Source organism: Stegodyphus dumicola, chromosome 2 (assembly GCF_044657685.1).
Source record: "Stegodyphus dumicola isolate Sdum_Otavi_A_Nest chromosome 2, ASM4465768v1".
NCBI classification, from domain to species: domain Eukaryota; kingdom Metazoa; phylum Arthropoda; class Arachnida; order Araneae; family Eresidae; genus Stegodyphus; species Stegodyphus dumicola.
This window is the reverse complement of record NC_140769.1, coordinates 192,421,211-192,552,430: the sequence shown is the minus strand read 5'-3', so window position 1 is coordinate 192,552,430 and position 131,220 is coordinate 192,421,211. Positions and strand designations below refer to the sequence as shown.

The following is a 131,220-nucleotide window of genomic DNA, read 5'->3' as shown; positions in this document are numbered from 1 at the left end:
AATCATCTGAATCCAGGCGTGATTCAGAACTGCTTGAAATTCTTCATCGGATATTAGTCCTAGGACGATGTATAATATTGTTGTCACTAGAAACATATTGATAATCTTGTCCTCGCAATTCTTCATCATCACATTATATTTCACTATTGTCCATCGTTAGGAATTTACTGGACAAAAAAAAAAAAGAGTCAAATTAGGCTGGGAACACACAAGCGCTAAATCAATGCTCCAGAGCAACTCATTGCTTACATATCCACGTTTTTTCATTAAAATTTTCTGCCACATTCTCTAATTGTTTCCAGCATTTTCTGTACGCTCATTAGTGACGCTTTAACCATTTTACTTTTTTTCCGTTGGTGTGCTAGAAAAGGTAGTTCTCTGTGCACTCGTTAGCGACTCTTTAACCAATTAACTTTTTTCGTTTGTGTGCTAGAAAATTAATGATTTGTGTTATACCATCACTTGAAATAATATCTTTATACTTTTACACCAACAAAATGACTTTCTACCCATATATAAAGACCTCACGGAATTTGAGCATCATTCTAACGGAGGCAATCTAAGTATCTGCCATACCTCAGCGTACGGCTGGACACCAGACAGTATCTGATACTATATGGAACTGGCACAGTTAAACAAGAAAAAATTTTACAATTCTTAATATTATAGATGTTGCCAATATATATATATGTATTGCATTGGCACAGTAATACATATTATATATATAAGCATAAATTCTGCAGACATATCTATGAAAATACATTTAAATTGTGTACATAACAGCAGAATGAGAGTGCACACACACATTCATAGTTAGTACATAGAGGTGAATTTAAGTCAATAGACGAGAACACATTCCACAGCCTCAGACTAGACATAATTATGTATACTTATGTATATGTGCACACTTATAAAAAATATATACATACATATTAATGCATAAATATTAGACCCACATATTTTAGATTGCATTAGAGTATAGAAAAATTATTCATAGGAGAAATTGTAACTACATGAAGTTCTGTAAAATATATGATTGTTAGAAAATAGTGAAGCAAAACCATTCACATGATAGCAGTGCTTGGTAAAAGAATGCTGTAATGACGATCACCTGTAAGGTGTTCAAGGCTGTTGCCAACAACAGGCATAAACTTGCACCATGAGGAATTTCGTAGGCTTGAGTTGACTATAGGTCAGACAAGTGAGGAACAAGCTGTAATGACTTTCAAACTTGCAAGATGAAAGTGGAAGAAATGCTGATGGCATGCGCTATTTTCTTTAGTTGTGTTCTTGGCCCATGCTAAAAGCTAAATTTCTATCTCTTTCTTGAAATGCACAGAACTTGGGTAAAAACAGCTAAATATTAGGTGATCGGGGCTGTCGATGTCTCCACAATGGCACTAGTGAAAGCGTAACAAATAAGTATCGAATGTGCTATAGCCCATAAAATAAAAGCACTGTTTTGAAAGGCACATTTAAAGCAGTAAAAAAAAGCCCTATTTCTTCAGCACTCACGTGCTTTCCCTCAACCAATTAACCAAACTCAATTATCTGTTAACTAATAAATATTTAAAATAAGACAGAAAATCATTAACATACATTTATCATAACATTTTATGTAATTTTCAGCGTATTATTATTATTTCATTACTTCCTTGTATGAAGTAAAAATGAAGTATTGTAATCGCGAAAAGTTTCAGGCAGCATACTTCAACAAAAATATCCATTTTGACTGCTATCGAATGCAATTTAACGATGTGTTTGCATGACATCTATACGTAAGGATAGAATAAAAGACTTTTGCTCCAAAAAAATTATAAAACTGCTTTAAAATGAATTCTGAGGAGAATTTTTCGTGGTGTCTGTACGTACGTATGTATCTCGCATAACTGAAAAACGAATAGCCTCAGAACATTGAAATTTTGTAAATAGGACTGCTATAACATGCAGATATGTACCTCGTATTTTGGTGGCAATCGGCCGCACCAAACGTATATAAATATATTTATATACAGTACAAAGTCCGTAATCCGGACTCGGGACTTCGCCGATTCCGGATTATACCCCATCAATTTAAATCTGGTAAGATGGCATGCAGAAATTATGCTATTAAAAATATGAAACCGTAATTCATGAAATAAAAAGCAATTAGGATCTAAAGGGTATCACATTTTACAAAAAGAAAGCTTAATATTTATTTGTTTACTTCATCAAACATTTCTTTCAATGCGCGCATGCGTAAAGCATACGCGCGTAATGTATGCGCATGCGTAAAGTTTGTGGCTTTGAGGTCCGGATTATACATCATTCCGGATAATGGACGTCCGGATTACGGACTGTGTACTGTATATATCCACTCTGTTACCCGGCTGAGTGATCTCAGTTTCTTTACTCGTATATGTTTGTAAATTGTGCATTTTTTGCTTTAAAAATGATTGTATTATGTTGTTCTTATCTCCCGGTTAAGGTTTTTATGCCTTTAGTAAATCTGCATGCAATATTTGTGGATTTATCAACAATTTAAAAGTTGTTTAAGTGCAGCTAAGCCTAATCAATTTTGCAATGGCGGACATGTTTGTTTACATTTTAAACTTGGCAAAATAGCGGAGTTGTTACCAATCTAAAGAAACTAAGCTTCGCTACAACAAAGATAATGCCTTCATTTATTATTGCAAATTAAATCATGCTTAATACTTTCTGGAATTTTTCGAGAAAATAAGTGTTCAAGATTTACTTCCAAATTTTTAATATAGATATTTTGAGTTTTTATGTATTTTTGCCGTGTCGCAAAGTGAGAACTGAATGAATTGAATGAGAAATACTGAATCGTCTGTGAAAAACTGTTTCTTTTTTTGTTTTGTTTGCTTAATTTCTTTTATACATCGTTCTAAATTTGTTATAGTATTTGAAGAGAACATGTGGCAACGATTAGATAATTCTTCAACCTAACGCCAGAGTGTCGCTATGGCATACCAATATAGTGAATTTAAAGAATGCATTTATTCTATTGTGGTTTATGCGTTATGGACGAAGTAGATTTAATTCAATCCAATAATTTTAAATGAAATGCAAGAAAAAGTGCGTATAATTTAATATTCCTTACATGTGGTGTACACATCAGATTTTTTTATATGTATACAAACTTCAAATTCCTATAAGGTAGCAAATGAAGTCATTGTAAATGCGTTAAAATTAACAACATGTTTCACCAAATCAAAACAAAAATTTTACATATGTCTATCCTGGAATATAATGGCCCACAATCGGCCGAGTGGTAAAGTCGCTGAACACTGGTAGTTCGGTCCGAGGTTCGAATCTCACGAACGGGCTAGCTGCATGGGCGTTTTCGTGGTTTTCCCCATGTTTAACGTGTATACGAGCCAATTTCCCTTAAAAAGTCCTCCACGAAGGCATCTTTCCCCTTAGACTGATAGCCCTTAGACTTTGCTGTACTCACATAAATCAAACTAAATGAAAGCAAAGATAAATAATGCCTTTCAATAACAAATGTTAAAGATACAAAAACTTCGCCCTTAACAAACAAATTAATGTAATCTCAAATCCCTGTGGATGGGTTGGCTGCATGGATGTTTTCGAGGTTCCACCTCCCTTCATATACAGTCAGAAGTCGTTAATTCGGACACCCATAATTCGGAATGATCTATAATCCGGACATCAAAACTAAAAACTCTCTGCGCAGGCGCCACGTTGACACATGCGCAGAGGCGTTCACGCTTGCGCGTAAGACCTTTTACGACTGCGCATATGAGTGTGCGTGTGGTGATGGCGATAAGGAGCGCGCCTTGCGCCCTCCGATAAGTGTGGCAACCCTAGAGGAAAAATTTCTTACGAGTAGCGAGCAGAGCGAAACAGGCAGACTGTCGGGCAGTGTGCGCGAAGTTCCTAAATAAAGCTTAATTTTTATTGTGCACTATGTCTTGTTAATATTATACTCGTATTAATGCAGTAAGAACATAATCTGTGATATGGAATTCGAGGATTGGTGGTAAAAACATAACCGGAAATTTCCATAATGGTGACCTGGACTGTGTTAAATCGTATGAACAGTTCTCAAGCACTTTCGGTTTTGACTACAAGCCATCACTCAAGATCTCCAAACCAGAAGTAATGGATTACATCGGTTTTCATCCTCCGGATCACAGATGGGTAGTAATTATAGATCATTTTATAATTCTGTTTTGTACTTATCATTTAATTTCATTTTCTTTAGTTAAATTTTTGCTTTTATTTTGGCTTAAAAACCTTGCACAATGTCTGATGTTCATGCCGTCCAAATTCCGGTTTATAACCGATCAGACCCATCTTTATGGTTTATTATGTGTGAAAGTATCTTTGCTCTTGCCACCCCCAAACCTATCACAGAATCCATTTCTAAATATAATTATGTAGTTGCTCATCTTCCTCCAGATATTGCTTCAATAGTACGGGATTTACTTATGAAACCAGACCCTATTGATCCATATACAAAGCTCAAAACTGAGTTAATAAATCGTTCAGGAGAATCTTCTCAGCAAGAAATTCGCCAGTTATTATCTGGAGAAGAATTAGGCTCTCGAAAACCTTCCGATTTGCTTAGAAATATGAAGCGTCGAGCAGAATCTTTAAATGTTCCTGATAACTTAATGTTAGAATTATTCCTTCAACGTTTGCCTTCGACTGTTCAGTCTATTTTGGCAGCGGTTTCCAATTTAACTGTAGATAAAGCTGCAGAAATTGCCGACAGAATTTTAGAAGTAAATCCAACCCCAGGGACTTGTGCCGTTTCTCGCACAGTCGATCAGTCTCTTGAGGATAAATTATTTAAACAAATAGAAAAATTAAACAAACGTATTGATCGCATTTCTCTTTCTCGTGGTCGCTCGCCAAATCGCGGAGATCGCAATAAGGAAAGAAGCAATTCCAAAAGGAGAGATTATTCTGTTTGCTGCTATCATAGACGTTTTGGGAAAAAGTGTAGAGATGACAAATGTACAAAACCTTGTTCATGGCAGGGAAACGAAACCAGCAAAGAATAGAGGCGACTTATTCTTTGCCTCAAGTTTCACGTCGCCTGTTCGTTCGTGACCGTAGAACAAACCTTTCATTCTTGGTCGATACCGGCTCTGACGTGTCCTTACTTCCAGCAAATAATTCTCAAAAACGGAATTCGTCCCAACAAACACTTTTCGCTGCTAATTCTTCTACTATTCATGTTTATGGTCAAAAAACACTTTCTTTGGATTTCAAATTAAGACGACAGTTTACATGGACTTTTCTTATAGCAAATGTTAGTACACCCATTCTTGGAGCAGATTTTCTCCATTTCTTTGAATTGGTGCCTGATCTCAGAAACAAATGTCTCAAAGATTTAAAAACGCATTTTAAAACCGTCGGTTGCGTGAAAAATGCAAGCATTTATTCAGTAAAAACTGTATTTAGTGATACACCATATCACAAAATTTTAAAAGAATTTCCTTCAGTTACTAGATTACCAGATCCTAACCAACCTGTTAAACATAACACCGTTCATTATATCATAACTAAAGGTCCACCTGTGGTTGCAAAACCTCGTCGGTTAGCTCCAGATCGCTTAAAAATAGCAAAACAAGAATTTCAAACTATGATGCAATTGGGGCATTTGAGACCTTCGAGCAGCAATTATGCATCCCCACTTCACATGGTTCCAAAAAAGGGAAGTCTGGAATGGAGACCTGTAGGAGATTATCGAGCATTGAACGCTCAAACAATAAAAGACAAATACCCTATTCCATGTTTAGCCGATTTTACTGCTGCATTGCACGGTACTAAAATTTTTAGTCATGTCGACCTGATTAAGGCATACCATCAAATACCAATTAACCCAGCCGACATCCACAAAACCGCCATATGCACACCATTCGGTTTATTCGAAAGTATCCGTATGCAATTCGGCTTATGCAATGCATCTGCGACTTTTCAACGTTTTATAGATGAAGTCACGCGGGATTTAGAAGGCGTTTACGCTTTTGTCGATGACTTGCTCATAGCCTCTAAAGATTCTGAGGAACATTGCAGGCATTTGAAAGCTTTATTTTCCAAACTTCAGGAATATGGACCTTGCATAAATGTTTCAAAATGCACCTTTGGTCAAACATCTATTGATTTCTTAGGTTTTCACCTTAGTGAAAACGGAATTGAACCTCTTCCTGACAAAGTCAAATGTATTTTAGAATTTCCTCAACCTACCACTCTCACTCAGCTTCGCCGATTTTTAGGCATGTTTAACTTTTATAGATGTTTCATACCTAAAGCAGCACATATTCTTTCTCCTTTAATAAAATTGTTAGAAGGCTATATTAATAAAAAGAAATCTCGTTCTCGTGTTCAGGATTCATCCCCACAATTAAATTGGAACGAGAATGCTGAACAAGCCTTTATTGCTGCCAAAAATGCCATTGCTCAGGCTACCCTTTTGAGACACCCTATTCCCGGAGCCCAGCTAAGCATCTGGGTAGATGCCTCAGACGTCGCAATAGGCGGCACACTTATGCAGTTGTCTCAACAAACATGGGAACCTATAGCATTTTTCTCTATGAAACTCAGTAAAAGTCAACAGAAATGGTCCGCGTACGATAGGGAATTATTTTCTATTTATTCTGCAATTAAGAAATTCCGACACATGTTAGAGGGCAGAAATTTTATAATTTATACGGATCAAAAACCGTTAATATACGCTTTTAAACAGAACCCTCATAAATGTTCACCTCGACAATTGCGCCATTTAGATTTTATTTCTCAGTACTCTACTGATATTAGGCATGTGCAAGGTTCAAAAAACGTCGTTGCTGACGCTCTTTCAAGAATCGAAATTGATTCCATAACAAAATCTCCATTTTTGGATTTTAAAAAATTTTCGGAAGCTCAACGGCATGATCCGGAGGTACAAGACCTTCTCAAAAACAACACATCATCTTTGAAACTGGAATTTAAACCGTGCCAGTATTCTGATGGTAATATTCTTTGTGACATATCAACAGACATTCCTCGTCCATTTGTTCCAAATTCCTTTCGCAGACTCATCTTTAATCATCTGCATAATCTGTCACATCCAGGAATTGCAGCTACTACGAAGCTTATTTGTTCTCGTTATGTATGGCCCGATATGAAACGTCATATCAAAAATTGGGTGAAATCCTGTGAATCTTGCCAAAAATCGAAAATTACTAGGCATACTAAAGCACCACTGGGCACATTCTCTCTTCCTGATGCACGTTTTTCAGAAATCCATATGGATATCGTCGGACCGTTACTTCCATCAGAAGGCAATGTGTACCTTTTGACTCTAATAGATAGATTCTCCAGATGGCCTGAAGCCATTCCCATCCCGGATATGAAAACGGAAACCATTTGCAGAGCCATCTTCAACTGTTGGATATCTCGTTTTGGCTGCCCATCGATCATAACAACAGACCAAGGTTCTCAAATGAGATCCGCACTTTTTGCAGAATTCACGCGCATTTTGGGTACGAACAGAATCACAACAACAGCCTATCATCCAATGTCCAACGGCATTGTTGAACGATTTCATCGACATTTAAAATCTTCTCTCAAGGCTCACGAGACCAATAACTGGTCTGAAACACTACCAGTTGTTATGCTTGGTATTCGGACAGCCGTAAAGGAAGATCTACAGTCATCTTGTGCTGAACTGGTGTACGGCACAACTCTCAAGCTGCCTAGTGATATGATAACGTCATCTAAGATATCTCCGTATGACACACAATTTATCACGAATCTTAGGCATAGAATGCAACAATTGAATCCAATAGCAACATCTGCACATTGCCAAGAAAAATGTTACGTAAGTGCTACCTTAAAGTCGTGTACGCATGTATACTTACGTGTCGATCGAGTAAAGCCACCTCTGTGCCAACCATATACAGGTCCGCATAAAGTCCTTTCTAGAACGGACAAAACTTTCACAATAGATGTTAACGGTCTGAAATCTACTGTGTCTATAGACCGTGTGAAACCAGCCTATTTGCTTTCGGACTCTAATTTGCCTGAACTGAAAACAAATAAAGACTTAAAGACAGTTCAGCAGAATAAATCTGCAAACGAACTCTCTAAGACACAAACTGTCACCAGATCGGGAAGACATGTTCACTTCCCTAAGAAACTTGCTTCTTACATAACAATTTAAAACATTTCTTTTAAAATTCATATCTTAACATATTTCTTGTTATTTCATGTTTATTATATGTGTCAATACCTTGTTATATATTGAATTGCATTTTGATCTTTTCTAATTTTATATTCTAATTTTGTAATCATGTAAAAAATACCCGACAGTACGGATCCTCTAAGATAATTTCATAACCTATGTCGTTCCTTTGAATAGTCATTAAAGGAACTGGGGGGAAACTCTGTGGTGATGGCGATAAGGAGCGCGCCTTGCGCCCTCCGATAAGTGTGGCAACCCTAGAGGAAAAATTTCTTACGAGTAGCGAGCAGAGCGAAACAGGCAGGCTGTCGGGCAATGTGCGCGAAGTTCCTAAATAAAGCTTAATTTTTATTGTGCACTATGTCTTGTTAATATTATATTAATGCAGTAAGAACATAATCTGTGATATGGAATTCGAGGATTGGTGGTAAAAACATAACCGGAAATTTCCATATGCGCAAGTGTAGAATACGTTTTCGCGTGCGCATTTTATGTATAATGGACGTATAAGCTAAAATTATCTAATTATCTATTTCAGTTAATGTTGATGATTGCGTTGTTCCTTAATTTTCGAATTGCATCCGGCTTATTATTTTTTGCAGACTGTAAGAGCAATTTTATAAAAGTAAGCTTAAACTTTCGATTATATCAAATAGAATTTCCGATATATATTTGTTAATATGTAAAGGATCTAAAGCGAAAGTATGTTTTGAAATCCGAAATCTGTTTATCAATTTCACGCTGCTCGGTGGCGGATAATGAATTGGAAGTTGATTTGTCAGCACTATCCTTATCTTCAGCGCAGATGTTTTTATTTTATTTGGCTTATAATTCCTTACCAAATGTAGTATTTCATCTCGATATGCTCCGTCTTTGATATGATTTAAAACAAGTTCCTCGTCATTATAATTCGCTTCCGATAGCGAAGAAAAGTGACAGAGGTTATTGAAAACAAAAAAATTTCGATTGAGAAATTAGTCGGTGTTCTTGACACAGCAATTATAGGACTTGAACGGCGGAACTTTGTAACTGAACAAGAAATTATGTCTGTTTAATAGAATTAAAGAGAAAGTATTATCACATGAAACGAAGCAAAACTTAAACAACTTACATTGAAAGAAATGTTTAATAAAGTAAACAAATAAATATTAAGCTTTTTCTTTTTGCAAATTTTGATACCCTTTAGATCATAATTGTTCTTTATTTCATAAATTACGGTTTCATATTTTTTATTTTAGAATTTCTGCATGCCATCCTACGAGATTTAAACTGATGATCTATAATCCGGAAAAATCGATAATCCGGAATCGCCGAAGTCCCGACGAGTCCAGATTAACGACTTTTGACTGTATAACATAGATACAAGCCAGTTTCCCCTAGAAAGCCCTCTATAAAGGTATCCCTCTCCTTAGACAAATATTAAAAAGTACGTGATAGAAGGCATATCTCTTAATTTACAGAAAATTAGGGAAAATACTCTTTGGAGAAATATGAAAATTTAACTTTAAAGGTGAATATATCAGCAGAATATGATAAAAAATCAGGGGGGATTTAATAAATCAGATAATAAAGAATCAATTGAAGAAAGAGATAATGTTTTCAGAAAAATATTTTTCCACAGTTAGAAGTGAGAGATATTTTAATCTCACTACTAAAATGGAGGTATATAAAATTAAACGAGATAGTTTTCGGTTTCCAGTTTCTAACCGATGAAATTAATGTTACTGGATGTAACTATTTAAAATGTACAAGCTTTTAATTTAAATATAAAAATGATGAAAGTGCTTCGGATATTCTGTTAGAAATATACAGTTTTAAAAATCACGCTATTTCCGTAATTCGGGTCAAAGCAAAATCAGATCTTTTAAGAACGATTCAGTTATGTAGTTTCGTTCAGTCATATCGAAATAGGGAAATAGCATTAAGAATACTTTTTAACGTTGCCACTAGCTAATGTCAGCATGAAAGAAGATTAAAAACTTTTCTAAAAAAGTACTGTTTCATAAAACTGAACCTTTTTCTGTTTCTCTTTAGATTTGTATTAAAATCTCCCATAATGATCATTGGTATATATCCTTGTCGACATCTGCAACAAAGATTTTTTTTTCTTTCATTTTTACTGCCCTGTGTTACGCTTTTCATAAAGCATACGTCTGTCACAAACTTGTAAACGTGTCCAAATCTTTGAAGTTTTTGAAAAAATATTTGGGAGGGGGGGCAGTTACGTATTAGCGCAACAACTTTGGCGCAATTTGACTTTTTTTTTACAGGAGCAAAAGCTGAACTTTCGGATTGCAACTTATAATGAACATGGTTATGCGCATGCATAAAAATATTCTGTATTTTTGAATAATTTTGAAACCCACCCTACTGTGGCTCAGCAACAATTCTAAATTTAAAATAAAAAATTATGTATTTGTGTTTGTAATGTATTTTGTAATGGTTTCCTTTAACTATCAAATAAGCCATAAACGAAAACTATACCTTTTGGAGTTATTGGGTATAAAAAGAAATATAAAAATAGGCTAAAATTTAGATTAAAAAAAATTTAAACCCGTCCTGCGCTACAGCTGCAAGATTGAAGTAGAATAAACTTAAAGCATCTAAATTTATTATTAAATTGGGATAAAAAGCAAGGCAATTCCTTTATAATATAATAATTGCAACCGTGTATAAGAGGTTTAACACAATATCAAAACAAATCCAATTAAAGGAAGAATTCATAGTACACTGACTACCAATAAGTATTTGGACATCTATGCAAATGACGATATCTGCGGTCCTAAGGTACGCCACGGAACTCCGCCGGTATATATCGTGTAGGAAACCGCATCGGCTTTAGTCGCATGCAAGATGCCTCGCAGTTCGGAGCTCTAATTTCGAGAAAGGTATAATTATCGGGTATCACAAATGTGGCCGATTCTTAAGGGACATATCTAGCGATCTGAAGTACCCAAAATCGACAGTGGTCTATGTGATTAAGAAGTGGAAGGTGAGCGGTGATTGTCGGAATGTGCCCCGAGTCGGCAGACCAACGAAACTGGGAGATAGAGACCGACGAGTGCTGTCCAGAGAAATTCGGAAGAACCGCACCCAACCGATGGCCCTCATCCGCGAGGAATTTCAACAGGCATCCGGGAGTATCGTTTCAATGAATACCATCCGTAAGGAAGCACATCTGGTTGGATTTCATGGTCGTGCTGCTGCCCATAAGCCTTTGATCACAAAGTCCAACCGAGCTGCTCGGTTAATGTGGTGCAAAGCACATCGAAATTCAACCGTAGATCAGCGGAAACGGGTTCTTTGGAGTGACGAATCAAGGTTCACCTTTACCGTTCGGATGGCAGGGTCTGGGTTTGGCGTCTACCTGGAAAACGTCTCCTGCTAGAATGCATTGTGGCCAACAGTCAAGTTCGGCGGAGATGGAATTATGGTCTGGGGGTGTTTCTCCTGGTATGGGCTGAGACCCTTGGTCCCCATTCATGGTAAACTCAACTCCGATGCCTACTGCACTATTTTGGATGACAATGTGCTTCCTACGTTGTGGCAGTTTTACGGGTTGGACCCCTGTTACTTTCAGGACGACAATGCCAGTTGTCATGTTTCGACGTTAACCAAGGCTTGGTATGGTGCCAATGGAGTTCATCGAATGGACTGACCTGCCTAGAGTCCAGACCTGAACCCTATCGAGAACCTCTGGGACGAGTTGCATCGCCGAATTCAGGGGTGCACTACCCGTGCAAAATCGGTGAAGGAACTTCTATGTCTTCTCCAAGCCGATGGAAGAAAATACCACTAGCTGTCATACAAAGACTTGTGGAAAGTATGCCCCGGAGGGTCCACGCTGTAATTACCTCTCGTGGAGGGTCTACCAACTATTGATTTTGAATAAAGTTAGTTTTTCTTTTCTATCACAGGTGTTCAAATATTTGTTGGTAGTCAGTGTAGAACAAACTCGAAAAAAAAAAAATTGCGAAAGGGCAAATGTGCAAAATTATACAAATAAAAACTAATCTCCTTTTATTGAAACTCCAATTTATAACTCATCAGGGGAAAATGAATAAAAGCTTTGAATGAAATCAGAATAATGAATTAAAGTCAATTCGTATGTTTCGTTCTCCTGGTCTATTTGAGATCAAAAAACGTAAAAAGATTTTATCAAAGACTTTAAAATTCATATAAAACCGAAAACTCGAATCTCAAATGTACGAGAATTTTCCCTACATATTTTCGAAACATTTGGAAAAAAGAATAAAACATAACATTGTGCAAAAATGACAATTAAAAAACCATAAAACTTTACATTATGTACATTGAAATTTAAAAAAATGATTTAAAACCAATATATATTAATCAAAAATTCAAAATCAAGTTGCAAGGATTATGTTAATTTTATTAACAGTTAAATTTTAAGTTCCTTTCCTGTCAAATTCTTAACTTCAACTTACTACTTCCGGCCAGAACGTAGTTTTGAAATCTTGCTGAATATTTAATGAGGAGGAACGGTATTTAAACCACGAAGTTACTTACAGAGGGAGAGAGAATCAGAGTTTCTGATTTACGCGTTTACCTTTTTGGCCACTCTCTCTCTCAAAGCTGTTATTACGCTCGGCCGTACTCAGGCCCTTGCTAAGCTTCGTAGTCAAATACGTTAAGGGGTCAACTCGATTTGAATCTTAATAGCTTCGGCTATATTTCTTTAGTTAATCTTAGTTTTAGTTTAATTCTTAGTCCCTTAAGTTCAAGCCCAAGTGAGGGCTTTGTTTGTACACTCCCAGGCGGAGTTGTTAAATCTTATTGAAATAATAAAGGGTTAGTTACCCTTCTCTCTTGTTCTTTCTTGTCACCCGAACTTTAGCGATTATTCGCTCATCAGTTCTTAAGATTCTTCATTTCCAACATTAACTTAGAATTACAAAGTGAGGAACTCTACAAATAAAGAGCAAAACTAATAGTCATTTAAACAAAACTAAAAAATTGAGAGGTCCCCGATTATGGTAAACTAAAGTTTTAATACCAAGAAAACGAAAAATTGTACATAAAGATTTCTATAAATAAATAAAAAAAAAAAAAAAAAAAGTCAAATCTGAGCCTTAAACAGTTAAAAATGAAAACCTATTTGAAACAATAATTGAAAAAAATGAAAAACGCAAACTTGCTGAAATCTTAACACGACCTTCTATGCGTAATCTAACTGAATTCTAAAGATGACCAAATTGTGTTCTTGCTAAAGAAAGTAGAATTCAAACTGCTGTGGAGAAGCCGAAATTTTATAGTGCTTAGAAACAGTATACAATAAGGTTCAAAGTGTCCAATAGCAGAACTAAGTATTTTAACGTGTTCAGGTATAAGAGTTCTAATTATACATGTTTTGTGTCTTAAAATTTTTACATGTGCATATGTGTATGTGGCATTTTGTGTATATACATTGGCATATATGTATATGAGAGTACTAATCCTAAGAGAAAATTTTAAGGGAACCAGATTTATTTTCTCTGTGGACCTATTGCGTTTACCGACGAAAAGAAAACTTAAAACTTAGAATGGTTTTCTTCAGGCAGTCTTTTCCGTCAGAGATTCGATTCCGCCTTAGATGGGAAGCTGAAAATTTTGTGAAACTAGAATGTCCAACTGATACAAGAAAATATGCAGTCAGAATTAATTTGTTACATGAAATCCTCAAAAAAGAAACAAATGACCAAATTTTAAAGTCTATGTCTTTGGAAACCATTAATGCTTTATATTCTGAGAGTGAAAGGCTACATGTGTTTACAGATGGCTCTGTGTTGGCTAACAGTATTAATGCAGGCGCTGGCGCCTTTATCAAGCTTCTTTCGTTTCATAATCCTGTTAGAAGGAATAGGACTGCTTTTGATGCTGAGTGTTTCGTAATGCGTTACGTTTCAAACAATGGCTACTCATCTGAGTCATAAGTCATCTAGCCGATGAATTAACAGCCTTCTTATCATAAATGGAGCACTTCAAATCTTTTGAACTTAAAGAAAAAGGTTTATTTACACTTATGTTTGCACGAAATTCTGATTCTTTTCCTGAGATGATTCTTGTCTACTGTGTCTATGTCAGTTACATCTAAATTGGATCTATCGGTCAAAAACATAGCAGGTGTAAGTGGAACTAAGTCTTCTGTATTCTTCGGACAAATATGTTAAAAGGGGTCGTGAATTTACTACCCTTTCACATTCGCACATAAATGTTTCCAGTTCTTCATAGGTAAGAGCAGCTCTGCCCAATGTTCTCCTAAGGAGTTCTTTGACTACTCGAACAAGTCTTTCTCATCAGGCAGCGGTGGAGGGAATGAATTTCCATTCGATCTTCTGTATTTCTGTCTGTCGAGCTACTCTACTCCAATCAATTTCTAACAAATTATTATAAATTCCTCTAAAGTTTATACCAATTACTTCGAAAGCTGCTGCATTACACATAGCCATGCTTTGAAGATCTCTTACGTATATCTCTACAAGTAAGTCTTCTCTTCCAAACCTCTCTCGAAGCTGGGCGATTGCTTTCGAATAATTCGATGCCGTTGCCAGAAAGCTCTCCACTACCCGTGCGGCTCTGGACTGAGGAACAACTACTTGCAGAAGGTACTGGAATTTATCTTCATCTGGAATTGTCGGATCTTCGAAAACTGGCTCCAGAACGTCCAAAAATTCCTTTGCTTCGCCGTTGAATTTCTTTCGTTCGATACTGGGCAGTTTAAATTTGCGCTCCTTTGGTAATTCAGCAGGTAAAGGATTCTTCAACAGCTTTTCGATTTGAGAACACAGTTCAAAATATTTGACTCTATAAGGTTCAGACAAAATAAAATCTTCCTCATATAGCTTTTCAGCATCTTTAGATTGAAGAATTATCGACATTACTTCCTTTTGGGAAATTTCAAGTCGATTAAACTTGTCTTTAAGCTGCAGTTCCAGAACCGAAAGTAACTTTAAACCGTAAATATCTGATTTCAGTTCTGCATCAATTTTGTTTGCATATGTGGTAAAGAAAACCCTTAGACAGTTCCGTTCAGTTTTCAGTTGTGTTAGCTCCATTTTCAATTAATTTTAAGTGTTATCGCGCCCCGCGTTGGGCTCCACACGTAATGCGTTACGTTTCACACAATGGCTAGCTCATAAAGGATTCATAAGTTATGAATGACCCGATGAATTAACAGCCATCTTACCATAAATGGAGCACTTCAAATCTTTTAAACTTAAGGGAAAAGGTTTATTTACACTTATGTACAAGTTAAATCAATAAGAAATATCTATCTAACTATATCGTGCAAACATCGTCCTTAGCTTTCTGAATCGAAACTCCTCGTTTTTCTCTGGCGTCCCATGACGTCAGCCTCTATCTTGCATCTATCTGACCTTTGATTCGTTGGCATAGTGATGCCATTCCCAACACTGAGATCACAGCCATACGCATAGCCTTATCCCAACTCCAATATCAACGTGAAACATGTTTCAAATGTTCTCACACTCTCTGATTCTAAATTTGCTCTTCTAGCCATTTCTTCTTTTGAGCCACCAATGTTTTTTGATGTTTTAAAATGTCAGCAGTTTCTAAACAACTTAGCTGAGAAGGGCAAAGAAGTTGCCATGCAATGGATACCATCAACACTGTGGCCTTCATGGAAATGATAAGGCAGATATTTTGGCAACGAAAGGGCGCAATATTCTCAAAATAACTGACAACCACATCCCTTTTTGCACTTAATAAAAATTACCACAGAGAAGCTTTTGAGAAAGACGTTACCGAAAGGAACTGTCATAAAGTATGAATTAACAGAGTTTTTGACACTCTTTTATGGCCCAGAAAGAAATTTGTTGCTGTCTTTCGTCTTGTTACTGGCAATGATTGCCTTTTAAAACATCTGCATCCAATTTTCCCAAGCCTAGTTCGTAAAGTGTACAACCTTCATGAGGAACTGGTGACTCACAGCTGAGTTGACGAAATAGATTATATTCTGGACTCTTTTATTTATTTATTTTTAATAGAGTTTTGCTGGGTTTTATTTATTTATTTATTTATTTACAACTGTCTTTGTAATCTGCCATTAGGAAAAAAATTATAAAATATTATAACTCCAAAACATCTTCAGTGGAGTAGCAAAGCATAACTGGTGCCCCGGGAAAAATACCTTTTTGGCGCCCTCTTCCCCGAGAAAAAAACACAGTGATATGATGAAAATCTTGTTTGGAGACAATTTGCCCCCCCCCTCGCTACGCCACTGAACAGCTTACATCTAAAATTTTTATTATCACTGGTTTCATCACTATAATCTGTTCCTTTTCCTAATACAGTATGCTTTAGTAGATTCTATTCTTGTATTCTATTCTTGATCCTGCATGTATCATTTCCAAATTTTGATCCCGAATGAAGTTTTGAAATAACATTATTTGTTCCTGCATTTTGTATTCCTACCTTTAGTTTGTAAATCACATTCCCAACACAGTGTTTCCCATGATTCATCTAAAGAAACATTTTGAAGCTAAGTATATACTGATTGTTTGCATTTTCTTTCGTTTGGATTATAAGTCTGACTACATGATAATGCACTTCCCGCATAGTTCCCAGCTCTGTACGTGCATATTTAGTTGTTATTTATTGCAAGCTACAATAAGTTTTAGTTTTATTCATTTCCATTTGTTTTTAGGAATTCCACAGTCAATTTCCAACCTGAATCGATAAGGAATGTGGAAAGAGATAAAAATAAAAAAAGAGAAAGTGTTTAAGCTTCACCAAAACTTTGTAAAATACACTGGTTATCATAAATTAAGGGAAAATCACAAAAGTAGCGATAACTCCCTCAAAAATAAGTCAAACCATGTAAAATTTGAATATGTTGCCAAGTAAGAGTAGCTGAGTAAAACTGCGATATGCAAATTAGTGGCGTTGCTTTCGGAATACGTCAACTGCGAGGAGCATAAAAGTCCATGTTTGAGAGCAAGCCCACATATTTCACTGTGACAGTGACATCAGAAATCTGAGATAGCCAATTCGTAACAATGATCTCCAGGCATCATTTGCCTACAGAACTACGATAGAAAGCTATTGGGAGACTAGAGGCAGGACAAAGTGAAACAGAAGTAGCTAGATGGCTAAATGTGAGTCCTTCTGTGGTTCATAGACTTTGGAGGCAATTTCGAATAACAGATTCCGCACCTAGGAGGTTCAGCCAAGGACGGCCAATTGCTACGACGAGCGCCGATGACCGATATTTGACATTATGTTCACTCAGGAATAGAACTGGTACTCCGACTCTTCTTAGATCCTCCCTTGCTGCAGCCACCGGAAGGTTGGTGTCAACGTCAACTGTGCGTAGAAGGCTTCACGAAGGTGGTCTGTATGCGAGGCGAACAACCATTTACATGCCGCTTAAATCACGTCATAGGAGGGACCGTTTGCAGTGGGCACGACATGTCTACTGGACGCCTGAGCAATGGAGGGCTGTTCTCTTTATGGATGAGTCCAGGTTTAGTCTAGAACGCGATAGTAGGCGTTATTTGATATGGAGAGGAAATCACCCCATATGCGGTCAGGTCGTAAATTTACAATCCTTTTTTTTTTTCAGGGGGAGAGCTGACGAAGAGGGGACAATCTTGCTCGGGATCTTGAGAAAATGTGGGGGTTGTTTAATCATCTAACTTCTCTACATTCAGTTTTATACAGAGGAAAATACAAATTGAATTCTTCGAATGAATGCAATTTTGTACAATGAAAATGTATTATTTAACGATAAACTGTAAGATAAGTAACATCTTTTTTTTTAAGCCATAAGTGTAGAAAGACAGATATTTGTTACACGAATGAATTTGTATTAAATATTGAGTTTTTCATTTCGAATGCTATGTTCCATGTAAGCGAAGTAGCTGAGTATGTGAGATAATAGTCATAACCGAAAGGCCTTTCGACCTTTTCACGTCTAAAAAGAACTGTTTTTCAATTACATTGTGGTCGTTGCTTTTTGGTTAATTTTCTAATGACATATAACCAATAATTTTTTTATTTGAGACTTATGAATAAAATAACGCAAACTAGACTGCAGAAAATTCTTCAGAATGAAGTTAAATAATACTGAAAAATACATTATTGATGCACTTTTGGGTTTTATATGTAATAGTATTAACTACTACTATAATCCTTAAATGGAATCCTTAAATTATATATATCTATGTATAGGTATATATAAATGGAACCAAATATAGAACAAAATATAAAATATCAAAGAAAAATATCTTTATTATACAGTGTTCATTACCATATGTATATTAACGTAATATCAGTATAAATAGTTAGTTAGGTTTCGTTAATTTCCGATCAATGACAATGATTGCATGCATTTAATTTAATTCTTGCCTTTAATTTATTACTTTTACAATTGAAATTTTGTTATTCATGATTTAATTCCAGTCCCCATTAAAACATTTCTAACAATTAACTTTCAAGTTACTTCAAAACATCTTTCAAAATCTAACTTAACTAGTATGGATTCACTCTTTTAAGATAATCCTACTATAATTAAACTTAGGAGATAATATAATCAATTAATCAATATTTTTTAGTAAATAAATTATTATTAACTTACTTTGCAGCAATTGCGCAAGTTGTAGTAACTTGTTTTCGCACTAAATGAATTCAAGATCATACAATACTACTTGATAAGTATACTTAAAATAAAGCAGTTTTTTAAGCTACTTATTTATATATCTACTGTTTGGTCTGGTTTGTTTGATTATAGCAAAGCATTCGACGGTTATTCGCCTAAGGGTAAGGGTGCCTCGTGGAGAACTTTCTAAGCAAAACTGACTCTTATGCACGTTACACGTGGGGAAAAACCTCGTAAACGGCAATACAGCCATCCCCGTTAAAATTATTATTTAGAAATGCACTTATAATGGTTTTTATATTTACGAAGGATACTTCCCATTTACTCAGGCTCATTGTATTCAAGTCGATAGGACCAATTGAATGGAAAGATCGATTTGTTAATACATTTCCAAGTTTCAAATCGGATGAATGGACTCGCAAAAAAAAATAAATGGCACATTAAAATACGGTCACTAAACTACAGTGAGCTATGAAAGTTTAAAAAAAAAAGTTTCGTACTTTATCTTATGAAAACAAAATATCAGAATCTAATTAAATGTTTCACTTATTAGAAAAATAGAAAATATAAATATTTGTAAATAAAAAGAAATTATCTTTTAAAAAATAAAATTTAAATGAAAAAAATAAAAGAATTACAAAATATTGTAGAAATTACATAAAATAGCGAATAAACTTATTCGGCACAAGCTCGCTAAATGTAAAACAGATTGTACAGTCAGAAAGCTCGTCTTGTCACAGAAATATACTGTTCATCAGGTTTAAAGGTTATTCAGACTAACATGCGAAGTTCAGCGAGTAACATGTATTTTCCTTTGAATGTATAAACTAGCCAAAAAAAAAGGGGGGGAGCACTTGACAATTAGAGACAATTAGATGCAAATTTAACAGATGGATTGAAGGAACCCTACTACAACCTACCACTTTGTGTATGCATTTTCGTGGATTTCCTTAAGGTATGTAAATGTGAGCCCATTTTCCCTAGAAAATTCTTCATGAAATCATGCCTAGCCAACCCTCATATGTTTTGCCATATTCAACACAAAATCATTCTTAAGATTAATTAATTTTATGTTAGATGATATGAAGCTTTTCAAAAACTAGGATACTTTCCGTAAACAATTAGTATTAATAAGCGCTGTTCATCCTTATACACTTTACTGACAGTGAAGAACAGAGAACTCTAGCTCCATTGAAGATTTTATTTCTGATATACTGATACTGAATGAGACCTAAAAACACTTTTCTTTTAAAATATATCTCCCCTTAAGATCCCTGACACACCGTTTACTTTCCCCTTCCGTAATTAACGTCAGTCTCCTGCTCTTGACCGCATTTGCAAGCACACCATGGAGAGAACCTGGAACCCATTATCATCCGTGAAAGGGATGCATACGGAAGAGACAGTGTCTGTGTTTGGGGTGGCATCTCTTTGGCTGGACGCACAGACCTCCATGTTTTTCCAAGGGGAACCGTGAATACTCATGTTTATAGACATGACATCCTTGATGCTTATGTGCACTCATATGCCGGGGCAATAGGTGATGCTTTCCTGTTACAGGATGACAATGCAAGACCACACAGGGCTCGTATCGTATATGCTTATCTTCAACAGGAAACAATTATGCGCATGGTGTGGCCAGCTCGATCCCCGGACTTGAATCCTATCGAGCACGTTTGGGATGCTTTAGGGAGACGTCTAGCTGCTCTCAATCCGCCCCCTTAGACCCTTGCAACTGCTTTGCAAGAGCAATGGCTCTCGCTTCCTATGGAACTGATAGACCACATAATTGAAAGCATCACACATCGCTGAATGTGCTGTATTGTTTCTAGAGGCAATTATATTCCATATTGAAGGTACTTTTACTATAGCAAACTGACATCTTTGATTTGTTCATTTAATACATGTGCTAATTTCTATACTACAATAATTGTCTGGTAATTTCTTTTTATGTTATTTGATACCTTACTATGTGTTGTATTTTGTGGGTAAGTTTCATAAAATTCTACATGTAACTTTTTCAGTAATCGTGATTTTTCCTTAACTTATGATAACAGTGTACTAATGCATTTTTATATGTAATATTGTATATGCATTTTTTAAATGTAAGTTATCAACGTTACTTCCTTTTGGGAAATTTCAAGTCCATTAAAGTCTTTAAGCTGCAGTTCCAGAACCGAAAGTAACTTTAAATCGTGAATATCTGATTTCAGTTCTGCATCAATTTTGTTTGCATATGTGGTAAAGAAAGCTCTTAGACAGTTCCATTCAGTTTTCAGTTATGTTAGCTCCATTTTCAATTTATTTTAACTGTTATCGCGTCCCATTTTGGGCTCCACAAATACTATGTTACGTTTCACTACATATACAATCAATGCATATACAATTTTTTTAATTAATTTTGAAAAACAGTATACGATATTGTACTTATTTACAACAGTTTCCCATATACATAATTTTTTCCCTCCATCCCCTTAGAAAATTATTAGTTGAAGTCGCATTGTATACAGTTAGGTCCGAGTAGCTTTTGAAATCATTTAGAAACAGATGCCTATGCATATCAATAACAATGAATTGTGAGCAGGGATATATAATGTAGTAAATACTACCATAATAATCTTTTTGAATACATAAATTAACTCCTTAACGTAATATTCATAAACATAAATTGACTTTCCTCCAATGGTCTCAAAATTTCGTATTTGTTGCAAATACAGTACTTATAGTTTTAGCTTATGTGCATGACTGGTATTGAAGAAAAAAAATTGAATGAAGAGATTGGGGGGGGGGGATTTATCTTTGACACTGTATACTTGTACACAAGGAAATGTGACTGAAGTAAGATGGAAGAATTTTCCACACATCCAAATTCCACAATTCCAATCAGAAAATTTAGGGTATTCTCCCAATAAGCAATCTACCTTATCTATCTGTGTAGTTACTTTACGAATCAATAGGTGGCGCCATTAAAATTGTTTAGATTAGCTGGTTTAAATATTTCAATGAATCACTCGATATTAATATAACTAAAAGTGGGACCCTAAATGCTATGGATATAGATTATATCAAGAATTTCGCACATATAGTGAATGAAACAAATAAGAAGTAAGACAAAATACACCCGATTTTGTACTGCTATATTTGTTTCAAAACCTATTTACTATAACCTTACATTTGTAGTAAGCAGAGTATTAAAAAAAGATAACGAATTTAAAAGAAACAAATTAAACAAGAAATTAATTTCTTAATGCACCAATAAATATTCAGAATGTGGCCATTTTTGTATTCTTTATATTTAATATTCTTTAATATAATCTCTTTAGCTATTCAACTGTATTCTTAAAAAATGCTTGAATGTATTTTAGGTCCACGGAATTTGGTGTATCCAAGTTTAACTATGCAGAATGCATTAAGAGGTTAAATAGTAAAATCCCCTTCATATAAAAATACTAAGAAAAATTAAATATCTTTAAGCTGACACTTTTAATGTATGAATATTTTACATTTAAAAAGCATTTTCATAACCACATTCCACATGTTTTTTACAGTAATCTGTTATGTTTATATTTAATAAGAATAACTAAGGTTGTAACAAAACAGCTTACACAGAAAGCATTTTTGTTTGAAATCTCATTCAATTTAAATTAGTAAAATTGTAAAGTGAACTGTAGTTCTATAACATATATTAGATGATGCAGTTTATCATATCATGGAAAGAATAAAGGGGGCAATTGATCAGGCCTTTTGTGCTTTGAGTCAGCAGCAAAAAATATTTTTTTAACCATCAATGAAGAAAAAACTAAATTCATGACAGTTACAAACAAAAGACATAACCTATATTGCTGAACTGATGATATTGCTGAAAATAATGATTATATTTTCTAGGAAGTTACACAATTTAAATATTTATATACATTTGTAAATAATAATAACTTTATAATTATTGAAATCAAGAACCAAATCAACATAGCGAACAGATGATATTATGGATATCAAAGCCAGTTAAATCAAAATACCTAAGCAGTAAAACTAAAATACAGTTGTACAAAATCTTAGTCCTATTAGTGTTGTATGGAAGTGAGTTTTGGATAATGAGTATAGCAGATGAGGATGGAGTAGCGACATCCGGGCAAAGGATTTTGAAAAGAATATTTAGAGCAGTAAGGGAAAATGAAGTGTGGGGCATAAGATATAATTTTAAACTACAGCAAAAAATTTAGAGAACCAAATATTATGAAAGTTATTAAAGTCTCTCAATTAAGATGGCTAGGCCATATATACAGATGAAAACCCAGTGAAGAAATTGACATTCCAAAAGTCAGAGGGAAAGAGAAGGAGAGGAAGGCCATGGATGAGGCAGCTAGGCAATGTGGAAAAGTGGTTAAAGGACATTGGTGTCAATAGGTGGAGGGCTGTGACATCAGATGGGTTTAGATAGTGAGAGCTGACTGAGATAGACTTGGCTGGAAATCGGCTGTAGAGTGAAAAAGAAGATTTATCATATAGAATGAAATGACAAAAAAAAAAAAAATTAGAATACTTAGCAAAAGAAGCAAACCTTTCGATTATTAAAGGTTGCACAATACTGCCAATAACTTTCATTATTTTTGTTTTTTATACCTTACATATTTTCATTTACAATGATATGTACTTTAGAATATGAAGTAAAACATTTAAATTGTGTTATTTTGCCTGAAAGCACATAATTTAATTCAAGTTCATATCTCTGCTTTAAGAACTAAATGCGACAATTTTATATCTTTAAGAACTAAATGCATAATGATTGATTATTTGAGGTATCCTATATGTTACTGTCAAAACTGTTTTTATCAATATTCAGTTAGAATTGTCTATGTTGCTTAAAGATTAATAAATTTTTGCAGTTATTAAATTTGAACAGTTTATTAAAATACTGTAAATTACAAATCTATTACTACATGATTCTGTAAAACACAGCATACAAGGACAAATAAAAAAAAATATATGCAGTATAAAATTATTTACAAGTGCTTTTTATAAAGCTATCAAAATTGTCATGGTAGCAAAATTTAATTTCATATTTCAAATTTTATTATCACTCAGTTTTTTTTTTTTTTTTTTTCATGATAATTACTGACACCTAAGAAATTAAAATTTTTGTTGGAAGCCCATGCAATTCTTTATACTTGTTTAAAAACAATGTCATTCTTTTCTCTAAAATACAATTTTATATCTTTAAGATATGCATAAAAGTTACATAATTATAATATGCTGGCTCACTAAGAAAATAATTTAAATACAAGAGTACATCTTACACATTTCTAGAATATTATTCAAAGACCTCTTTAAGTTGTCTAAAATGCATTTTATATTATTTAATGTGTCAAAATATTTTAAAATATTGATTACACTAATAAATACAGCAATATGTAAATATATTACAAAATAAAAATTACAACATGTACATAAATCATATATTCTGCTATTCTCAGTTCTACCACATGGGATAACAATGAAAGTTCAATATTTACAATAAAAGATTAAGATTTGGATTAACATCTTATTCATTTTCTTAGTTCAGATTCATCTATTATGAAAAGCGCTGGAATAAGCAAGATTGCTACATAATTGATAAATATCTTTATTTTGATATGTGTACAGTTAGTTGCCCAAAATAAGTGAGGACTTCCTCCTCGTCATTTGCAGAAAATTAAGTAAAAAGAACTAAGTAACCTAAGTTGGTTTTCAAACTGTGTGATAAGTGTTAAATGCTTTTTATAAAATTTGATACTTCATCTCATTCAATTTAGAGATTCAGATCAGAGTATGAAAGGGACTGATTTTTCATCACTAGTCTAAGTTAAGTAAATCTGAATCTTTTAACTACAGTTATGGTAAAAAATATTAAATATTATAAATCTTAACTAAAGTATTAAATAAATATTGTTTTCAACTGTAAGATATATTATTTGCTTTCTCAGACAAAATTATCCACCGGAACATTTCTTTTCCCCTTAATCACTACAAATGAGATATGTTTATATTTTGCCATTCACAATAATTTACAACAAAACAACACAATGAAATACAACACATAATAAATACATGGCATTTAAAATTCATTCTAATTGTGAAGTGATTGTAACACAGAAAGTCAAAGGCAGATTCTCAATACACATAGCTGTAATCATGTACGCTAAATGCATGTTAATCTACTGTTCTGCATGAAAAAAATATTCAATTGTCAATGAAAAGGTGCAGAATAATGTTTATTATTTTCTGTACATGCACCTGACTGTTTATTCTCTCAAATGATAAACAATGAATTATATAAAAATGACTAATGATAATGGGCACAAGCAGAATAATCTTTTAAATAAATACTGCTTCTGGACCCAAATGAGACTGTTGCACTTGCTGCTGTGTTTGAGATTTCTGTTGTTCACTCACAGGCACTGGATGATGCATGTTCGTAGGCCCCATGGGGCTCGAAATTCCTTCTGACCAATCAGACTGGGCAGAATGGGGTGAAGAACTTGACCACTGACCCGGTGATTCAGGAGATGGTGTCAAGTAAGTTTCAGGACCTAGAAGGTAGTGCTGAGGTGTTGCCTCAGACTGACTGTGTTGTGATGGAGGTGTTGGATAATGGTACGGTTGAGAATATGACATAGACATATTGTTGGAAGAGTTCGCTACAGATGTCTTTGGTGCGGTGAGCATTTGATGAAGATCAGTCATTGGGGGATAATCATAAGTATTGTTGGCACTGGAATGAGATTGCATCTGTGCCGTTTTCTGATGATGTGCTGCCCGCATTGCAGCCATATGAGTTGGAGATGTTGGAAGTGAAGGTCTCTGCTTGGTAAGAGAAGACATAGTATAAGAATGTGAGGTAGGTACAGTGATGTTCTGAGGCATACTACTTGGCATTGAATTTTGTCTTGGATGATTAGGCTTCATATTCTGCTGTTGTGATGACTGGTTAGTCACCATACCATTATTTCCATAAACATGGTTTCCGAGTCCTATATTAAGGACATCCATACCCATTACACCATAGATTTGATGAGCAGCATTGATGCAGTCTTCATAAGATGGTGGCTGTTTGCTTGTTAAAGTGCAGTTTCCATCCACACTCATTAGATTAGGATGGGACATTCCCATATTATGTCCATTATATAAAGACTCCAAAGGTGATGAAGTACCTTCTAGGTAGCTAATTGTACGTGGAGATTCTAGTGAATTAACTGGAGAAAGAGTTACAGAACCATCAATGCCTTGGATAAGCATTGGTGGTGGCTCTTTCCGTTTTTTAACAGATGATTTTCGTCGAACACTCACATCGGAGCACAGCGTGTCCCCATCTTTTGTGGGAAGACCTGCAATGGTATTTAGCTTCGGTCTTTTCTTTGGTTTCACTGATTTTGTAGATCCAATCATGCCACCAGATTGCATAAGTCCTGGTGAACCCATAGGACCATTAGATGACACATTCATTTGAGGACTTGGTGGTATGTACTCATCAAGCAACCTTACTATGTCATGATGCATACGCTCATAAGCAACATCTCTTGGTAATCGGTCCATATGGTCAGTTATATCTCTGTTTGCAAAATGTTCAAGGAGTATTTTTGCAGCAGCATAGCTTCCTTCTCTTGCAGCTAAGAAAAGAGGAGTTTCTTCTTTAACATCTTGAGCATCTCTGTTAGCTCCATGTGCAAGTAAAACTTGGACAGCCTCGACATTATTTACAGCAGCTGCCCAATGTAAAGCAGTTTTCCCTTAAAAAAAAATTAAAACTTGTATTAAAATTTTGGGAAGAAAAAGAACATTTGAGAGTTTTAGTGAATACAAGAGCTTTTAAAACTTCTATAAATTTTAAAATTCTGAGATAACAAAAGAGGGGGTAGAGCTGTAGATTATATTATTTTGTAAGTATTGGCAATTTCTTGTATATTTCTTGGGTTTTTATAATGTGCCAATCAAGGTTCTGGCATGAAATAATGGCAACTCAAGAATTGGTTTAACAAGGAGAAAAAGAGAGTTGGGACTAAGGTGTTTTGATAAACAGAGTACCTTGGTAGTAAAATTACAATTACCTCCACATTTTAGAAATGTAAAAAAATTGAGAGAATCAAGAGAAAGCATTTGCTAAAGGTGATGAAAGCACACCATTATGGGTTTAATAGAAAAAGGTCACTGAGGTGTCCATCCAATCAGACTAGAGAACTGACACCTTGCTGTATGCTACATAGGAGTAAAGTGTACTCTGCAGTCGACATGCAACCAGAGTCCAAAAGGTGGGTGAGGCACATGCAACGTAGAAGCCTAAGAGAAAGATCATTGGCTAAGGAGCCGAGAAGGAGAAAAACGAAACATAAAAATGTTAGGGGGACGTGCAAGAAAAAGCCAGTTCATTAATCAAATGCAGTAATGAAAATTTTATTTAACAGGAGAATGATTATGAGGGGATTATGAAAGATTTATTTGTTGTTTTTTAAAAGATAATAATTAAACAATTCCAACATAATATCCAAAACATAAATTACAAAACTGAAACATATTATTAGCTTATAGAAGTAGTTAAAAAAGTAAAAATACAATTTCAAACAATATATAATACAAAATTATTAAATAGTAGGCCCTATTAATGAGATCCTTGTAGCTGGTGCTTTAATATTAGCTTACTAATATCTGATTTGATATATTAATAACGTATTTACTTTTAAATATTTATTCTATTTATGTCTTATTCCCTTCATGATTGCAGTACTGCTGCTAGTATTAAATGGATGTGTTAGAAGGATCAGTGTATTCTTTAGGAAATATTGTTGAGTACTTGCCAGCTGTGTGCACATTTCTTTAGCTTTATCTGTACTTCAGGGGGAGCATGTTCAAAAACCCACAGGTAATTTTAGCATTTACTATTTGTGCAGTTATCTTCAACAATAAACCTCAAAGATTAAATATTAAAAAGGAAATTGTAAAATAAAAATTTTAAAATATTGAAATTAAAAAAAGTGATTGAAAATTAATTAATTTTTATTTTTTGGAGAGGGCTCAACTGAACCATTGCTCACCCCAGAATCCAGCACTGCTTTTAGGTAGCCCACTAGTTCAAACAAAAAGTTACAACACAATGACACTGATTACTAATTGTAGAATAAAACTAACTGACTGGCTATATCTAGATTAGTTGGTACTTAAATAATAATTTGTTCTTTGAGAATTTTCTATGTTAAGAATTTTTTTCATTAACTAAAAATGTTCCAGAAAATATGCAAATTCTTCTAACCACGAATTTCTGGACTTTTCTATTATTATTATTATTAAATTAGTTTATAAATTATATTTTATCATGAGTGCCTTAGCTCATATTAAGGATTCCCCAAATAGAAATTTTTCTGGACGTTCTTTAAGCTTCTAACACTCTTGGAGGGCCCTATGTTGAGCTCGGTTGGGAAATGCTGAGTTAAACCAACATTTATCAAGGTAGTCTAGGAAACTAATTTTAAAATTGCATAATTTCATCTTATTGCCTGAAAATTTGACTGCTTATAATATAAGTTATTCAACTGCATTTTTTGTGTGGCTGTGGATTTTAAGTGCGCTACTATGTTATCCAAATTATTCTGTATTAAACATTTTATATAATTTAATTATTTATTAAATATTTTATATAATTTACTAAAACAATTTATAGTAAAATAGAACTGAAGTTAATTATGTCAATAATTTCATCTTACCATGGTCATCTGCAGCATTAATATCTGCTTCAGCATTTATAAGAATCTCAACCATTCCTTCTATAGCAAGTCTTGCTGCTAGAACTAGAGGAGTTGTGCCATCATGCATTCTGGCGTTGAGATTTGTAGCCCGATTACGTAGAAGTATCTGAATTAAAAAAAAAAAAAAAAAAAAAGAGTATATAAAATTGAACAAACAGTATATAAAATTGAAAAAATTAATAAGTGGTTCAAAAGACCTGCTTAAATAAATGCATGAAATATACCTGGAAGACACCTTGGGCATCAGCAGCTACTGCAGCATGAAGTGGAGTACGCCCTGTATTATCTTGGGCATTCGCATCAGCGCCAGCATCTAGAAGTCGCTTTGCTGCGTCAGCCCTGGCATAACGAGCAGCTAAATGTAAGGAAGTTTCACCTACAAAACAAACAATGAATTATTCTAAATCTAACATATGAAATAATTAAAACAATATATGCTTAAAATAAATTATATAAGTATCATACCAGTGCGCTCTGTTGTCATATTAATTTGAGCACCTTGCATGAGTAGGTCTTGTATCATACTGACTGAACCATCGTCATCTTCCACTTCATCACCAATGTCAAATCCTCCACTTCTGAAGGATGCCAACATCAATGGTGTTAGTCCACCTGTGGCACAAAAAAAGTGCTCAGTTCATATTATCTCTTTAATAATTTTAATGCTTTTTTTGCCCACTTTCAGCATGATTGAATGTTAATGTAAAAACACAAATTTACATCTTACAATAAGTTATTAAATAATCTGAAATAAACGTGAAATGTCATTATAAATTATGTGTCGATTTATTACAATTGTAATTTCTAAAATCTCACCTAAATTATTTAATACAAGAATGATCAAATAACATTCTGTAGCAGTTCAAGTAATTCCTTATTCACCTAATTACATTATTTTACTGATATAAAACTTTGATCCTTTTCAGTGAACTGCTAATTTTCCTGTTACATATTTATTTTTCTTCCTTTAAATATAATACAATATTCCCAATAAAATAATTTACTTTCATTGACTTCTACTCTTTCTGCAGCATGCAATAAGGCTTTCAATTACTAAAACAGAGGTTCAGTAGTTATAGTTGAATCCACTAGAAACGAATTGCTAAACACAAGCTAAACAGTGCCTTAATGTTCATAAGCAATAAATGTTTCTTCTTAATATGGAGTTTTCCTTCTTTTAGTTAATAAACATATCTGAATTATCTTTTGTAGATTTCAGAGAGTATTTCCAACCTTAAATTATTGCACTACTCATAAACAGCCAGTAGATTATTGTTCAAATACCGTTTGATAAGCTATATTCACACAAACTAAAGGAGAAGGGTCTAGTTATAGAAGAAGCCAATTATTTTAATATATAATATGGTATCAGTTCTTAAAAATCTACTCATAAAGAATTGTATTTAAATAGCATATATTAGTTAGATTTATATAATTAATTACTTTACCCTTTTTGATTCATAATCTTCAATTTATTAAAATAACATTTAGATTATTAGAAGAAATATGAAAACAAAATATTTCAAACAAGATGATAACAAGACATTTAGTGACAACAAATCTCATAAGTGGATAAAAGCACTGAGCCACTCAGAGAAGATAATTCACAGACAGTTCCTTAAAGCCCTGAATCATTAAAGTGAGAGATAACTGCCCTACCATTTAGTTAATTTCCTTGATAATGGACAAGAGATTTTGCCTACCTAATGCCCCTTAATGGGAAATTTGACTGTATATATAATTATATCTTCATATCAATGAAATTTTCTTAATAAATCACTTCTGCTATTATCCAAGATATTTCAATCACTTACCAGGCCCTCTGACATCAACATCTATACCATTGGGATCCATATCATTATCACCTTGAGGAGGAGTAAGAGCCAGAATATCTGGATTTCTAATATCAGCAGCATCCAGATGTTGTTGAGTCCATGGTCTTGGGTCATTATCATCATAATCATCAGTTGTCATAACAGTGTGAGTATCCCCATAACTTGGATTTGGGGATCGATCATTCTTCATACGCTTCATTGGTGGGTGGTCCATATCATCATCACTCCACTGACTTCCATCATGTGGCATAGATCCATTGTCCATAACTTCCATGTGGTTAATTGAACACTGTTTATGCAAATTCCTTTAAAAATATGCAAAATATTAAACCCACATAAAAATTAAGGAATAAGTTAATTTGTAAAATACATTAAGCTTATTAAGTTTAAAAAAAAAACACAAGGAATAAATCTAAAATTGAAGGATTTGAAAATCATATTAATTGAACTGTTTTATTGAATGCTTTAATATATTTATAAATTATTACACAAATTTCTTCATTATTTTCTTTAATTTTGGGTTAATTTGTTCGTTATATTCAATAAAAACAAAACAAAATATTTTATTTAAGGGTTAATACCAAATACTTTTGATCAAGGTCTTCTTTTGCTCAGTTATTATATTATTTATATTTATGCAACCCGTATTTAAAATGCTCACCTCATCTCTTGACCATCAGGTCCACGTCGCCTAGATCTTCTATGTTGACCACTGTGAAATCCTTCAGGAAACCATGTTATACCTCTTGCTCTTTTACGCTGTGCATTAATTAAGACACCAAATGCTATGCCACCAATCAGAACTACTATGGCTCCTATAATTAAATACAAGTGCCTCGTATATGTTGTTTCTGCAGTTCCTTTTTCATCATAATCTGATTCCTGGATCTGGCTGATTGGGAATGCAGTAGATAATGCATGACGGGAAATAATAGCAGCCAAAAACTGTGCAGCCTGTTTATAAATTCAAATAAAATATAGATAAGAATTACATGCAAATAAATGGATAAGAAATTAAAATTATTTGGTTATCTACAGTCAAAATTTTTTTTAAAAAATTAATGATTAGAATACCTTGTTGGCACTATCAAAACATTCTCCATACAGTAGCTTTGAACAGCGTCTATTATCTATTTCCAAATGCACTTCAGTCCTGAAATTAAAATTATCGTTTTAAGTATAGGTAAATTAAATTATTATTATTATTAAATCTAAGAAAATCCTTTCTGGGAATCTAAATGCAAACTAAGAATGTTTTTAATAATATAATTGAAAATAAGAAAACGTTCTAGTTGTTATGTATCTGGTAAGTCACACTAATATACAACCCCCTTAAAGAAAATAAAAAGGTTAAACATTGCTGCATCAAATAAAAGCCCTCTACTACGAGCTACGAACATTAAGTGATCTTAACCAATCAATCACAAATGGGACAACTGAAATCAAGAAAACTTCTTAGAATATCTAGAATATTATGTGCAAAATAACTGTACAACAGATTATTTGCTGAGTGAATTTTGCCATGGTTTAATGTCTAAAATAACAAATGTGAGAGCTTTATAGAAGGCTGTGAAGAAAAGTAACAAAAACAAATGTATAAAATATAGATAAAAAATTTTTAGTCACAAAAAGTTAAAGATAATAAGTTATCAGAACTCATTTTACTTTGTTTGACTGAAATTTGGATTTCATGCAAAAACTGAGAAGTGTCAAAGCCAGCTCTGAGTTTAAGCACCAAAGTCTTTATGAATACTGATCATTAAATATTTAAAACTAAATTGAAAAATCTAACTAATGTAGATCTGTTACAGTGTACAAAAACAATGTATACTTATATTATACCTGTTCATATGAATCACATTTACAAGAATTTTCTCCCCATTAAATCAATATACTGTTTATAAATACATAAAGAGACAGAAATAGCATAGTGGTTTAATGGGAAAGGGAATGCTATACATGTAATCACCATATAGCATCATAAATGCAAGTTCCTTAAAAACTACATCGTGGTTGTTTAAAATATAATACTAACCCAGTGCTCCTATAATGCTTTGTCATAGGTGAATCTTTTTCTGGTGACTTCCAGGGATAAACCATCGGACGATAGTTTTCATCCATTTTAAGTCGGAGATTAGTTCTTAGTGCATGGCCCATTTCTCTTAGAAATGATACACTGTTGTTCAAGAATACCTATAAAAGAGTTAATTCATTACAGCCTTGCGATTTTAACATTTATCTTGCATTACACAAATTTATGAGAAGTTATATATATACATATTTTTAACATTTAAATTCAAAGCATTATGCAAATTCATGAGAAGTTATATATATTAACATTTAAATTCAAAACATTACTGAATAATTACACAGAATTTTCATCTGTATAAATGAATGCAGGGTTAATCCAATAATGGCCCTACAAATTGTAATTAATTAATCAAAAATAAACTCTATATAAGCTTTAATTGAATAGTGTAAAATGCAATTTAAATAATAACAAAACTTGTTTAGATAAATAATGAAATTTAATGAAAAGACAGATTTTTGGGTTTGTTTTTTCTGAAAAAAGTAGCCTATACCATCCATATAATCTAACGACTGCCTACACATTTTACAGCCTTGCTGTGGTCACCCTTACTATTTTATCTTAATTATTTTCTTTTTACTGGCTCATCTTAAATCAATCAGCTGGTGCCAGTGAAAAGAGGATACTGAAGATGTAAATGATGGATTATGTCACTGGATCAAAAACATACTGGTAAGATAAAATTGTGTATCTTTACATTGTTCTTATCTTCCTTTGTCTACAATTTCGCATTTCCCCCTTGTACTTTCTAATCATTGAAAATCAGAAATGGATGATTTAGGGGGAAAATAATTTCAATGTATGATTTAGGGGAGGGCCACAGAGTTAGCTAATCACAAGGACTCGCAAGAAGGCATGTAAAATTAACTAGAGTCCTACTAAAAATCGTACAAGACGTTAGAGGGGGGAGAGATAAACTCAGCATTTTTCTTCTACTTTGTTCATGACTTACATATTCATTAATATTTTATTGAATTAAATAAGGCAATTATTATTAGTATTAGAATTAGCTGTAAATAAATCTCCAGCATCTATCAATATTCACCACATTCTTTCCTTTTTAGTTTCATAGTTGCATTATCTATGTAATGTTGGAAGACTACAGATAATAAGGGATTAATTTTCTTTTCTGAGCTAATATATAATAATTTCATAAAAAATATATTTTTTAATTAAAAAATTAAAATCTATTTTAAAAAAGCATAATAAATACATAAAAAAATTTAATACCTCAGGTTCCATTGAAAGAATTAAAATAAATGAACCAGCAGCTAAAACTGGAGGATTAGGCTCACAATCTAAGCCATCCCAATTACATTCCTCGTTGTTGCATCCATTATCACAAAGGCCATTCCCATAATTTCTCAAACAGTAAGTATCATAGTGTTCACTGAAAGAATATTATAAATCATTAGCAAGATGGTAACTAAAATATAAAATGGGTAACGTTATTTATACATATTTCATAAGATAATGATAATAATACTTACTTGCAAGGCATTAACATCTGGTCACAATCAAACCCATCATAGAGACAATCCATGTTGTTACACTCTATATCACATATTTTATTTTTAAAGACACTTGAGCATTTTATCCCTGCTTTGCAATTTTTCCATGGATTTATACCTAATTAAAAAAAAAATTATGAATATTTTATCTATAAACATAATTATTCATTGTAAATTTAAGTGAACTTTATTTGTAATATCTACATGTATTAGATCAGATTTAAAACTACTGCTTTAATTTTTAGAATGGATTATTAATATTTATTGATATAAACAATTGAAGAAACTGCAATAATTAAGTATTATTTTATCATTGAAATGTAGAAAATGACATTAAGAATATTTCATTTAAATTATAACTGCATAAATATAACAAACATGATTATGACTGACTGCTATTTCTAGCACATTTGAACAAAAAATGAGGGGGGGATTATTTAAAATTTAAAAAAAAAAGTAGTAAATCTTATACTATATTACAGTGAAAATATTACAATATAATATAATTAAATAATATTACAATGAAACACAAAGTGTTACAAGCAGACTGCATCTTAATCTTACTTGCACACATTTTGTCCATGTTTTTAATATTTAAGGGTCAATACCAATTCATTAAAACATTATAAAGTACTTTGACTTCTAACATGTGCATATTACAATGGCTTATCAAATGCCATTATGAATAACTTCATTTCATTATTTATAATTTATTAATAATAATTCACATTTATTAAGGAAAAATATTACTTCATTATTTAAAAATTATCAATTACTTGGATTCAAGATAAGATAAATAAGGAAAAAATAAGAGGAAAATATTAATATTAATTATTCCATTATTAATAAATTTAACTATTTAAATTCAATGTTAAATAAATTTGTTACAGATTAAATATTTGTTTTTATTTAATCTGCATTTCAAGTTATTTAAAACTAACAATGTTAGTTCAAATTATATTTCTTAGAAATTATTATATAACATAATATTTACTTATGATTACAATTTTTTTTTATTTCCTGTATTTACCACAGACTGACAGTTTCTACTAAAATAAATAAAAGTAATCTTTAAAAAATAAAAAGTGAAAAGAAAAAGGAAACTTTTATACTGAATTTCAAATTGTTACAAATGTTATATTTTTCAATTCAGAATTCTTTTCTTATTTAACAATATTAGTAAAATTTCATTATTATATTTTATAACTATAAGATAAATAATTTCTAAAATAGACAAAAATAAGAATTTAGATCTATATATTAAACCAGTTTCTTCTTTGGAACATACCTAATGAACAATCACCACCATCAAAATTGCAAGCGAAGCTATTGCATTCTTCATTACATACAGTATTTCTTGCTTTCAGTTCACAAGAATTGGCTATGCATATTTTCTTTTCTTCCTCGAGAGACTGTTTAGGAGGATCCTCTGGTGGTATAACATTTACAATTCCACCTCCAAAGGAAGAATCATAAATATCACATCGTAAACCATTCCATTCAGGAGGACAGTCACATTCAAATTTTCCTGCAATTAAATACAGCAAAGAATAACATTAAATTCTACACACATCTAAAAAAAAAAAAAAAAAAGATCTAGCCATTTAGGCCAATCTAATCTGTATTTATAAATTCCCATAAACAGATATATAATCTAATACAGTAAAAATGAAGGAAAAATAAAAAGCTTCAAAAATGTGAAATAAGCATGTATTGTTTGGTAAAGCCTTTATGAATTGTTAAATGTATAAAAGATAGAAAGGGTAAATTCATGACACAATAAAACAATTATGAGATTTATTTTAGTGAAAAGATAGTGTTTTATTCATGAACTCAGTTCCACACCATAATTTTAACAGGAGGGATATTTCAAAGGCTTTAATGTCATTTAAGGATATTGCAAAACAAAAACAAAAATCTACACAACAGAAATATAAAACAACATAAATATGAAGCATATACAAATTGCTGTAGTGATTAAAATTTTTCATTTATCACTGAACTTTTTTTTATAAAACCCATTGTCACAAAAGAATTTACTCTGATATAATAAAAAATTTTGCTGTCTCTAAAAATTTCTCATTTGTGCCCAGCTATCACTTGGCAGTCCTCTTATCAACTTGTGAGATATTATCTGAATAAGACAATTTCACTTCAGATTTATTTTTATAAGATGATCCAATCTCAATGCTACCTTGCTTTCTGAACAATATACCTTTAATTTCTCATGGGAGATACATCAAAATGAATCAAAGTATTGCAATGAAAAACATTAAAAATTTAAAACATGAATAAATCAGTCCAAGCAGTCTGTTTCATAACAATCAGCCATGACACACAGACTCGTACTGAAACTGAATACCAGTTAAGAATTGCTTCTACAAGTAAAAGGTTCCACTCTGAAGTTTGGTAATGATATGCTAAACTTTCACTCCTGTAACAATACTTGTAAACATATCGCTTATTTTTTTCCATTATTAATTTTTTTAGTATATCCAAGGCTTCTGGTAATTCACAGAAAGTCATATAGTGAATCGCATAGCTTGCAACTAGTTTTGGTTTAATAGCATAACATTATAGTTGGTTAAAATAGTGATATCCTACCAATTCGATCAATACAATCTCCACCATGAAGACAAGGTGACGACAGACACTCATCCACAAGATCTTTTTCACAGCGAGGACCACCTACGCCTTCAGGACAAATACAGTAATACCCATGATGTTTTGGTTTACACTGGCCACCATTCTTACATGGATAGCTTGCACATGTAGTATTAGTCATTGCACAGGTCTCACCCCAAAATCCCTAGAAAATAACAGGCACTATTAGTGATGCAGTATGAAAAACATTATAACTAATTTAACATACATAATGAAACTGCTAATAAAGATTAACAGCAATGTTGCTAAAACATAATTTTATGAATTTAGAAAGGATGTGAAGGTACATAATTTCACATTTGCTTTATGATGCATTTTGAATTCAGAAAAATATTTGCTGTGTCAAATTATACTCAAGTATATGATATTTTTTAACACAAATTTGTAATACCTTCACCAAATCAGAAAATAATTTTTTACTCACTTCAGGACAAATACACATAGCTGATCCATTTGGTCTGTTACTGCATATTCCGCCATTCATACAAGGATTAGTAGCACAAATATTCACTTTAATTTCACAGTGTCTTCCCATATAGCCAGGTTTGCAATTACAACGGTAATCATTCACTAATTGCACACAATCCTGTGTTCCTGGTCGTTTACATGGATCTGATAAGCATTCGTTTACATCTCCTTCACATCTGAAAAATAAATTATAGCACCAAAATTAATTATAATCTGTCCATGTAAATTATATTTATTACGCCATGTAAATTATACTTATTCTATACCTAACAAATAAACTTCAGAATATCTACTGGTAATTAAATAGCATATTTTGTGAAAAGATTTTAAATTTGTAAACAATCATAATTTTATCTGAAGGAAAAAGAAGAAGCATTTATGCTGGATTAGTACCTCAATTCATAAAGAAGAATGTACCATTATTATTATTATATATATATCGATTTTATTTTAATGTCAATTCTCCCCCCCCACCCAAGAAGACATTGCAGTGATAATATTGAGTCATAATTGCGTTACATTTACAATTACATATAGGAATTTAGTTATATAGGAAGAATTTAAATTAATATATTTATATTATAATTCTTGTTATTTATCTGATTTATTCACAATTAAAATGTTATATAAAATTAGATTTTCCTTTATTTATTTATCCCCCCAGATTCAATTTTTAACCTATGAATAATTTTTTAATACAAATCAGGTAGCCAAAGAAGGAAATTAAAGTTGTATTTTGATTTCATGATTTTTTGCTACTTTTTAATTAACTTAGAAAACTGTTATAATAAATAAGGAAAGAACTCCTAGAACAAAATAAATAGTAGTAACATTATTAAAGTTACTTTGATTTCACTTATTTCATTATGGTTTATCAAATAATTATTAAATTTAAACAAAGTAAATCAAACTTTCTTTAGTGTTTTAACACAAAATAACTTCAGAGATAAATGAAGAAATAACAAAGAAAATCTTTTAAATTATTTTACTTGCTCCCTGTACTATAAAATAATAATTATATAAAGTATAACATAATTTAAAAAATTTCTGTATATAAGAATTACAATATATTCATTCAAATATAGAAGAGAAAATTATAAATTACCTAGAGCCAACATATCCAGGTTGACATTGGCATTCATAACCACCAATTTTGTCGATACAGCTCCCATCATGATGGCATGCGCCTTCAAAACATTCGTTCACATTAATTTCACATAAAATACCAATGGTACCATGGGGGCAAGAGCACACAAACTTATTGATGAGATCATGACATGTTCCACCATGACGACAAGGATTTGGATCACAGTCATTTATGTTGAATTCACAATTTAAACCTAAAGAATAAAATTTTGCTTAATACTTTTATATTAAATATAACCTTGTATTTAAAATTTAAACTCAAATCCACTAGATGTTGAAAAACTTATACGATTAATATACAGCAAATTCAAATTGCAAACATGCATTTCCATACATAACAACTCAAAATAAAATTTATAAAATTATTTGAATAAGTTTCTACAATGCAGAAATAACAGGACATGACTTTTTATTTTCAATATCAATTATAAAAATTATAAAATTAAATAAAATCTAGAATGTTTAAAACTGCTTTATATATAAATATTACCTTGGAAACCAGGAGGACAATCACAAGAATATTGACCAATTTGATCATTACATGTTGCACCATTCTGACACGGTTGAGAGCTACATTCATTTACCTCATGCTGACAGTAACTTCCATCATATCCATTGCCACAAATGCAGCGATGACTATTTCCTATGTTTTCACATGTACCTCCATTTTTGCACAAATCTTTAACTTCAATTCCTATAATGAAAATGACATTTCTATTAATCATACAATTAAATTATGGCATAGTCTTGAAGCAATTAAAGATATATTAACTTAAGAAAGGTTCAATAATTTAAAATGAATCCAACCAAAAAAAAAATTCATTCAGTGTCAGACTATTAAAATTAACTCATGAAGAGAGTCAATAATATGTTTTTAAAAATTAATTGAAGAACCTTCAATATATTTTATAAAAATAGTTTTTAATTATTCTTAAATGTAACATTCATTTATTCATTTACATTAAATTACAATTCCCCTTTTAAATTTTATATGCATTTTTAAATATGTTTTTAATTAATGATGTCTGAACATTCAAATGCAGTAACTGATAAATTTTCTGATTGACAGCTAATTTGCAGCAGGTACATTAAAATATTAATGCATTTCTCTTTTCTATTAACAGCCAAAAATCCAAATTAGCTTCAAAATCAATTTTGAAAAAATACATGTGAAAATACCTTTTTGAGCAGCAGCATCTGAGCATGATACCATTGAAACATCACACAGCTTACCAGTCCACCCAGGTTGACAAGTGCAGCCATAAGTATTGTTTAACTGCATGCATGTAGCTCCATTCATACATGGGTTTGTACTACACCAGTCAACAAATGTCTAGAAAAATAATTTATTTTGTACTGCATTATTTATATTATTCTAACAAATATTATTTTTAAGATGATTCCACCAGGTCATTTATAAAAACAAATAAAATAAATAAATAATTATACTATAAAAAAGAAAATATTTGTTTTTAAGTATTTTATTATATCATAATATAAGTTTAATGAATTTCAAAATTTAAATGAATTCAAAACTAAATAAACAAAAGGTTCTAAGTCTAATCCTAGTTAAATTGTTGTTGAAACCCTTATTAAGGAAACCAATTTCATATTATTTCTAATTTCAGACTGAGTGAAAAATAGTTGGTTTGTTAACATAAATGCAAAACAGCTTGAGATCTATCTGCATAGGGAAAAGAATGCATTTTCGGAAGGCATTTTAAAAGAAACTGGCCCATATTCATGTTACATATGAGGGGAAAATGACATAGCCAATGCAGCTAGTTAGCCCACCTTCCTGGATTTGAACCTAAATTTCGCAATCACAATCACTCAGCCACTGATGGGCAGATATAAAAAGATTTCTTTCAGTTAAAATAAATTCTATTACATATTACTCTTAAAATCGTGCAAATGTAATAACAACTTTCAAAATAATTTTGCCATTATCTAAATTAAATAATAGCAATAATTCATTAGAAGTAGATAATAGTAGAACAATCATAGAATTTCATCAATTAACTGATTAAATTTTGGGAAATTATTCATTTCAAGGAATGCACACATTTGTTTCTTAAAATACATATAGACTTTGATATAAGACTAAAAGAATTATATATTATGATTTGAGAATTACTCAATATCTTAAGTAATCACTTAATATCCTAATTAGAACATTGACTAGCCAATGGAACACTTTAGCCTTAATTTCAAATTATAGCTAGAAGGTTATGTATTAAAACTTAAGAAAGATAAAGCCATTTTTTTAGACTTCATCCATTAGTTTAAAATGCAATGGCTGAGAGATTAAAAAACAAACTGAGTTTTACCGTATACCGATATTCAATTTTAAGTACATCCTCCCATATTCTAAAGACAGCAATTACTTCACTGAATCATCATCAATTGGATCCTATTATGTTAATTATAAAACTTTATAACTTAAACAAATTTAATATAGCTTACATCACAGTGTAATCCAGTATAACCAAATGGGCAGTGGCAAGTATAATAGCCAACATGATCGATACATGTTCCATCACTCTGGCATGGTTGTGAATCACACTCATTGATATGAAATTGGCAGTTAGATCCTGTATACCCAGGAGTACACTGACAAATGTAGTTGTTGATTCCATCAATACAGGTTCCACCATTCATGCAAGAACTATAAAATAAGAATAAAGCCACAAATTTAATTACATTTTAGTTTATAAGAAAATTTTTGTACTTATTCACAAAAATTAAATAATTTTATCAGTGTAAATAAAAATCTTGTTACATGTAATTATACAGCTCATAAAGTACATACATTTTAAGTTACATAAATATGCAATTGTAATTTATCATAAAACAATTTTATGTATACAATAAAAATTACAATTATATATACAAAAGCATATATTCTTTGATAAAAATTTTAATTTTGTAGAATTTACACTATTATGCTATTTATGGAATATACATGAAGTTTTCCTCCAATTCTGTCAGTAACCATCAAACAATAAAAAAAATAAATAAATAATAATTAGTAACACATTAGCTAGCATCCCATTTTAACAACAGAGTTCAAGAATAAAGATAAAGAATACACATAATGCAGGTATATGACATGAGCAAAGTGGATAAGATTATTACTATAGCAGAACTTAATAAAATATTAATGAATAGATCAAAAACTGTTATTGATTTTATAATATTATAAAAACAAAACAAAATATATCACTGCTCCAAGCATTTATGTGGTAAAAAGTATCTAGCTAAAGTTTTAAATTATATTATAGCATTATATATATTGTATTATTAGCATTATAAAATAGAATTACATAAAAAACACACAGTCAGCAGTGATAGGAATTAAACTTCAATAAACTTTCTTATTCAAATTCGTGCTTAAATGTTATTTGGAAATGCATCTAAATAAAGGTAATAATAATATCAATTTCAAATACTAGTTCTTAAAAATGCTGATAAGTATTGTTTTAACCAACCTCGAAGTACAATCTTCATCATTAGTTTGACAGTTAGTTCCACTAAATCCAAGAGGACAAGTGCAAGTATAGCTGTTAACATAGTCATTACAAGTAGCACCATTTAGACAAGGAGAACTAGCACATTCATTGATATCGGCTTCACAATGTTTTCCTCCAAATCCATCAACACACAAGCATGTGTATTCACCAATACCATCAAGACAAGTACCTCCATTTTGACAGGGAACTATAAAAATAAAAAATACCATAGAAATATTTAAATTTTGAATCATAAATAAGAAAGAATAACAAATATTTTAGATTTAACAAAAATAACTTTTATATGTAAAATATTTTATATGGAAATTAAAGTAGACTACTACACAAGAGTGAATTTCTATATTCTTCTTGTGTGTTTAAATTAAGTCTACATTTATCATATGAATATTTCACAGCATACTATAATATCATTATGTTGAAAAGAACGAGTAAAATTTGGGGATTATTTTATATTCTGGAAAAAAAAAAAAAAAAAACTCCATGAAATTTTATATGTTGCAATGAGATAGCATTTGCATTAATCTGTAAGCATTTTTTTTAACATTTGGTACCATTTTTAGTTCGCAGGCATGCCCATAAATTTGCTTTTATATAATAATTCTACAAACTGAATTAGAAATTTTAGCTCAAAACAGCTTAATTTTAAAGTAACCATAAATTTAGCTTATATATATATATAAAGTTTTGAAAGGTGATTTTCAGAAAATAAATGCAATTCTTTGGTATGTTTTAAAATATGAAGAAATATTTAATTATTGTGGATTTGTTCCCCCCCCCCTAGTTAATGGTAGAAGATTTTGATTTCATGTTATAAATTTAAACTGCTATTCTCAGAAATAATAAAAAATACATGCTTGGATATGGATTTCAAAATTAAGAAATATACTACAAGTTAATACATAGGTATATGTTACATAATTAAAAAACACAAGAAATGAATGTTAAAAAGAAACTTAAAATATAAAAACAAGAGGATTTCTTTAAACAGAATTACAGTTACATTTTTATCCAAGATAGAAGCATATATTGTAATGCTATTAAATATGTGATGCAGTTAGTAATAAAATGAGAATCAGGTAAACTTATACCACCAAAACTTACATGAAGCACAATCATCAGTATTGATCAAACAGTCTCTGCCTTCATATCCCTTTGCACAAACACAGGTATAAGATCCGTTAGTATTCACACAAGTTGCTCCATTGCGGCATGGTGATGAGATAGCACATTCATCAATGTCTTCATCACATAAATGACCTAATTAATGGATTCAGTTTTAATTACTTCAATCACACCATAAAACTACATATTTATGATTACAATTATTTTAAAACAATGCATAACAAAAATATCAAGAATTGATGCAAAAATCCTATTAAATTTTATTGTGTAATTGAATAAGCCCAGAGTACAATTTTTAATTTCAAATTTAGGTTACCATGTTTATTGAGTTTTGCAGTTATTACTCTTCTTCAAGTACATTTGTTAGTTTTCTTTAATGTTCTTATAATGTGTACCTTTATAATTATAATAACAATCCTGCAAATATACTAACTACAAATAGAAATAATTGACTAAATTTACCTGTATATCCTAGTTCACAAGAGCAGGCAAAATCTAAATAATTAGAAGATGGTGTGCACTTTGCATGGTTTTTGCATTTATTTGGAGAACAAGGGTCAAGTTCTGTATCGCATCTTACTCCAGTAAAGGGAACTTCACATACACATTGGTAAGCATCAACCAAGTCAATGCATGAGCCACCATTTAAACATGGACTACTGTCACAGTCATCAATGTTTGTCTCACAATTTTGCCCACTGTAACCAGGCAGACATGAACATTCGTAGGAAGCCAGACGATCTTGGCAACTGCCGCCATGCTGACACGGATTTGATTGGCATTCATCAATTTCAACTTCGCAACGATGTCCTCCATAACCTAAATAAACATACAGATCAAATAATTTTCATTTTTATGCAAGATTATAAATAAATAATTAATTTTTTAACTTTGAAGATTTTGTTTTCAATGCATATATAATAACAGAGTAGCCACAAAAATTGAACATTCAATTTCCCAGACTTTTTCAGGCTCAAATGGAAACATTTCCATGACAAACATAATGAACTAGTTATTGAATTAAGTATGAGCAATTCAATATTCTGAATTTAAATACATTCCTAGTTCCATTTTAGATGAATAAAGTTTTGATTTAATAATTCAGAAATAAAACAGAATGAGATTGTTCAAGGTTTTTAATTATACAAAATTATTCGTAAATACTTAAAAGTAAGTAAATTAATCCGCTCCCCTTTTAAAAGGAAAAAATCTTGCTCAGCAAAGTTGAACAAATGTAGGTTTTACAAAACTCTGCTGTAGCAGAACATATTTCTCAAAAAATTCCTCCATTACTTAAAAAAAAAAAAAAAAAAAAAACCCTCAATCTAATCTGTTTAAAACCTTCAATTTCTTATCATTTTTAGTGCAAAAAGTTCAACTTTTTAATTAACATAATGTTCCAGGTTTGAATAATTGAAAAATAAAACTCACCATCAAGGCAATGGCAGATAAATTTGTTAACCTCATCTTCACATGTGCCTCCATTTATGCATGGATTGCTTGCACATTCATTTACATCAGACAGGCAACGTGCATCAAAATAACCTCTTGGACATTCACATTTGAAACCATTCACCATATCAGTACAAATTCCACCATTTGCACATGGATTACTAGCACATTCATTGATGTTGGTCTCACAATGCAAACCTAAAATATTTTCAAGATAATATAAATAAAAATAATATTTTTGCATAAATATTCACTTTTAGAAACTGATATGATTTTCTTTATTTGAAAAACAAAAAAAAATTAAATCAGTTTAATTTTTAATTTATGTCAAAATACTTTTGTTTAAGTGACTATATTTAATTTATGACTTTACAGGAATTTCAAAACACATTTGTTATCGAAGTACGAAACTTCAATCAATAATTTCTGCTAAGTGCACTAACACATCATAAAAAATCAATAAAATTCTACAGTGCAAAATAATGTAAACCTATAAATCTGTTTAAAAAGAATTTGACCTCAATATCTCAGAAGAATGTTTTTTAACGTGCAAGTTTAATCTGAATAAATTAAATTATAAAAAGTTAATTTAAATCCCACTGTAGCAATTGATCAGTGTTTTAACTGCAATACATTTCTGTACCTTGAAATGATGGTAAAGGTCAGCCTTAATTTGATGAAATAAACAGTTATTAACCTCTCTGTCACCAATGAATTTATTTTTAATAGAGATTTTAAATATTGGCCAAGAAATTTACATATATACAAAAATATAAATACTCATACAAATCTTATGATTTATCTAGAACTCATCAAATTATCAATAAAATCATGAACAAAAATAATTTAACCAAAAAAAATCAGATTTGAATAGCAAATCTGAATTTAATATTGTAAAGTATATTTACCAGTAAATCCAGGTACACACTGACAGGTGTAAGCATTGATACCATCAACACAAACAGCCCCATTACGACAAGGATTACTGGAACATTCGTTTATATTATACTCGCAATTAGGTCCAGAAGTACCAGCTCGACATCTGCACTGATATCCATTGACAAGGTCTTCACATGATCCACCATGCTGACAAGGATTGCTAAGACATTCATTGATTTGGTATTGGCACAGTGATCCTTTATAACCTGGATCACACACACATGTGAAAGAATTTGTACCATCGATACACTGTCCATGTTGACAAGGTGAAGACTGACAATCATTGATGTTTGTTTCACAGTTAGTACCAGTAAAACCTGAAAAAAAAAAAAGAAAAAGAAAAGAAATGATTTTAGTATTATTACAGTCCACTTAATACAAATTAAGAATAGCAGATGAAAACTGAATAATTAAAACAATTTGAGCTTACTGTCAGACTAGTTAGACAGCTCTCAAACTATTTAATTATAATGAGAACTAACAACAATGAAATTTTAATTCCCAGATTATTGTAGACTGCTGTTTATGAATTTTGCTTTAGTAGAAATTTTGAGATATCTGCAAGTATTATGTATTTTTATATATTATAACAAAAGCAGTTGTGAAATTCAAAAAATATTAAGAACTCATTTGTCGCCTAAGAAGCTATAAAATTAGCTATTAAGTGGTGATAAATTATCTAAAAAAATATTGAAATTGCTTTAATAAACTAAAAACATTTGAGCAGTTCAGCCAAAGTGGTGAGAACTGGCTGAATCTCATCAATGATAATAAAACTCTGAAACACAAATGGCCTACTTTAGTCATCAAGGGGAAACTTTGTATTGCAATAGTTGAGAAATATTCATAGTAATTAAGATAAATAGAAATATTAATCTGATAAATGAAGATAATCATTGTTAATAATAATATGGTTTTAAAGTTCATAATCCATCAAAATATAATCAGCACATTTTATGCAAAGCTCCATTTATATTTTATAAAATTCGAGCAATTTTAATTGCATTCTAACTGTAAATAATATTACAAAACTTAATTTTAAAGAGTCATATATATACAGGTTTAAATCTGTATACTGAAAATAAAAAGCTTAAATAATTGCATTAAGTTAAATCTGGTTTACATATATAAAGAACACACATTACAAGAGAAAGTTAATTTTCGTTAACTGAAGATATATTAACCTTATTGTAATAAAGTAAATTTAATGTTCAAAACATGATATCAGATCATAACATACCAGGATTACACTGGCATGTAAAACTAGCAATTCCATCAGTACAATTTCCACCATTCTGGCAAGGATGTGACATGCAATCATCTTCATTTACTTCACATTTCTTTCCAGAAAACCCAATAGGACAAAGGCATTTAAAAGCATTGATTCTGTCACTACATATTCCATTATTGAGACAAGGGTTAGGAGAACATTCATCAATATCTTCTTCGCAGTTAGCACCACTGTAACCTTAAGTGAAAGAAAAACAGTAAGAATAATGTTTTACATAATTTTCTAAAGTAATCAGCATTTAATTTATAATCAAGTAAAAATAGCAACAAAAGGTATATTACAAAAGACAGTTAAGAAAAGTTACTTTACGTATACAGTTGCCGACAACATAAGTTCAAGAAAGGATAAAATTGGTATCCCAGAAGGTAAAGGTAGATTTTATACATAAATTAATTATATCTGAAAAGATGTTTAGTTACCTCTTATAGTATATATAGCAACAGAAAGAATTTTAGTGTTAATTATAATTTACAGATTTTGAAGTTTTAACCATTGCACATAATAATTGATTTTGTAGAGTTTTGCAAAAGAAATTTTGCCAGTGGTAATGTCAACATAGTATTAAATTTGTATCCAAATTTTATTTATAAATTGGGTATAAATAATCATAAAAAGAAAATTGTGGTAAAAAACAAATACTGCTAACTATTAAGAGGTAGTGATGAATTCTTCATTCTTAAAGTATTTCATTGTATCTATTTATCTATCACAATATAAATTTTGTTTCTATGTTATTAAAAAAACTCTTCATAATTAAAAACAAATGTTAAACAGAGGTGTATGAACAGCATATATAAGGTAGTGTAATTCTGTTTGGTTCGAATATTAAAAACCTGTCAGAAATGCTTGAAATAAGTATCCAATAGCAATGAATAAAGATCTTTATTTCATGGCTAATACAATCATAAAAACTGCAATTACAATTTTAAAATTAAAAATATACTAAGAGTAAAATTTGTCATTCATTAGATGACTTTTAGTACTTCTCAGAAACACCCTAGCATTAAAAAAAAAAAAAAAAAAAAAAAAAAAAAAAGAGATTCTTCTGTTATCGGGCCGGATTCAGAAATGTATGTATGCATGTGTTCATGTATGTATGTATATAAGTACATGCGTGAGTGTGAGTATATAAGTACACATGCATACATACATGCATTTCTGAATCCGGTCCCGTTTACAAAAGAGTACCAAAAAATGTGCACCCTGTCTTTTATTTTGTTACATATTTATCACTTGCGTGCGTCTAGCATTATTCTGAGCGATGAAATGGACGAATAACTGCTAGTTTTAAAAAATAAAAGCAGTAGCCGAAAATCTAGGGTGGTTCCAAGCTTGATATGACCCGAAGTTGAACCCCCACTACCAGTTCCTTTGAAAGGCAAGACCGCACTTTCAAGGTTACCACACAGAAAAATGAAGGTGCGGGACTCACCACGTCGCCAAGAATGAAGCCAAACTATTTTTTGATACAAAGATTGAATTTTACTAGATACTACTAACCAAACAAACTTGGGCCATCTCCTCAGCGATTTGATTGACACGTATTTCGTTTATTACGGAATTAACGGTTAAAAGACTATTTTCAGAATTTTTTAGAACGGAACGTAGGCTTTGAAATTCCTTTTTAAGAATTATCTCCATCTTAGACAATCATATCTTTAAGATGGCAATAACAATTGATATAAAAAATAATAACCTATAAAATGATGTAATAATAACAATTTTTTCCGCGTCATATATTTCCGAAATATAGTTTAGGACTAAATTTCAAGTAATAGATCGTGCAGGTATAATTAACATTTCGCTTATTCTTGAAAAAATAACGGCATTTAAAGCACTTGTAACTTCACTGCACGAAAATAAACAGATTGCCATAACTCGTTTTCACAATAAAACTTTACATGAAAAGAAAGGACATATATATATTTTTTTCTTTTTATAAATAAAGAAGTAATTAACTAATGGATACATAATAAAAGGAACAGTTATTTTATTGGAGTAACTTGTAAGAATTCATTTACGAATGATCAATATGAAGAATAAATTCCCCACAAAATTAACGATAGAGAAAATAATCTTCCGCATTATTTATTTTTCGGATTCTTGAAAGGATAAAAGATGAATGCTAGAAAAACTAAGGTATTAATTGTACTATTAATGGTATTTTTATTTTTATTTGGCCCATTCCCTTGAAAAGACTGGTTTAATTTAATTTATTTAATTATGGCAACACATGGGGAAAACCACGAAAACGCCCATGCAGCCAGCCCGTTTGCAGGATTCGAACCTCGGACCGAACTACCAATGTTCAGCGACTTTATCGCTCGGCCGCTGGTGGGCCTCTTTTTTAAATAGAAGTCAATAATATATTATTTTGTTTATTTTATTTTAAAAAGCCGTCTTAGAGAAAATGAAGCACAAAAAAAAAAAGCAAACCAAAAAAAAAAAAAAAAAAAAAAATAATAATAATAATAATAATAATAATAATCCCCACAAGCAAACAAAACTACCTCCTTACAACACGTTTCTTTTACACATCGTAACATGCGAAACGCAGTTTGGACATACAATTAGATACTAGAACTAAAAATAGTTATTAAAAAGACAATTTTAGAAGTTTGAATTACGAAATACGTAGTTATGCAAAGGAAGTCAATTTTCGAACTAAAAACGGAAGCATCAAATCGAAAGAGGCGATATTTTTAACTAGAAAAGTGAACCCTCGCCAAAAATGGCTCCTTGTGACGAATCCGTTTGTTTAACGTGGAAGCCCTCAAAGAATAACTTTCTCAGCAGGGAGGAGAACCCGGGGGTTGTAAAAATATGGGGGTTTTCAAGACAGGTTTCGCAGCAAGACCTTTGGCCCGCAGCAGACAGGTATCACAGCCATCTGTTGTTTTGCAGCCTAGCTCTGTTTCTAAACTGGAATGTTTGTCTTTTAACAGATTTTACCAATCATGAAGACTAAATTTAGAAATACTGTTTCAGTTAAAAAATTTTTAAATTTAAAGAACTAATAAATACTTGAAGTATCTACAATAACAGAATACTTTTCCTGGTTATTAGTAAATTTCTTTAAATTATCTGAAATCAAAGAATATATTATACTAAATATTTAATTTCAAAAATTTCCCCCAATTTTTTAATTCTGAATTTATGACTTGTAATTAATGAATAATAAAATCAAAAAAAGATAATAAGATTCAAGATGACTGAAAGGCACTGTTAAGAAATTTTGCAATCTATCTGAGACAACAAAATTTTATGTGACATACTACTTAAAGTTACTTTGACTTTTTAAGGATTTACGAAAATATTTTACTCTGAAATCATTATTATTTTGTTTACTAGTATCATCAGTTTATCAATAATTTTCATTGCTCAACTAGCAAATTTTCCCAATTAACGCAAATATATAAGAAAGGAGAAACATTACCAAAGAAATCTTTGTTAAACCCAATAGAACGTTTTAAATGCTAATGAATACTTTTGAAACAATAAAATTCTAACAACTTTTGGTTTTCTGACATTTTTAAAGGCATTAGGCAACTTTCTATTTTCCATAATACAGATGCATAGATAATTTTAAAAAAAAATATGAAAATAGCTAACAGTCTAGAAAATTGCAAATAATATTACTAAATTTCTAGAATTATACTCAATATCTAGAAGTGAATATTTTAATTACTACAGAGTTTGGCAGATAATAAATTCAAATGCTTAGAAATTCATAACATAGTTTATTGCACAAAAAAGTAATAAAGAAATAAGAGTTCTTCACCCCCCCCAAAAGAGAAAAGTCACTTTTTTTAAACTAATATTAAAAACAATAATAAAATACAAACAATAAGAAGCTATTAAAAACAATAAAAAATCTCAAATTCCTACAGTAGTATACGAAAACAATATACAACTAAGGCATTTCCTCTGCAAAATCTGACTTGTTCACTTTTTGCTTAAAATTTAAATAACTCTACAATATAGCAAATATATTTTAAAAAGTCATAAAATGGCAGCTGAAGCTATGATGACAAATATCTCCAATAGCATGAAACTTCTATTCAAAATACTGACAATCCTTAAAAATGTTTCATGTTGTAAAAACAATTCATAAAATTTCATAAATAAAAACATATGCAATAAAGTAAAAGTTAACTGCTTTTATAAATAAATAATAGAAATTAAGACAGAAAATAGAAATTAAGTTTTATGCTTCATTATTATTGCTGAATGCATGCTGTAGCTCTTAAGGTTAAATTAAATAAATATTTTACAATTGAACTAAAATTAATAATTTATTTAACAGCACATTAAGATTTCATCAATCGTTAGCCTCCACAAAGGCAATCAAAGATCATTTGTCATAGCTTTTTAATCACCAGATACCAGAAGTTTTTAATTATATTTTGAAATAAAGTTTTTCTGAAAAATTGTAGAAAAATATTACCAGGCATGCAAACGCATCGAAATCCACCTCTTTCATCTAAGCATGTTCCCTCATTTTTGCAAGGATTGGAGTCGCATTCATTGATATTAATTTCACATCGTGGCCCTGTAAATCCTTTGGTACAGTTGCAATGGAATGAACCTGGTGTATTCACACAAATTCCTCCATGTTCACAAGGGGATCCTATCAAAACATATACTTGAGATTCAATCTAAGATAAACAACAGCTCTTTTATAATAACTACAATTTCTGCAGTTGCTTATAATAATCATTTATTAATTATAGTATTATAAACTAGTTAAAAGACACCTAAAGATTGGTTTCATAAGTCACGAAAATGCTAGTATTGTGCAAAAGCAAAAATGTTAAACATCCTGCACATGTCAATACATTGTAATATATCCCCAATGATGATTTCAATGCTTCATTAAAAGAGAATAATTCAAAAGAGAAGAATTCTAACAGATCCACTTGCACTTGCATTAGGCTAATTACACATTAGTACCAAAAAGCCAAAAGTTTTGCATTAGCTACTACTTGCACCAGAAAAGTAAATAAAGTTTTGCTTACTTTACAATGCAAAATTTGTACTCCTAGTTTTACTTCTAGTGCAGTTTCCAACAAAAAGTGCAATCATAGCATTGGTATCCATAATTTTCAAATTAATTCAGAATTTCAAATTAAATTTCCCTTTTCAGATTACAATATTCTTAATCATTAATGCTTACCTTCATCACATTCATCAACATCTTGGGTACAATCAACTCCTTTGAATCCCTGAGGACAGGAACAAATGTAAGTGCCATCAATTGGACTAGTATCACAGATAGCACCAACGTGACAAGGGTTGCTAGCACAAGCATCCTCTAAATGACATAATAGTCCTGCAAAAGTACAATTTAAATGCACTTTTTATAAATTTTTCCTTTCTAAACATAATTTTCAATCATTTATAGAGATACAAAAATATTTTCTCAGTAATTTTAATGAATAATGTATGTACCTGTTTTTCCAGGAGCGCATTGACAATAAAAGGAACCAACACGATCATGACATGTTGCTCCATTGAAACAAGCAGCACCAGCACAGTCATCTATGTTTTCACTGCAGTCTGGTCCAGACCAACCATTCACACAAATGCAGGAGTAACTTCCAATAGTGTTGATACATGTAGCACCATTTTTACACACACTTGGACGAACAGCACATTCATCTACATCTTTACTACAGTAAGAACCTAAAATCATGAGAACAGTCTCTATTTGGGATCTTGTCTCTCTAATACAGTAATTATTTTTTAAATTTAATAAAGCAGATTTCCCAAAGAACGGGTAAAAAAATTACAAAATATTAAAATTTTTATTTAAAGAAATTTATTTTGTTTAAAAAATGTATATAACTTTATGTATTATGTAATAAAAACATGAAATATTTTATCCAAGATTTTATTTCTTGTAAATACTCATGAATACAGAAAAAAAGAGTAAATAAAAAATAAAACTAGAAATAGGGGGTAAAGCTAGAATTTTACAAATAATGAAAAATTACTCCCAACTATTTCTAGCACAGTCTCACAAAAAGAAATTAAATGCATGTCTTCAACACAATCATAAAAAATAACAAATAAATTATGATAAATTTCAACTTGTTTTCACCCTATTCAGCTTTTTACTTGTGTCAGTTATTCTTTAGTTTTGGGTGGCAGACATTATACTTTTTTATACTTTTTAAACAAGTGAATACAAAAACAATGCAAAGATGATTTTTAATACCAAAATTCAAGAACATACCAGTATATGTTGGAGGGCACTGACAAGTGTAAGTATTAATACCATCAATGCAAAGTGCACCATTCTGACAGTTGTGCCCTGGACAATCATCAATGTTGACTTCGCAGTTCGTACCAGTGAATCCTATAAAGAAAACATTTGTAAATTTACTAAAAGAAGAAATCGAATCTTGAATTTCTCCAGTTTCAAAAACCTGGTAGATTTTCTAGAAGTTCTTTAGCACATACTAACTTAAAAATGAAAGCAACAGAAATGTATGAGAAAATATCTTATTCAATGACAATCAGATCCAAAATTTTTTATAATATAATCATAACTCGCACTCATTTATCCACGTTACACATTTGAGGATACAGTTTGCTAATTTTGAAGATAAAGCGCGGTACTTTAACAAGAAAGTAATATATATAAACATATATATATATGCGGGCATACACTTTTTTAAACGTACTTACGTATTATCCCATCGATAGTAAAATTTGGGTATCACCCAACCATGACGCCAATTGTTGCGTCAATTGTTCCTGCGGAATTCTGAAATAACTGACGTATCATTATTTAATAAACAATCAGTATTTTATCTGCTTCGTTTTTGCGCTTTGTAAAAGGCTTTCGGCGATTTCTACTATTTTGTTAGGCCCTGCAGAGGCTTTGGTTAGAGCATTATGAATACATATTTCCCACAGGTAATTGTTCCCGTCTATTACTATTCAGTTGACCATATCATGTCCATATTATGAACACGTTTTTGATGGTAGAATCTCATAACATTAAAAATAATCCACTGCTTGCTGTTCTGCTGAACTCACCCAGAAAATTTTAATTCCCCCCCCCCCAAAAATGCAAGAAAAAATGTAGCGATAACAATTAATTTATATCCCTTGTTCACAAAACAAAAGGTGGCTCATTCAGAATCAGTCGGAGTTACAACAGCAGGTGTTATGATGTGACGCTAATCCATAACTTGTGTGATATCATGCTGCTTGGCGACAGTTTCATGGTCGACGGGATAATACTTAAATGCCAAAAAGCCTACACCTAGATTATTATTTTCATTATATTTTCAACTTAAGCTGCACAAATTGTATCATCTGATTATACAGAGGCTCTATTTTTATTTACTTCACATATCTTAATTAAAAAAAAAATTGCAATTCTATTTCTTTTTTAATTGCTGTTCGGGAACATGAAAAAGCAGCTGATTTTGCGAATCCCTTCTTTCTATTCATCCCTTCAATTCCTCGTTTGGCCTTTAAATAGTTGCAGTAGTTTTTGAACGATATAAATTTCTCTCAAAAATAACATTGTTCCATTAATATAAGTAAACGCTCACAGTTACTTGCGTAGCTGTACACTGCAATACAAACCATAAAAATAAAAATAGGATAGAAGCTTAATAACACCTTTATACATAATTACTCAAAGGAAAAAATAATTCGAAATTATTGCAAATGGAGTAAAACAAATTTTAAAAAAATCGAACGAAAAAATTACGAAAATGATAATTTTACGCTTACCTTCTGGACATGAACATTTGTAGCTTAAGGAATTCAGAGCTGTACATGTGCCACCATTTTCACACGGACTAGGTTCACATGGAATGTACTGAGATTCGCAGTTTTGGCCAGTGTAACCACTTTCGCAAGTACATCTGTAAATAGAACAACGAATATGTAAAATATTTATAGACAGACGACTGATATATTCTTAAATTAAAATGTATTTTAGATAGAATTTTTATGCCAAGTTTATATCCCAGCTAAAATTAAATCTTTGAATTATACCTCCAATTTTGAAGCCATACTATTAGAATTTTTAAGCAAACATTGTAGACTCTTAGATTTTTCGAAGCAAGAAACATGAAAAATGTGCAGTACACTCGCCGGGATTCGAATTCCAGACCTTTCAGTGCTAGCCGGACGTGCTTTTCAATTATATCAACGAAGGCCAGCGGCAAAGAGGGAGAAAATACCTTGCATTCTTGCTTACTTAAAGAGCGACTGGAGAAGCGGAGACCAATCGCCAAATCTTGAAGATGATGAATTATATCCACTATATTTCAGTTCGGCGCCACTATAGAATCACTGAGTCTGTCGAAGCAGAAAACGTGAAAAATATGCAACATCCTCACCGGAATTCGAACTCCGGATCTTCTGATGGTAGTCGAACGTTCTTTCCAATTATACCAAGAAAACACGCGTTAAGGACGGAGAAAATATAATGTAACTATATGATACATAACTATATTATTTACGTACTTCTGACATCTTTAGTCATTGGATTTTTGGCCAGCTGAATAGCATCTAAGACTAAAAGTCTTTTGAGGAACAGCAAAAATTTTTGGATTTACAAAATTGTAGCTTTTTTACAAAAAAACGCATCACTGAAAGTATTACTATAGCATATAAAGAATGTCAGCTTCGATATCCGATGTTCCACAGGAAGAACTTCTGAAAGCCCACAAATAAGACAAAGGAATTTAAAACTTTGCAAGCAAGTAGCTCTAATTAATGGACAATTTTCATCCCATGCCACTAAAATGAGAATTTGAAATTAAGAACCTCAAAGCCGCAGATCTAAGAATTTGAAACTTTGCAAATGAATCATGATCCAGATGGATATTAAAGGCTCTGCTATAAAGTAATAATTTTTATGAACTTTGACACATCGCATCATTTTCTAAAAATTATTCCCATGAAATTCAAATTACAGTTTTTTAAATGAATCTTTCTGATTTTTAGGGTCAACACACTGTTTGCTTGACAAATATATATATATATATATATATATATAATTTATCAAGCAAAGCAGTAATAACAATTTTTAAAAAACCAATTTTGGTCTAGAAAACATCTTGCGCAATATGCTGCAAAATAAGTAAAATATAAAAATTGTAGTAAGCTCGCCTAAAAGTTACCAAGAGCTGCTGCTCCAAAAGGTTTAACACGTTTTCAAAAAATTAATACACATGAAAATCAAATCATTAGACATGTAAAACATTAATAAAATTAAAAACAGAAAAAGTTAAAAAATAAGCGGAAAATCGTAAATTAGCCCAATTCGACTTCCAAACAGGCTTTTCAAGGGAAATTTCATTTATTTGAACGTCGAATCAAGCTAACCCCATTACGCGTTTCGCCGAAACAGACAATTTAAACTTTTTCGCTAATTTTTTTTTTTAAATTTAGACAAAGTGTCTTGGAAATTTTAATAGTCTCAATTCTCTGTTCCAATTTCCCGACGCGTCCGCTCAGAATGACACATTAAGGTGTTACTTTTAGGCGAGCTTACTACAATTTATATATATATATAGGTAAAGATTATTCTAGCTGAAATTGAATTATGAACAAAAGAATAAAGACAAAAAATAGGTTTACCTGTAAGATCCAACTGTATTTGTGCACCTGCCATGGATGCAAGGTTCTTTACTGCATTCATCGATGTCATTCGTGCACGTATGGCCTGTAAAACCTTCCGTACATGTACACTTATAACTATCGAGACGGGACTGACATGTTGCACCATTGCGACAAGGCCGTGGTGCACAATGGTCGACTTCTTCGCAATGATGACCTAAGCAATTAAAAAACAAAACACATATTCAGTTACTGACTTCACGTTATATTCAGTTACATTCACGAATTATATATTTTCCAGCATAATTATGGTCTACTAAGGACTACTTTAAAGAAACAGTTGGCACTACACTGAGATTCATGTTGATATGTAAATAATTATGCGTAATTTCCACACACTTTTTTGTGGGGGGAGGGGGAAGAAGAGAAGCTAGATTACGAGAAAATATAATTTTTACTGCAGTTGATCAAAATTTCGCTTTCGAAAAATAAAGTGCTAAAAACTAGAAATACTTCAGCTTCGAGTTCTTTGCGTAGAATCTAAAAATGTGATTTTAATTCTTATACCAAATACCTTCAAATCAATAAATTAACACCCACACGACTTACAGCTTTTCTCAACGGGGACGTTGAAGGTAAAATTAAAGGTTCTTGCTTAAAATATTGCTTATAATTTTGAAACAAAGACCTTCAAATCAATTTCTGATCAAAACATCTGATAACGCTATCCCATAATCTCAGTTTTCCTCCCATCTAACTTTTAAAATTAATAAATGTCTCTTTCAACTCCTCTCCTTGGAAATGCCCTACTATTGTAACTAAAACTACATACAGGGCTAAAGCATAATTTGTGAGAACAGTGAAGAGAAGAAACGAAAACTAGTAAAAATTGAATTAAGTTACCTCTAAATCCAACTGTACAGGAACACGTGTAATTGTTCAAAGTGACTAGATTACAAGTGCCACCGTTTTGGCAAGGATTGCTGTCGCAGCTGTTTGGGACAGCAATCTCGCAAAGTGAAGCAGAATACCCAACGGGACATGAGCAAGAGAAAGTTGGTCCATTCTTCGCCGACAGGCCTACATTGCAAGTGCCTCCGTTCTGGCACCTTGGTCCTGGACCTGTGTGACATGGATTCATGTGCTGGCAGTACTGGCCGACATATAATGGAGGACAACTAAAACGATTAAAAATAGAAGCATTAGTAGGTAGTATTCAAATTTCAATTTTTGTATCAACCATTTTAAATAAAACTACAACTGATAATAGTTTTTCAAAAAGCTTCTACCATAAAATTCTACCATTCTAGCATTTTGCTTTATTACTATCAATAAAACAAACGGTAAGAATTGGCCATTAATCAACGCTGTTATTAACAGTTTTATGGGAAAATAATGGTCCCATGTTTAATAATTTCTTTTAAGGCAGTTCTCTGAAAATAATTACAAAATTTTTCAATGTAAAACCTGTAGAAGTTCAAAGGCTATAAAAATTACGAATTATTTAATGATGGCAATCCGAAAGCATACAAATCGTAACAATGAAATATCAGAATCGCATTCTCTGGGATGCATTTTCATATACTGATTACTTAAAAAAACACGAATTTCCACCTGGAGAATTATTAGCTATTCATCACAAATGATATTTACGAAAACAGTAAACGAATGTTTTAATTAATGTTTTGAATTTCCCAGTAACGAAAAATATTTCCAAAATGGTATTCATTTGCGTAACGCTCGATGATCATGAGCTGTTTTCGAATTGATAAAATCTTATTTATAGTTGCTGAAAGGAAAAATGAATAAGATGTTTGCTTAGATTAGGGACTACGAATGACTATAATGGCAGATAATTATCAATGGAGTTCAGTGATCTTTATGATTACAAGTAGCTGAGATATTAGAATGTGATTACGAAGAAACAAGCAGTATAATCAATCATGTTTGCGAATTGCTATTTGAAGACATTCTTTGACCTGACTGGGAAGAATATAATTAGTGTAATATATACATCCCCTATATTGAAAGATTCTTCAAACTGTAAAAAGCCTCTTCCATATTTTTTGCAGATAAATGTGGATACTTGTGAACTATTTTAAATAATTTTAAAGTTAGAAGAATTTTATCGGCTGATTATAAGAATGTTTATGGTTTTGTTTGATTTCAGGACACTTGTAGCAGTACAGATCCTAGACAGCCGGCCGCCCACGTGCAAATTAAAACTGGCCACCCTTTTTTACAGAAATATAATACGTTTGATAATCATTTCGCCGCCCACGTGATGTGCACTATTTTGCCCCTCGTTAAGATCGGCCTTGACTTGCAGGTATTTTTAACTAAAAAGTAGCAAATTCAAAATTTCGAAAATCAAATGGCATTTGCATCGAGTAATTTCTATGCCATCTGCCATAAATCATGAAACTGAAGTATATTTTATATATATTTTTTATATTAATTTTAAAATATTTCCTAAAAGTGATAGAAACATCACCTGTCAGAGATTCTGGATTTGAATGAAGCTCTGGTTCATCATTTGAAATTCATTCAAATCATGTGGTATTGTCAATACCCATTCTAAACTCGCATAACAAGATTTCATAAAGCAAGAGTGGATCATGTACAATATAAGCCCCTTTCTGCTTCATCAATAACTGATTAAATATCCCCCCACACATGTCCAAAGTATATTATATACTGCACTTGAGCAGTTCATGCTACTCTTCCACAAGTGGCGCTGCGTCAACAGGTGTTGAGCTTTGACAATGCAGAAAGAGTACAAGGAAAAAAAAAAAGACTGTCCCAATCTGGCAACGAAAAGTCACTGAGAATCTCAAATCCGCAACCACCAACAATAGTGTCAACGAAAGGTTCCGCATGAGAGCGCGGGAAACCGCTACGTGACGCTTTTGTTACGTGACCCACGTTGCATCTATTGCACTAATATTGCCCCCCTAACTACGATAGCTATATTCGGTGCTAGAATGATCCCGTTTTAGATGTTCTTCCATCTGGACGATTTGGCTCATTGTACCATATGGTACATAGGTCTTATATATAGATGCTGTGTTTAATGAACAGATTGCTACAGATTTATATTTATTCGACTGGCATGGCAAATTAATAAAAATTTTAACTTTGGAAAGTTATAACTTAATTGCAATTTAAAATAGCCTCCCATTTCAGTACCGCCTTACTTAAATGGTAAAATAACTTCAGTTAATGTTATGTTGTTCCCCCTCCACAAAATGAAATTTTTACTAAAAAATTTCTAAAATAATCATAAATTTCAACCCTATTTTTACTTACTAATTTTTCTATATGAATAAATCGTTCATGAAATTCGCGGACACAGATAAGTGAAAGAATCTCAGACCACAATGCATGCTGACATTTTGATTTAAGAGCTTGAACCTGAATACTGCAAATAAAATTTCACCCGATAAGTTCTTTCCAATATAACGTTTCAAATCTGACGGAATAATAAATGAGAAAAATAAATTACTGAAACAAGGAATAATATCACTTTTTAAAAAGTTCTTTTCTGGTTTATAGGTAATCGTCTGGGTTCTAAGGTCCTGGGATCGTTCACGCGAGGGCTTTACAATCATAAGTGGCATATGCCGAGCTTCGGTACTAGGCAACTAGATCTTGCTACGTCACACAAACTGGTATAAGGATTTTGCAATAATGTTCTAACTGTTCAACTTCATGCCAACCTGGTATAAGAACCGACGAATCACAGCGAAGCAAACACGAATTGATATTTGGTCTACGATTTCGCGCTGAATCAGTTGCACATTTACGCATGCGCAGCGTTAGCTTCTCTAATTAGCTACATCTTAAACACTATTCCACAGGTGTGAATGGACTTAATAGCGTGTACGCCTTAGGTCTATGATAAAGACGATTAGACCATCCTGCTGATGCTGTCTTACGGACTTCTGATTTTTTAGAAACAACCAATAATTTACATATACAAAAGAGTAGTAGAAGTAGATAGATGGTTCCGAAAGAGTGGTCATCTTAATATTTTCTAATTTTAAACTTTCAGTAAAAATTTAGTTCCACTAATAACTAAGCTCTCATTTAAACTTAAATCTTAAGATCTAACACCTAGAATTCTGAAAGGATATTTTTTTCTCGAGTAATATTGTAATTAAAATTAACAACTATTACTATTAAAATTATTTATTTTAATTTAACAACTAAATTAACAACTATTACTATTAAAAAATCTTCCACCATTCTTGTGAATTCTTTGCTATTACTTTTATTCCAATGATCGGACATCTACTCGACGAAAAATCCGCCCCCCGTCCCCGTTCTCGATAACAACTCGTTCGGAATGGTTAAAACCATCAGATTTCTAGCCATCTCATTCCTGGCATGCAACGCAGGGAATGAGACAGTAGCGTAGCTAGAGCTTTTGTCGCTTAGGGCGATCTGTGAAATTGTCGCCTTCTTGACACACAAGCATATACCTTTAAAAAATGCCAAAATGAAATACAGGGAATTAAATTAAAATTGCACGTTATTTTGAAGGAAAAAAAACTTTAATTCTAATATTTTAAAATCATGTTATTATTTCGTTTGTTTGTTTGTTTGTTTGTTATAGTTTAAAGTGGATTTCTCCAGTTGCTGTATTGTAGAAAATATCAAATCATTTCTTAATTGCAAGATAAAAATTTGTAATTCTTAAATGACTTCTGTGTAGAAAACGTTTCACACAAATATCAGCACTTACAGTAACTGTGACAAAAGTTTGCAATAGTATTACTATATTTAGAACTCCGTTTTGAGATCGTATTTTAAAATAAATTTCAAAAGTTTAAAAAGTCCGCCTTTCTTTCCGTAGCAATAATGGAAATGAAATTCTGAAATACTTCTCTCTTAAAAAGGATTTCTTCCTTATTAATGTCACCGTGATCATAATTTTTTATCGTGATTTTCATTCAGAAGTTTCGACAAAATAAAACAAAGGTATAACAAGAGTACGCGCGCAGCGGTTGAAATCTCGTGGAGGTTACTGTGAAAATTTTACTTAGAGTAAAAACTATTTTTCTTTTCAATTTTATTCTGCATGGCAATTTAGAATTTGATATTCTTCACCTGATGCCTCGATGATCTGCATGACTAATTCCTATAATCCGCATGTTTCATGCGGAAAATGTCGCCCCTAAAAATATACCGCCCAGGGCGGACAGCTCTCCGCCCCCCTAGCTACGTCACTGGAATGAGACCGATATTACACCCAAACGAAAACTAAAACTCTGCAAAAAAAAATTGACATGTGTAATTTTAAAAACATCATAGAATAATCATTCATTTCAATAGAAAATAATACAATTCTGGCATCTCATTTCAAAGATCTCATCTTTGATTAACTCAGCAAAACTGTACTTAAAAACCTAAATAGGAAACTAATCAAAAAACGAGCTCAGCGCAGAAACAAATGTTGGAAATTAAAAGATCACGATGGTCTTCACAGTTTGAGACAAAGTTGCTGAAGCGAAAAATGCAGTCACATAGTTCCACAGGGACAGAAGACCTTATGGCAAATCTTTATTTCAAAAACTAGGACCTTTTTTCTCTCCATTTAACAAAAACGTTAAAAATAGCCCATTTATTTCCTTCGACAGTCAAGTTTTTTACTAAAGAACAACCTTCAGACACTGCAAACGATTGCTGGCTGTGACAAGGTACTGATTTCTTTCCTGAGGATTTATGTTCTTACACAGTTATCAGCCTCTAACACATATTTTCTGTTGCGCAAAAGATTCAGAACTGGAGAGACCATTCAGATACTGTAAACGATTGCTGGCTGTGACAAGGTACTGATTTCTTTCCTGAGAGTTTATGTTCGTACACAGTTATCAGCCTATAAGACATATTTTCTGTTGCGCAAAAGCAACTTTCGCTGCACGCACGATTACGAGTAACAGAGATACCATCAACTACGGCAGAATCTCGATGACGAGGTACTTCTAGACGACTGTTAGCTCAGGTCATATGTTATGCACCTGAATCAGAGCCTCACTTACCGTTTACGCTATTGTCGCCTCTTCTCTTCAACACTACACAGGGCAGTGAATCTAAATTACTCCCTGTACTTCCCTTCTACCTCCTTCTTTTCTACCTCCTCCTTTACTTCTCAAATTCCAATTATCCTATTGTTTTAGGTAATCCAAATTCATGAAATTCTCACTGTCAGGGTTCCATTCAGTCACACTAGAATACACTTTTAGTTGTAATTTAGTATAATGAATATGTGTCAAGGTAGAGCTTAAATTACCCCCAACGGAGCTGGTTGCGGTATTTTTCAATTTTTTAGGTTAAATCGCAATTCGAGCCACAGCGCACCAGCTATAGCTACTATTATGTTAAGACCACAATTTTAGCAGAAAATTCCCTTGATTTCGAAAATTGTATTTAATTATAAGTGACCTTAAAAATCGATTCTAACTTCTGAATGCATGCTGACTGTCTTTCTCTGGGAAATAAACCCTTTGATTGAGGTTGAAATTTCTAAGGAAAGGAAAACCCTCACCGATATGTCAAAGAAGTTGCACTGGATTTATCAGACAGGGTGTATTTTTCTTTTTCCCCAAAAATACTAGAAGTGATGATTCCGGTAGGCCATGTCGAACTCCCCACGGGAAAATCTTTTGCAGACTTTTGAAAACAAAGTAACCACATAGAGGTGAAGAAAATTGTCGCTTATATAGCCTTACGTTTGTTCTTAGCTTACAGTTCAATGCTTGGGTTCCGAGGAAATTTTTTTCACCCGTCACATTCTGCTGGATAGCTAGAAATTCATCGGCAGGGCCTCGTAGTCACTTCTCCATTACGATTCCCATCCGTACTCTCGCATTGTATTCTAACATTCTCCCCGTTCCCATGAGTGACGCTTTAACCGTTTTATCTTTTTTAATTGGTGTGCTGGAAAAACAATGGTTTTTGTTTCTATCATCCCTTGAAATAGTACATTATACTGTATATTGAGAGCTTGAATTCGGCCGAACTATTTCTTAGTTCTTCGTATAAAAATGTAATTTCAGCCATAGCCCCAAATACTATGAAGTCCGGTTTTTTATTTTATTATTTAACTATTATTAATTTAATAATTTATTAAATTTTTATTTGTCTCTTCAAATCTTATTGCATTTGAATTTTAATCATTTAATTATGTTATTTATTAATCATTTTATTATCTATTTTGTACATTTATTTTTTCCCCTCTTTCTTGACAATCTTCCAGAGTGCTCCGGCACTTCTGATTTTGGAAATTAAGCCCTATATCAAGTGGTCAACTTCAAGTCTGCGTAAATCGAATTAAATTTAACATTTTAAATACTTTGTTCCCTGAAATATAAATCAAATATATCAATATATCCAATTTCCCCCCTTCATATATATATATATATATTTCAAAATGCACAGATCCGATTGAATCAAATATAGGTTTCTAAGCTCAAGAACGGGCCCACCAGAGACCGACCTGAAGTCAATGAACACTAGTAGTTCGATCCGAGGTTCGAATGCGTCAAGAGATGGCTGCATAGGTTTTTTTTACATTTTTCCCCATTTATAACATGTGTATAAGCCAGGTCCCCTTAGAAAGTCCTCCAAAAAGGCATCACTCTCTTTAGGCAAATAAGTCTCGAAGCTTTACCGTAAGCAGAATCAATAAATTAAGCTCAGGAACAAAAACAAGTAATTAACTATGCGATTGTGTTTTAAAAAATGGAAAAAAAATAGCTGAACATTTAAAAAATATACATTACGAAAACAGCTGTCATCTTCGACATTAGAAGCCTACTCACGCGTCCGCAAACCTTCACCCGAATAACAGAATCGGATATGTGTGCCTTTTGTCGACATATATAAAATTTCCGTTTCCGTGGAACCAACTATAAAAAAAAGGCGATGAAAAAATTCACAAAACGAACAGCGACAGTTAAATCCGACTGCGAAAGCACCACACCCGCGATTCGCATGGCCCGCTGACATTTGTTTAGTAGCTAATATACTTTTAGATGCAGGTGATAGATACGCGTCACTTGCTTGAACGATGTTTCCCACAACTCACGAAGCAATAAACATAAAAAAATAGTTAAGATTAGTATTCCTTTGTACATCTCTTTTTTAAAAATTTCAGTGATATTACTTCAGGGATGTAGGCGAAGTGCGTAAATAGCCACGTGATTTTTTTTTTTCCCCCTGCTTATTAACCTAGGTTACATGACCTGAAGATATGGGTAAAAAATAATTCTATTCATTCTAAGCGCAAAAATAGATAAATAAAAAATAAAAATAGATAAAATTAAAAATGCATTCACACTTAAACACATTAGCAAGAACTTATTGGTTTTTATTTATTTATTTTTAGGGGTAATTTTTCTTTCTTTCTCTCTCTTTTTAGTCCAAAGGGGCTTTCTAACTGAAGGACTATTGTTTTCGTTTTGCGATTTTGCGTTGAATCACTATAAATGCCTGTTTCACTTTTCAAACTGTTGCCACCCAATGTTAGAGTCCTGCACTATATTTGATGAAATTAAATAATGAAAAATCTGCACAAATGTATGTATATTCCTCGCATTGTGATAAAACAAAGGTACAGAGAGCCATCGAATTTTGAATGACGCAATCCTACTGCGAATATGGGCATCTGAAAACCCAAATTTGAAATTTGGAATTTGTTTTATGATCGATTTCCTATTTTATAAAACTTTAACGAATTTTTGATTAAAAAACTGAAGGATTTAATAAATAATGATAAATAAACATGATATTTAATAAATAAAGGTAAAAAAACGTACTTTAAATTTAAACGTAATTTAAAATCTGAAACCTTTCAGATTTTTTTATTTATTTATTTATTTTATTTATTATTTTTCCCCCACCCGAAGTGAGCTAAATTTAATGATGTGTCTAATCGACTAAAATTTAGCCTTACAGTGATGTTAAATTTATAGAGAAACTCTGCATTTCAAAATGCAACTTCCGCATTCAAATGACCTCGTGCAATTCTCCCTGAAATGCATGGTCCCAAATTACCAAACCTGAAATTTAACTAACAGGACAAAATATTATGAATAATAAAATTGTAAATGAAGCAAACCAGCGTAAAATTTTAAATCAGGTAAAACTGTACCTTTCTTTTGGCGTAAATTTTGAAAAAAACTTTTATTGATTTCTTCTTTGGATTTCTTTGAAAAACCTACATCAAACTAAATATGCTGTTTTGCCAAATTTTAAATTACGAATATTCAGATTTACGTTTCCTTGAAATCTTTAAATTATCAGAATATCCCTCGCTCCCCCTTTTTTAAAAGGTTAAGAAAATACTAAAAACATTCTTTGGATGGTAAAATTAATCGAACTATATATTTCTCACATATACCCCTAAAAAGATTTTTGGTATCCTCAATTTTTTAATAAAATACTTAGAAGCCAAAGTTACCAAAACTGCTATCCGGAAAATGCAACTGTAAAAACTGCTTGCAACCTCATATCGCAATGAACCCTGCACAGCTCGTATATTGCAAATAAAATGATCCAAAGATTCTACGCAGAGTCGCTGAAATTTTGGCAAACTATTAATGAGGAGTATCTGGGGGGGGGGAATAATAATAAAGTTCTTTCAGTATCATGTAGTAAAATACTGTAAACAAATAAAGTTTTCGCGTTTCAAACTCAAAATTCATAAAAAAGTGCAGGAACGAAATTCTTCGAAATTTCTTTGAAATTTAATGTCAGTTTACCTACAGTAATAACGAAGCATAAATTTCAACATGCATTTCGCATGAAAACTACTAAATTCAGAGCAAATAAAAATAAATTAGATACCTAAAGCGAAAACTACTAACTTTTATTTCATTCATGATTATTAGTCCAAATAAAGTTAGCCAATAAGGGCTAATATTCTCAAAAAGGGATTTTGCGTTGAATCACTATACAAGTCTGAATCCCCTTTCAAATTGTTGCCACCAAATATTAAAACCCTGTATTATAGTTAAACAAATTAAATAATAAAGAATCTGCATGAACGTATGTATGTTTCTCGCATTGTGAAAAGACAGAGCCATCAGATTTTGAATAATGTAGCTCTCCACATGAACACGACGAGCACGTGGCAACAGTGTAAGGAATAAAACATTTTTATCTCCAGCGCGCGAGACTGTCTATCAGAAATTCTAAAGATATGCTGTTTTTAAATACTTTCAACCCAAATAAAAAATAATGCTCGCATAACTTAAAATCTGACTTTCTTTTTTAAAGATTTTTAAAGTTGGCAATGAAATAAACTTAATGGAGCATAAATCTAAACAAGTATAGAAACTGCTTGCAAGTTTAAGAAGCAGCTAGTATAGAAACTTTCATTGACCAACAAATACAACATTCTAAAATATAAATATTACGTACGAAAACTTGTTTCTATCTGAGGCAGGAGAGACATTTATAAATAAATAAATAAGTTTGGAAACTCTTTAAACTAGAATTTTTTTCTGGCGGCAGGTTAGAAATGTTATTTCAACTTTTTTAGCTCTATTATCATTTTGGTTACTGATTTTGTTTATTTTTAGCGCTGAAATAAAGAAGCTACAAAGAGCGAGATATAGTTTATATTTTAAAGGATAGATGTCGCTGCGCTCATAAAGCGCGAAAGGCAGATATTCGGAGGGAGTGGGGGCCGCATACCAGTACGCAGACGACTTCCTGCCGCAGTTTTCTCTTGGGAACTTTGGTTTGCTCTACGCTTACTGCACCTGCTCTCTTCGAATCACTTCACCACATCCATAGCATACGATTTTTTATACATGGTGAGCTTAGAACGTAATAACTGAAGCTGTATACATTAATTTACAAATCAACCTGCGGTTTATTCATTATTTAATTTGAAATGTGTCTTTTTCAGACTTTGCATACTGTTTAAGTTTTTAAGATTTTATAAAAAAAAAAAATTAAGTTAATCAGCTACTAGCGGTGTATCTGCGTTTCCAAGGACGTCGTAACCGCAAACTTATTAATGAAGATTTTCTGTCTTGTTTTTATTTTGATACTAATAAACTTCTTCGATCTCGTATATAATTTTAGATAGATATCTACAGTACATTCTATACATTATTTCGATTCCTTAAATTACCATCTAATTAGAAGCATTTACAATTTCGATGAAAGAAAACATTAAAAAAAAAAAAAAAAAACTAATAGGTAGGCATAGATTCTCTGCTTTGGCTAAAAGAATGTAAGTTCGATCCCGGGCGAATGAACGAGTCTTTTTTTTTTCTATCTTTTCCCATATTAGACTGAGAATACGATCAGTTTCCTTCACGAAGAAATAGCTCCTAAGATATTCAGCTTTGTGTTTCGTGTAATACATTGCATGACGGAATTTTGAGTAATAAATGAAGCATAAGCATACCTAAATTACCCTCACACCGAATGAGGAAAAGAACAGTTATCATTCTTAGGGCAGTGGTTCTGAACTTTTTTGCCCTATGCATCACTTTCACCATTGCTAAAGACGATCACCCCCCTCCTTTCCAAAACTAAAAAAATACATATACATTTATTTAAATTTAGATTATTTTAGTATGTTTTATAAATTAAACAAGAAAAGAACACAGTTTACAATTAAATTAAACAAGAAAATATTGGTAAGCAATTTTTTTATATTCATAAACTAAAACTAAATACTTAATAGGTAAATAAAAAGGCTGACTTTGATTTCGAAAGAGTATCGGACATGGGCCTTTTTCTTTAAGTATCAGTTATTTTGTCTTACCCGTTAAAGAATATGGACTTACCTCAAACGACTTCATTAAAGGCACAGAACTTTTATTTAAAAGATAAGGACCGTATAAAGCTAAATTCTTTCTGACTTAAATGGGCATGTTACCTTTCCATTAAAGTATGATTATTTATCATGGTTTGCATATCAAGACAGGTATAATTATAGCAGCCTGAGGCTATGTATGAATTCTTTTCTAAAATATTATGCGTTTTATACTGGCAGTTTAAAACAGAACTAGAAATGAAGAACAGTTTCAAATAATTAAATAAATTAGACTTTTACACTTTTTTATTTCTAACTTCGACGTAACAGAAACGTTATTAAAAAACGAGCAAAGAGCCCAGTCCTATCCGTAACCACCATACTACTTAGCAGGCACTTCCATCTTGCATTCAGTTCTCCTGGTACGATGTCTTTACATACTCTCTCCCTCGAAGGTAGGAATATCGCAACAAGCAAACTTTTCAGCAACACATTCTTTACAAGAAAATCTCTCCAATTGGAAATCATGCGAACTAAAAAACAGGAGAAAGAATCTGGGGGTAGTCAGGGGAGGGGTTCGAGAAGAACGCCACGCAGAATTCTCCACTCGTGAGAAGAAAGGGATCTGAAAATGTTTCTGGATGAATCGCCTCACGACCAGAGAAGGCAATCATCATTATGAGAGGCACAAGGTGATCATTTTTCGTCTCGTGAACTTCACGAACAGCAATAATAAGGATGGAGTGGCCATGAGGGTGCCAGAAAGGGTGCAGTAGTACCAGATGGTAAGAGTCTGAAAATATTACGTTCATTTCTTGCAATCTCCAAAGGTTCGAGATTTTAAGGTAGTTAAAAAAAATTACCGATCCCTAGGCATGAGACAATTATTTTCACAACCACATATATTTCATCTAACCACTAGAAGAATACCTCCTGTGGCCAGCCTTCAAATGAACTTTACTCTGCGTATTTAGACAGCATGAAACTGTTGAAATTATTGGGGGGTTAAAAAATTAATAATAGAAGATATACAAAAAACTTCTTCTACTTGTGATTAATTTTCTACGAAATTTTTATCAAAACCTACTAATTTTTGTTAATGATATTGATTTTAAATATGACAATCCAAAAGTTTCGCAATTGTTTCATAAATTGATTTTTATTACATCTATTTTCCTCGTCATAAAGATTCATATGAATATTATATTTTACATTTAGAGCGCTTTAATATATGTTCAGCCCAGAGATAATTGTTTCTAAAGAAATGGAGAAATGAATTCTTCATAGGAATGTACACTGGACGAGTAGTTAAGAACGCTTAATGCTGATAGTTCGCCTCAGGTTCGAACCCAAGCGATAGACCGGCTACATGGATGCTTTTCGTGTTTTTCTCTATGCGTAATGTGTATACGAGACATTACCTTTAGAAACTCCTTCCCTCTTCTTAGGCAGATAGCCCTTTTAAGATTAGCTATATTCAAATAATGTAACTTAACATGCTTTTAATTCGAGCAAGGTCAAATCAAGTCTTGCTGATCATTTTTCATATATAGCATAAGAAAATGTTGTAAACCACCAAAGCTAATTTTTAAAAAAACTGCCTCTTCAGAAATAAACATTTTAAATTTTCCAGCTATAAAAACTTCATTGATTATAGCCAGAGCACATAAATGCCTCGTAAAAATAGAAATGAATGCCTGAGATGAAATGTTAATTTAAATTATGACAATTATGACGGGAAATATGAATTCGAGAAAAGAAAATCTGCAGTCTCCTTCCTATTTCATTTTCCATAAATTTCAAGTAATATCCCAACAGCCATAGGGCCGGCTAAGAAACGCTTGACGCCTGAAGTTGAAATACACGTCTTTAATTTTTCATTACACAGACTAGAAGTGAGGTTCTTGAGTTTGCAAATCGTTTCCTCTTTTTTTTTTTTTTTTTTCCCCTTGAATGCAATCCATTCAAGTCAGATATCGCATTAGTGACAACTGTTGAAAGTTTTGGGCCCCAGAAACCAATATGAAAAACTTCGTTCTGAGCAGACATGGCAGTCGACTTGAAAGTCGGTGGACAAGCTACTTAGTTGATCACCCGCACGTGCCCTCCCAGGGGTCAGGTATACCTCTCTTGTTTCTTCCCGTTGCGATAGGCAGATCTTATATGAATGAGGACAAGTTGTTCTTTACTACCGCCCTCCCTGGACAAGCTATTACCAACTTCTACCCACTTTTGCATTCCCTGTTTCCCCAAGGCCAATTTATAACTATTGTTGGCTGATTGCTTTTGGAAGACGAAGTGAAGAAGTTGTAGTGAAAGCTAACTATCCATCGCTTCTGCCCTCCTCTGCCCCTCCCGTTTTGGGCATGGCCCACCGAACCACCCCTACTTATACTATCACACTGCATTATTTTACAGTTCCCCCCTTACAATGTATGCTGAGCATAGACATTTTAAAAAGTTATTTAAATTTATTCTTTATTTCATGAAGTGTAAAGATTGCAACATACTTCTATCAAATAATTCATTTTATTTACGCTAATAATAATTTTGCCCGGAAATAAAATAATTACTCATTTCTGAAACGTAAAACAATAATAATAATAATAATAATAATTACTCATTTCTGAAACGTAAAACAAAAAGATTATTTCATGTTTCAGAAACTGCTTCTAATTTCATTCCCCAGCACTGATGAAAATATATTTCTCAGTTTTGTATAAAGTAGAAAACCTTATAAGGTATTTCTCCCGCCTTCATAGCATGCCTTCGTGGTGTAATAGTCAGCACACTCGGCGTCTAGTCCCAGCGAGGGCACTGCACATTTTTCATGTCTCCTGCTTCGAAATAACCTAATTGTCTTTACAACCTATAAATTATAATTAAAAAGAAGTTAACTTTGAAAACCAATTAGTTAAATTTAAATGTTAAGGTGACATTTTCTTATTATTATTCATTTATTATATGATTCGCCGTTAGGCATTACACAGAAGGGATGAATGCCCCGTGGAGGATTTTTTAAAGAAAACTGGCTTATATTCTTACTACGCATGGGAAAAACCACAACAACGCTCATGCATTCAGCCCGTTCTCTCCGGGACTGGAACCTCATACTGAACTACCAGAGACCAGCAGCTTTTACCGCTCGACCATTGGTGTGCCGATAAGGTTCCAGTAATTAAAGACTATTCTTCAAGGAGAACAAGACACAATCATCAAGCATTTTATTCGTGTTTCCTTTTCGAAGCCTTCCATATCGAAGAATGGCAAGTGGTGTAATAGGTTTAAAACGCTTCACTTTAACCTACTCAAATATCTATCAAAATTCTCTATGTGAATTTATGTATAATTTCATTACTAGAAAATTTTTCCTTTTTAAGGTTGCTGTTAAAAGTAAAGTAAATAAAAATTTTGATGCTGAATTTAGAGTTAATCTTGCACAGAATCTCTTCAACAAATATTTGGCTAAAGGATTCTTAACTAATATAACTTGCAGATACGAACGTGGTGCCACTAGGCTTTATAATCAGGCAGAAATCGATTTACTATTCAGATTAGCCTTCCTGTCGTCAACCTTTAAGTATCTTCAGAGGGAATAATACACCAAAGTGTCTTTTGTTATAAAACGGGGGGGGGGGATTTTTCTGAAAAGCCACTGTGTGTGGGATAAAGTCTTGAAAGAAATTCTTTAGATACAGTACCCCAGGGAAGTCATTTCGCCTGCTCTTATTTTCGACATTTCCAATTACTAACAACAAAGAAACACGTCACTTTTTGCCGTTCACCATACGTATATCCTTGATGCTCCTTTGATCCTTGATGTCTCTCTTTTCACTTGAAGAAACAGAGCTTTGATAACAACAGAGACAGAAATTTATCGCTTTACGAAGTATAAACATATCCTATTCTAAAAATTCTTTCCAAAAATGCTTACAATTTCGAATCTATATCGTCTTTGTTCTAGAATTGTTCTTAGTTATTTTAAAACAGCAAATGCTTTTTTATAAATTATTACAGTTATTGTTTATACTAAAGAGGGGAAAAATATTTTTGTTCAACAATAATAATACACATGATAATTATCTGCATATTATTTGACTCATTTAACATCTGCTTCAATGCGCGAAAACTTAACATCCGGTTCACTGAATGAAAACTCAAATCATGGCAACATAGGAAACTGTTGCCACCTGATTTACCTAATATCTTTCCTTTATCTTCTAAATTCGCTACTGATAGTATATGAAATATGTCATTCAAAGAATGTAATTTAAAAAAACGTATTTTATGGCACTTTACTTGTTTCTGACAGGATAACAACATTTTATACTTATACTATCAGTTATTTATCTCAGCATCTTCAAATTTCGTGATGAAGCGTTTTTCGTTATTCCTTGGAAAACGTGGAATTTTAGGGAACAATTACCAGTGATTTTAGAATTGAAAAATCTTTCAAACTTCAGCTGAAATCTGAATATAAAAAATTAAATTTTATGTTCTATAATTTATTTTTTCGAATAAGTTAGTTAAATACCTTTTGTGTATTACATGCCGTCCAACCGGTATAGTAGTTAGCGTCACTGACTGTCGTTCCGATGGGCCTGGGTTCGAACCCCGGAGAAGGCATGGATGTATTTGAAAATGTAAAGTGTCCGTGCGGCGTGGGGGGCACTTTAAATATGCGGCGAGCCGAACACTCTCGAGATGTTGTGGTAGGGAAGGAGGGGTCCCTTCCATCAAAATTCGGAACGGAATTGAGCTAAATCGTACTGTCACCTGTAAGGTGCTCAAGGCTGTTGCCAACAACAGGGATAAACTTACGCCCCTTGCCACGAGGAATTCCGCGGGCTTGGGATGACTATTAGTCAGTCAAAGTGAGCATTCGCAACAACATGTATTACATAAGCAAAACCATAATGTTTATTAATGTTTAATAAATATTTTGAGCTTTTCATCGTATTATAATAGCTAACTTGCCACGTCAAAAAAAAAGGGCTCAATTTAGTTTTTGCATTGCTATACATAATTTTATCATTTTACTAATTTCTAAATTTTGAGCTAAATTATGTTATAAAATCGTTGACAAAATGTTTCTGAGCTCTCATTTGCCAGGAGTTTAAGATTTGATAAATTTAGAATTTTTAAATTGCTTTGAACTACATATATTTCTATTAGTTGGAGGCACACAGCGATAAACCGGTAAAGGCGCTGAACACTAATTATTGGACTTAAGTTTAAATCCCGTTTACGGGGCTGACTGCTTGGATGATTTTATGGTTTTTCTCAATGCTTAAGTATTGATTTCCTTTAAAAAATGTTTCTCATAAAGGCATACCTTCCCCTTAGACAGATAGCTCTCGCTTGATTTGCCATAATCAAACAAACCAAACCATTCTACTTCACATACACCCCTTATTACTTATATATTGTAATTTCTAAGTGATATCGTTGCTATTAATGGAAAAAAGAATTAACCTTACACCTGCTTATTCCACATGCTAAACGTCATTAAGATATGACTATTTAATTTTCCGACAGAATATCTTGGAAAGCATACTGCAATCCCATACATATGATCTCCTGTATTAACTTTAATCAAGAAAAGCAGAGAATTTCTACTTGTATGCGAAGGCGCATCAAAATAAACAAATTTCCAAAGAATGAAATTCCAGTGAACTATTCCACAACCATATACATATCAGATCCAAAACAGCATGGTATGTGGTTTATGGAGCAAGAGCAGATGTAAAATAAATGAACAAAAAAAGAACTGGGAAGGGAATGGAAAAAAAAAGAGAAAATAAGAAAGAAAACCTGGTGCAACAAGTTCAACTCAGACGCCAGGTGTTGGACACACTATCAAGCTGCAGCTGCCATGAAGGAAATTCTTCGACCTTCTTTTGCCTTCAAAGCGCTAAAACATACCAAGGCAACATAAAATTCTGCTTGGGCTACGAGGCAGGTGATGTGGATATGGCAGATATTTTAATACTTGTTTAAATTCTATTATTATTTGCCCATACAGTTTATAGTAATTTACAGGTATGACCATGACGGATAATAGAAAAATAATGCTTTGTTTTCTGCCCAAATTATCGCATAAAATAACCTAAAGGTATTGAATTTAAAATGTAGATTTTTCTCTTGTTATGTACCAAACATTTCACCTTCCATGTAATTCGTCATACTTGATATAAAATTATATTTTATTTAAAATGACTGAAATATACATCTTTGATTAAAGAAGTATTTAAATATAAAATACACAAATTGCTAATATTGTTGTTGTTTTATAAGTTTACCATATATTCTTACAATGTATTCAAAAAACTAGGTCAATAGTTAGCCAGTTGATTCTCATATAATATTAGGATAAAACCGGTTACATATTTCAGTTGAAACAGTGCGTAAGAAATTAAATGAGTATCTCCAGGATTTACTTCAGCCATTATAATTCTATGGACATAATTTTACAGGACAGACTTTTTTTAAATTAAAGATCTGTTTAAATTTACATATTCTTCAATTGTAATTTTTTAAAAGCTTATGTACGGAGTATTCTTATACCAGAGCTGTGCCTAGATATTTTTTCACCTGAGGTAAAAAGGCCCTATGTAATCAAATTATGTATATCTGCATAATTTTATATTCAGCAAATGTCATTAATTCATAATAGTTTTAATGTAACTTTGTATTTTCAGAAAAATAATGCATGTAAAATATTTATAATTTTTCTAATTAATGTTTCTACAACAGTTATTCTATGAGTCTCAGAATAAGATTTTTAAAAAAATATATAATAATAAATATAAAAAATCTGAAATGTTTAAGATTTTAAATTACGCCCAAAGTGGCGTTTTTTTAACATTTTGTGTGTTACGTTTATTTATTAAATATCACGTTCTTCGCACTTAAACCATAAAATTCAGTTCAACAGCAATATCGCAAAATAGTTTGAAAATCAGCATATCTTTAGAATTTCCGATACAGAGACTCGCGCGCTGGAGATCAAAATGATTTTTCCTGTACAACGTTGCCATTACTCACTTTTAAATCCTTGAGTTTGTTATTCAAAAATTCATTAAAGTTTTAGAAAATAGGAAATCGATAATAACACAAATTCCAAATTTCAAATTTGGTCTATCATATTCGTAGGAGAATTACGTCATTCAAAATTGGATGGCTCTAGGTACCGTTGTTTTATCGCAATGCGAGAAAAATACATACATTTATGCAGATTCTTCATTATTTAATTTCTTCAAATCTAATGCAGAACTCTAACATTTGGTGGCAACAATTTGAATAGTGATACGCCGTTTATAGTGATTCGACGCAAAATCGCAAAACGAAAACAATAGTCCTTCAGGGACAAAGCCCCTTTGGACTAAAAATTCATTATATTTATTTACATATTTACTTATATAAGGATCATTATATTTAATAAATATAAGTTTTATATGTATATTAATATAAAAAATTATCATATTTAATAAATTGATAAAGAAAACTTTTATTGAATTTGATTTACTTAAGTGATACCTAAATTTAACTTTTTTCACCCCTTTTGGGTCATTTGATTTCCACCGTATCATTTTTATCATTTTTTTTTTTTTTTTTTTTTTCATTAGCTTCTAGTTGCAGTTTTAAGTGTACCAAATTTCAAGTTGAATAAACCTCCCTCCGACGACAGGACGAAATTTTTTCCTCTATAGGTTGAAAGCCACTGATATAGACAATAGTATTTAGAAAAAACACATAGAGAATGATGAATTTCATAAATTTTTAGATCGCCCATTCAAAATCCTCTGAACAAAGTTCACTTGTACAAGAAAATCCCCAGTTAATAGATCCGATAATAATAATAATTATTATTATTAGAACAGGAATAAAAAGTAAGAAATTCGAGTGGGAAAATAAGAGAGCAGATGCTCTTTTTGAAAACAAGTGCATCGAACAAAAACAGCCAGAAGGGAATAAAATCTGATACAAGTGCAACTGCGTCTTCTTAAGAACTATTAGCAGAATATTAATGAGAGATTTTGTGAATTAACATCAAAATAGGTGATTTACAGAAGTTAATATTTCATCAACAGTCTCGTCTGGTCGCGGATCTACAAGACAGGTAGGACAAAAAGGGTATCGTTTGAACCACCTGCCTCTCTGGGTAAGAAACATCTGGATAAGAACTGATTAAATTGAATTCAGGAAAAAAAAACCGCAGTTAGATGCGTGTGCATTTCTCACGACCTGAATAGGCACTACTTTAGGCACCCAAATCTGCAATATGATTTTTTTTACGGGGAACTCCCCCCCCCACACACAAAGAAGTGCTCCGACTTAAAAAACTCCCCGAGTTTTATTCTATTCATATATTTTTTATTTAATAAAAGACACAGCGTCAGTGATTTGCCTTTTCCAGTCTTATACCGTTTACGAATGCTTATGTGCTATTTTCGAATAAAGTAGGCTACGTATTTGCAAAATAAGTACCTATTTGTAAATAATACTGAAAATGCTTATAAACTCCTAGTAACTTTCTGAAGTTCTTTATATTAAATACAAATTTTCAATTTTCAAGTCAATTTTCCCTATTCAGAAACAGAAATGGAACACATTCCATTTTTTTTTAAATCCAAATCTTTCGAGGATCTTCAAATCGATTACATAAGAATAAGAAGAGCAAAAGGATGGGGAAACTTTTACTTATTATTCCATTCACTTACTTATTATTCAAATTCATTCGTTAGAACAAAATTTGAAACCTTCGTTATGGTTTGGTTTATTTGATTACAGACAAGCACGCTAGGGCTATCTGCCTAAAGAGACAGATGTCTTCGAAAAGGACTCTCTAAGGATTTGGTGTGGTTTATTTAATTACGGCAAAGCATTCGAGGACTATCTGCCTATGGGTAGAGACGCCTTCGCGGAGGACTTTCAGAGGGAAACTGGCTTGTATATAGGTTTCACATGGCGAAAGTCACGAAAACGCCCTTGCAAACAGCCCGTTCGCCAGAATTCGAACCCCGGGCCGAACTATTAGTGTTCAGCGATTTTACCGCTTAGCCAATGGGGCAGCCGACTCTCTATGAGAAATCGGCTCGCATCCACGTTACGCATGGGGAAAAACACGAAAACGCTCATGCAGCTAGCCCGTTCGCTTGGAATCGAAGCCAGATCGAACTGCTAGTGTTCAGTAACTTTGCCGCTCAGCTGCCAGTGCGTTCTCTGCGATTTATAAAAAATAAATTTAAGAAGTCAACTTTTCAAAATGTACCTACATTTATTAAGACAAATAAAATTTAGTAAATGTAAAACTTTAGGTAGGACCAATTTTATTCCCTCGTCCCAAATACGAATTCCAATCCTAAGAGGTTCTCAAACCTTTCTAATCCTACACATAGTAATAAATTTTTCAAAAATACATCTGTATTTTTAAATGAAATTTAGTAAATGAAGCACGTAATTAAGAAACAGAGGAGGGAAAAAATCCTAATTTGTTTTCGAATCCGAAATCTAAAAGGTTCTCGAATGTTCATAAATAACAAATTTAAGAACACAGTATTCCTTGGATTCCTAATTATGTCTAGAAGTGTGTCCTGCGCGGAAACATAAGAGAATATTTTAACGAGATGTTACAAACATTGAAAAAAATTATTAAGTTATATAGCGGGGGAGGAATGAGCAAATATCTAGCAGTATTTTACTGGAATGTAGTATTTTAAAATAAAATCATATAATTTAGGGAATCATTTTTAATATTCTGAGAAGTTTTAATTGAGACTTTGCTTTTCCATAGATATAATTTTTTCGTTTGTTGCAATAACTTAAAAAACTTATTTTTAAAGCTGAAATTAATTTTTCATAAAGTTCAAAAAGCCTTGAATTCGTCTACGAAATATTTTTGCAGTCCAAAGGGGCTTTGCCCCTGAAGGATTATTGTTTTCGTTTTGCGATTTTGCGTTTAAACCTTTAAAAGGCTGTATCACTTTTCAAATCGTTGCCACCAAATACTGTCGCTCTGTCTGTAGTCCATTTGAAGAAATTAAATAATGCAGAATCTGCATAAATGCATGTATGTTTTTCATTTTGTGATAAAACTAGGGTTCTTAGAGCCATCCAATTTTGAATAACGTAATCCTACTGTGAATATGGACATCTGAAAGCCCATATTTGAAATTGTTTTATTATCGATTTCATATTTTGTGAAAGTTTAACGAATTTTTGATTAACAAACTCAACGATTTCAAAGCAAGCAAAGGAAACACTGTACGAGGGAAAAAAAAAAAAAAAAAAATCATTTTTATCTCCAGCGCGCGAGACTGTGTATCCGAAATTCTAAGATATGCTGATTTTAAAATTATTTTTGGGATATTGCTGTTGAAATGAATTTTATGGTTTAAATGCGAAGAACATGATATTTCATAAATAAAGGTAACCCCACAAAACGTTAATAAAACGCCAAAATTTTTTTAAAGGTGATCTTTGTGTAATCGCCCTTACAATCGTTAGACTTATCTTTTATTTATTTATTTATTTATTTTTCTTAACATTTTTTCAGAATCTTTAAATCGGAGCACATGTAGAAAGAAGAAACGTAACACGCTAAATTTTCTCTAGGAAAATTTAAAGTGTCATACTCATGGCTGCCATGATGATCTTAGGACCAATAAAATCACAACAATATCGTTTTTGTTTTCTTTAATGGACGTCAGTAAAAGTACCTTTTCGAAGCTTTCAACGAAAATATTTAAGGTTGTAAGTTATTACAATTAAAGTTAGAATTCAAAAGATTTAAATAACGGAAATATTATTCATTCCGAACATTCCAATTTTAGAATATCAGATCGAGGGATTCGAATCCGTCCCTAATTTCAACACATTCTTTCATGGAACGCGAGTCATTAACCGTTGCTTTCATTTCTATCTTTGTCTTATTTTTAATGCATCCCTCCCATTCGCAAGATGAGAAACGAGATCAGTTTTTCTCATGACCCCTTAGGCGTAACAAGGTCATTTACTTTCGATGAAATGTTTTCCCACTCTGAACATCGCGGTATGCATGAAAAGAATTTTTATTACCATTGAATTACGAACCTTGTTATATATCGTCTACTTGCTATTGAAGTAATAGTACGTAAATGAATAAAATAGATAGTAGGATTTTCCCAAATTTTTGTATATTTTTAAAGCAGTTTTTCATTTTATTTCATGTATGTTTTTCTTCGAGTAAATGAATTTCTTTTGAGACTCAGAGACCAAATATGAAATTAAGTTTTATTTCCGAAAATATAAATAACGAATTTTGAAATTTGGACAATTTCAGCTTTGAAAAAGCTTTAAAAAAATTCGTCATGTCTGTATATATTCATAGACAAAGAAATTATGGCAATTAGATGTATTACTAAATGAAATAACGACATTAAAAAAAAGTCTGAAAGATTTTAGATTTTATATTACGCCCAAAGGAGCATTTTTTTAACGTTTTGTGTGTTACCTTTTTTTTATTATTATTATTAAATAGCATGTTCTTTGCACTTAAACCATAAAAATTCAATTCAACAAAAATATCCCAAAATATTTAAAAAGAGCATATCTTTAGAATTTCCGACACACAGTCTTGTGGCGCTGGGGATAAAAATGTTTTTTTCCCTCCCCCTACAATGCCATTGCTCGTTTTGAAATCGTTGAGTTTGTTAATCAAAAATTCGTTAAAGCGTTACAAAATACGAAACAGATAATAAAACAAATTCCAAATTTAGGCTCCCAGATCCCCATATTCGAGTGGAGGATTTAGTTATTCAAAATTTGATGTCTCTTACCTTTTTTTTTTTTTTTTCCCCACAGTGTGATAAAATACATGCATTCGTGCAGATTCTTCATTATTTAATTTCTTTAAATATAATGCGAGGCTCTAATATTTGGTGGCAACAATGTGAAAAGCGAAACGCCGTTTATAGTGTACCAACGCAAAATGCCATAAGGAAAATGCCCTTCTGGGAAAATTGCCCCTTCAGGCTAATAATATGCTTGATTTGCATGGCTTTCATAAATGAAAATAAATTTTATTGTTTAATAATAAAAATTAATGCATTTTGTATTTTTGTTTTACATAACGGAAATTTTTGTAATTGTATAATTTCTGTTAAAAAAACAATTATAATAATAAAGGAAAAAGGAACTATTTTCCCCCCTACTTGTATTACTATAAAGGCTTGTTCTCAGCTGCATTACAATAAAAGCGCTATGAAAAAGATTTTTCGAATATATGCATAGACTGTCCCATTCATTCTGAATATTTAAGTTTTTGCTGTACCAAATCAAATATCATTATACCTCTTACACTTTTTTGGTCGCTCCTGTCTCTCCAGGAAATCGCAGTTTAAAAGATTAACTGCCAAATATGGCATTCCCCAACGTAGAAAAGACGTGAAGCAACCGTTTCCCACGATCAACGCGCCTTGGGCGAATCGGGTTCAAATATTTTGATAACACTAATTGCCAGAATTATTCTTTCTATTGCTTCAGTTAATGGCAGATAAACACGAAGAAAAAGTAGTTTAGCTCACTGATTTTAAAATCGATACCGTAGGCGTAGTTAGTCCAACAGAGATTTAAAAGGAAAATATAAATAAGTTCTAATGAGGATAATTTTGCATGTCGAAAGCATTGTAAATTAGATATTTTTATGAAGTAGTTCCGTATTATAACGTTGTTTGATAGTCAATTAATTAACTTCGGCAAGATAAGATAAAAAGTGCCGCATGTTATGGTATGCGTAATTTTATGCCTAATGTATTTTTGTTACTTATGCGAGTGGATGTACTAGTATGTGAAGCAACTTCAGCTTTCAAGGAACCTTTAAATAAAAACTACCATAAATATTACTCACGTTACTAAACATGACTATTTAGAATTTAATTTAATAATAAAGAATATTTTCCCGCCCTCATTTGAGCAGACGATACTTTTCTGTTCTTTCGCTTATTCTATCTAGCATTTTAATCTGTATTTTGTTGAGCATTATCAAGTATTTATATCATTACATGTATTTTAGTTCATCCCCAAAACCTACCTTTTAAGGTAATGCCTCTTTACCATTTCCAATGCAACTCAAATTTAATTTGTGCCTTCCAAGCGCGATAGTGGTTAGTGACTCTGACTGCCATACCGAAGAGCCCAGATTCGAAACCCGGAGAAGGCATGGATGCTTGTAAATGTATAGTATCTACGCAGTATGGGGCACTCAAAATATGCTGCGAGCAGAAAGTCCTCACGTGAAGTTGGTTGGTGGTGAGGAAGAGGGTTGGCAGACACTGAGACCAGTCCTTCCGGGGTGCTCTCCTTCAAAACTTTAAACTTGATTTTATAATCAAAACTGTGTATCTTGTCTTACCATTAAAATGGATGGATAACCAGTCAATTTGATGGTGCAGTTCGTTTTCTACAGGTTCATTGATTGGAAGTGATTGACGATAACACTGGATGATGAATCAAAACACAATTTATTCGCCAGTATTACACAGGAGAGTTCCAAAGACACGTTTACAGTCGTCGAAAAACTACGATAAACACGCTGAATAAATCAGTAACACAACGTTCAGGCTATGACGGTGAAACCAGCTTCAGGGCAAAGTACAGCTCCCGACTCGGTCGATCACTCTTAAGCTAATCTCTGTACTCAAGACACTCTAATCGCTCCGCGTACAGACACGGTATATATAGCTTTAACTTACATTCGAGAATATTATCGAGAAATTCGCTGAGAATGGGTTCCAGAATATTCTCGTTCCGCCTATGGCATATCGCCAATTTTGTCGTCAAATAGGCGATTTTGTACCAAATCTGGCAACTCTGCCTTTACCTGCCACTTTCTAGCAACCTTTATTAAATCTTTATAGTTTAATAACAGAAACTGACATTAACGATAGTAATAATAATATAAAAAATACTATACTACATATTCCTATACATATTAATAAATCAACTAAGAATCCCATTCTTAAATATTCTCAGATCAGTAAATAGACACCCCCTAATGGAAGGATCGAAATGTTTTGGCAAAGTGTCAGAGAGGGTCGCGCGTTACTGATCTCAGAGTACTTCCACGATGTTATGCAAAATATGAAAGAATAGTTTTTTCTCATTCCGCTTAAAACTAACGTCTTATCTAAATTAAGCCGCGAAAGAAAAAAATATGTCTTTATTTGTTTTTAATTTTTTTATAATTTACAGTTGACAAGGTCAGATCCTCATCGCCAGCCCAAAAAAGTACACACATACATATACACAAAAGAATGTAATGATAAAGAAAAACTGAGCAAGCGATCTTTTGCAGGAACCTCAAAGAATTTCCTTGTTGAGAAACTTCAATAAAGAGGAAAATTTAAACTACTCTGTAGCAACTTCCAAATGCGTTTTAAATTCGATATACCATTCGATATACATATTAACTTCGAAGATCGTTCACCAATGAACAACAGACGATCGGAAATGGTCTTGAATTGTCGTTTAAGCATTTTCATAGCCGCAAATACATAACCCAATGATTGTATTCCATTCTTGCCACGAAACAATACCGTCCAGTTTCAAACTTCGTCATGGTAATAAGCAGGAGGGTGGAAGGCAGAAAGAGAGAGAAGCAGGAAGAATAAAAATATACAAGATAATGATAATTTTCGAAGATGAATAAAACATAGCCGTAGGCACATTGGGACAGTGGAGAGCCCATAGAGATCACACTAGCGCCGCTTCAATGATCACAAAACAATGGCGGCAGTGGGTGCAACTTCGGTTTTCGAGGGATTACGCAGTCAACGATGCAGCGATAGCACGGTATTTGTGATCAATGGCTTCAGTTATAAAGTGCAAAATATAAAAAAGTGGCAATTACTACACAGTTTGGAAACGCAGTTATATCGCTTATGAATCTAGTTTGCGATTGGTGTAATTGCTGCTCTATGATCTTCTACTATAATGCCATTAACCCTGTGAAAAGAAAGCCTCTTAAAAATTTAAATCGTATTATGTTACACACAGCAGAAATCAAAATATCTTACGCATAACAACCATGATCATTTATGTTAACACAAAGGTAAAAAATCAGCTAAAATTGCATTTTAAAAAGAAGTAATAGCTTTTGCTTAAATTAAAAAAAAATAATAATAAATGGCAAATATAAAAGGAAAACGAAATATGTAGATGAATGGGAACATTATATACACATTAAAAAGAAAGAAATCTGAAAATCGCATTAAGTACAATAATTTTTTAAATCTTTTTTCCGCCGCAAATACCATATTTATTTTTTTCTTTCTTTCATTCATTCCTTTTCTCGCACCTCTTAAATATAAGGAATGGGTTTATTTCGTACGACGATGGTAATTTTTTTAAATGCTTTCAGCTTTCTAATCAATTTATTTAATTAATGAACGAAATTAACATTTTAATTTTAGTTCTAAGAACGAATTTTATTTCTGTCTTTATTATTTAATTATTAATTTATTACGAAGAATCTTAAATTTAGGAGAAACAGCAAACTTTTGTTTGGTGTAGATTTTAATTAAAACTTTATCGATACGATTTAACGAACAGGTGCAAGATACTCTTCGTCAGAAGCCAATAATAATAATAATAATAATAATAATAATAATAATAATAATAAATAAATAAATCTGATTAAGTTTGAAACATAAAATTAAAGTTGATAAAGTACCCGTACTTGTTCGTCCTCGATATCGGCAAACTTTCAATTAAAATCTACACCAAACACAAGCTTTCTGTTTTGCCTACTTTTAAATTTTACTTTTACTTTAGGACATATTTCTTTTCTCTCTTGAATTGGACAAACGATGCAGCCTACAGCCGTCAAATTTTAAACATACATTGTCCTTCACCCGAACCTGCGCACCTCGGGGTTCACATTTTGAATTTCAAATTTGTTCTAAGATTATTTTATATTTTTTCGAATTTAAGGAATGTTTCATTAATAACCCAGATACATAAAAGCTTTGTGCTGTCGCTAGGCAAAGCACAAAATATTTAGGTTTCAAATTCAATCAGAAAATTCCGCGAAATGTGTTGCCACTCGGGCAAACGCCATATATTTGTCTCAAAATTTAATCAACAAACTCAGCTGTTTAATAAAAACGTGTTGCCACAGCCTGAATTAAAACATTTTCATCTTCCACGCGGCATTGCATTGTCCTTCAGCAAAGCCTAAGATATTTTTTTCAAATTTAATTAATTAACAATCTAATCGATTTCAAAGCAACAAACGCTAATTTATTTCAGTTAATATTAATAACTTATATTAACCGGATTCATTAAAATCATTACATACATTTTTCTCTTTTAAAATAACAATTTTAGGCGGCTGTCTCGAAACACAAATCAGAAGGATAAATCATCTGCCATTTTAATGAAAATTTTATAATCAAATAAGGTGCTTATTACACATGAAAAAATGATATTTTGAAACAGTGAACAGATAAATGCATTAGCAGTGATTCATGATACCCCCTTAACTTCAACATTTCCCCACCAAGCTCATTTTCATGTAAAAAGAATGAAAAGATTTCAACTGAAAATTTAGTTTACACTCATCAAACAGCTTAGTTAAAACTAAACAGCAAACTACGAATTCTTTCTGCGGAAACAATCTGCACATTTATGTAGAAATAAATAATAATTTAGTTATTTAGATGTCTAGAAAATAATAATAACAATAAGTGTAGAGAAAAAATATTTTGTTCCGTAAAAAATATAAGTATAAACCGTAAAAACTCTAAAAAACTGTAAAAATCCAAAACCGTAAAAAACGTAAAAATTCTAAACCGTAACCGTGAAAATTTTAAAAAAACACATACTATACATACGTTTGGTATTAGCAATTGCAATAAAAACGAGATGTTCACAAGTTGATGTTATAGCAGTACCATATACAAAATTTTCAACGTTCTACGACTAATCGCTTTGGAGTTATGCGAGATACATACGTTCGCACAAACGACACGGGAAAATCCATTTTGAATCCATTTTAAATCCATTTTTAACAAAGTGTTTTGGAACAAAGTCCTTTATTCTGTCCGGACATAGAAACGTAACGCAGAAAAATCGTCCATATGGTTTCGGGAACGGTCAAAATGGATATTTCCGTTGAAATATAATACCTGTAATTTTTCGCAATAACAATACCTCCTTTACTTTATAAGGTAGTGAAAAATCTCTGAAATCTCCAGAAATTCATTATACAAAACACGATGATTGAATAATGATAACAATAATTAGTACTTTCCAAAACTGAAAGTACTAAAGTTAGGAAATGTTAGATGTTCTGAAAATTATCTTAAGAAAATAGCAATTTATTTTTCGAATAATCCATCAAAGGTTTATGTACACTAGTACGGCTTTTGGTGAAAATCCATACATCAAGTAGCAATTGCCCTTTTTATTTTTGGCATATTACATGAAAACAAACGGAACTGAATACTTTTACAAACGGAACTGAATAAAACGATAAATCAGATCTTACAGAAAATGTTAAACAATCTTGTGATTCTTTTCATTGGTTCTCCAAACGTAACGTATCCAGTTTAACAAGATAGTAATTCTTGAGGTTCAGACAATTGAATTCTTATGGATTCGTGTGAAAAACATGAAAAAAAAAAAAAAATCGTGTGATACATTTTAACTTGTGAACCACATCGGAAGATTTATATATACTCAAGAGTATATACAACCGCCTTGAACAAAGAGTGAAAAATCAAAATGCAGTATCCCAGAAATCTCAAGAATTATGAGCTGCTTTTAAAACGCTCAAAAACAGACACAAGTTATTTAAATAATTGCCTTGAATCTCATCCATCAAAATAAATTAATGTTGTGATTTATGTATAGGATGGTACCAAATTACTACCAAGTAAAATTATGGGATTTGCTAACCTTTGTCCGGGATCTGTACTTTTGTGACATTACTAATCTAAAAAAACTCACCAAAATTGATATTTTGAGGATTTTAGAAATATTTTGTTGATATACGAATAAGATATTTTTGGAACAGGAGGGCACTAGCCGAATGAAAACACGCTTTGAATAAAGGGCTGTCAGTTGGTAACGAATTATTCTTGATTTCTGAAATATGAAATTGCCAAACAGAAACGTGCCTTATCTTGACCCCCCCCTGAAAAAAAGATGATAATAATGAAATAAACATGCGCATGACTTCTAAACATTAACAATCGGTCAAAATCGCATTCTTCTACGCAAGAAAAATGTACCTTATTATTGAAGTGACCTCGTAGGCCAGTATGACTGACGTACAAAAAATTCTCTCCCTTAGGGTGTATGATTTTCCAAACACTTAAAGCTTCTAATAGTGGCAACGAGTCCAAGTTTTGGAATATTACTACAGTAGCTTAATAGTAATCACAAGCAAAAATAATAAAACAAGCAGAGAAAAAGGTATCTTTAGAGTGGCAATATACTGTCATTACTTTCTTCTTTTTCTCTTTATTCTTTCTAATAGGGGTACTGTGACACATTCTTTGGAATATCATTCTCGGGTTCGTCCAGCATGAAGTAAGAGAATGTTGCCAACTACTCGAGTGTGACATTTTCGCCACTTAACTCAAATAACAGTTGTTCTAAAATGTTATCCATCGCTTTATTCTATCCGTCACTGAAAAATAACAAGCTGCCTAAGGGAAGATGATTTTTACTCATCTACTTAAAAGGGTTTTTTTACCCTAAAGCAGGACGACAGAATGACTATTTTGAAACACATCAGCGATTTGGGCTCTCCTTATTTTTTTTTCCGCTACATTTATTTATACCTGTCAAAAGTACGTACGAATGTAAAAGGCTACAATTCGCTGGACGACATGAAATCATGACCGTCACGGTGCAAGAGAAATTACGTGAATCCGAGCAGTGACATCTTCATTGCGCCATCATGTAATTTTCGATACTGAACGAGATAAAATCCAAAGAAAAAAATACCCACTATTTTTTACTGCTGTGTGTTTTTCTTCCTTTAAGAATAAATACCTAAAATGCGATGATAATCCCAAAATTTGTTTTCTTGAAAGATCAGAATCTGGAAAACACGAAATAATATTTTCGGTCGTAGAGGAAAGAAACCAGACCCTTTTTTGATTACTTATGAAAGCGGACATTGAATAACAAATCATTGTGACTGGATTTTAATTTTAACGTGAAATATGATGCCTAAAAATTTGAAGTTTTTACAAATTTTGAAGAAATAGTTTCAGCAACAGCCCTTATCGCCCCTTCCTTTTTTTTTTTTTTTTTTCCGATTTTTTCTTATGGAAAATGTGTATGTACTGCTGATGATTAGCTATTCGAATTTTTTTAAACACCATTCTTCTTTCTCTTATGTGTAAAAGTGCTTCCCGTTATAAATGGGATTGTGCTACAAGTATTTACAAACCGATATTTTGAAATAACTAAGTGTGTCTTTATTTTATTTAGTTTGCAGTATTTGGTGGGCATAAAAGACGTAACAGTGCAAAATGATTTACGAACACATAAATAACACACTGATATTTTTTCTTATTTAATTGCAATAAAAAAGCCATACAAATTGAAATATATTTTTTCTTTCATTTTTTACACATTTATTTTACTTATGAAAATTAATTTAATGGTTAAATGCACGTTTTAACTGTTCATATCCAGAATCAAATTTTAAAACAAAAATAAAAAAGTTGAAGGCTATTTCAGGTGTAATTTAAAACGAAAAGAAAAGAAAGCAATCATTTGGACTCGTTTGTCAAAGTTAAAACGACCGCGAAAAGCTAAATTCTTTTAATCCAGCTGAAAGAACAGTAAAAGCCACAAGGGCAGCTCCGGCAATTCCCACTCTAGTATTCAATGAAAGAACAAAGTAACGCATCTACTTCCGGTCCGTCCTGTCGCAGAACTTCCGTCCGAAGATACTACTACCACTCGCACTCATTCACAACGTCCGCCTACACCACAATCACGTGACGCGATCTTCTCAATACGACAGCTTTCATTCATGAACAAAAGATAGCGGCGAGGATTATGTTTTCCAAATGAGATTGCGCACTTTTTTGCGCTCATTTTTATCTGAATGGATATGCATTCGAACATCGATATAAATTGCCAAAGTGATAAAATTTCTTTAAAATCAACTGAAATTCAAGATTTAACGTTTGATTTTAATGAGCTCTAATGGAAAGTGAAGCGGTTCTTTTCAAATGCAACTACGAAATTCTACGAAACTGATATGAACTTATAGCTGAATTTTTGCCTAACTTAAATATTTTATATCGATTAAAATATGTATCAATAATCTTCGATACCAATTATTACAACGGTGAAATTGCACAGTGTACGAAATATTTATTTACATTTCATTTATAACTAACTTAGAGTTAATTCAAATTAATATTTCTTTTGGCAACAACAATAACAAAGCAAGCAAATAATAATAATAAAAAAACTGATCTTATAGCAATTTCTTTGCTTAATCAGATATTTCAATACGCCGTCAGACACCTAAATACCTGTTCTAATATTACTTAATAAATTAATGTATTAAATTTTCCGAATTTAATATTAGTTCACGTAAAATAAATTACACTAAAAGGAAAGACATAAATATGTTTAGGATAAAAGCAGTTTTAACAAGTCCTGATTTCATATTTATTAATTGAAATGAATAGTTTGACTACTATTACTATTTTCCTGAGAACCATTTATCCATTTACTACATCTGATCAAACAGAGATACATTAATTCTGCTTCTCCCCCCCCCCAAAAAAAACCGCTTAAAATTCCAAACAATTCCTCTCAAAGTTCGTAATAAACGCCAGAAACATTTCTTTGTTATACTGCATAAAAATCTTGACTGGATACAATATAAATTAAACGCATTTTATAATATATCATTTAGATAACGTTTAAAAAATTAAAACTATGCTTAAATTCTAAAAATCTCCATAGATTCCCTTAAGAAAAGTAAAAGGAGTAATACAAAGTGTTCACATCAGCCGATAATTGCATTCAATTAACAGCAAATTGCAACAATTAAAATCCAGCCTTATCTCATTGTTCAACAGAGAAGTATTAATTATTGGAACGTCCATAATTAAAACACATTCGAATCTAACCATGAAGAACCCCCCCCCTGCATGTACCACGTTTTCGCTCTTTAACCCTAAGAAATTTAGAAGGGGAAGAATGACCGCAGACTATGACTCAGACGCAATAAAACATTCTCTCGTGCCTGATAGAAAAACAAAAGACAAATTAAACAACACTCTTCGTCGTTGAATAGGTAGCAAAAAGCAGCTGCCGAAAAAATTACCTCCCCCCCTTGTTCTGCATGAAAGGGAAGGTGTGGGGATGGGTAAGAAGTACTAACTGCAATTGTTGGGGGCGGGCTAACACGTGCTGCGAAACGACCGGCGTGATTTTCTTAAAGATTTTTTTTTTCCCCTTCCTCCTCTCCTTTAAAAACAATTTTTATTCTAATTCTCTTTAGAGTTGTAATTCTTTATTTATTTAGTTTTTTTCCCTCCACAAATCACGAGTGAGACGTGCGCCATGAATTTTGAGAAACAACAACGATCACGATTCAGAGGCGGTGTTTGATATTATCGTCGTTTGGGTGCTCAAAGCCAATTTCATTGAGACGACAACAAAATCGTGCATAAGTTCCTATTCCGTAATCCTCTGGAATTTCGTTTATCAAAATGGCAACGGGCTATCAAAATGGCAAAAAACGTCAGTCGACTTTAATTTTTCTGAGTGTAGAAAGAAACTTGAATTTTATGATGATTAATGATAAAATACTTCACACACAATACATTTTTTTTTTCGGGGTGGGGAGAGGAAATTAGAGATTCACCTATTAAATTCATTTACATGGGGTATGAATACTGTAGAAGATCCCACCCACTCCCGGTCACCTACAATGACTTATTATCATCCTAAATATGCCGTCTTTTGTTCTCTTAATTTTAAACGATCGTATTTAAAAAGTATAAGGTTACAACTCTGAGTTTTTTTAACTACATAAGGTATCTTCTTCCTCCTTTCTGCATTCCTCCTCTTTTCTATTTCGTGGTGTAACGGTAGCACGCTCGGCGATTTTTTGGAGAAGTCTGGGTTCGAGTCCAGACGAGGACATTGCTCATTTTTCATCTCTCCTACTTCAAAAAAACTTAATCTCTCTAAAGTAGTGAACGAACTAAAACGAGGTGGATGATGATTCTTCACCACCAGGATTTGGCGACTGGGTCCCTAATCCCTAGTCGCCCTTTAAAAACGGAAGTATATATATATATATAGGTATTTTCTAACTCCTTTCTGTATGCCTTCGTGGTGTAACGGAAGCACACTCGGCACGTAATTGAGAGGTCCAGGTTCGAGTCCTGGAGAGGACATTGCACATTTGTCTGTTCTCCACCTTCAAAAATACTTATCACTCTACAACTACTGCAGGGAAGTCGATAATCCGCAGATTTTTATTACCAGTCTTGTTATCATTTAGAAGTATCCAAGTACTTTTAAGAAGTATGCTGGCTCATTCGGTTGCGCGATCAACAATATACAGTTGTTACATTCTAAAAGCTACATTACAGATGCCGCGTGGTTGCCAGTGATTCATCGATTATAAATGTCAGTATTTTTCGGTCACTTTAACCTTTAAGATTGCCCTTTCCCAACCACAACGCAAAACAGAAAATAATGAATACTGAGGGAAAATGCATTTTTTTCACATTATATTTTATGTCCATTTCGCAAGTTTCATTCGGAAAGCGCGCATATAATTATCATTTGCACTGCTATGAGAATATACAATATGAAAGATACATTAAATAAAAATACAAAGATTTTTTGCAACATTTGTGTTTAGTAAAACTGCCGGTGTTTATGATTTACGACATGATTAAAAAACCTCAATTATCATACCTGATCTTTTAAAACAGTTTCAGACAGTGTAAGAAAGACCAAAACAAGTGCTGTCTAGGAGGTAACAGAATTCTACATTCAAATTGCTCATTACATATTCAGCCCAAAATATAATTTCCGTAATTTCAAGTAGTTAAGAGTCGCCGTCATCTTTACGATTCACACGCACAAAAGCGGAAGACCAAACCTCTTTTAAAAAAATAAATAAAATAAAATAAATATATAAATAACATTCTACATCCGAAGGACGGTGGCCTTGGTGGAGATACATCAAAACACCCACTTTTGAAGTTAGATGAAACATGTACGAATTTCTCACGCTAGAGTAAAATGCGCGGGATGTTAAAGAAAAGAAAACAAAAGAGTCGTTATTCGTATTAAAAATTCATGGGGTTCAGATTTAAGGAAGAGGATGGAAGAAAATGATAAGAAATTAGCTCAGAGGAAGTTGATACAAAAACCTCACTATAACATTAAAAAGAAACACTGGTGTTCTTACATTGAACAGAAAAATTTTACTTAGAATAGGGGCTCTCAGGGGAATTCCTTAGTTTCAGGAAAGAAAGCGATAAATCTTTCCCTCCCTGTTAAGTATTTAATTTTAGTTTATAAATATAAAAAACAACTTTTATTCAAGTTTTGGTATTTATCAACTTTCTCTATAATTTGTAAAACATACTGAAAAGGAATATAAATTTAAATAAAAGTATATGTATTTTTCACGGAGGTAAGGTTTTTCGAGTCTGGGAAAGGCATGGAAGTAGGAAGTAAGATGGAGTCGCCCTAAACAAGTTTCTCCGTACTGCTCTGAAGCACCGGCGATCCCTACGTGGTGACCAAAACATTGGGTCATTTACCATTGAGTTCTATGGGATTTGACGCATTCGGGTGTAAATATTTTGTAATTACGTCGCAAATATACATATAAATGTATATATTTTCTTTTTCTACAACACTTCAGAGTCCTAAGTATGTGAAAACAACATATTTTTAAACAACATTTCATTCTGAACGGAATTAAATGCTATACTTTTCACAGGACAGTTTTCTCAGAATGGTTTAATTTGAATGAAATATTTTCACAAGTTTTCGTTAATTACATTAGAAAAAAAATTAAGGTAATTCGATTTTATTCGGTTAAGGTACAAAAATTAAGATCAAAATTTATTGCATTATTAATATTAAAATTATGCATTATTTCTTTTCTATTTATAGAGCTTCTTCCTAAAATACTTTCTTAAATATGACATGATTTTTTGGCTTCTTTTAAATCGAAAAATGTAAGTCAATTTATAATTAATGCTCTATTCGGTTCATTTTAAATTAGAGAATTATTAGGAAGGTATTAAATAGTATTTGACTTTCTCTGAACATTTCTGAAAGGGAATAAAATAAGTTTTTTTTTTTTTAAGTATTATTTAAAACTTGTAACTGAGTTATTATAAAATGTAAAGGGAATAATTCTTTTAATTATACTTATCAGATTTTTCTTTTACCCTTCATTTCAACAATACATATTCCAAAACTCTTTATTACGTTCTTAAGTGCGCATCTCATAGCATTTGCTTTACAATACCTTTTAACAGATTGCTTTCCAATACAAACAATTCTTGCTTAAATAGTTTTATAACGTATTTGTCAACAGGATTTCAATTTATGTTTACAATTCAATATTAAGGTTATTATATATTTAGATAACATTTATAATCATTATAAATTAGATACATTTAATCATTAGATTTCTTCACAGTACTTTCACAGTTGTTTATAAGTGAATAAATTCTTCATTTCAAATACATTTATAAAATTATTTTATATATTTAAGTATTTTGTCAAAGGCAGATACATGCTTTTTGCAAGCACATGTATAAATACCCATACATATTTCCTATTTATCATTTCCGGCATGTGCAAATCTTTAATTTCTGTGCATTCACTATATTTTTCGTGTAAAGTAATTTACACTAATTTAGCATACACCCAAAAGTTTTACATAAAAAATATATATGAATATAATTTGAATGAAAATTATAAGTATTATTTTTAATACCCACTCAAAGGTCAGTTTTTCTTCAAAATTCCTCCACGATGGCATCTCTCTCTTTAGGCAGATAGCCCTTGCATGCGTTACTCTATTCAATAAAAATTTAATCTGACCTATGTGCCTAATTACAAATATTTTAACATACATAATTTTATATTTACATTTAGCCATCAAGTTTCAAACTTTTCAAATCTTCTAGAAAATAAATTTTGGCAGATCTCTTTTAGCAATTTTCTTAAAATCTATATTTTTGTAGTGCAATAGCTTAGAATTTTATAAAACAAATTCATAATCAAAATCGCTGTTGTTAGTTATCGAAAAATAACCAAGATGTGATTTTTGCGTAAATGTCAGTAAACTATACAAATTGCTATTATCCATCACACTATGAATGTTTCTTTCATGCGAGAGTGTCCCTTTTTCGATTTCTATGGAACTGTCCTGTGTCGAAATACTATCAGAATCTTGTCAAGCGAGCTTCTGAATGTAAACAAAGAACACCCCGTCTGGTGACCCAAGCTTCAAAGCGGTGCTTCACTTCGAGCGCGGAATGACCCCTTCTCCCTTTCCTACCTCCATGGGGAAAGGACAGGGGGCGTGGATGATGTTAACAACGGTGAAAGGAGTGCGCGGGGCGAAGAAGGCTGGAGAACACTCACTTCGTAAACAAATGAAGTCGCTCTTTTTATAGCCCAAAGGGGTAATTTGCCCAGAAGAGCTATTAATTTCATTTTTTTCGTCACAACGAAACGAAGCTTCATTTTTCAAATTGTTGGCACCAAATATTAGAACCCTGTATTATAATTAAAGAAATTAAAGGTACTTACGTATTAACGCAACGAGGCCAAAATTCGCATAAATTGCCAAATTTGGCGACCCTGCTTACGGCAACCCTACGTGTTTATACGAAAGTTTATTTGTAAAAAGAAAAAATAACATTGGGCGTGTAACTACCACAGCAATGGGTTTTCGGCGGAATTTGCCGAGAAAAGATAGAGACTTTTTTGGTTACTGTACCTAACAGAAGCGCCGTTACCCTCATGGAAAAAATTTGCGAAAATATCAAGGAAGGAAGCATCATTTATTCGGATTGCTGGAAAGGATACAATACAAGTGAGTTCGAAAATGCTGGATTTCTGCATGGAACTGTTAATCACAAATATAACTTTGTGGATCTCAACACGGGCGTTCACACACAACATGTAGAGCGCATGTGGGGCTCAGCCAAATGGCGCAACAAAAAACAGAGAGGAACAGCCCGTCATTATCTTGACTCATACCTTATCGAATTTATATGGCGTCAAGCTCAAGCTGTTAATGGCGAAGACGGTTTTCAATCAGTGCTAAAAGCAATAGCCAAAAGATTTCCGCCGAAAAAATAATTCTGCAACTTATTCAAATTCGGAAGGGTTTAATTGCTATTTTATATTTTGAAACAAAATAATATAAAAAACTGTATTAAAAATCATCTGTAATTAATAAATGTACATTTTCTTTCTATTCATACTTTTTTACTCAAACTTACAAATCGCGCCAACCTGGTTGCGATAATACGTAAGTACCAAATTAAATAATAAATAATCTGCATGACGGTATGTATGTTTCTCGCATTGTGAAAAACTAAAGACATCAAATTTTGAATAATGTAGTCCTCCACTCCAATATGGGCATCTGGAAGCCCAAATTTGGAATCTGGAATTTGTTTTATTATCTATTTCATATTTTGTAAAGCTTTAAGGAACTTTTGATTAACAAACTCATCGATTTCAAAGCGAGCAGTGTATTGTGGGGGAATAATCTCCAGAGCGTGAGATTGTATATCGGAAACTCTAAAGATATCACCTTTTTAAATATTTTGTGATATTGCTGTTGAATTGAATTTTATGATTTAAGTTCAAAGAACATGATATTTAATAAATAAGGTAACAACAAAAAGGTTAAAGAAAGCCCTTTTGGGCATAATATAAATTATAAAAACTTTCAATTTTTTTATTTCTAATTTTTTTAAATATTAATTTATTACCTTTACGCTAGACTTACTATAAATCAGCCTTACTTTAAAAGATGGCTGCCTAACACAAAACAAATATATGTACGCAAATATATAACAAGTATATGTGTGAATCCTACAGAGTTCAGATTTATCTGTATTTTTAATAAAAGTTGCCGTCTGTCCAAGTAAAGTAATGAAACAAAAGATCGTCCGAATAAAAGTATTTCATATATTCCAATCAGAAACGTAACGCAATATTCTCTCCAACATCGGCTGTTGATCTAAGGCAGTGGTTTTCGACCATTTTATGCTCAATGTACCCCTTTCGCAATTGCTTAGAAGATCATTTCCCCATCCTTTCCAAAATTCTAATGTATATACATATTTAGATTTATATTAGTCTCTAATGTATTTTATAAATTTAAAAAAAATCGGATGTGGGTTGCTGAACTTAATTAAGTGATTGATCAAGGCAAGTTGAAAAAGGAATCAAAAATTGCAAATTTTGAAATTAAATAGCCCGGACAACTTTTGTATGCGAGGGTTAAACTTCTTATAATTTTATTTATTCATAATGAGTATAAAACGTTTCCATATTAGGAATCGAGAGACTGCATTAAAAGTTGGATTTCGTTGTTTGTCGATTTTTTTTTTTTTTTTTTAAACTTTCAAGCCGGATAAGGGGGTAGATATATATGTACATACTTTTGGTGCTGCCGAAAGCAATAAAAAAGAAAGGGTGCACGACTAGATATTATAGCAGTCCCATATACAATATTTAAATGTTCTACGGCTAATCGGTTTTCAGTTATGCACGGAACGTCACGAAAAAATCCCTTTTGAATACATTTTGCAATCTGATTTGGAAAGAGTCCTTTATTCTGTCCGGAAGAGACGTCCGGCCCAAAAAAAAAAAAAAAAAAAAAAAAAAAAAAAACGTCCAAATCAATTCGGGAACGGACAATACGGATATTTCCATTGAAATATGATACCTGAAATTTTCCTCAATTACAATATTGTATTTCGTATAATGAAAAAAACCATAGAAGATTTACCAAAATTTAAGGTAGTCTAAACAATAGAGAATAAGATAGAGTGTAAGAAAGTAGAATAAATTTTTATATTCGTGAGGGAATTCCCCCCTTCCAATTGAAAAACCCCGTTCTAAGGTTTCACTTTTTGCTTTGTAAAAATTATCAAACCACTCCACTTTACGGATTTCTTCAAACTATAAAATACTGGTTGTAAAAAAATTGAAAGAAAAAATAAATTCTGTTCATCGACCACCATTTAGACCTGTTTGTGTCGTACGATCGGCAATCTGTTATAGGTACTAAGGAATAATAAAATAAAAACCTGTAGGTGGTATAAAGTACTTCTGTTAATGATGCTATTAATGGTAAAAATACTTATAAAAATAATAATTTTTTTGTAAAAATATTTTTACAAAGAATTTAATATTTTATTACCTGCTCAAGACAAACTAAAACTATTCCCTTAGAAAAACATTCGATTAAAAATTAAGCTATTTATTATCTACCTCAAAATTAATTTTTGATTCAAAAAAGACATAGTTCAAAGTTTGCTTTACCGAAGTTCATTCATTTAAAAAGGACACGTTGCAAAATACGTTCCCTTGCGATTTTTAAATATTCAAATTAAATTTATAAAAGAAATGCATTTTTAGAGGTAATAAACCAGATTTTTTACAATATTTTAGCTGAAATTAATTTAATTTAGTACAACTTAACGCTACAACAGCAATTTTTTTTACATTGAAAAACGAATTTTTAGAGATAAGATGATAGATTGTAAAATAATTTAATCCTTTTTTTTAGCTATTTAACTTATTTATGACTAATAAACACTTAACATATATCGTTGTGGTTAAAAATATCTTTCATTGCTATCAAGTTCGAAATAACAATATGAGAGGAAAATCACCCACGTAAAATCAATCACATCACTATAAACAGCACGCAATTAAACGCAACATATACCAAAATTAATTAACGCTTCTATCACTTAGTGTATCTCTTATACAACCAGTCAACAATCTCGCCATCGCTTCTCAAAAATTTACACAAGAATCCTAAGCGAAAAAAATAAAAAGGAATAAAATTCGCGACTGAGTATAATAATTGGCAAACGATCTATAGAAATAGGCACCCCAACCAGCTTATAGGAAAGGAGGAAAGGTAGCCCTTTTCTTATCTCTCAGCTAAACCACTCCCTCCCCCCACCGGCTGGGTGGGGAGGTGTCCTGAAGGAGAGGGGAAAGGCAGGATTTAGAGGAGGCCAGATGGCTGGCGGAGTAGCGTCTTTGTTCAGAGATCGCGTTCCCACGGTTGGTTCCAGGCTTGTCTTGCCTTGGAGCGGCCTGCAGCACACACGAAGCAAGTCACGCTACAACTTGTGAGCCTCAAAGGTGGAGAGTTTTTTCTCCGTACGCGCAAGGATTGGCTAAGGAGGGGGCGTCCAAAAATTTTAACGAATGATAAATAATTGATAGGAGGTTAGTTATAATATATGTACAGGAATGTGGTAAGGTTCTACACAAAATCATTTCGAAAAAGTATTTAAGAATTAGCAATGGTACTTTTTTTACCTTACCTACTTTGAAAATTAATAACACTTTGAAAATCCATAGCTTGCAATATACGAAATTAATGCAATTAAAAATTAAATCAGTCTTTCTTTGAATTATGCTATTTTAATTTACGTATTTTAAATACCTACCATTCATATCTACATCATTTGTTAAAAAAAGGTAGTAATATATCTACATATGTGCTAAAATATGCCTTAATAATCTTTTGCGTTAATATCGAACAATGCTGCCACCTTTGTAATTAATTACAATTAAGTACAACAGAGGTTGAATATCCGAAATCACGGGAAAGAAACACAGCTCATTCGGATATCCGAATATTTCTCTTTTCTCTTCTTTGCAAGCCAAATATGTATTTATTTTACTGCAAGTTACGAAAATTTAATTTTAAAACATACTATATTTAAATGGTAAAATATTTTTATTCCTGTAAAATCAAAAACAACCGCTTTTGTCTAAATATTAAGCAATGAAATTATTTATTAATTGCCAAATACACATACACCTTTCTATTCCCATTAAAAGAAAACATCATTTTTCATTTATTTATGTAAGATCTAAAATTTAACCTAATATGTGGTTTTAATTTTTAGTCAGCTAAATCAAAGCAAAGCATTATGTTTGAATTTTATCATAGTCCTAAATACACTGCGCCATAGCAATTTTTTAATATTATTTAATGCAAGGAATAAAAAATAGTAAGAAGCGTAATATAACTTGACCAAAAAAGGAGAAGACAAGATTCGAACAATCGAAGTTCGGGATATTTAATGTCCGGATATCTGAAACTGCACATTCAGGTATTCGGTACTGAACAATTTTATTTCACATTCTGGAGTTCCTTCTTGAAAAGCGCAAAACATGTTTTTTTTTTTTTTTTTTTTCCCCAAAAATGATCCCTCAGAGGATGAATAAGATGCTTGAAGTGAAGAAGGTCAAGTTTGCATAGCACCCAACGTTGATGCAATAAGCATTACTCCGCCGCTCTGAAGATTTTAGAGGTCGCAGAATTTTGCGTCGTAAGTCAACAATTAGAAATACAAACACAACCCTCCGGGTTAAATTATCCGTACTTTGGTAGCACGTTGCTGATGTTCCGCTACAACTATCGACAATAACCCTTCTGAAACGAGAACGGAGGCAAATAATCTACAGCAAGCATCCCATAGTGAGTTATGTTATTGTGACAGAGCTTGTTAACATAACAAAACTTCTGTGAACGGACAGTTCAACCCAACATCCATTAATGGACAGTTCTTAAATCTCTGGACCCTCGAAATACGAAAACAATGCACTAACATTCTGGAGACACTTCCTAGTAATGGATAAAATAGTTGATCTCAAGAGTGCCTGCTATAACATTTGAGTGTGTATACATCTACATATATATATATATATATATATATATATATATTTTTGTTTTTGTTCAATTTAATACACATACATAGTTTCTATCCAAAAAAAGAAACGTAGTGCATAAATTGAAGAGATATTTTTTTTTCATTTAAAAACAATGAATGATCCTCGTTGCATACGCCTGATTGACATTTCTAACACAAACTGAAAACATTCTATCATTAGAAATATATTGTTACGTGCGTATGGGTTCGTAATGAATTGAATGCACACAGAACTGATGATAGCTTGATAAAATTTATTTTTCCAAATGGGAATACTTTACAGTTCAAGTACTCGTGCAGTTCCTCAGTATGGCAGAATATAATCAATTAGCAGTTACCACTTCAGACTACTGAGAACGTTAAACACGGTGCAATGCAAAACGAATCTAAAGAGCGAAGCTCACATACAGAGTATTGAGTTCAGAGTATTGAGATCTTCTCTCAATACTCTGAACTAAAAACTGAGAACGTTCTCTTCGCTCTTATATGGTTTTTCCCTCGGTCGCCGAGAAATTTCGATTTCTCGAAATTGCTGGATGACATAATAGTTACAGTTAGGCCCGGATATGATTACAGTTAAATTATCATAAAGCTAGTTACAGTTACACATGGGTCGCACCAAAAGGCTGCCAAGTCTGGCCACATTTGGTGACCTCCCGCCAAATTTGGCGAAAAAAAATCAGTAGCCGAAACCATTGCCAGCTTAGCGGCAGCCACTTGCCTCAATGTTAAATGGACTTGTCCCTGTAACCTTATTTTTCCGGCGAAGCTTCACGCTCTTGAGGCCTTTCATGTTACAATATACAAGAGATACTACAATTACACGTATAATTTCAGGAAAATTATTAACATGTATGCAAAATTCATAATAATATTATGGGCTAATCAAATCAAATCTCATCTGGAGTTTCACACTACGTTTTTATTTGAGATGTTACATCATAAGAAACTCAATGAAACAGTCTCGCTTTTCAATGCATGAGTTATTTGACTTATTACGTTAAAATGTCTAAATTACTTGTTTGGTTTAGATTTAAATTGCAAAACTGAAATGATCAATATAGATTTCATAGTCAAAAATATCCCGTTGTTTAGTCATTAGTTCCTTTTAGTTAAAAACACTGGCAATGAACATCACTCAGTTAATAGTTACTTAACAGAAATGTATTACTTTTAAGCTGGAAACATTTTATTTTTATTAAAACATAAATTTAGAGATAAAAATTATCATTAGGCATTCACTTTTATAAACGGGTGGGGGGGATATGTCTTGAAGCATAAGTAAAAATAAAATTCATTCAACGATGATAGTCAATCCAAACTAAAGATTCTATAGGATTGACCTATTAGCAATTAACAGGCGCGAAACAAACATATTTGCAACTGTATGCTTTAAAATTTCATCACCTTATTAAAAGGAGATCCAATAAGAAATAGTAATATCAGCAACGAAATGATTCAAATTAGTACAAATTACGGGCAATAATGAGTACCACTCTGAACCCCGCGAATACAAAAGCATTTGCCATTTGGCAATACATTTTGGCAAATTTACAGAAATTTTTGAAAGAATTGGTATTGATGAGGGTCAGAGAACAAAAACTGAGGGCTCATAATTATGTTAAAGTGCATACTTAATTTATACACAATACATTTTAATGAAAAAACGATATGAAGTATTTTTTTTTCCTCGTACTTGATCTCCCTCAATTTAAAATTAATTTTCAGTGCATTATTAAAGAATAAAAAACATTTATAACAGGATAGTTTGAAATAAGCTTTATAAAATGCAGTTTCTGTATTCGAACAGAAAGTCAGTAAAACCTACAACAATTGTATCGTTGCGAACAATTCTCCCCTTCCGAAAAACTGTTGCCCAAGAAATGGCGAGAGTGAGAAGTCACGCAAGAATTTAAGGACTACGTCACGAAAACGTTAATCGCCGAGTTGCATTAATACCTCAAGGTGAATACGGATCTGATCGCCAGTTTTCCTTTTTTACATCATGGGTCTGCTCATCAGCGAACAACACGATCTTCAGCATCCCTTCCCGCACGCTTTTTTCGCAGGTGTTCCACGAAATTCTTTCCTCCACAATTTTTCTTTCCGCCGATGGCCTTAACATTGCATATTGTTCCTTTCATTATTTCAGTTTTTTTTTTAATTTACTGAAAGCGATTCTACATTTTATATAAATATTTAACTTGCAGACGATCGCAACTGTTCTCTGAAATTATTAACTATTTTCATTTCTGAGAGATCCCGCCATCGAAATATGAAGGAAATCGAATGTTTTAAATAGCGTTGTTATTGTCGATATAAATGCGTATGATCATTAGATTTGCAACACACTAACAAGAATAAAACGATGACACACTGTGATTCCGACTTTAAATGAACTTTTATGTTTCACCGTATTAAAATTCTGTTTCGTTATTCTTTTATCTACATATTTCAACAAGGTAATCAGAGTTTTAGAACACTATCGATATAAAAAGAGGTGAAAAAGTGAAACAGAAACAGAATTACAGCAACGGAAATGTATACAATTTTGTCTTCAGCTTATTTTTAACTATGCCAAAGGTTCATTCCATTTTTTATCATAACACCTACGGAAAATATTCTTTTAGGAAAAGCTACATTAATTTCATAAAAGAAGCAGATTTACATGTTTAATTTACACGAAATAAGTTATAAATACAGTGAATTATTGAATAACACGAAATACTGATATTCTAAGAGATTTTTTTTTCCAACTTCTTAAATTAAAAAAGAGGGGGGACATTTACGAAGCGTATTCTGTTAGATTCTGCATAAATTTAATTTGTATTACGTTATCGGTAATGATGTTAAATTTTCCAAATGATAACCAATCAAAAAGATTATTATTTTTAGTACATTCAATACTAAATCGGCATATCCGTAATAAGTACTCGTTCCCCAAGACGTGTTAGTTGTGATAGAGAAAGAAAACTTGTAATAGCAATGTCTGAGTTGAGTTAATACTCGCAGCTGCTGCAAAAACGAACCCTGAAGCAGTAGCGATAGGGGGCGGGGCATGCGCTGTTTGTTCTGAAGCTTGATTGGCCATGGACTGTCATGAATAGCTTCTCTTTTTTATCTTCAAAGATCATGTTGCCAAATAAAAAATGGTAAGAGATAATAATTCCGCTAAGCGTCAATATACGAAAGAGAAATGACCAGAGTGATGTTTCCTTTCCACTTTTTGATCAAGAAAATATTTTATGATGTCAGTGACTGATTACATATTATTTGAAACTTTCAAATTTTTTAATAAGCAAGGAATTTTTTTTAATTTAATAATGGCTATAAAAATTAAACACAGAATAGAGAGAATGAATACGTTTGCTATCGATATGTATTTTTAAAAAAATGGTGACACATATGTTGCTTTTTATTAATTTTAATACATGTTACGGATAATTAAAATGCAAGTTATTACGAATAGATTTGCAGACTGGCATAATGTAAAGTAGGTAAGAAATAATAACCAAAAAAATTTAGTACAGGTTTTCAATACAGACATCTTAAGCTCGTTTCACTAACATGTTACTGGCCCACTGGAAATTTGATTTTGATTTTTTAAAAAAATGGTACCGATTAAAATATGGTAAATTCATTTTATTATGTTCTTAGATGGCAAAAATGAAAACAAATGAATTATTTTAAAGCTGGATATCTTTCAGAGAACTTGTTAAATTCCACAGGGACTCATTTTTCAAAAATCGAACTTAATGATAAACAAACTATCAGATTTTGAAGACTAATCAATGTTTTGCGTTTGGTAAGTTACGAATGTTAGACGTTAAATAATAAAATAATTAAAAAGATGTAAAAATAAAATATGGTCATATAAATGAAAAAAGCTTATGTATATTAAATTAACAGCATATTTTCAAGGAAGAGGGCAGAGGATAGCTATTACAACAGCTCTTTCAAAGAAATTTTACAAGATTCCGCACTAAATTGGAATAAATATCTTACAGCTCCCTGTATATTTAGATAATGAATAAATAAATTCGCTGAGCAAAAGATGGTAGCGCACGATCCAACTTTCAGTTTTTTCAGTCAGAAAATTATGAAGTCTTACATCAGCTGTTCAACTGAAATGGATCAAGAAGTTTGAATGTTTGATATTTTGCGTGATTACCTTTTAGTATATCATAAATATAAACTTGACCGCCACTCTGTGGAAAGTTTTGACTTAGTTTTTGAATCTAAACTGAAATTTAATTAAAAAGATATTTCTCTGCGATGTAGAATGGCAATCATTCCCATCTTCCAGTTGACTAAAAAAAACTTTTTTTTATTCAAGTTCTTGTTTTAAAAGAACGTAGAGCTTTATGATTATTGTTCCAAGAATGCAAAACTATGCAATATATACAGGCAATGTTGCTCTTACAGTTTCACAATATTTACGTTGCATGAAATCACAAGCCTCTCTCTACATACATATACCTATCTTATTTTTTTTTTTTTTTTTTTTTTCCCCTTTTTAACATTGAAATTGCTATTTCAGTAAGCGAAGACACTAAAATCAGGTTAAAAAGTAAGAGCATTCAGTCCTAGAGCAGGTGATATATTCGGAAGAGCCAATCTCCATACCCTTCGCTTCTAACCTTGCTTTCATCACCTGTTCAAACAGGTACTCACTCTAAGAAATCTGATGCTTCAGATGATCAGAGAGAAAAAAAGAGGGGAAATAATAAAAGCGGGACTTCAGAGTAAAAGGAAGGAAGAGAACTAAAAAGCAAGGAAATTGTAGTCTGTGCTCTCTTTTTGCATATGTATCGGAGAAATTTGTAAAAAATATAGCCTTTTACTTCACTTTACTAATGCTTAACGTAACAGCTGAATTTAGGGGTTGCTATTGATTAACTACTTACTCGAAATCCTAAAATATATGCATAAAAATCTTAAAAACACGACTTTAGAAACATGATCTCGAATTCATAAAAAAGATAGCTACAGAAAAGAAAATGAAAAATTACATACTGAAATGAAATGAAAAATATAGTATTTCAGAAATTTATTGTCATAGAATTTAACACTATTTTTTAAAGCTTAATAAAAGCTTCAATTATTAAAACAATACTCTTTCAACAAAATAATATATGTTTTTGTTTCGAAAGTTGAATGAAAAAAGCCGCTGAACTTATTTTAATAAAACTAAATTAATCAACTAATAACTTTATTTACACGAGGCAAAATTCAAGATCTGAAACTAGCTTAAGTTGATGACGAAAAATTAATAACACAAACGTGTTCTAGTCCCTTATAATGGAAGTTATATTTCAGTGTGAGTTCAATCAATCAAAACGAAAATTTGGAAATTTAATTATTAAATTTAGAAATCTGTATGGAAATTTAATTTTCAAAATATGCGGCTGATTTTTCATCTAAATAGTTAGTTCTAGGGTAAAGATATTCATTTAGACAAAGTGGGACAAAGCGAGATTTATAATTTAGTTATGAAGGCAGACCAATAATTCAAAAAATATATTTTATTGTATACATTCATATACTTGTCTATAAATATACAAAAATATATTTATTATTAATTATTGGTAACTATAAAAATATTTGTAACAAACAAAAATTTGAATATTATGATTTTTAATTAATTTAAATTTATTATTTAAAAAAATTACGATTTTCTTTCACGGTCATATTTTTGTTCCGAGTGAATAATATGCAATAGATTCGGATCATTTATTAAAATGTCGTGAAATTTCTCACATGAATTAGTCAAATTATATTTTACGCTTAATATAGATTTTAAAGTTTTCATGTTCAACTGCGTTTTTTTCAGTTGTCCATATTTTAATTGCACTAGAAAAAACACTTGTTGCATTTGTTCTTGGAAGAGAGAGCGTGTATTCTACAGTTTTCAAAATATTTTGATAAAGAATATTATTCTATTTAAAATGAAGGAATAACTCCGTCCATTGTTTGACTGTTTGTACATTTGCAGACAACCAACATTTAATTTTTTCATCAGTAACGTATCTTCTTACCAATGACACCTCATGGAAAAGATCATTTTCGCAAATATTATTTTTCGGAAAATGGTTACTCATATACTCAAAATATTTTTCCACATATTCCCATAAAACCTCCCTTTTTAATGCCCCCCAGCGAACATTTTGAATATCCTCGAACTGAACTGTCCATTCTTCAAAATATTTCAAACAGTTATTATAAAAATTCATGATTTCTTTCAGAAAATCCGGTCGTTTAATGGCACCTTGTTCTTCCAACCTTCCCTTCTTGATGTCCTTTCGAATAACTAAAGGAACGTAATCGTTATCAATTCTTTCTCACAATCTTGTTTTTAAATTATTGATTTCATTTGACACTTCCGTAATTGAAATTTTATTCCTTTCAATAATTTTCACAGCATTGTGAAATAATGTAGCTTGGTTGTGGATTGAAGACAAATTTGTGATGTGTCATTTTCAAAAATCAGCTGCAATATTCTTGGACATTTACCTTGTGATAAAAAGTATAATTTTAATGGTTTGTATATTTTTAAAATATATTCTAAAAGCCCTTCAGCTAATGCTAGCTGTTCCTCCGTTACACAACAATACATATTCCTTGACCAGACGTAACGATAATGATCGAACACCACCGAGTAAATCTAACTCGTTACATCATCTTTTACTCTGCATGCATTTTATGTGGTTTTTTTTTTTTATTATTTCTTTACAATCACTATAATAATTAATAAATAATAGGTAATATGTTTTTACAGTACATTTAAAATAAGAAATGCAGATGTTTTCTAAAAAGCGGGGCATTTTTAAAAATCGGCGGGACGCGGGACAGTCCTCCAAAAAGCGGGACTTTCCCGCCAAAATCGGGACGTGTGGTTACTTTAATCTAGGTGTGAAATGAGAGATATCTGTTGTTAACCAGACGTTTAGAATCATCAACAAACTAGCTTACTAGTCTTGTCTGAAGCATCGATTCTGAATCATTGCACATAGTTGAAATTTATATGAAGTTTTCACAAAAAAACTTGCAAATTTTGTACAGAACGGTCAAATGTAAAATGGTCAAAATATGTCTTCAAAACATTAACATCATAGTTTTGGGAAACTTTTGTGCTTCTTATGATAAATAAAATAAAATATTAATTAATACTAATAATAAAGGCCCAACATTTTTATTTTCTCCTTTATCCAGGCATTTTATTTTCATTGTGGTGATGCTAATAAAAATACAGCTTACAAAGATAACTGATTAGATGAAGTTACAGAGCTCATACTACAGGGGAATGTCAATGAACGATCGCCCAACGGTCGTGAATTTGTTCTATCTGACGTCACTGGGATGCATATAGGACGCCGAATAACACCTGCTCTCAGCATTTCATGGCGACATATTTCAAGGGTTACTATAATATCGTAAACAGAAAATTCTAGGTTTGTGATACTTTCAAGATGACTTTAATTCATGTCGTAGAATTCAGTCATGATTGTGAATTATAAAATCAGTACCTTTAAATTCACGTAGACAAAATGGCAAACACCGTTTGTTCAGTTCTCAACAAAAATAATGCAAGCTAACACAGTTAACCGGAAGATTTAAATACATACTCTGAATATAAATCATATGTTAAAAAAAATCTTAATTTTTCTTTTCAATAATACATTGAGCATTAGAAAACTAGACATCAGTTAACTATCAATATAGAAATGAAACCATTTATTTAACAAAATAATTTCAGCGTTCAGGGTAGAATATTATGAAATACGATATAAATGCAAATTTTCTATAATTAATAAAATTTAAATAAATCTGTGCTTGGAACAAAAATATTTCACAATGATATACTGCAATTTGTTCAGGGAACATTCTATGCTTATAATAGCAAAATATTCGCTATTTAATTATGATAATTTATTTCGATGCATTTTAAAGGAGGAAGTTTCTTCGCAACTTTTAACCGACGATTAAGATGAATTAATACATGACAGAAGTAGTTGGATTATTTTATTTTGTTTCTTCTTTATTATAGTTAAGTTCCTAAGATAAAAATAATTCAAGGCATGTTTTGAAAATTACAGTTACTAAAGTTTGCTACTTAAAATCGCGTCTGGAATTAACTAATTTTTTAAATTAAAAACTTGGATTATCGAGTAAAATTTTTCTTGCAATCTTTTGATTATATATTGCATTTCGCAATAATACAAGTAAAAAAATTAATTTAACACAGTAAAGGGTTAGGAATATTTTGGAAAAAGCGATAACCCACGCCAAAAGGCAGGAATAGAAAACATTAGGCTCAGAAAAACCGTTATACTCCAACAATAGAGATCGGCGTCACGTGATCAGCAACGGAATCGTTTGATGCGAGCCGGCAGATGGGCCTGAAAGAGGGATTTAAAAGCCCCGCATGAGAAGCAGACAACTAAATATGAATTCCCCGACTGGCCTCCATGTGCGCAATTAAAGAGCAGCTCTTTAAAATCCTGATTTAACACATTGATGGATGCACAGAAACTGCCCAATAATGTTTAAAACTGTATGCATTTTACCAAACAAACATAGCGTGGACCATATGATTTAAAAATTCTGCTGAGCAATATAATTTTAATTTCTAATAAAAAAAAAAGTCTGAAAAAAAGTTAGAGGAAAATATTTTTTTCGCATTTGTTTGAACGAAAAGTAGAATGATATTGTTCATGCAACAATGAATGACTATTTTTTTGCGGATTTTGAAACAACACAGAAATTAAAATTAATTTTTTTTATTTCGAACAATAGCCAAATTTCGGAAACAAATAGAACATATATAACCAGACTTTAAAATATAACTAACTAAAACATTGTGTTTTTGTCATACCAATCAAATAAGTCTAACACCCATAAATAAGTCTTTGAAGCCAAAATATTGCCTGTGTTTGTGTTTATAAATTTCTGCAGAAATTTAATGTCAAATTTACATCGAAAAATGCCATTTTATATCAAGGATAAAATTATAAAAACAAAAATTTTGGTTCAGTTGCCATTTTTTAAAAACTTATTAGAGTTGAAGAATTCTAAAAATATGCATTGCTTTTTTTTTTCCTGTTGCCATTCCTAAAAATTTTTTAAAAAGGGAAAACGATTAACTCCAAATATTTTAATCATCAGTGCAGGATACGTTCGCATGCAAATTCAGCCACCATATATTCCTTCGTATTCTCAAATTCTGTTATGAAACTTGTAAAAAAAACATGCATCAGTTGAAGACTGTTTAACATCTACGCTTATTCAAGCAACAAATAACGCGATAAATTCTCGAAACTATCTAAAAAAAAAGTAACAAAAACAGAATAATTTATAACACTTACTTGCAATATGATTCACCTCTAGGATTAGAAACACAGGACGCGCCGTTTTTGCATGGATTTGGAGAACATGAGACCAGACCTGTAAAGGGAGATATTAGTTATATAACTATTGGCATATGTTTAATTAACAAAGTATACCGTGAATTCGATGCAACACAGCTCTGTACAACATACAGAGGGACATCGTTTTGCTTCTTTAAGAATGCATATTAAATAAAACGCAATTTGTATACTTTGTAATAACTTGTTGATTTTGAAGAGTTAATAAAATATTGTGATATTTATATGACCTTAGATTATCAAAAATGTTTCAAAGCTGAAAATATTATAAAAGATCAAACGGTTTGGAGATTTGTGGCTGCAAAACGACACAAAGTTTTGGTGGTTTTCAATTTCAAATTTTGTATGCCAGTCGAATCGAAAGCTGTTGAAAATCAAAACAAAAATCATTATGTAAGTAATTATAGTATCTCGTCCTTTCTGTAAAATTATTTCGAATTAATGGGTAAACCTGAAAGATTAATTTAAATCTTTTTTAAAAAATTATTAGCTAAAAGGGGCGTTAGCCCAGAAGAGTTATTAGTCTCGAAATGGCATTTTGCGTCGAATACCTATAAATGTCAGTTTCACTTTTCAGATTGTTGCCACCAAATATTGTCCCCCTGTATTATATTTAAAAAAATTAAATAATGAGGAACCTGCATGAATGTATGTATGTTTCTCGCATTGTGAAAAAACGACGGTACATACAGCCATCGAATTTGGAATGACGTAATCCTCCTACGAATATGGGCAAAACGCCCCTTTAGGCATACTATAAAACTGATAGCTTTCAGATTTTTTTCTTAATTAGCTTTTATTGTTCATTCATGGTGTTTGTTACTGTGGTCAAACGTTAGCCATCAATTTTTAAACTTTTTCTTGATAATCATATTAAAGCAAAATCGATGTTTTCGTGAATTTTCTGGTACCACGGGATATTTTCAACTATCTGACTAAAACGAAATTGTTGAGTAGAAAAAAGTGATTTTTCATCCATTGTTAATTTAGATTAAAAAGATAAAAATCAAATTAGATTTAAAAAAAAGTTTTTATAAAATAAACTTATTTAAAACTCTTCAAAAACTCTCTTTTTTAACTTATTTTATGATGCTTTGAAGTCATCCCAATTAATAGATTATTTTTTATTGAATGACGTATCATCGAAGGTTGACAGCTAACAACAGAACAACATATAAAAATTACTGTAAATAAAAAAACACTTTTTATGAGAATAAAACTTTTTTTTTTTTTTTTTTTTGTTGTTGTTGTCCAAAAAAAAAATTTTTCAAAAGCAAAAGATAAAATAAATGAACAAATAAAATTTTAAAAAGAAAATGAACAGGAAGTTTGTAGAAAATTTTTCATTACCCAGTGTGCGAAAATCACCTCTGGAACAAACTTTTCCCTCTTAATTCAACAGGTTGTGAAACTCAAAATAGAACTCCCGCAGAAAACTAATTTTAGGTACTCACAGACGACGATAATTCCACTCACAAGCAACAAGTTTCACTGCATGACAGTCTGGTCTAAGCTTTCAAGAAAGTCTAAGCTTCTCTTTTAAAGATGACAGTCGCTTGCCAAGAAGAAAGGCGTCCGGACTAAAGGCGCAAATCTGCCGGCAGATTTATAAAGTTCGGTATCATGAAGAAAACAACCCTAACCCTTATTGATGCTGCTGGGACACCCATATAAGATCTTGATCTTAGTGAACATTTGCTTACTTGCTTAAAAATGTCTGCATCTTTATAACATTTTATGAAATCATCTGGATGGAGGAACAGTAAAGAATTAGAGCTAACAATTATAAACTTGTCATAAGCTAACGACGGGTTCAGACACTGCATTTAATTACTTTTTTTTTTAACTATTGAAAAAGGAAATTCTTTAACCATTCTTCTAGTTAAAAAATGTTCCGCTTGAATTCTGTTAGATGTGTACTTTTCGAACTGACAGACAGCGAATAGAAAGAGGGAAGCACTTCATGTAACTGAATAGCAACTAGAACTTTGTAAGAAATATAAATACTTCATTAAAACTTGTAAGCAACTACTACTTGAAAACAAAAGTAACAAATTTAGGAATTACCTGACTGAATATGCCACAATGGTTCAATTTTAGTACATTTTCTCCTTAAAACGCTTTTTGAAAATCATACTAATCTTATCAGCAACTTCAAATTTAGAAGTAATTATTTACGCCTTTAACGAAAAAGAAAGAAGGAAAAGAAAATTTATTTATATACGCCACTGCTGCAAAGTATGGTAGTTAAGACAGCTGAATGTCTTACTTGTTAACTCATTTTGAAATATTTAGCTCGTTTGTGCAAGGCCATCTTAATACAAGCCTATCACAGCTGCTCCGAATTTTAACGATCGCAAACTTTTTTTAATACGAAAACTTTGCAAGTTTATCGACATTCAACAAATGTACTAATTTATAGAATAATAATCTAATAATGTAATAAATGGATGGTTCGCGGTCGATACAAAAGCAACTCGCGATTGATGAACTGACAAGTCCTCCATCTACAAAAACTATCCTAACTAAAGCTGATTGAGAAGCCTTTTTTAAAAAAAAATATTTAGAACCGGATGATTCTACAGACCCTCAAAAAGCGTACATGCTTTACGGCTTTTTATGAACAATTCAAGAACATGAGATAGCCTGTTTGATAAAATCCCTTCTAGCACTGCTTTATCTCTTTCTCATCAGGAACAGGATCTTTGCGTGTCTTCGTAATGTCCAAAATGTTCAGAAATGCCAAGATGGGCTATATTGTACAGTGCATTCCAGTTCAGTTACATCGATTTCATACAATTCTGCCAATGTCACAACACCAACAAGAGATCAGCATTGTCCAGTAAGAGGAAGCATTAACTGTAAGACTAAAAACCACCGTTTCCTGAGCAAATCCGGTCTTTTTTTCTCGTCTTCATGCATATTGGTCTTCAGGATGTTTGCCTACAAGCAATCGCTTAACCTTGGGTTGCCATTGTTCACATTTGTAACTACAATGCATGGCATGTCAGAACATGTTTTTTCGATCATTCACGTGTTACCGTCTTTGAAGCACTCGGCAAAAATATTTCACCACCCTTTGCATGTCTTTCCAAATTAACACAAAATTCAATCACCCCTCTGTCGTGCTTTGGTTGCGACGTCTTCCTCGTCACGACAAAACACATTAGGTGTTTTCCCTCGCTGAGATCAAATACTGCAATATATTGATCTCCATTCTGCACGTCCATCAAAAGAATTTAACTGAGGCTTGCCAATATCGAGAAAAAGAAATAGAAGCAAGTTCAAAAATTTTTAATCAGGCTTGGTATAACTGATATGGAGGACTCTCAGAATTTCTCTGCTACGTTCCAAACGAAATTACATCTTAAGATTCCAGATAATTTCTAAAATTGCTTTCTGTGTCCTTATTACGGATTCTTATCAGATTATTACGGATTCTTCAGATTCTTTATCAATGTTCCGAAAAACGTTTATTGACAAAGAAAGGGCTTAAAACTTGTATGATTAAGTAATGCAAGAAATGAGCACCAACTTCGGGTTCAAAAACTAACAGAATTCAATCTCGTTCAATTCAAATTCAATCTCGTACTGTTAAATTCAAATACAAAAGTTCTCTGATTTTCGAGAGAGAAATTGATGTATTTTTTAAAAATTGAACTTTGAATTATTTTGGAATCGATAACAAATGAAAATTAATATAAATGAAAATAGAAAAATTAAAATTAATATAAAGTTATTACTCTATGCTTATGAAATTCAAATAGTTGAGTGTGAAAAAAATGACATCCAGTAGCCACCTGATTTATGTAAGACGAGAGACTTAAAGAGGTAATTTCATCTGCACACACACAGAAAAGAAATCTGATATGGACACCACATGCCTTCCATGTGGCATTCCCTATGCCTATTAAATTATAAACATTTTTTAAAGCACTCCGTTTAAACTTATTCCCGAATTTCATTAGAGATATATTTCTCATTCAATCAACTTAGTTCTCATTTTGCGAAAGGCAAAAATACATAAAAAACTCAAAACATCTTTATTAAAAATTATAAAATACAAAAAAAAAAACCTAAATCACCAAACACAGTTAAAAACAGTTTAAAAAAAATATTTTTGCAATGAAATTAGAGTTGTGCGCCAAAACAAGTAATTGAACCAACGAGCAGAAAGACAAAACTTTCGGTGTACAAATATTTAAAGTTACCATTTGGCCAGGCCTCACACGTCTAAATTGTTGATAATTCTACAATTATTGCACGCGAATTAACTAAAAGCTAAAAACCTTGATTGGAGCATAAGAACAACATAGTTCAATCACTTTTAAAGCAAAAAATGCACAATTTACCAATATATATATATATATATATATATATATATATATATATCAATTAATCAATACTGTTTAGGAAATAAATTAATATATACACGTTTGATGCGACCGATTGCAAATAATAATAATAATAATAATAATAATAATAATAAATAATAATAATAATAAATAAAAAAGGGGTGAGGGGAGATGCAGAACTAGATGTTATACAAAAAATACAAAATCTCAATGTTCTACGGCTAATCGTTACATATAAACGTCACGAAAAAATGCCTTCTGAATCCATTTTACAGTGCGTTTTGGAAATAAAGAGTCCATCATTCTGTCCGTTAGTACAGATGACACGCAAAAAAATCGTTCAAATAAATTCGAGAGCAGTAAAATAGATATTTTCGTTGAAATATATCGGAAATTTTTTGCGGTTATAATACTTCCTTTACTTCGTAAAAATTAAAAAAAAAATTAATAATATATTAAAATACTTCCTTTTTACTTTGTACAAGGAAGTAAAAAAGTGATGATGTTTCATTTCTGCTTTTCTGTCCATGTAATGAAACTTCATTTTTTTTAATTTTTTACATGAAGAATTTACATATTTATTATAAACATGTATATAAAAGAATCTTGAGCTGAGAATTTTTTAAATTTTCCTTGCGTACTATTTTATATACTTTCGATTCCTGTTTCTAGGCTTTGCTATTTTCATATACCGCATTTCTAGCAAGAGTTCAAATTATGTTAAAAAGAATATATGATCAATTTTTAAACAATGAACGAAGAAGGAAACACATTTGTAAAAATTTTTCAGCAAATAAACAACATATTTTCTCTAAGATACAATGATTCCGGCGATAAAACAAAAATATATTCAATCACGTTCTTTGTTACGAAATTAGGTTAACAACGTTCGCATCAATTAAGACGGACCGTTTTGCTAACTTTTAAACGTAAAAACAAAGGACTCGGCATTATATTTATGGTAAAAATAAAATTCTATTAATTGCAACACATATATCTCTCATTTTTGCTCCGATTCTTGGTATGAAAACATTTAATCGAAACTTGTTTTTAAATCGGTCATAGTTATTAACAATCTTACAATGGTAATACTTTTTTAAAATCCTTTCGTAATTGATTTTTTTTTAAATTATTGATATTTCCCTCAACATATAATATTCCTGTGTTTTTATTTTACTTTTTGAAATAGATCAGTTCAGATAATACATTAAAAAGTGTAGACAACTTTAATTATACATTCTGTTTAAAAGTAAATAAATATATCAAACGCCCGAAAATGAGACGGCCTGCAGTGCATTTTCAAAAAGATTTGTAGAGTCGGTATGTTCTCTTTGGAAGCATACAACGTAGACTCTACGTAGAAGACGAAGTAGCGAATTCTCGCTATGTCTTTGAAGAATAAATAATGGAGAAGAAGGTTTTAAATAACCTTTTTATTTAAACTAAACTTAAACAGATGCACGGACTTGGTGCTCACAATTCACCACCACTTGTGACTATCAAATTTAACAGAAAATAATAAACACTTGATAGTTCGATCCGATGTTCGAATCCCGCGAACGGGCTGGTTGGATGGGCGTTTTCGTGGTTTTTCTCATATGCAACGTGCATACGAGCCAATTTTCCTTAGAAAGTCCTCCACGAAGACATTCTTTCCCTTAGATAGATAGCCCTCGAGGTTTTGCCGTACTCACATAAAAAAAGACAGACACCACCTAGAAAGATGGATGCACTTTCATGGCCCTTCTACGAATTCAAAAATGGGTTTACGCATGGTGTTCACCCCATCTCGGTAATTTGAAAATTACAAAGGAGGAGGAAGACATTAAAAGTGAAGTAAAGGCAAATGGGGAAAAGAAAAGGCCAACAATGCTGCTGAGACAGAACTGCTTGTTTCTGAGGAGTTTGAGTATCAGTTGTAAGTGTAAGGTCATATACTTTTATTAGAAACAAAATCCACTAGAAAACTGTTTATTGAAATTGAAACAACAATCATAATAGAGATACGTTATGCACTTTTATTGAACTGTTATTGGTTGCACTGCAGAAATATGTTTCATTTGTTACTATCGGTATAAAACTGTCACAGTAATGCGCTATGACAGAAGGTCAACAATGCTACCTGTTACACTAGGGAGTTCTACCCACAGCATTCTATATCACATCAATGGTTTACTTAATGGTGGCATCCTATGGTTTGAACGCTTACCATATATTAATTAGAGCTTCTGACTTTTTTCCTTAAGAGACACTTTTAAGGGGAATCCTTCAAACTTAAGTGTTAGACCATTAGAGAACTCCTGCAATTTCACAGAAAATAAAAGCACTACTCCAGGAAAAGATTACTACGCAGAGCTGGGATTATGCTTCAAGAGTGTATAAGCATGAAAAAAAGCATTTGGACGATACAATGAAACACCGGATCAAGAATAATTCTGTTCAGGAACAAATTATCTGAACAAAAAACATGTGGGATGACGAACGATGTTTTGAGTTACGAACATGTAAGTCGACAGCCTATGATTTACAGAGGTAACTGTGCCTCTTAACACTCGGCTTTATGAAAACATTACTTTAAAATTTTCAGTCGCTTAAATCTCTTAACAAAGCCACGCACCAACTGACTTCCATGATTTCGGCCTGGAGGTATATTTTGGCTGGAGTGTACTGCAGCCACGGAATATGAGCACTTTGACACTTAAGACCTTTTTGCTATCTATGATATTGTGTGTCGGCAAAACCATGGGCTATGAAGTTAAACGCAGACATGCAGGCGTTAGTAGAGGAAAATATGAATAAGCTCAGTAAGAAAGAACAACCTAAGAGGCAGAAACAGATTGTGGCGACTGCGGAGGGAATGTCTTCAAAAGAAAGAGAATGATCCTAGTTCTCTCATCCGAGAAATATGTTCCAAATAGGATGAGATGCTAAGTTTCTTCGTAACGATATCACACTGATAAAGCAGCAGCAAGTTACAGCATAAATATTTCCAATGACAATGGCATGTTTCACTTTAGAAACATTTTAACACAGGAAACAACAAATCATATTACACACATTTTTGAGGGAAATCGCGTCCATTAGATCTCCAGCGGAATTAACGCTAAGGGGGGGGGGAAGTAAAAGAAGATGCTCTCTAAACGCAGTTAACCTTATGTTTTTCATGGAACATACGCGTTAACTTTGTACATTCTCTTTTGTACAGCGAAGTTAAATTTAGTTTACTGTTTTATTTTCACTCTTGAATTAAAAAAGTGTTTAATATTGTGTTTCTTTTTTTATAATATGTAATGATTTCCATTGGATTTTGGTTAAGAACTTGTAAGGTCCCGTTTATTTTTTAACCAGTTATTTTATGTTGATGAACTTTTCTATCCTCCTCATTTTCCATTTTCCTGAAAGAATGTAAATTTCTGGATCGCGTGATACTGAAATGAGATAGAAAGTACTTAAAGGAAGGTTTTAAAGGGTAGAATTAGTTTTTTTTTTTTTTTTTTTTTTTTTTTTTTTCCCCTTCCTCCCTACCTGTTGAAGGCCACGTTGCTAATTTCGATTCTCCTGAGAGTAGTATTTTGCGGCGTTCAGTTATTTTCGCCAGTAGGATTGTCACGGCGCCCTTTAGGTCATAGCCAACTTGTACGTTATGTTAACTGTGTAGCCGTTAGGCTAACTTATTTTTACTTATTTAAGTCAATTGATTACCTTTGATTTAAGCCATAACTGCTGGCTATATTTGTAAGCACCAGTGGTGCCGTCTCTCAACTTGAGATAAACCAAAGGATCCCTTCTCGCTCTCTGTGGTTCCTTACAAGACATAGCGATAATTCACTTCTCGTTTCGTATATTGCATGTTTCAAAAGAAAACGAAACGTTACAAACTTAGGCACACAGTATACCACTGTAAATGTTTAATAAGCAATCATCTGTGGCCCAAGAACGAAATAATCCATTTTGCATTAGTTCTTATAGAGGAAATTGTTCGTTTTACGAGCGGCTTTAGAAATAAATTAAGTTCGTGAACCAAGGTTTTACTATATTGCTAAAACAAAATGATCCGATCCAGTCACAGTACGAACAAAATATTGATAACATTAGATTGGCAACCATATCAAGCCTTCTATATTGAAGACAACATATGTCTATGATCAATATTTTCTGGATATGCACATTTAGAAGGGTAATTTACTTTTTCTTTAGACGGGATGCCATTTATCTTACAAATGGCGAAATACAGTTTGCTAAATTACCATTTCATGGAATCAGTTATATAATAAAATATTATAACGTTTATGAAACAAAAAAAGAAAAAAATAATAATAATGGGGTGTACAAGGATTCTTAACTCGTATTTTGCTTTTTTTTTTTTTTTTTTTTGTAAAAACACTGAAACCAGCTGGAATTAAAATTCCTGACCGTCTGCTTTATGAAAGCCTACTCGTGCCACTTAGTGCCCTATGACGCACCCTTGTTTCACAAAAAAATTGCATGCATGGGATGCAAGGAGACCCCAAATGTTAAAATGAACGTTATATTGAGCAAGTTATTTTTATAAACAAGTATCTTTAACTTCTTAAGTATTTTTAAAAGAGTATTTAAGGTATTTAATTATTTTCTAAAACCTTCAAATTAAGTTATAAAATAACTTCTATTTCTTACATTTACTTTGATATATGAATAATTTATCTTTAAATAATAATAAATTTAATTTCCATGTTAATAATTATCTTCTGCAAACGTAGGTCTATTTAACAATAGCTTAACTGAGTACTTTTTTTTTATAATTATGAAATGGATTTGGTTTGGTTTATTTGATTACGGCAAAACTCACGAGGGCGATCTGCCTAAGGAAAAGGATGCCTTCGTGGAGGATTTTTTAAAGTCGTATACATGTTTACATACCGAGAAAGCCACGAAATTCGACGGGATTCGAGCCCAAGACCGAACTACCAGTGTTTAGCGATTTTACCGTTCGGCCGTCGATAGGCCGAACACTAAAATGGAAAACAATAAGAAACCTTTATGTAACAATGTGCAGTTAAAAAAATGATGCATATTTCACATTTTGTAAAACTTAAATTTGTAGTCCTCCACTCGAATATGGAAAATAGTCTCTGATAGCCACTCGAATATGGAAAATAGTCTTTCTAGAAATAAAAATACTTTAAGTATAAAGTCTCTATTAAAAATAAAATATAATAAAAGTTCTTTTCCAATGATTTATTGAGTTTTTCGGGGTGATATGTCCGAAAAGAAATAAACTATATCCTTCCTGGAATTTGAATTACATATCTTTAGCTGGTAGCTGAATAGCAGCTAACAACTTACAACACGAGAACAGACACGGGAAAATGCGATAATCTCTTATATTTTCTCTCTCATGAAGAAAGACAGGGAGAAACACAAGCCCCAATCGACCAAATCCAGGATGTGATGATTTATCGTCTTCCACGTTTAAATTCGGAAGCCGCTGTAGAGATTTATAAAGTTTTTTAGAGCTGGGAAGCTTGAGGAATCAACTATATCCTAGCTGGGATTTGAACCATGGATCTTCCAACCACTACCTGGATGCAATAAACATGTAATGTATAACTCGCAAAAGCACGCCTGAGGGAATGCGGTAACTCCATATATCTTCATAGAAAATAAATAGCATGTAGCCTACCGAAAATACAACCCAAATATCTTCGCCCCTTTTCAATAAACAGATACGATGTGTTTCCAGTTAATCCAAATATTTTGGACCAATGTACTCAAAAATTATATCATAAGGATTTAACTCCTTTCCGTGTTTCCCTTCTAAATACGAAGGGAATTAATATGTATTTATTTTTCCTTATTTACGATTTAAATATAGCCGTGAAAGTTCGGTTGTTGACCGCAGAACTGAATCTCTAAATCATTAAATTTTAGCTTCTTTTCATAATTCTCTGAAAAGAACCATAGTCATTAGTGTGACGTCTGAAAATTAAAGCCACGTTACCAGAAACATCTGTTCCACAGCCTTTGCGACCTGCGATGACTTTTCAACCCCAGCACTGCCTCGAAACACACAGCAGTGATGGAAGTGTAACAGCTGGAACAGCTCTTCCACCAACACCAACCCATCTCATCTTCGCCACATTCGCATACTCCAAAACGAGGGAAAAAAATATTGCAATGAACATAAAAAGGTGGCATTGCGATGAACGGGAAGATGAATTACACATTGCAAGATGCCATATAATCCACGAGCACGGACTGTCCACCCCTCTTAAAAAAAAGGCCGAATTAAAAAATTGTATTTTCCCACCCTTTGCATATTTTCTTTCTCTGATTTTTCCTTCCTTTTTTTCGGGGGAGGAAGAAATACGAGAGTTCCAAGAAAGTAAAGTCCACGACGGTTTTAGTGGGAGGTAATTTTATACTCACCTTCCTGTTCGTCTCCCGCATCACCACCACCGCCACCACCCTACAAGCGTATCCTCTCTAAAAGTGGTGGATTTTATCTGTCAGTGTATATCTTAGATGCTTCCTCTGTGCAACACAGCTTTTTGAAGTTTTATGGATCACAGTAAACGCATGCGCAGTTACCATTTTATAGCCGCCTTGCAGAAACAATCATAGCTGTTTTTTCAATATTTGCTAACATATTTTTATATAGAATATACTGAGCACCATGCATAGACACTCCTTCAGTTTACATTATTAAGAGAAAATAAATAAATAAATGAATTTAAAGCAATTAACTTCATTAAAAAGTAAATTGTTTAATTACGGCAAAGAACTTAAGCTATATTCCTAAAGGGAAAAATACCTTCATTGCGAACATTTTAACGAAAATTTGCTCGTATTTTCGCTACACCTAAGGAAAATGACGAAAATATCCATGCAGCCAGCTCGTTTGCTAAAATCTGAACCTGTGTTCAGTGGTCTTATTCACTCTGCCACGACTTTAAATACGGTTATATGATTAAACAAAAGGGGGCTTAGATTTTTTAACAGTTAAATAAGTATATATATGTCATATAAAATTATCTATATAAGGGCTCAACAAAGCATGGAGGGCATCAGATATTCGCTATTAGGCAAGCAAGTATCGCTCTGCCATGAGCAACATCTCTTGGCAAACTCGCCTTTGTTAACTGTTACATTTCCCTTCCAACTTTGATGAAAAACACCCCACAACAAACGGTGCTTCCGAGAGTTCCCACTCATCTTTTCCTGCCAATTACCTCTCGAAAGGACTTCCGGCTCGCCATGCATTCTGAGTGCCTGCGGCGCAGACACTATGGTTTACAAATATTCATGTCTTCTCCGGGATTCGAACCAGTGCTCGTCGGTACGGCCAATCAGCGTCTCTAATTACTATCCCGTCTGGATTGTTATCAATTATAACAATGAATTTCTTGAAAATACTCCCCCTTTTATGTGTCAAGGGAAGGGTTGTTTATCTTTTGATACAGGCACATATGCTGAACAGGGAAACCTTCAATTTTTATGAAAGAGTATCAAAGTAACTATTATAAAAAAAATTACTTCAACTTCATTTCTTATGGTGACTATCCTGCATTTCTACTTTTTCGTCATCACCACCAGAAATAAAGCAAAAGAGATACAGGAGTGTGCAACACAGAAAAGGCGCTGTGTTTCCCCCCAGCATAATAGTTGTGCACGCTTTCGATAAGTCGCATCCATTGGAATCCGGATTAATGGCTTCTCATCTCTTACTTGCTTTGGAAATATTTAAAATTTCGTAATATTCTTAATTAGCAAGAAGCGGTTGTTAAGTTTTGTTAGCATTTTCAGTTCTGTAACTTCCGAAGTATAAATAGACTTTCTGCTGTTTTTACGATTAGAGTATTTACTAAAAGTATTGGGATTTTAAGGAGAGATAATAATTCATCCGCAGTTTAGAAGTTAAGCAAATGTTTAGTTTAAGAGGTGAAATTAGGTTTAACCTTATTCATTCTTTTGTTAAGAACTTTATCCTGAGCAATTAAAATCAAGTTATGTTTCAGGATTGGTTATTATTTCAAATTCTAGGATCTCCATTAACTTGAGCATTTTCAATTTGTTCGACTAAAACTATCCGATCTTTGTTTAAAAATAATGTTTCAGGACATTCTGAATTTATAAATCCAGAATGAAATTTTTTTTTAAATTTAAAATACTTCTTCTGTAATTTCTTTTTGATGTTAAATATCGTTTCTTTGATATTCTTATAACTTAGAATTAGTTTAGATTCGAATGATTATACGGAAGAGAAGATCAAATTTTTCATGAAGAAGGTTGATAGCATTAAATAATTATTTAAAAGAATAATTTTAAATAACTGCATTTTAAAAAAGTTAATTTTCTTTCAAATGTTAAATATGTTGCTAGAACCATATGCCAAAGAATTATGTCCGTATATCTTACTTCAAACAACCTTCGATCGTTGTTCGTTTCAACCTTATTTCAAACATTCTTTCATGATATCTGTTATTATCTTTCTTCAAAGGGATTTAAGGAAAACGATTCCTGCTATTTCTTTAAACAGAGTATCTATCTGCTTTTATAAATCTAATTTACGTAATAAAAAGGGCCTCAAATTTACGGAATAAAACATTATTTGAAAAAATTGCGACAAATTTTGATTTTACCACTTCGAGTATGAGAAAGACATGGACAAACTAATACTGCCATAAAAGATTTTTATTATTATTTATAAATGAAAATTTTTATTAATAAAACACCGCTATCGCTCATAAGAAAAATGAAAAATTCCTAGTTTGTTTTTTGTAGATGATTTAAAAATCAACTTTGTAAACCACTTTGTAAGGAAAAAAATTATCCTTTGCACAATAATAAGTTTTTCAATTCTGATGGCTTATTAATTATCTCAAGTCGTGGACGTAAAAGCTTTTATTGATTATTATTTGTTTTAATTAAATATTATGGGGATTAGGGATTATTCAGTTATGGCAAAGCACACGAGGGCTATCTGCCTAAAGGGAGGGATGCCTTCGTGGAGGACTTTCTAAGCTCGTATACACGTTACACATGGGGAAAACCACGAAAACGCCCATGCAGCCAGCCCGTTTACGGGATTCGAACCTCGGACCGAACTACCAGTGTTCAGCGTTTTTACCGCTCAGCCGCTGGTGGGCCTAAATATTATGGGGCAAATCTTAGTCTTTACATTGTAAAGACATTAGGTATTTTTTGGAAGCAGGCAAGATGAAAAACTAGCAACTGCCTTCGCCGGGAATCGAACCACGGACCTCTGAAATACCGGCTCAGTGTGCTGACCACTACACCACGAAAGCATGCTAGGAAAGCGGGAAAAATACCTTATAAACATATTACTCTCGGTCTACCTGTGGCCAAGCGATAAAACTGCTATACACTGATAGTTCGAGCTGGGATCAAATCGGTGAACAAGTAGCCTGTGTGGGTGTTTTCATGGTTTTTTTTCAATGTGTAACGTAAATACGTGCGGGTTTCTCCTTAAAATGTCTTCCACGAAAGCATTCCGCCCCTTAGGCATTATCTCAGTAATCTCTCTCAAACTTTAATTGCCATTAGATTATTACATAAAGATAGCACACCATTTGTTGTTCACGCGAACTAATAAATGTGATTTTTATGGCATAAAGTCTTTTAATTTTTCTCCCACATCTGGCGAATAGCCAATTTCCCAAATGCTGCCATTCGATGGGACATTAAAATACTTCAGCTTATACTTGCTTAATAAAATGAGTGTTCACTTAAGTAATTAAAATGTAAATTTTACTTTTTAGTATTATATTAAATTTATGCAATTTAAAATACATTTATTATACATCAATTGAAAATAGATATTTAGAGCATTATTATAATTAACAAAAAGTGCTTCTAACATCACATTCTAACACCGGAAGTCTGAATGTTTTTTTAAATAACTACCATTATTATCGATGCAATTCTTAAAAGCTGGTTCCGAAACTCGCAATGTAAGTGATCCTGTCAAATGGAGCCCAAGGAATCGATCTGATTCAGGCTTCGGTGTATTCTTTTATTCTGCACCATCTACTGATTGACTCATCCTAAAAAATTATGGCTTCTGATGCTTGAAGCAAGTTACAACATCAATACAGTCAATCCAGGAATCAACTCGATAACCCGACAAAATCATTTTTTGTGAGCATTCCAAACAATAGGCACATCTTTTGAAGAAATGCATAGATAATGGCCAAGATTATGTTAAAAAATGTCGAATAATTAACATGAGGAGTATTAACTGAGCGTTTGTATTTCCACACGTGTTGCCACACCACGAGAGATCTAAATCTACAGGAGATGATTTGCACCGTTTTACTCTATAACTTTTTATTGCTGGACTGATTTTGACCCACAGGAGGCTGGGATAACATCTTGAGAGGGATCAACCATCACCCTGAAGTACGTCTACGGTTCCCTCAGCGGAAACTAGAAGGGGGTAAAAAGCTGAAAGAGGGGGGGACAATCCGAAGCAACAGAGCAGAGCAAAAAGCAGACATTGCATGACTGTGAAAACCGTGGGAAACGTTTGGTTCTCCGTCGCTAGCTCCGTGTTCCCCCTCCCAGTACCTTTCATCCCCTAATTCAATTCTTTTGGGTCTTTGGTATTGAGGGGTCTCAAAACTTTCTGTAGAATATTTTTTACTGCGAAGTGCCTTTTGTGAGAATGTATTTTAAGAGGGTAAAGGTAGTTAGTTACGTACAAAAAAATGTGCGCAAGTTTTGAAAGATACATCCTGAAACAGATGTTATATATTACCGTCGCTTTATATTTCAGCCGAACTTAGTTTAATTGAAACTTAATTAATTAAGATATTAACCATAGTTCACATAAATGGATAAAAAAATTCTTTTTATAATTTCCTGCATTTTTTTACTTAATAAAGGGTATTTTTATCTTTGTTTGTTGAAAAAAAAATCAGCAAACTAATTAATTAATGCTTATTTATTTTACATTCTTTAATTTATTTCAAAATAAAGCGATGGCTTTTGTTTTATTCCCAAAAACACTTTTTAAAAATACTTACATAATACTTATAAAATAATATTTATAAATACTTTTCAAATAATACATAGTAATAATTAAATTATTACAGATCAAATCACTAAATCATGTACTATTAAAACGAAAATCTTTTAAATTAAGGAAATAATTAATTAATTTTTAATGATAAACACTAATTAATATTTAATCCAAACAGAGAATAAAATAATTTATATTCATCAAAAGAGTTTTTACAAATAAATAATATTCTTTGCACTAATAAATAAAGCAAAATTTTACGATAACTAACATAATAAAATATACTTTACCATAAAATTTTACATGAATGTTTTGCTTAATGTTTACTTCAATTTTTATAACCTTTTTTTTAATTTTTATTATTTTATAAAACTTTTGCGTTTAAAAGCAAATGTCAAAAATGGAGCTCTAAAACAGTGATATCTTAACACTTTAAAAATTTTATTGTTTATATTCCTTACATACGCTGCGAAAATAATGAAATTTATTTCTCAATTTCTCCGTAATAAACACTTCTATTATTCAAAAAGTTTTTCTTTTTCTAACCAAAACTTAACTGTAACCGTAGTGCTTTAAAAAAGAATTAAGCATGTCATTTATTAGACTGGGAAAAAAAAAAAAAAGATGTCCTCTGTGTTACTTTCATATATCCGTCAATGTAGTCTGCTAGAGTAGCATAGGTCGTTAATGGCATCACGTGATCAAATTAATTGATACAAATTATCCTGGCCTCGCTATCAGCGGTGCAAAACGTTTCACTTATTAAGGTCGTTCAGCAAATGACTGTAGTGTATTTTACCGACCAGATTAATTAAGTTTTGACAGCCTATCGTCACAAGCAAATGAGGCTATTAGTTATTTTATGTATTAAAAATGACTAGTTATTAGTTAATACTATTCCTATTGTTAATGAAAGTTAAAATTATAAACACGATATTTTCATGTTATTTCGTATACACATTAAAGTATCAATTTGCAAGCATTTACTCTGAAACATATTTTAAAGTTAACTTTCAAGTGCTTTTTAACTTTTACATGCTAAATTTTTTGTTGTAAGTTACAAACGTATGAAAATTACGTATAACATTAAAAACTTAATTTAAATATCTTCAAAATAGAATTTTGGTGTGATCTTAAAATTGAACACATTATTCTTTATTTGATAATGTACTTAGTTTTTCCAGTAACTTTTAAAACAAGAAACTGATTTTAAATAGATATTTCTGTATAGATAATTAAGAAGCTTTTTTTTAAATTATTCTATGTAGAAAGCATGCACACTCTAGAAAAGCACAGCAAATTAATATGCATGGTACACAGGAAGAGGGACTCAAAACTATCAAATATTTTGCTAGAGTTCGCTGAGATTAGAGAAATCTGATCAGATCTGGGATCAGAGAAAAGTTTAGCTCTAATGTAAATAGCAGTTATCATTAACTTAGGTATTCAAACCACATTTCAATTTGCTCAGATAACAATTTTGGAACAGAAAAAGATGTCATATTAACATTGAGAGAAATGTTAATTTTGCTGTCAACATTTGGGACTGCCCCAGCATTCATATAATTGCAGTAAAAGACGTATAAAAACAATACCACATTTAAACATAATTATATATTAGTCTTTCAGTTATAAATAACCTTAAAAGCATAATTCAAAACTATTTAAAATTTGCATCCTTTCTCTCTGTCTCTTTAAATTATATTTTAGAATAATGAATTTAAAACTAATCTGCATTCGGTATCTTCTTTACATTGTTTTTTGTTGTACAAGTCCAGCAACCTTCCCCCCTGAGAAAACAACTTACTGCTCCCCCCCCCAAAAAAAGTACAACTTTATATCACAAGTAAGAGGTTTAGATTACAAGTAATATGGATTATTTACAGATTTCGTAACAACATTTCAATGATAATAATGTAAAAATTTCTTACCTGTTACGTAAACCGGGGAAAAAGTGACAAACACAACCGTGGCCAAAAACACACCAAAAGTACCCCGATACCCCATCGCGTCCAAAAATAGGCGTAAAAACACCGGTTAGATTCAAGTCCTCTGCAAGTAGAACATTAGGGAATTTGTTTTTTATGATAATCCAATAATCCAGATGATTTAGAAGTAATCCAAAGGCCTTGCACAACACTTCAGTTTATTGTTTATAGACTGTCATACAAAAATCACTTTTATTTGGCGCTGGATTCAAACACATGCGCATTTCACGAAACGTCCCGTTGCTATGATGCTGAATGACCTGTTGTTAGGTCTATGCGGCGTCTCTCTTGGGAGGGTTGCCGTTCATTTTCTACGGGCGGAGATTTTCCTCGCCAGTAAACTTACAGTAACGGCGCTTGGCGAAATACAAATCTGTCGATCCAAACTAGGAAATTGATTTGCAGCTTTATTAACATATCGTTTATTATCACGAGAATTTTTCGATAATAGATAAAGTTTCAATCGTATAATAAATTGTTCTTAAAAAAATAGAATGTCTTCGATAAGTTCTTTAATTATAATATAAAACTCAGACAAAGGCTTTTATTCACTTTTGTTTAATTAACTCCTGTTTTCAAGCATTCTTATTTAAAAAAAAGGTAAAATTGAGAGACAAATTAAAATATAATCTGCGTAACATAGGCTTCCGTGATAAATCTAACTAAAAATGGGGGAGGGGGAGTTGTAACAATTATTTATAAGAGGGGGGGGAGAAAAGGATATTTTTAAAAAATTTCATTTGTTTCTTGTTACAGGAGATGTACTATACAGTAATAAAAATTTACCAAGCAAAATTATCCATAAAATATACAGTATATTATTTAATCTGTTAATAAGTTTAAAAAGTACTTCAGCATTAAATTTTTACTGCATAGTAAATTACAAATCTTTTTATCTACTAATTACAGTGTAATTTAATAATGATAAACAGCTTAGTTATATATTATGATTGACAGGCAACTATGAACCTGCTGTCCTTCCCTTCTTTGTGAATCATATAATACTCAACTGAATATAGTTATTACATTTAACTGATTTAGTTCGTAAATCATTCTATTTTTTAAAATGTTTCCCTTGCTTCATATTATGTAAATTGTATGTAAATGCTTTTAATATTACGTAAATATATTTTTAAATATTCAAGATATCTAATAATATAATATTTACATTTACATTATTTATGCAAATATTATATTACTAGACATCTTGAAATACACTATAATTAAACATTTATATAAAAGCGGCAATAGATAAAATAAAAATAGTCTTCATAGTTTTTTCTTTTCCTCAAAATAATACAGAAACTCAAAGAAAACCTACAGATATGCCAGTGGCAAGCGAAATAGGGATAAAATAACATTTATAGCAACCCACACAATCGATGTTGGGAAACAACCTTCCGCGAAGCAAAGTAGTTTCGAAGTAAATTGCAGTTTTTCAATATTTGAGTGGGAAAGAAAATATAAAGCCATTTGAAAAGCCTTATTACTGAGAATAAAAAAGATTCTTTTACATAACTTTTGCTATATTTGCTGTAAATTCTCTTTACAGAAAGTTTTGTTAAAATAAGTTGTACTATTCCGCAGTCGGGAAATTTTCGGCCAATCACCACGAGCCTACATGAGCTCGAATTTCGAAGTCTGCGTCTGTTTTGGTAATGATAATAATTTGAGAATAGTTTTCTTAAAAATCCAGGTTAAATATGATAAAAGTTTATTAATAATAAAATTAAATTTGGCATGAATATGTTTTATTAATCTGGGCTAAATAATTTCATCGCGAAAAATCATAGTTACAAGAAACTTTCGCTTAAATGGTAACAAATTTAGAATTTCGATTATTGTTGAAAGATAACAATTTTAGTGTATATTTGTGTATTCTTTAATTAACGTCATTCTTCTTTATAGTAATCATTCTCGCTTTTCTGTTATCTGTTGTTGGAAGTAGTAGGTTGTTGTTTTTATTACCTTTTATGAAAACAGTAGTTTTAATGGGTTACTAAAAGTCAAAATTCTAAAAAGAGCGGTTTTCTCCCCAGCATCAACATTTTTACTTCCTTGTAAGAAGTAAAAAGGAAGTATTGCAATCGCGAAAAATTTCAGCTATCATATTTCAACGAAAATATCCATTTTGACCGCTATCGAATGCAATTTAATGATGTTTTCGAGTGATATCTGTACGTAAGGACAGAATAAAGAACTCGTTTCCTCCCAAAAAATTATAAAACTGATTTAAAATGGATTCTGACGAGAATTTTTCGTGGCGTCTGTGAGAGAATTTTTCGTGGCGTACATACGTACGTATCTCGCGTAACTCAAAAACGAGTAGCGTCAGAACTTTGAAATTTTGTATATAGTACTGTCATAACATGTAGATGTGCACCTCTCATTTTGGTTGCAATCGGCCACACCAAAGGTACATTAATATGTGTAGACATATATCAACTCTGCTACTCGCCTCAGTGAGTTCAGTTTCTTTATTCTTATATGTTTGTAAATTGTGTATGTTTTGCTTTAAGACTGATTGAATTATGTTGTTCTTATCTTCCGGTCAAGGTTTTTATGCCTTTAGTAAATCTGCATGCAGTATTTGTAGAATTATCAACAAATTAAAAATTGTTTAAGTGTGGCTAAGCCTAGTTATTTTTGCCATGGCAGCTATATTTGTTTACATTTGAAACTTAGCAGAATAGTGGATTTGTTGCCAATCTAGAGAAACTAAGCTTCCCAACAATAAAGATAACGCCTTCTTTTATTATTGCGAATTAAATCATTGCTTTGTCGCGAAGTGAGAATTGAATTAATTGAATGAGAAATAGTGAATCGTCTGTAAAAAAACTGTTTCTCCTTTTTTTTTGTTTTTAGTCTTTTTGTTTGTTTTGTTCGTTTGCTTAATTCCTTTATACATCGTTTTAGATTTATTATAGTATTTGAATAGAACATGTGGCAACAATTACATAATTCTTCAAATTATATAAATTGTGTGCATTCTGAGTTATAAAATAAATGAAATGTAACGCTGTTAAAGGAACCTAGCGCCAGAGTGTCTTTATGGTAAACAAATATAGTGAATTTTTAAGAGTGCATTTATTCTATTTTGGTTTTATGCGCTATCGACGAAGTATATTTAATTCAATCCAATAAGTTTAAATGAAATGCAAGAGAAATGCGTATAATTTAATATTTCGTACAATGAAGTCATGTGGTGTACACATTAGATTTTTTTTTTCCAGCATTACTGACAAACTTCCCGAAAGACAAAAGTTCGCTTGTTATGTAATACAAAATGCTTTATAATTTATTGCAGTGTCTGAGGTTTTGCCGTTTTGGCAATGAAGAACTTTCAGGTAATTTTTTGAAATAAAACACAAATTGTAATCGCCATAATTTCTAAACCTTAAGGGAACATGTGACATATCGACTGGCGAAATGCAACTATTTCGGGGCAAAGGTTATTTCGGTATAACTTTTCTCAAAATAAACGTATACTCTAAATTCTTTTTTTTCATTTAAAATAGACAGCTTGTAGATTATATAAAATACATAAAATGTAAATTTAAAGCTTAATGCTTTTAAACAACTTTCGAAACCAGTTGTTTAAAAGTTGTACAAATTAAACAACTTTTTAAAAACCAGTTGTTTAATTTCTCGTACCTTTGACGAATCTTTTGTGACAATGTGCTAATTTGGTACACTTTTCTTAAAAAATACCTCAAACACCTTCAAATTTTGCATGATGGTTCAAAACATATCATTTAAGAATAATAACAGTATTTTACATTTTACTAAAACAGAAAAATTATTAAAAATAATTTGGTAAAATGTTTTGAAAATCATAGAAAAAAATGGTATTAAATTTTTAATATATCCCAAACTAATGATCATAAATTTTATATCCTGCTTTGTTTCAAAGAAATAGTTAAGCTAAACAACTGTAGTTGTTGAGCTAAACAACTGGCACAATAGTTTTCAAGAAAAGTGTACCGAAAGTTAAAAAAACAATTTGAGAAAAACTGAAAAAACAATTTAAACACTAATAATTTATAAAAAAAAAATCGTTTTAACATTTTTCTGCATCATAATCATCTTGAACTGGCATTTCTGCATATAGCTGTTTTTCTTTTATTAACTTATATTTCTTTCTGATCATTTTAGAAAACTTTTGGTAAGCGAGATGGGCCTCACGAATTGCATCAAAATCTATTTTCGTAAAAACTTTACCGTATAAAACCCTGGTTGTATTCCCAATAATTCCATTATTTATTGCGACTTTCTACAACATCATGAAAACATATTAACGCATCTAATAAACCTAATTTTAATGTGATGACACTCACAAAAACAGTTTTTGGTATGCGTGTCCAGATGCAATTATTAAAACTTTCATTTGGGTTTTGAGTTGTTGTTGTTCACTTGTCTGACGTATAGCAGTGCGAGGAGCAGCTTGAGCATCTTACAGGTGACAGTACGATTTAGCACAGTTCCGCCCCCAATTTTGATGGAGAGTTCCCCAAGGGGGACGGGCCTGAAGGTCTTAGACTCTTCTTTACCTACCACTACCTCTCAAGAGGGCTTTCGACTCGCCACATATTTCGGGTACTTCTATGCCGCACGGACACTATACATTTACAAACATCAATGTCTAAGATATATAAGAATATTCTAAGATTTGTATTTACCTTTAGCAAAGAATAGATAAATAAATAAACAAAACTCGTTTCAAAATGATAGCAAAAACTTGCAATCTAAAGAGTTTAATCACAGTCTGATTGATTCTGCTTAGAATCGACAGCCGCTCTGCCGGCAAAAAGCTTAAAAAATTGGTTTCGGTTTTATTGCCACTGTCGATCCTTTATCCCAGTGCAGACAGGCTAAAATATAATGATTTAATCAAATTTTGAACATTTTGGCAGTACATTGTTCTTAATTATGAGCCTTGTCTAAATTATGGCAATGGGGATTGTATGCCAATGATTGTCGATCGTAAGCTGGCAATGCCGATTCTATAAACTCTCGATCGTATGCTTTTGAGGACTCGGCGCAATTGTGTATTAAAACCTCCTTAATCATTAATTACATCACTAACAGAATTTCATTTTTATTGCATTAGTCATATGCTAGTGTTAGTCTTCTACCAGAGTCCATTTTACACCGTGTCGATCCTATGAATATGAGCCGGTCGCGAGGTTAAAAAGTATAAGAATTATTTTTGAATACCCTTCAAGCAAAACATTGATTCTGGGAGACGGACATTCAAACATCCGGAGCCTACAGAAAGGGACCTAATATTGTTAACGAGTTAAGGAATTGCAAGTTAACGAATGGGCACCTAATTTATATACATACAGGAAGACGATGTTATCTAGGAAGGCATCTAATAGCTAATTTCCAGTACAGGAACT

The 131,220-nt window shown here is 32.1% G+C and overlaps 1 protein-coding gene across 1 annotated transcript; it reads right to left on the bottom strand.

Annotated features, from left to right (window-relative positions):
* Window positions 1-23,697: 23,697 nt before the first annotated feature.
* LOC118196505 (uncharacterized) lies at window positions 23,698-126,056 on the bottom strand. Its single transcript, XM_035367970.2, has 32 exons — window positions 125,762-126,056; window positions 108,393-108,471; window positions 57,139-57,413; window positions 56,257-56,452; window positions 54,397-54,530; window positions 52,880-53,002; window positions 52,093-52,326; window positions 51,818-51,973; window positions 51,089-51,271; window positions 46,591-46,818; window positions 45,320-45,667; window positions 44,391-44,609; window positions 43,422-43,778; window positions 42,939-43,094; window positions 41,796-42,024; window positions 40,771-40,972; window positions 39,484-39,637; window positions 38,795-38,998; window positions 38,264-38,498; window positions 37,115-37,334; window positions 36,631-36,835; window positions 35,315-35,554; window positions 34,006-34,144; window positions 33,746-33,905; window positions 32,462-32,619; window positions 31,501-31,579; window positions 31,088-31,380; window positions 30,406-30,731; window positions 29,057-29,203; window positions 28,816-28,967; window positions 28,550-28,697; window positions 23,698-26,584 (listed from the first exon to the last, which is right to left on the bottom strand). The coding sequence occupies exons 1-32, from the start codon at window positions 125,835-125,837 to the stop codon at window positions 25,173-25,175; spliced, it is 7,467 nt and encodes a 2,488-aa protein (XP_035223861.2). The 5' UTR covers window positions 125,838-126,056; the 3' UTR covers window positions 23,698-25,172.
* Window positions 126,057-131,220: the final 5,164 nt, after the last annotated feature.

Excerpts from the sequence above, each read along its gene's own strand:
- LOC118196505 (XM_035367970.2), bottom strand. The coding sequence starts at position 125,837 with ATGGGGTATCGGGGTACTTTTGGTGTGTTTTTGGCCACGGTTGTGTTT. Across the intron at positions 54,531-56,256 it reads AATACAGTTGGATCTTACAG|ATGTACTTGCGAAAGTGGTT; the intron begins GTAAACCTATTT and ends TTCTATTTACAG. Across the intron at positions 28,698-28,815 it reads ATGCCCAAGGTGTCTTCCAG|ATACTTCTACGTAATCGGGC; the intron begins GTATATTTCATG and ends TTTTTAATTCAG.